Source organism: Geotrypetes seraphini, chromosome 6, assembly GCF_902459505.1.
Source record: "Geotrypetes seraphini chromosome 6, aGeoSer1.1, whole genome shotgun sequence".
In the NCBI taxonomy this organism is placed as follows: Eukaryota; Metazoa; Chordata; class Amphibia; order Gymnophiona; family Dermophiidae; genus Geotrypetes; species Geotrypetes seraphini.
Window position 1 is genome coordinate 224,951,251 of NC_047089.1, and position 144,179 is coordinate 225,095,429.

The 144,179-nt window shown below is 43.1% G+C and overlaps 1 protein-coding gene across 2 annotated transcripts; it reads left to right on the top strand.

Moving 5' to 3' along the window:
• The first annotated feature begins 3,559 nt into the window (after window positions 1–3,559).
• On the top strand, window positions 3,560–64,835 carry MXRA5 (matrix remodeling associated 5). 2 transcript variants are annotated; one of them, XM_033948630.1, is made up of 7 exons: window positions 3,560–3,717; window positions 21,702–21,921; window positions 26,264–26,393; window positions 34,134–34,524; window positions 38,462–43,444; window positions 47,265–48,165; window positions 62,752–64,835. In XM_033948630.1, the coding sequence occupies exons 2-7, from the start codon at window positions 21,716–21,718 to the stop codon at window positions 64,670–64,672; spliced, it is 8,532 nt and encodes a 2,843-aa protein (XP_033804521.1). In that variant the 5' UTR covers window positions 3,560–3,717; window positions 21,702–21,715; the 3' UTR covers window positions 64,673–64,835. The 2 variants fall into 2 exon arrangements, with proteins under 2 accessions (XP_033804521.1, XP_033804522.1); XM_033948631.1 differs by lacking the exons at window positions 3,560–3,717; window positions 21,702–21,921 and having other exon boundaries at window positions 26,282–26,393; window positions 33,942–34,524.
• Window positions 64,836–144,179: the final 79,344 nt, after the last annotated feature.

The following is a 144,179-nucleotide window of genomic DNA, read 5'->3' on the forward strand; positions in this document are numbered from 1 at the left end:
CTTCCCCTCTCTACGTGGCATCCACTATGCAGGTAAACTGGGAAAATCCCTTCTCTTCAAAATCACAGGTCTTTGGAATGACCTCACCATCCCATTGCGGAATCTGGGCTCCCTTCAATTATTCCGCAAACAACTGAAAACCTGGCTTTTCATCAAATTGTAACTCTATCCTCCCCCCCCCCCCTTTTTCTCCTCCCTTCTACACATAAGTTCATGTAAACCTTTTTCTTCTTCTCTACCTACTATTTAAGTTCTTGTAAATCGTGCCGAACTCCATACTCATGGAGATGATGCGGTATATAAATTTAAGGTTTAGATTAGATTAGATTAGGAGCAGTGTGGGATTTGAACCCATAACCTCAGGGTGCTGAGGCTGTGGCTCCAACCACTGCACCACACATTCCCCTACTCCTAGACCGCCAGGGATTGTAAAATAGACCTGGTGGACCCTGCTAGGGGTAGGGGTGGGGAACTCCAACGGAGGGGCCAGGAGAAAGGCCAACTCCTATATTTAACAGAGAGGGAGACAAAGCACACATTTTCAACCTTCACCAAAAACACATTCATTTTCAGTCAAAACTGTAACCAAAAGTAATCCCAGGCAGAAAAAGGTTTTTGAGCCAGTTTCAGTACCACAACCAAACCTAAAATTCAGTCTGTCTCTAAAGTGTACTTTCTTCCAAAATAATGCACATTCTTTGTCCATGCAGGACGTACTTCTTGAACGGAGAAACTTTAACTAGGACTTCAGCAGAACGAGATTTAGGAGTAATCATCAGTGCAGACATGAAAACTGCCAACCAAGTGGAGGAGGCTTCATCTAAGGCAAGGCAGATATTGGGTTGTATCAGTAGAAGTTTCGTCAGCCGAAAGTCTGAAGTCATAATGCCGTTGTACAGGGCCATGGTGAGACCTCATCTGGAGTACTGTGTGCAATTCTGGAGGCCACATTACAGTAAAGATGTGCGCAGAATTGAATCAGTTCAGCGGACGGCCACCAGGATGATCTCGGGGCTCAAGGGTCTCTCGTACGAAGAGAGACTGAACAAATTGCAGCTCTACACTCTCGAGGAACGTAGGGAGAGGGGAGACATGATCGAAACATTTAAGTACCTCACGGGACGTGTCGAAGTGGAAGATGATATTTTCTTTCTCAAGGGACCCTCGGCCACAAGAGGGCACCCGCTCAAACTCAGAGGTGGAAAATTTCATGACGACACCAGAAAGGATTTCTTCACAGAGAGAGTGGTTGATCATTGGAACAAGCTTCCAGTGCAGGTGATCGAGGCAGACAGCGTGCCAGACTTTAAGAATAACTGGGATACCCATGTGGGATCCCTACGAGGGTCAAGATAAGGAAATTGGGTCATTAGGGCATAGACAGGGGGTGGGTAAGCAGAGTGGGCAGACTTGATGGGCTGTAGCCCTTTTCTGCCGTCATCTTCTATGTTTCTATGTTTCTATGTTCTCACAAATGTACACAATTTGAAGGTGTGTACCATCTTTGAAAGTACCACTTATGCTTCATAAATAGTGTACACTCTTTGAAAAAAGTGTGTATATTTTGGGGAAAAAAGCACACAATTAACAACACACACAAACAAAACTTTATTTTTTTTTCCCTCTTGTTTCACAGGACAAAATGACACAAAATGATATGACATTTCCCATGTGGTTTCAAATAAATGCACATCCCTAGCGCAATGATATCACAAAGAGCAAATAGGGGCAAAAAGGGCTTACAATGAGAAAAGAAGCTTTTTTAAATTAAAGCTTAGCATGTAATGCATACTAAGTCAGTTTAGTATGCACTAATCTTTAGTAAAAGGTCGTGGCGTAGCCACGGGTGGGCCCAAGCCCACCCAGAAACAGCAAATGCTGCTCGAGCCAGCCACACAGCCTCCCGTTTCCGTATAGGTCAGTGGTCTCAAACTCAAACACTTTGCAGGGCCACATTTTGGATTTGTAGGTACATGGAAGGCCGCAGAAAAAAATAGTGTCTTATTAATGAAATGACAATTTTGCATGAGGTAAAACTCTTTATAGTTTATAAATCTTTCCTTTTGGCTAAGTCTTAATAATAATATTGTCATTTATAGCTAAAGAGACATGATCAAGAAACTTTTATTTTACCTTTGTGATTATGATAAACATGCCGAGGGCCTCAAAATAGGACCTGGCGGGCTGCGAGTTTGAGACCACTGGTATAGGTGGAGTACGTGGGAAGAAATTATGTGGGGGGCTGGTGTGAGAAGTGTATCAGTCATGCTGCTCACTGCGAACGAAGATCTTCCTCGTAAAAGGTTTGTGTGGAGGCAGGGTTGAGAGACCAGATTGCTTGTGGAGGCATAAGGGCCCCAAAGTGAATATCTTCTTCATTCTGCACACTCCTTGTAATGAGGATCCCAGCTGGGGGGAGGAGAATCATAGAGAAGAATTTGTCTATGTAGTTTAATATTAATATTTACATGAATTTATTCAAGTACTCAAGCATTTTCCCTATTTCTCTTGATGGGGTTATAATCTCTCTAAGGGGGGGGGGTTAAGTGACTTGCCCAAGGTCATAAGGCACAGTATGGGTTTGAATCCACAACCTCAGGGTGCTGAGGCTGTAGCTTTAACCACTGTGCCCCTCTATAAATCATAATGAGCCAAGAATAGGGCAATCAAGCCATTGTGACATCACTGATGAGGTTGGCTCTCAGGCATTGGTGGAATGAGGCATTATGACATCACAGTACAAGTCCATTTTCTATACTGTTCTCCCAGGGGGAGCTCAGAATGGTTTACATGAATTTATTCAAGTACTCAAGTATAGGCTTATAATCTATCTAATGTATCTGGGGCAATGGGGGGAGGGGGTAAGTGACTTACCCAGGGTCCCCAATGAGCAGTATGGGTTTAAACCAACAACTTCAGGGGGCTGAGGCTGTAGCTTTAACCATTGCCCCACACTCTCCCACCATTTGTGAATAAAGCCGAGCAAAATTAACCACTGCCAATCGGGATCTGCATTTGATTTTCCACAGCCTGCAGCTTACTCGGCTAGTCTGCCTTTCCCACTCCCTAGGTCTTATTACTTCTCAGCGTGGCAGCCTCCTCACCTCCGTCCAATAGCCAGAGGTGCAGTAGCAGAACGAGCAATCCATCAGCTTCGCAGGCTTCCCCCCCCCCCTCCCTCACCACCACCGTTCCAACCGACCCTCCCAGCAGAGCCGCCCACCAAGAAAGAGGAGAAGTTCAAAACCTCCCTCCTTCCTTTAAAGCACACCACTGAAGAAAAGAAGCAGCAGCAAAAAAGGGGATTTGAGCACTATTTTTTTTTAAAATAAAATTTCTCTGTTACTGCTTCCACCAGCGTTGCATTTCTGAAGCCTGGAAAACTTTTAATAGCCCTACGGTACCAACCTTAGGTGCTGTCGGAAATGCAGAAGAGTTGTGAATCTTTGAAAGGCTTCAGGTGGCCAGTGATCATTTGATTTGCGTTCCTTACTTCCAGACTTTTTGCTGTGTTTCTTCTTTTTTTTTTTTTTTTTTTTATACGAAAACTTTGGCTAATTTTTTTTTAAGGAATGAAACTGATGACATAGATGGATTTTAAGTGTCCTTTTGCATTTTGTTCATGGCTCCAAAACTGGATGTTATAACTATTAAGATGGTGATGGTAATGAGAAAAAAAGGAATAGGAAATTAATTCAGAAAGAGGGATTATTTTCGGTAAGTTTTGAAAACGTCAGTGCTATTGAATAAATTGAGACTTTTAAAAACACTCCTGTCAGCTGAATCATTAATATAACAGAGCTTTTCAAAGGGAGAGGTGTGTGTCGATTTCTGTCAAACTGCAGGTATTATATATATATATATTATGGGCTCCTTTTATCAAGCCGCGCTAGCGGGGTTAACGCGCGCAACTTTTCATCACGCGTTAACCCCTGCGCTGGCCAAAAACTACCGCCTGTTCAAGAGGAGGCGGTAGCGGCTATTACGCACGGTAAACCGCTATCGCGGCATGATAAAAGCAGCCCTATATATATTATATATATATATTCTTTTACTCTTGTTTTGTATTTTGTTCCTCGCTTGCGATGATATTTGAAGTGAAGGGATCTTTAGAAAAAAATTTTTTTAAAAAAAATATTTGCTGGTCTGTAAATGCTAGCTTTATTGACCTGATAGTGCAGGTTGTTAGAAAAAAACTGAAAGTCTGGAACGTGCAAATGCCAAGTTAATAAAGAAAGCTCACATGTTGGCAGTGTGTACGTATACAAGGAATGCCGTCCTCTGTAGCTATAGCTGGCAAAATAATGAAGTAATGGTACGATTAACTGAACGATCGAACAGTCTACACCTGAATGTGCACGTCTTTTCTGGAGTTACTAATTGTCAGTTAAGTGCTGATGGAGTTTCTGCTAATGAAAACCTTGTGTGTGCTGGGGAGGCAATGCTAGCCCCCCTCCTGGTCTCATTGTGGTGGCTGGCTCCCTCTGGACAATAAGAAAAATAGGTGGAAAGAAGGGAGGGGAGGCGGGAGGAGTCCTGCCTCGCTGCTGCTGCCGCTGCTTCTTCTGAGACTGGTTAAATCATCAGCTTATTCATGTGTGTTATTTCTGTCAGTTGGAGAGACTTCAGGAAATCCCTGCCAGATAGCTCAGTCTTCTGCTGCATTAAATCAAACTGCCTAGAATGACTTAAGCTCATCAAGATGACAAAATGAATAACCCTAAAAAAGCAGGCCTCAAAGCTATCTTTCTAAGCCTCTCTTCTCCATAAAGGAGAGCATTTCTCCATCCAATAAAGCCTTTCCTGGCTATGTCCCCCTTTATTGAACCCTTCATATCCCTCAAAAATACCTCTCTATGTCCCCCCCAAATTTCAAAATGTTTGGGTATATTATATACAGCAAAAGAAATTGGAGGGTATCCTTGCCTGGCCTCCCCCCCCAAATTCTATTTTTTATTTTTCATTTATGTGGAGGGTTGGGAGAACTTGCATTTGACCTAAACATTTTACCGCAGTCCATTCGGGTTTTCGGGATTTCCCCGGTGGATGTGCATGAGCTCTATTAACATACAATGAAGGCAGTGTGCCTTTAAATTAGTGACCTTACAAACTAATTTAGCATTATCTGTCTTTGATTTGAGGTGGGGAAAAAAAAAAATGGGGGATTTTCAGCACAATTTCCAGACGGTGCTTTCTTTTTTGGTTTGTTTCAATAAAGCAGTTTGCTTTCCATTAAACTCTCCATTGACCTGGTGGGTCTGTACTGATACCTTCCGGGATGCGCCCTTTGTGCTAGCAGACACCCCATTTTTCTTATGAGCACTTATGAGCTACTGTGACACAACCGAACAGCAAAAGTACATCCCAATGTAAGAAAGTAACGGGCAGCAAAAAGGAGAAATGGAAACATGGGGGACCTTTTTGCTACGGTGCACTAACATTTAACTGCAAAGCCTCTGAGTTAACTGTTGGGGGCATCTTTCCATTTCCCATTCAGATAACTGGGAGCTAATATATTTAGCACAAATGCACTTTAGGAGCCAATTGTATAACCGGGCACCTTTGTTTCTGTGCCCCATGGGCACATGGAAGATACCCAGTCTAGCATAACCCCATGGCACATGACAGAAGCCTAGTATATAATGAGCCTAGGCTCCATTAGATAATACTAGCATAACACTATATTGGTGTACGTAACATCTATGAAGCTGTAGTTACACCAACCATAGACCTGGCATAACTGCAGTTGCCTAAATGTGACAGAGATAAGTGTAATTTAGAGTATTCTGCAAGTTGTACGTGTAAATGGGAGCCCCGCCCTTATCTCATTCATTCTTTACTCATCTGTACACTTCTTTGCAAATATGTGCTCTGTAAGCTATGTGGATATTTGCACAATAACACCCCTTCATTGGTAAGTACAATCAAACCTCGGTTTGCGAGTAACCCGGTTTGCGAGTGTTTTGCAAGACGAGCAAAACATTCTCGCAAAACTTGTCTCGCAAACCAAGTGTTGACTCGATTTGCGAGCCCCCCCCCCGATAACCGGTATTGCTCCCCCCCACTCGAACCGGCAACCCCCCCCCCGCAAACCGACACCCCCACCCGAACAACTTGAACTTACCCCCCCCCCCCCGGTCTGGCACCAGCACGCAACCCACAGGACGTGCCATTACCGCTAGAAGATCTTCCTGCCTCCATGCATCTGCGCATGCTCAAGACCTTCTAATTCTCCCTCTCGCTGAGGGAGGGGAGTAAGTTCAAGTTGTTCGGGCGGGGGGGGGTGCCAGTTTGAGCGGGGGGGGGGAGCAGCGCCGCTGGCCTCGGGGGGGGGGGGGGAGGAACGTATCAAAGCGAGTTTCCATTATTTCCTATGGGGCAACTTGCTTTGATGTACGAGTATTTTGGTTTACGAGTATGCTTCTGGAACGAATTATGCTCGCAAACCAAGGTTCCACTGTACTTGTATTCTAAACATTTGTACGTGAAAGGTTCACATGACTGTGGTTGCTTAGTTTATACGTAATTGCCCTTATGCCCACAAATTCTATAAATGACGCCAAAGTTAAGAACACGATTGGGCGTGCAACTACACAATAGGGCCAGTTATGCTCATACCTTAATTAACTAATTGGCATTTAATTGGTGATAAATATCAATAAACATTACAGTACAGTATAGACCGCAAAACCTTCCAGATCGATGCGGTTTACATAACCAAGACACTAGACAAATCAGCGAATTCCAAAATTTGTGACTTAATCATTAAGTTCCTCAAAATCTTACAAATAAAGATGTTTTCAATACTTTTCGGAAGTGCAGATAGGAGTCTGAGGTAGCAAACAAGATAGGCAACTCGGAATCCTGACTGGCTGTCTGGAATGCAAGCGCTAATTTGCCGTTGTGTGCATCACAGACTTAATGCCTTTATTCTATAAACTCGTTTCGAATTCAACACCAGTCAAACAATCATCTTAGTACTGACATAAATCATAAACTCTTAACGATCCTCAGAGGGTTTAGAATATCCCATTGGTTCAAATGATAAATAATCACCGAACCCGATCGTCATAGGATCAATAGTTTATGTATTATTTTATATTTATATTTTTACTTTAATTTATTCATCAATCAAGGTTTTACTTAGCTTTTAAGGTTATTTCACTCAAATTGGGAGCGCCTCTACCGACATGTACATGTTTCAAAAGGTCTTTTCATCAGGGTTGAGGCTCCCATAATCAATTATCGTGCTTGTTTAGCAGCCGTTATAAACAGCACATCTAAGTTGACTTCCCCACAAGTTCAAATGGAATGTTCAAGTGTGAGGGGCGTGGCTTGTCAGGGCATTGAGATAGACATGGGGGTAGCCATTGTTTGCCCTGGGATCGGTAGCATGGAAAGTTGCTACCCTTTGGGTTTCCGGAATCTTGCTATTGTTTGGGATTCTAGAATGTTGCTACTATTTGGGTTTCTGCCAATTACTTGTGACTTGGATTGGCCACTGTTGGAAAAAGGATACTGGGCTAGATGGACCATACCAACTAGTTTTCATGCACTTTATAGAATAGTTGCATTTATGCCCCCCAACTGGCACATTTAGGTGTTGCCATTTACATCAGCCTTAGACATGGCATAAGTGGTCATGCCTAAAGTTTGGCACATAACTTCAGACTTGCGCTAGTGTTCTGTAATGCATTTGTCTTGCAATTCCACTGTTATAGAATACCAGCTTAGCACCCAGTTTTTTGGTGCCTAAATTAGAGCAAGCTATGTTGAATTTATTTATTTAATTTTCTATACTGTTCTCCCAGGGGAGCTCAGAACAGTTTACTTGAATTTACTCAGTTACTTAAGCATTTTCCCCTGCCTGTCCTGGAGGGCTCACAATCTATGTAATGTACCTGGGCAATGGGGGATTAAGTGACTTGCCAAGGGTCACAAGAAGCAGTGTGGGTTTGAATCCACAATCCCAGGGTGCTGAGGCTGTAGCTTTAACCACTGCACCACTCTAGAAATCATAATATAGTAAAAGTGAGCCAAGTATAGGACAATCAAGCCATTGTGACATCATTGATGAGGTTGGCTCTCAGGCACTGGTAGAATGAGGCATTATGACATCACAATACAAGCTCTGGTTACCAGAGACAGAAATGTTTCACACTAGTTACTTATTCAATTTTCTCTAGTGTTCTCCCAAGAGAGCTCAGAACAGTTTACATGAATTTATTCAGGTACTCAAGCATTTTTTTCCTGTTTGTCCCAGTGGACTCACAATCTATCTAATGTGCCTGGGGCAATGGGGGATTAAGTGACTTGCCTAGGGTCACAAGGAGCAGTGTGGGTTTGAATGCACAACCTCAGGGTGCTGAGGCTGTAGCTTTAACCACTGCGCCACACTCTCCCCTTAACCACTATGCCACACTCTCCTTAATTTGCAATGAATCACCAGGTTTTAACTGCAAGCCACAGTCCATTCCCATTCCTACCTCATTCCACATGATGGAGTTATTACAGTAATTGAAACTTGTTAATTGGCAAGCCACTGTATTAACTGTTAACATGGTTATGGGCTAGCTGCACATGCTAATTCCCACATTAATTGGTAATGGACTAGACCAGTGTACTTCAACCTTTTAACACCCGTGGACCAGCAGAAATAAAATAATGATCTTGTGGACCGACAAACTACTAAGACTGAAATTTTTAAAAACCATTTCCGCCCCGTCTCCACGAGCTCGGTCCCCGTAAACCATCTGATCCCATCTGCACAAGACACAGTTATAATTTTATATTGAACGTATTTTATTAAAGTATAAAAAGAAACAGTATTCTGTACAATTGTCATTTTATAAATACAAATATACAGAGCAAGGACCAACAAAATCCCTGTCTCCCCTCCCCTTCACATATATCCCCTCTACTATCAAGAAAACTGAACAAACCAAGTTATTACAGAATGCTACACAGAAATATCATGCTAACAGTATACTGAAGTCACACATGACAGGAATAGTGTTAGGGGAGTGCTCCCTGGTCAGAGAGAGCCCTAAGCCAGCTGGAAGCTAAAGAAGCACTGCCTGGGCTTTGCAGTCCCCAGTTATGTCTCTAGCAGGATATATATTTCAAATCTGATATATTCTAATCACAAAATAGAAATAAAATTTTTTTTTCTACCTTTTGTTGTCTCTGGTTTCTGCTTTCATCTTCTTTTTACTATTTTCCTTCCAGCATCTGCTCTGTCTCTTCAATCCAGCATCTGTCCATTCCATCCACTTTCTGCCCTCTCCCCTTTCTATCCAGTCTGGGCTTCCTCTCTTCTTTTTACATCATTTATTCCAGCTTCACTGCTTTCTTCAGTTTTATCTCTCCTACACCAGATCTAGCATCGTTGTCCCTCTCTGCTTATTTCTCTGATGACCCCTTCCCATCATCAATCTCTCTACTTTCTCATGCCTGTCTCTCCCCTTCCCCTTCTCTAATCTTCCTGCCAACTGTTTCCTTCCTTTTTTCCTTCTCCCCTCCCTCTGTCCAGCAGTAACTCTCTTCCCTTCCCTTTCCCTCCTCCCCTCCCAGCAGCATCTCTCCTCCTTCCCTCCAGATCCAGTAGCAGCTGTCCCTTTTTTTCCCTTGTCCAGCAGCTTCCCAGACTCCTTACCTCCTCCCCTCCCAGCATCATCTCTCCTTCTCCCTCCTTTCAGGTCCAATAGCAGCTGTCCTTTTTTTCCCTTGCCCAGCAGCTTCCTAGCCTCCAACAGTGGCTTTCTCCCCTCCCAGCAGCTCTCCTTACTTGCCAGCGCAGATTCAGGAAGGCAGCCTCGGGTCCTTTGTTGGGTCGCACCGTCTCTGAGGAAAGAGCAAGTTGCATCATCAGAGGCAGCCGCGACTCAGCAAAAGCCCCAAGGCTGCCTTCGTGAATCGCTGCAGTGGTAAGTAAGGAGAGCTGTTGAGAGGGTAGAAAGCCACTATCGGATGCTCCCCATGATCTCTCCGGCCCAGCGTGGTCTAGCTGGAAATACCTCATCGGCACCGGTCCATCGGCACCGGTCCATGGACCAGTGGTTGAAGAACAGTGGACTAGACAGTATATTGTACTTGAGGGTGATAGGTTCTTTATTAACTTACCCCATCCCTCTTTTATGAAATCACATTAGGGTTTTTTATTGCCGGTCGCAGCGGTTAAAGCTCCAACACTCAGGGCTCCCTTTATTAAGGTGCGCTAGCGTTTTTAGCGCACGCACAAGATTAGCGCTACCCAAAAAATTACTGCCTGCTTAAAAGGAGGCGGTATCGGCTAAGCGCACACTAAAACCACTAGTGCACTTTTGTAAAAGGAGCCCTCAGTGTCGGAGCTTTTACCGCTGTGGCCAGTGATAAAAATCCCTAATGTGGCTTCATAACAGGGGGGGAGGGTTAAATTCTAAACTAAGGGTGACTTTAAGCAGTGCAATAGCAGTGCTGCAAATATATAACATAACATTGTATTTCTATACCGCATAAGTATAAGTTTAATGCGGCTTACAAATAGTCATGTTGCAGTGTGCCATGTGGCCCAGTGACATATGTCTGTCTGTTTCTCTATATGAAAAAGGAAGAGAAGCCTTCAATGAAATATGAAAGTGCAACTTATTAAATAGTTTTACAAACTTGGTTTGATTTAATGTTTTTACAAACTATTCATTATGGAATTTACACACACACAAGCAGTTTTTAGCTTTGGCCGGCACGCTGATGATCATAGGAACTCCAGGACTGTTGGAGCAGTGCAGAGCATTCAGTGGGTCAGCCGATGCAAAAAACACACATGTGAAGTTTTTTAAAAGGGTGTGTGTGGGGGGGGGGAGATGTCTTAGTTTATAGTGTTTTTGCACTACTATCTTATACCTAGTTATTAAAAAAACATATTTATAATCGTGTTTGTATGAATGTATTAACTGTTCTTGTTTTTATTAACTTTTAAAATTTGTTTTTATCATCATTTCTCATTCTTAAAGTCTATTTTCATCTTAATATTTTCTTCTTTCATTTTTTTTTTTTGTTCATTCTGTCGTCTTTTTCTCTATTTCCCACTTTCTCTTTGAAAATCTATTTTTGATTTCCAGCCAATGGCAATTTATCTCTTTATCACTTTCTTTACATTATCACTTTGCGCCATGTCTTAAATTATATTTCTTCCCTCTTCCCACTTTCTTCTTTATCCTTCCCTTTCCCCTTGAGTCTTTCCTTCTTTCTTTCTTTTACTTTTTTTCTTTCTTTCTCTCATGTCTATTCCTCTCCATGTCTGCTTCCTTTTGCCCATTCTCCTTTCTCTATATCTCTTTCTAACTCATATCATTTAATTTTTATCTTTATGCTTATTATGTTGTTGATTTTTTTTTTTTTTTTTTTACTATACTAGTATCTCCTTGTCCTTCTGTATACTTATCTCTTTCTTTCCTGTAGCATGTCATACTGCTTTGGTTCCAGACTCTGCACTAAATCTCTCTTGTCACTTTACTCGCCTTGTGCCGGAAGGAATGGAAAGTTCATTTGAGCACAATCCTTCCTTACTCCAATTGTATCAAATGTGGTTCTCAAGAGAGAACTGCTGAATCAACGGCAACCGCATCACATTAATAAAAGTCAGCTGAACTGTATTTCAACAATACCCTGTAGTCTAAAAGTTAATACTCTTTTGAAATCCATCAGAAGCAAATTCTTCCTAATTACAGCAATGGTTCAAAACGAAAACGGGTTGAAATTCTTCTACAAGAGATCAGTGAGCATGCTAGAGAAGACTCTTAGCTTACGTGGGGCTTCTGTTCTTAAGCATTTATGCATATTTAGGTATTATTTTCCAGCTAGTTGGATTTATCGGTGTTTTTGTGACCCAGGTACCATTGCTGAGTACTTTTGATGGCAGAATCAAATACATTCATTTGCGCAGTTGAGGAGAGTCCATCAGCATGAACAAGTCCCATAAACAAAATGGAAGATTTACGTCAGGCGAGGAGAAGGATTGAAGAATAGTAGGTGACGTGGGGGTTGCTGGTATTTATTCGTTTACTCAATTTTCTATACTGTTCTCCCAAGGGAGCTCAGTTTACATTAATTTATTCAGGTACTCAAGCATTTTTCCCTGTTTGTCCAGTGACATAGTAAGGGGGAGCCACCTTGGTGGGGACGTCAGCCCCCTGCTCCTCCTCTGCCCCCCCCCCACTACTATGGCACATTCGTGCCCCTCCCCTTCCCTATACCTCTTTTAATATTCATGGTGCATGCAGCAATCCCAACCTGCTGCTTGCATGAGCGTTGGCTCATCCTTTGATGTCACTTCCTGGACTCTCGCCTAGGAAGTAACATCAAAGGGAGAGCCAATGTTGGGTTGGGGTTGCTGCTTGCACCGCGAATGTTAAAAGAGGTATAGGGAAGGGGAGGGGCGTGTGCATAGCAAGATGGGGCGAGGAAGGAGCTGATGGGGTGGGGGCAGAGAAGAGGGCGGGGAGAGGTGCCACCACCCTGAGCGCCTCTCACCCTCACTATGCCACTGTCACTAACCCCCAAACTCTACAAAGGGCCAGATTCACCAGTCTGCCCGATCTGGGCCTGATCCGGGCAGGTCCGACAAATTCAGCAAACTAAAATATGCAGATGGGGGCGATCGGAGGAATGCCTCCATCTGCCAGCACGGATCACTTTTCTGCGATTCCTCATCTGTAGATGGTCTGCACATGCCCGTCGGAGTCGTGACCTTTTTTTTTTTTTTTTAACTTTAACTTTTATTATTAGTTAAAACCACAGGCTTGCAGGGTGGGGAAGGGCAGGAGAGATTCGGGGAAGAAGGGTTGGAGAAAACCAGGGCGGCGATGCGGCGATTCAGGGCGAGCAGGCAGGAGAGGGTGGCAAGCAGGGCAGAGAGCAGGGCTTCCAGAGTCGGAAAGACATTCTCCCCAGCAGTCGGCCAGCCCAGTCAGATGTTAAATTTTGTGTTGTGAATCGCGTCCCTGCCTACTTGTATGAATGTATTAACTTGTATAAATGTATGAATGTATTGCATGGTGTTTCACCTCATTTGCATGCACAGATTCGAAACGGATCGCAGGAGAGGTTAATGAATGGGGCCCGAGGGAAATCTGGTCGCAAAGGGGTCACAAACCGATCGGTACACGGTCGGTTTGCTTTGTGAATCTAGCCCAAAGTGTGCCTAAAGCTACGCAAGTGCCTACATCAGCATGCCTAGCCGATAGAAGCGCCTAAATTAATAAGCTAAATTAATAAGCACATAATCTGAGTTAATTGAAAGTTTAGTGCCTACCTTGGTAGGCGTGAGCCTACAACAGTTAGGTGCAAAGTGTACTGTTAAAAGTAGACGTGGTTGGGGGGGCCGATTGTTGACGTGTTTTTGATTTAGGTGCCGTTGGGCACCTAACTTTGGCATAGGCATTTAGGCCAAGAAAATTCTGGCATAAATAAGGCGAGCCTAAATGTTAACACCGTCTAAGCACACTTAGGCAGCACTAAGCATGATTCTATAATGGTCTAACTTTTGTAGCATCGCACTTAGTACCACACTGGTTGGCAGTGGCATAGGAAGGGGAGGCCGGGGGGGGCAATCTGCCCCATGTGCCATCTGGGTGGGGGTGCTAGCACTTCTCCACCCCCCCAATGCTCTCCCTTCTCTGCCCCCCTCCCCAAACCTCTTTAAAATCTTTGCCAGCATGAGCAACTATTCTAGCCTGCTGCTTCTGCCAGCCTGGCTTTCTCTGAAATCACTTCTGTGTTTCGGGGGCAGGAAGTGACATCAGAGGGAAAGTCAGTATGAGCAGCAAGCTGAAGAAGATGCTCGCGCTGGCGAAGATTTAAAAAGGTACTGGGTGGGAAGGGAACGTGTGAGTGTGGTGTGGGGGTGCGGAAGGGGCAGGAAGGGTGGAGGGGGTGGGGGGAACCACCCCGGGTACCTCCTAACCTTGCTACATCACTGTAGGTAAGATATATAGAATTGGGCCCTAAACATTTATTTTATGTTCTTCACTTTCTGGATGTATTAATTGTGTTTATCAGTTAAAACCTGAATTCAGAAGCCCTCTTTATACTAGATCTAAACTCTTTAAACAAGTCAAAAGTTGTACAAGAATTTAGCTATAGAAGTACCTCAGCAGAGTAGATGATGGTAGAGAAAGACCAATTAGCCCATCCAATTTTAGAAAATTGGTAAAAACGAGTTTGTTCAATCGATTTGTAAACTAAGAATTTTTATGGGCTCTGCTAATTCAACCAGTAACCTTAAGAACTATATAGCTTTCCACTTCTTCCATTATTTAAGATTGTATTGATGACTTTGAATTGTGACCTCTTCGCTGATTGTCCAGCGCTTCTTGTTGTAAACTGCCTCGAACTATCATGGCTTTGGCGGTATATAAGAATAAAATTATTATTATTATTATTATCCAGTCTGTCTAATTATTCCTGTCCACACAGTTGGGATGTGACTGCTTGCAAGATCTCTTCTTATTTACAACTGAATTTTGTCAACTATCTTAGAGATGAGAGCATCCAGAATTCTCTATTTAGTTCAGACTCAGCGTTCCTCATTTTCCATGTCTAGCCACAAAGCTTTGCAAAAATCTTAGGGCTAGATTTAGTAAATGGCATTGAAAGGTGCAAGAAAGAACCACACTGAGATTGTATTCTATAAATGGTGCTCTACAGAGAATAACATGGTGTCAGAATTCATCACCATTCCCATCCCCACGGATAACCACAGGAAACCATCCTGTGCCATTCTTTAGTGTCTATCTCAACTAGAGGTCTGCACGGGGATCGCGGGAATCCTGCGGGGGTCCCATGGGAATCCCCCCTTAACCCACAGGACTCCCACGGGGACCCCCCTCTGGCCCACAGGACTCCCACGGGGACCCCTCCTCTAACCAACGGGACTCCCAAGGGGATGAAAGGCTTTGGAAGCAAGGTTCGTCCATATAATGGACACGTCAGCCTTAGTGAAAGAGGGGGTTTATAAGTTAATTACCTGATAAGAAAACAAAAAAAAGGGTTCCACCAAAGAGATTCCACAAGGAAAACAGCAGTGCAAACACAAAAGAAACTGTGGAATTGATGATCCTGTCAGAAGTAATTGCTGCTTTTTATGGGGACAAGCGGGGATGGAGGTAATTCCTTGCGGGATGGGTGGGGACGGAGAGGATCCTGATGGGGACGGGTGGGGTCGAAGAGGATCCTGGCGGTGACGGGTGGGGACGGAGAGGATCCTGGCGGGACGGGGATGGTTGGGATTTCTGTCCCTGCGCAACTCTCTAATCTCAACCTCAGTCCTTCTACACCAGCATTCTTCAATGCAAGGCTTGAGGATCAGTAGTTGTGTCCATTCATACTCTGATTCTTTTGTGAGCCAAATATAGGATAATGAAGCTATTGTGACATCACTGATCGAGTTGGCTTTTAGGCATTGGTGGAATGAGGCATTATGACATCACAATCTCAGCTCTGGAATGTTGCTACTCTTTGGGTTTCTGCCAGGTAATTGGGATCTGGGTTGGCCACTGCTTGAAACAGAATACTGGGTTTGATGGACCTTCAGTCTGTCCCAGTATGGCAATGCTTATGGTTTCATTCTTTAGTGTCTTTCTCAACCTCAGTCCTTGTACACCAGCATTCTTCAATGCAAGGCTTGAGGGTCAGGGGCTGGACCCATTCATACTCTGATTCTTCCCTCTCTCCTTAAATAATGACGTGGGGATGGTTTCCCGTGGGACGGTGATGAATTCTGTCACCGTGTCATTCTATAGCACCCTTTACAGAATAGTGCTTAGTGACAATTCCCATGACCCACTTTGGGCACCTGGACTTACACCAAGTGAAACCTGGTGTAAGTTCTCTTAGGCTTCCATGGTTGGCATCATGATTGTTGCTGTCTTCTGACCTACTGACTTCCCTGTTCTCAATAAGGTCCACGGACCCACTATATATAAAGACAAACTGCAGCGTACCTTGAAGAAAGCCACAGCATGATGGCTGACACATCGGTTCTACCTACCCAGATGAGGCGAGACCCGTAAAACAGCAACAAACCTGCTGTAAGTCCTAGTGTGTAAACTGAGCGTGTAGCATTGTGATTAAATTATAGGAATAAGCTTGGCCTGCCCATGCCCCTCCAGTGACCACGCTCATTTTGGGCTGCATGTGAGACAATTTCAGCGTTCAGCTTTGCAGAGTAGCACATAGACAGAAGCATGTGCAAATCCAAATAATTATATATGCCAATAATTGGTGCTAATTGGCTTGTTACATAATTATGCTATGGTGCTCATAATCAGAACTTAAACACATCTACAAACCCGCCCAAGTCAGCACTTGGACGGCCTAAACGACGGGTCATCAAGGTGCTGATAATTAAACCTATTTTCTGGACATGTTGCAGGATTTTTTTAGGCTTCTGAATCCCGCTGTGTGCCCAAAGTTAAAAGGGGCATATCTGGAGGAGTGGTTAGGGCAGTATGTGGGCAGGATAGAGACCAACCTAAATTTAGTCATCCTGCATGGATAATCAAATGTTTTACTAGACATCCTGGATGAAATTTAAACGTTGTGAGTTAGAAGATGTAAAAACAAGTATAAGTGCCAAAAAGGGATCCAAAGTGACCAGATAACCACTGCAGAGCCAAAGACCGTACACACTCCCCCAGTGTTCACTGACACTCCTACACGCCCACAAAGATCAGAATAAAAAAGTACATACTTGTCTCCAGAACATCAGCACCTGGTATAGGAAAGCCTTGTAGAGTTGCACACAAGTGCCTTAAATAGCCTGGGGGGTGGTCTAGTTAACCATAGAGAGGAGGACCCAGGCCCATAAGCCACTCTAACCGCTACATTTATGATGGAACATATGCACCCACCAAACCCTACAGACCTATAGGTGCCACCTGCAGCCATAAGAGCTATTGGGACTGTAGACAGGTGGGTATAGTGGTTTTTGGGGGTGTTTGCGTGGCTCACCATAACTTATAAGGGAATTCTGATAAGATGTTTATGTGGCACCCTTTTTGTGAAGTTCACAGTAGTGCCTTCTAAGGTGCCCCACTGCTCTGTTGTCATGTCTGGATGGCCAGTCCATTACAAGATTGGCCTCTCCTACGTCCAAATAGTCTTGTTCTGGGCGTTTGGGACTTGGATGAAATTTTGGTCCAAAATGTGGTATAAAGATGGACTTTCTGGCGGTCCGGATGAACAATAGCCTGGACATCCGGATAGACAATTTTCGTTAAAAAAAAAAAAAATTCTAGACGTATTTTTCGAAAATGGGCATTTTCCCACTGCCGAGTTTGGGCGTCTAGCGTCATACTTCCGAATTGGACCTTTGACATTTGTTTTGATTATGCCCCTCTCTGTGTATATCTTAGGACTGTGACCAAAATTTGGCATGATAATTTCAGCGACCTTCATAGAATTCAGGGTTAATTGCTTCTAATACTGCCAGACAGACCCATCTGTGCAAGAGTCGACATTTTTGCTACCATATGTATATTACTATACTTGACAATTACTAGCTGAGTGGCATTTTCAAAAATATGTCTACGTTAAAACAAAACAAAAAATCTCTTGCTCATAATGTCCAGAGCAGAGGCGTAGCCTAGTGGTTAGTGCAGTGAATTGTGAACCAAGAGATACAGATTCAAAGCCCACTATAACTGTTTGTTTGTTTTTTTTGTAAATGTGATCCCTCTAGGATCTTAAAAATACCTATTTATTTATTCATCCATTCAATTTTCTTTACCATTCTCCTAGGGGTGCTCAGAATGATTTACATAATTTATTCAGGTATTGGGCTCAAAATCTATCTAATGTACCTGTGGGGATTAAGTGACTTGCCCAGGGTCACAAGAAGCAGTGTGGGTTTGAATCCACAATCTCAGGGTGCTGAGGCTGTAGCTTTAACCACTGCACCACTTTAGAAATCATAATATAGTAAAAGTGACAATCAAGCCATTGTGACATCACTGGTGAGGTTGGCTCTCAGGCATTGGTGGAATAAGGCATTATGACATCACAATATAAGTTCTGGTTACCAGAGACAGAAACTATTTATTTATTCAATTTTCTATACCATTTTCCCAAAGGAGCTCAGAACAATTTGCATAAATTTATTCAGGCACTCAAGCATTTTTCCCTGTCTGTCCTGGTGGGCTCACAATCTATCTAATGTACCTGGGGCACATGGGGGATTAGGAGACCTGCCCAGGGTCACAAGGAGCAGTGTAGGCTTGAACCCACAACCTCAGGATGCTGAGGCTGTAGCTTTAACCACTGTGCCATAACTTTCAGGCTTGCAGGTATCATATAGTTAGGTTTTTGGAAGACTCAGAATTATAAACAAAGAAACAAAAAATGAAACAAAAAGAGCTGAAGTGGGACTTGAGCCTGGGTCCCTTAGCTGACAGTCCACTACACAGCCACTAGGCTACTCCTGTGTGCTGCTTTCTTCAGAATGGCCATAATACCTGAAGCCAGTAGCGCAGTAAGGGGGAGGAGAGGGGGAGGGGCGATTACCCCAGGTGCCATCGTGCTAAGAGCGTGGCAACCCTCCTCCTCTCCAACCCCTTGCCTTCCCCATACCTTTTTTTACTTCCCTGGCACGAGGTTGCTGCCCGTGTTGGTATTGGCACTCTCTCTGATGTCATTTCCAGGACCCGCTCCTAGGAAGTGACATCAAAGGGTGAGCTGACACCGACGTGGCCATGCTGCTCACGCCGGAGAAGTTCGAAAGGTACGGGAAAAGGGAAGGGGGCACGTACGTGATGGCGGGGGGGGGCGAGGGGGGGCGAGCCACCGGCCCAGGCTCTGCTCACCCGTAGTACGCCACTGCCTGAAGCTGACCTAGTGCCCGGATTTCCTTTCCAGTTTCACTTTCAGGGGAGAGGGAGCGGGTCAGTAGCCACTGGATGATTAAGGAGGGGGGGGGCATTCTTTAATTCCTGCAGTGGTGGGCTGCTCAATAGAGCAACTTTGACAAAACAGAAATAGGTCTGGATCAAAACGTCTTTCTTTTTAGACATAGATGTTTCTTCCCATTTGAAGATCACTTTCGGATGCCCTGCTTTTGGGCCCTCTCTAATCCCAAACTCACAACAGGCTCCCTCGTTGTTTGGACGAACTGCATTGTGAAACATCCAAATTCTGACTTTCCAAAATCATAATTTCAACATTTTTAGCAGATTTGTTAAGGCTTTGAAAATGAGCACCTAATTGCAGTAACTGTATGTAATATGTAAACTGTGTTGGTTGTATATCAAAAATTGAATAATCAAACTTTTGTGGTTGATGCTGAATATTCAGGCTCCTAAATCCCCAAAAAACTCAACAGACAGACTCTATTGTAAGAGTGCCTGTGTTTCCACTAAGGGCTCCTTTTTACTAATCTGTGCTAGCGGTTTTAACATGCGCTTAGCGAGCACGGCATTGCTCCGCGTACTAGATGCTAATGCCACCATTGAGCTGGTGTTAGTTTTTACGCTTAGCGCAGGGGGCAGAGCGCTAAAATCGCTAGCGCACCTTAGTAAAAGGAGCCCTAAGTCTTCTAGATATCACTCGTACGTGCAACCTGCCAATCAGATCCAGCTGCTGGTTAATTCTGGAATTGCGGTCTATCAGTCAGAGTTGACTGTGTGGGCATTCAACACTAGAGAATGACATGCGGACAAATTTTTCTCCGTCCCTGTGGGAACTCATTTTCCTGTCCCATCCTGGCGAGTTCTTTTCCTGTCCCTGCCTCATTCCTGCAAGCTCTGTCCTCATCTGCATAAGCCTCAAACCCTTTAAAATCATAAATAGCAACATTCTAGAGCTCAGATTGTGATGTCATAATGCCTCATTCCACCAATGTCTAAGCTCCGTCCTCATCTGCACAAGCCTCAAACCCTTTAAAATCATAAGTAGCAACATTCTAGAGCTCAGATTGTGATGTCATAATGCCTCATTCCACCAATGTCTAAGCTCCGTCCTCATCTGCACAAGCCTCAAACCCTTTAAAATCATAAGTAGCAACATTCTAGAGCTCAGATTGTGATGTCATAATGCCTCATTCCACCAATGCCTAAGCTCTCTCCTCATCTGCATAAGCCTCAAACCCTTTAAAATCATAAATAGCAACATTATAGAGCTCAGATTGTGATGTCATAATGCCTCATTCCACCAATGCCTAAGCTCCGTCCTCATCTGCACAAGCCTCAAACACTTTAAAATCATGTGCTCGAGGCTTGAGCGGTTAAGGCAGAGCTTACAGGAATGAGGCAGAGACGGCGACAAAACTAGCAGGGATGGGATGGGGAAATTGAGTTCCTGTGGGGACAGGGACAAATTTATCCCCGTGTCATTCTCTATTCAATACATCTACCACACTTTCCACTAAAAAATATTTCCTTGCCTCTTTCTTATACAGTCATCATGCTGTGTTCCTCACATCCAGATATTGTCATTCACCCATCATCTGTCAAGATTTACAATATTATGATTGCCTTGGCAATCCATCTAATTATCTGTCACTGGAAAGACAATTCACATCTTAGTTCTATTGAATGGTGGAATTATCTCTGTTCCATTAGAAATTATGAAGAAATAATGGCAATTAAAAATCATACTTTTTCTAGTTTTAAAAAATTTTGGGCACCTCTAGACAAATATTGTAATAATAACCTTTCCTAAATATTATACTGACTGTTAATTTTATTAATAATGATACAGCTTATTGGTTTGGATAACTCCTACCTTTTCCCAATTGTTGTTCACTTTTGTAATTCTATTTGTACATAAAAGAAAAAATATTCAATAAAATGTATGGAAAAAAAATATTTCCATTGAAAGCAATGGAAGTAAGGAGGCTGTATAGAGACATCTGGGTTTTACTTCCACTTAAAGTAATAGAAGAAAAAACCCAGATGTCTCAATCCATTAAAGCAATGGAAGTAAAACCCGGATGTCTCAATCCACCCTTCTTTTTCTGGAGCCATATGGTAACCCTATGTGTTAGGCACATGTTAGTGCATAACACAGCTGAGTAGAAGGGCCCCTTCTTGTTTTTGAACGTCCCTTCTATTGAAAAAAGACTCATTTCCTGTGTATGATTATCTTTCAAGTTTCCGAATGACTCTGCGTATCCTTCTTCCAGGGTAAATATTTAAATTCTCAATTCTTGTGAGAAAACCCTCACAATATTTTGGTAGTCCTTCTCTGGGCTGTCTCTATTCTTTTGCCCTCCTTCCAGACGTACAGCCTCTAAAACGGCACATAGTACTCCAGTTGAAGTCTTAACATAATCGTTTTTTTAATTTTTTAATAATTATGCTTATTTCTACACTTATTCGATAACTTCTACATAAATATCATTTGCTTTGAAAAGATTCTCCCTCTGCAATGGTGCTTTCTATCATACAGAAGAAGAGTAACCTGTGCATTTTCAATTTATTGAATTATTAAGGAACTCTGGGTATTTTAATTTCTATCCCCCTAATATTCGGAGATATCAGGAAAAATGAGAATATTAAAAAAAAAAAAACAGACTACATTGACTGATCCTGTTTTAAAATACTAGCACCGCCACCATCGTACTACCTTGGGCATCTTTATTCTGAGGTGGGAATCCTTTCTAAAATGCTGTTCATTGCTGCATTACTAATATGTTGCTAAAAGTGATTGCTTGTTTGTTTGTTTTCTAGACAGGTAGAGCAAAATGAAGAGAGCAAACCGCACCCAGCAGAGGGCAAATGTATGGGCCCTATCCGTGGTGCTGATTCTTTGTCTGGGTGTCCTGCAAACGACGCTCGCATGTCCTCACCCTTGTGCCTGTTACGTTCCCACCGAAGTTCACTGCACATTTCGATCTCTAGTAGCAGTGCCAGGACGAATTCCTAAACACATGGAAAAAATCAATCTGGGGTTAGTATTGAATTATGACTTAGCTGTTCTCCATGCCCTTTTTTTTCCATAATGACATATTGTTGAAGTTACTTAAGGTCAACCTTATCGACAAATATTCAAGAGCTTGCTTTCCACTGATATGTATCTGTACAGGGGTCAACTAATATGATGTATCCTAAACCAAAGGGGGTAATCTACACAGGCACATCGCCTTACATTGCCTGAAGGATGAACTTAAATTGTAAGCCACTATGGACTTATAAAATACTTTCTGTACCTAGCACAATCTATGGCAGGGATGGGCAACGAGGGCCGGAATCCAGTCGGGTTTTTAGGATTTCCCCGATGAATATGCATGAGATCCATTTGCATACAATGGGAGGCAGTGCATGCAAATAGGTCTAGTGCAGGGGTGCCCACACGTTTTTGGCTTGCAAGCTACTTTTAAAATGACCAAGTCAAAATGATCTACCGACAATAAAATTTTTAAAAACACAAAGCACACAATTATCGTTTGTATTCGGGGGGTTTTATCAGAAGTCAAGGCAGATGACTTTAAAATATGCAATGTCACCTCAGTAACAACTATACAAAAATAGACAAATATACCCCCTCCCCTTTTACTACACCGCGATAGCGGTTTTTAACGCAGAGAGCTGCGCTGAATGCCCTGCGCTGCTCTAGATGCTCACAGGCTCCCTACGCTAAAAAACGCTATTGCGGTTTAATAAAAGGGGGCCATAGTGCAAAATATAGACAGCAGATATAAATTCTCAAAATGGACACATTTTGATCACTAAATTGAAAAAAAAAATCATTTTTCCTACCTTTTTGTCTGGTGATTTCATGAGTCTCTGGTTCCATTTCCTTCTTCTGTAAAGCCAATATTTCTTTCTTTCTGCCTTTCTTTCTCTCTCCCCCGGCCCCCCTCTTTCTTTCTCTCTCCCCCTGGCCCCCCTCTTATTTCTGCCTTTCTTTCTTGCTCCCCCTGCCCCCCCTAAGCCATCGTGCCGATTTCTCCACTTCCCCGATTCTTTCCCTACCCCCATCCCCAACACTATTTCTCCCTGCTGCTTCCCCGAGCAAGGCCTGACGCGTACAAGCATGTCAGGGAGGAAGTTCCAGGCCAGCCAGGCAGCGATTGGCTGGCCCAGAACTTCCTTTCCGACATCAGAATTGGCATCAGAGGTGAAGTTTTGTAAGTCCGGCGCTTATACATCCAGACCTGGCTTGGGGAAGCAGCAGGGAGAAAAAGATTGCAAAGGCAACACGATCGACTCGCGTTGCCTTTGCGATCTACTGGTCGATTGCAATCGACCATTTGGGCACCCCTGATCTAGTGCATATTCATTGGGGAAATCCTGAAAACCCGACTGGATTCCGGCCCTGGTTGCCCACCCCTGATCTATGCTGTAACACACTTCAAGCTAACATGCAAGTACAGTAGCTGGGATGTGAGGACAGTGTTGAGCAGTGGTGTGGTATCAAGGGGGAGGGAACGGTCCACCCTAGGCGTGGTCTTCCAAAAAGCACGGCACTCCTTCTCCTCTCTACCCCCTGCCTTTCCCCATACCTTTTTTACTTTCTTGACACGAGGTTGCTGCCCGCATTGGCATTGGTGCTCTCTCTGATGTCACTTCCGGGACGCTGTGCCTAGAAAGTAATGTCATAGGTCGAACCGACACTGACGTGGGCATGCTGCTTACACAGGAGAAGTTAAAAACGTACGGGGTAAGGGAAGAGAGTGTGCATGCAACAGGGGGTGGGGAAGAGGTGGGGGAGGGGCGCCGCTCATTCTTATTACATCACTGGTGTCAAGTAGACTTTTACAAGATGGATTTGAATAGGCTGGAGTAAGTTTTGACGGCAACTCCAATGAAAGGACAGGGCTAGGTGGACTTCTGCAGTCTTATGTCCCAGAAATGCCAAAGAAAGACCATGATCAAGTATTGTATATCACATTCATTATTGTTTTAATTATGAATTTCCCCACAGCTTAGTGAAAGGATCCCTAAAACAGTTGTATGTGCACATAGATGTATACGTGCTGGTGTTCTATGTTCATATATGCACAATTGGCACCTAACTTTAGGGACTTTAAAGTATGAGGGGGTGCTAAAAAGGTCTCAGCCCAACCAAGAAAAGAATGACATGGATATGGTTCAATGATTTGAAACGTCGTCAAAACATAGATTTTCGTTTCTGCAAATTGGCACTTAACGAATAAGATAACACTCTTTTTTAGCTACAGTGGCAAAATAACGCTCAGAATTTAGGAAGTCGGTTGGTTGGGCTGAGAACTTTTCTGCACCCTCTCGTAGGCATGTTCTGAGGCGGAGTTTGGGTGGAGCATTGGCAGAGTCATGACTTCCTGTCATATTTTATAAAATATGAGCCCATTTTAGCCAGGTTCCTGTGATTTTTATTGTGAGCCTTCACAGGACAGAAAAATACCTGCTGTATTTGAAGGTATAAGAAACTTGCAAGCCTTAAGGCTACTGACATGGTGAACATTCAGATACTGTAGACACATTTCTCTCCCTGGAGAACTTACATAGAAACATAGAAATAGACGGCAGATAAGGGCCATGGCCCCCCCTACCTATCTCTGTGTATAGATCCCACATGTCTATCCCATTTGGCCTTAAAATCAGGCACTCTGCTGGCCTCAATAACCTGCAGTGCAAGACTATTCCAGCGATCAACCACCCTTTCAGTGAAAAAGAACTTCCTGGTGTCCCCGTGCAGTTTCCCGCCCCTGATTTTCCACGGATGCCCCCTTGTTGCCGCGGGACCCTTGAAAAAGAAGATATCCTCTTCCACCTCGATGCGGCCCGTGAGATACTTGAACGTCTCGATCATGTCTCCCCCCTCTCTGCATTCCTCGAGTGAGTAGAGCTGTAACTTCCCTAGCCGCTCCTCGTATGGGAGATCCTTGAGTCCCGAGACCATCCGGGTGGCCATTCTCTGGACCGATTCTAGTCTCAGCACATCCTTACGGTAATGCGGCCTCCAGAACTTGCAATTAAAAAACAGCTGAGGTAGGACTTGAACCCGGGCTCCCTGGTTCTTAGCCCACTGCTCCAACCATTAGACTACCCCTCTCCTCTGCACACGTGTTAATGTGGTCATTTTATAACATGGAAGTTTCTAAGCTGCCAGAAAAATGTCTGTTATCCTTTGCTTTTTCCCCAGTCCTAATTTGGATGTTTTGGTTCGTAAAATGGATGTTCGTGCTTGACATCTCCAGCACATGGATGTCCATTTCTCATGTATTTTAGAACAGCCTATATGTCGGCAGAGCCAATTCTGAAATACATGAGAAATGGGCATTCATGTGTGACTCACAGACTTGGACTTCTATAGTCTGAATTGGATGCTCTTTCTAAAATCTGCCTCGAAGGGCGGCATTTTAGAAAAGACACTGAATTTATAATTGAGGTCTCCGGGTCGGGATGTTTCAAGTTCCACTAGCATTGTAGAACACGACCTGCCGCCCATCCTCAGAGCATTGCTTAGACTTTAACCATAGCCCACAAGGGGCCAAGAAGCAACTTTAATCCGAGAAGACATGAACCGTGAGTTGTAGGACAGGCTGATCAAGTGGAGGAGGCTTCATCTAAGGCAAGGCAGATATTGGGTTGTATCAATAGAAGTTTCGTCAGCCGAAAGCCTGAAGTCATAATGCCGTTGTACAGGGCCATGGTGAGACCTCATCTGGAGTACTGTGTGCAATTCTGGAGGCCACATTACAGTAAAGATGTGCGCATAATTGAATCGGTTCAGCGGACAGCCACCAGGATGATCTCGGGGCTCAAGGGTCTCTCGTACGAAGAGAGACTGAACAAATTGCAGCTCTACACTCTCGAGGAACGTAGGGAGAGGGGAGACATGATCGAAACATTTAAGTACCTCATGGGACGTGTCGAAGTGGAAGATGATATTTTCTTTCTCAAGGGACCCTCGGCCACAAGAGGGCACCCGCTCAAACTCAGAGGTGGAAAATTTCATGACGACACCAGAAAGTATTTCTTCACAGAGAGAGTGGTTGATCATTGGAACAAGCTTCCAGTGCAGGTGATCGAGGCAGACAGCGTGCCAGACTTTAAGAATAACTGGGATACCCATGTGGGATCCCTACGAGGGTCAAGATAAGGAAATTGGATCATTAGGGCATAGACAGGGGGTGGGTAAGCAGAGTGGGCAGACTTGATGGGCTGTAGCCCTTTTCTGCCGTCATCTTCTATGTTTCTATGTTTCATCTTCTATGTTTCTATGAAGTTAGCTAGTCTTATTTGTACAAAAAAAACTTCCTGATATTGGCTTAAAATTTTTGTATTTGTGTGTTTTCCCCTGTCAGGTTTAATAGCATACGGTCTATCGCTGAGAACTCCTTCTCAGAGCTTACAAGACTGGAGTTGCTTATGATGCACGGCAATGATATCCATGAAATACCAGATGGAGCTTTTAGAGATTTAGCTTCCCTACAGGTAAAGGTTACATTTTCTTTTTTTGACATGGTTATAGATAAAAGTTGAAGCATTATGTCAGAATTGATTTCCCTTATGTTCCACTGAGGACCTTCCACTCATTTCAACAACACCTTCTCACGCTACCCTTACCCCGACACCTCTGATTTCATAGAATCAGGACCATCTGCTTTAGGGGTATATGTACTAAAAAGGGCACCAGAAAATGAGCTTAGGGCCAAATTCTATATATACGTTGCCCAAAGGTTCACTGCTGATCAGCACAGCACTTTATACTACTACCATTAATTATTTCTAGAATGCTACCAGACATACACAGCACTGTACAGGAGAGAGTCCCTGCTTGAAAGAGCTTACAATCTTTTTTTTTTTTAAATAATTCTTTATTCATTTTTGACTCTTGCAACAAGTGTACAATATTCAATCAGATGATTTGTACAAATCACTTGACATTCTTAACAATTATTATCCATTACATATAAAAAAAAAACCTCCCCTTCCCCCACCCAACCCAATCATCAATAATAAATTCATTAAATCACATAACATACCTCCCCATCCCCACACTAATTATTTTCCTATGTAATAACAAGGTGTCCAAAGTGTCTAATCATTAGAATATGCAATCAATGGCCCCCAAATCTTTTTGAATCTATTATAACTTCCTTGCTGAAGAGCAAGCACTCTCTCCAGAAGAAGAAGAGCTTACAATCTAAACAGACAAGACAGATAAGATGCCAGGGTGGGAGATACAGTTAGGGGTAGGGTTACCAGACGTCTGGATTTCCCCTTTTTCGAGGACATGTCCAGGGGCCTAGACGGCGTTTCTAACCCCGACACTTTGTCCAGGTTTTGGAAAAGCTTCCAGCTAGCAGCAACGTTGCGACGGCATCTGTGCACGTGCGGATGCAATGCGGGGATGTCACGTGTGTGCGTGCAATGTCATCACGCCACTCCAGCGCATTGCGCAGATGCCCTCCTCCTGACAAGCGAACAGGTTGAGGGGACGAGGCTAGGGGTGGAATAGGGCAGGGCCGGGCGGTACAGGGCGGGCCTGGGGCAGGACCATGGGTCCGGATTTATGTTCTGAAAAATTTGGTAACCCTACTTGGGGGGAGGGATGGATAATCTACTGGATAGGATAGTGAGCAGTGAGGTTATGGATTGAACGCTATATCGAAAAGGTGGGTTTTCAGCCTACTTTTAAAACAAGGGAAGGGGCTTGATGGACAAACTCAGGAAGTTTACTCCAGACAAACAGGGTAGCGAGATGAAAGGAGTGAAGTCTGGAACCGGCAGTGGAGGAGAAGGGTTCAGATAAAAGCAACTTGGCTAAGGAATGAACTTCTAAGCGAGGAGCATGATACTACAGAAGGATCCTGCTATATAGTATACAGAATCTTGCTTAGCGGTTGTACATAGCATAAAGTTTAGGCACACCCATTTAGGCCAAGGAAAGCCAGGCCTAAATGCCTGCACAAGTTGTGTACAGATCGGGCATATTCTGTGACAGTGCATCTAACTTTTAGGAACTCCCATGATCCATCCATGCTCCTCCCCTGTCCACACCCCTTTTTGAGATTCATACTTGTTTTTTTTTGTTTTGTTTTTTTAAAAATTATTTTTATTAGCAATTGCAAATGAACATACAACCAGGATCAAAGTAAGCATAAAAACATAGCAGGCAGAAAAAAACCGCACTGGAAAACTATGACAGCAAATGTTGCACAGTACAAGAACCCAATGGGTGGATGCCCATCACAATTGACATTTTGAAATACCAAAGCCCCCAATCAAACACATGCAAACCCCAAGCACTCGGCCTCAGACCACAACAATCAGACAACAATCACTCCACAATCATACCTCCAGACATCCAAACACCCGGTGAAAAAGCAAAAACAAAAAGAGAGAACAATCAAGTTGCATGTGCAAATCAGCTGGGGGGCACTCATTTTCAGGCATAATTTATGGCTCCATATACAGAATTGGGGGGGTTAGCGTATGCTACATAGGCACAATTCTGGCATGTATTATTTAGGCGCTGGTGGATGCGTTTAACGGTGCTGGGGTTTTTTTTTGCCATTTTAAATGGCATCTGTTACTTAAGTTAGGCATCGGTAGGGCCTAAAATTTCCCCCTAAGTACATTAGGGCTTAACGCCTTTCGTGTTGTTGGCCCTAAACTCTGGAATAATCTCCCCCTTACTATTAGAATTGAATCATCTTTCCAAAAACTCAAAAGTGCCCTTAAGACTAGTTTTCACTCAAGGCTTTCCTTTCAGTCAACTTTGGCTTACTTATGCCCTTTTATGGCTGTAGCTTAATACCTTCGGGGGCCCCTTCACCAGACAGTGGTAAAACGTGGCCTTAGTGCATCCTTACGTGGATTATTCTCACATGTTAAGGCCATTTCTACCGTTGGGGGGTTAAATGGCTGATTTTTCTACTTTTAAAAAAAAACCAAACCAAACCAAAAATGTGGGACTGGAACAGTACCCGTCAACCGGGGGGATTTATTCACAGAATTAAATCTCAACGATGAAGAAATTCTTCCAAATGTACTCTATCTATGTAAATAGACCTTGTTTTCCTTGTGTGGATCTTGATTTGTCTACTTTCCTTAATCATGGCTATGCACTACGGCCCCCTTTTATGAAGCTGCGTTAGGGATTTTTTTTTTTATCGTGAGTCATTGTGGTAAAAGCTCTGACGCTCACAGCCTGTGATAAGAAAAACTGTAACGCAGAATCATAAAAGGGGACTTAATTTTCCCATTAGTGCATGGCCATTACCACTTGAGCCCTTCCTGCTAACCCATCAGGTAGGCAGTATGGGGCTGATTCTATAAAGGGTTCCTAATGTTAGACACCTAACTTAGGCCCTTTTTTACAAAGCCTCGGTAGAGGTTTCTAGTACCACGGCCTGGGGCACTAAATGCTCCTAAGCTCCTTTGACACTCATAGGAATTCTATGAGCATCGGGGCACTTAGCATTCCGGTCCACCGTAGAAACCTCTATAGCGGCTTAGTTAGGGTTACCAGATTTTCCATTTGAAAAATACGGCCCCCTAAACCCGCCCCCAAGCCTGACCAGTTCCACCCATCCCCGCCCCATTATACCCCAGTCCCGCCCCCCATCCTTCCCTAGCCCCGCCTCAGCCCAGCCCCCAGCTGCCTGCTCTTGTCAGGCAGGAGCGCATCTGCGTATGCGCGGACGTGACACGATGATGTCACGTGCACGCGCATGTGCGCGTGATGTCATTGAGTGGCATCCACGCATGCGCGGATGTGATCCTGCTCAACAGTGATTTGCTGCTCAACGGTGATTTGCGCGGATGTGCTCCCGCTCAAAGTGCCGGGTTTTGAAAAGCCGTCCAGACCCCCGGACATGTCCTCAAAAGGAGGACATGTTCAAGGAAATCCGGACGTCTGGTAACCCTAGGCTTAGTAAAATGGGAGGGGGTTAATACCTTTAATAGCCTCAATAATTGGGGGGGAAATTGAATTTGGCGATAAGCGCCTATCCGATTCTATAAAAGATAGGTGGCTGTCGCATGGCGCTTAGCGACGCCTAACACCTAAGTGGGCATTTTTATGAGCAGAGTGTGATTTAGGTGCCGCTAAGCATGATTCTCCAAAAACGTAGGCACCTGAAATGTAGGCCCTTAAGGCCTATCATATCTATCATATCACCCCTGAGCCGTCTCTTCTTCAAGCTGAAGAGCCCTAGCTGCTGTAGCCTTTCCTCATAGGGAAGGCATCCCAAACCTTTTATCAATATCTTTGTCCTTCTCTGTACCTTTTCTAATTCTGCTATTTATTTTTTGAGATATTGCAACCAGAATTGCGCAAAGTATTCAAATTGCGACCATACCTTAGACGGATTCAGGGGCATTATAGCATTTTCATCTTCGTCTTCCCTTCCTTTCCTGATAATTCCTAACATTCTATTTGCTGTCTTAGCCTGTCGCCACACATTGAACTGAGGGTTTCAACGTATCCTCAACAATGACACCTAGATCCTTTTCCTGGGCAGTGACTCCTAACACGGAACCCGGCGTCACGTAGCTATAGTTCGGGTTCCTCTTTCCCACGGGCATCACTTTGCACTTGCTCACATTAAACGTCATCTGCCATTCTGATGCCCAGTCTTCCAGTCTCAGAAGGTCCTCTTGCAATTTTACACAATCCTCTTACGATTTAACAAAGTCAAAGAACTATCTCACTAGATATTCCCATCTCTAGATCATTGATAAATATGTTAAAAATCAGTGGCCCCAGCACAGACCCCTGGGGAACTCCCCTATTTACCCTTCTCTATTGAGAATATTGACCATTTAAACCCACTCTCTATTTTCTTTCAACCAGTTTTTAATCCATAAAAGGACATCACTTCCTATCCCATGATTTTCTAATTTCCTCAGAAGTCTTTTGTAGCTTTAGCTGCTCTTTAATTACTATACAATGTGCAATGTGCAGTGTGGCTTAATCTAAGTCAGTGGGAGCTCCTTGGATACCCATCCTATCTCAAACATCTATTCTCACTTCTCAGTGAACCTGGAAGACGTACTAAGCCAAATCGACAAGTTAAAGAGTGATAAATCACCTTGACCAGATGGTATATATCCCAGGGTAGAAAGAACTCAAATATGAAATTGTTGACCTGTAACCCCAAGTATAAATAGTTGTTGTGACATAAAGGGAAGATAAAATGGAAAAAGAAAGGAGAACAATGGGGGGGGGGAGGAGGAATGATGGATTAAAGCGTTTCTTTCTTTCTGTATGTCCTGCAACACCCAGTTGGTTTCACTTCCATTCTCCTCACCCACATTTGTCTCTCGGCCACTGGTTTCCATGTTGATGCCACAACGCTTATTTCATCACCAAGTTGTCTGTCCCCATATCTTACATCCTTCCGTGTTCTTTATGACCTCCCAGTCTTTCATTAAACCCTTTCCACCACAGCTAATGCTCCATCATTCACTCTTTCTTTGTCTCTTCTCACACTTGCTTCCATTTTTTGTATCTCTAGCATCACCTCCTGACACACGTGGCTTCCACTTTAATCCTCTGTCTCGCATCGTTCCCTTTCCTTTTCCCACTTTATCTTTTATGTCCTCTGAACGCCTAGAGCAAAAAGAGGCGTTTATGGAGGAGGGGAAAGGGCAGGAGGTGAGCCGACCTAGCCTTAGTCGTCTGGCAGCCATAACCTAAAAGGGTTGACGGTTGCCAGACAGAACTTATACGTTTTAACTTAGAACAAGTCAAAACAGATATAAGTTCCAAATAGGGGCCGCTGAGTGAATCACGGCTGCCGCGATCAGCTCAGCAGCCCAGACAACCTGTCCACCCCCCCCACTGCAACGATCGCGGCAGGAGAGATGCCTAATGTCTCCTGCCGCGATCATGATCCTTCCCCTGAACCCCAATGATGCCCGGCAGAAAGGATCCCAAGCTCTCCTACCGAAGACACATCCACTGGCAAATACCAGCAGGAGGGATCCCAAGCCCTATGGGTGGGAATTTAGGCACATGGGCCAATCGAATCTTTGGTTGCCCATGTGCATAAGACCCCGCCCTTAGGAGGGGCCTTAGGCAACTGGACCAATTCCGGTTGGCCCAGTTGCCTAAGGCCCCTCCTACGGGCAGGTCATAGGCATCTGGGCCAATCAGGCCTCTCCCCGGTGCATCTCACAATGCACCGGGAAGTGGCAAGGTCGTCATTCCGAGGATGGCAGGCCTGCCGGCCGGATGGCAAGAGGACCCAGCCAGCCAAATTCCAGGTTAGTATGGGGGGAGGTGCCGGCAGGAGGACTTGCAGATTCGCAGGGGTGGGGTGCCGGCAGGAGGGCTTGGCATCTCTCCTGCTGCGATCGTTGGGGTGGGGGAGGGGGTCCCCAGGATTCTGTAACCGGCATTGTTTTTGACAGACGCCGGTTACAGAATCCTGCTTTTAGGCGAAGGACTGGCCCCTCCTTTGCCTACAAGATCTTGTTTTGGGCGTTTGGGACATGGGCGATTTTTGGGTTGATAATATGTTTTAAGGTTAGATGTAGTGGTGGTCTTGGCAATTAAATTGCTCAATGTATCCCATTCTCAAAAAAAACCTCATTTTGGATGGTTTTTTTTGAGAATGGACCATAAAAGATAAAAAACAATTTTGGCCTTAAAGATATAGTTTCTGTTCTGATCTCTTGTATAATGTATTAATTATCTTGTTAACTGAGTCGAGCCCTCCTGTTGGGATAAATCGGCATATCAAATCAAAGATTAGATTAGATTCTTGGATGAATTTCCAAAACACGGCAATTTGTCCATGTTTTGGACAGCCCCAAGTTCTGGCATCATCTGGAGGGCCTTCAACAAGCTTGCGAGGATGACGACACACGCATCCACGCATGCTGGAGGCTCTCCAGATGTGGCTTAGAGGTCAGAAAAAAAGAGACGAGGCGGAACGGGACAGGCTAGACCAGGGATCTCAAAGTCCCTCCTTGAGGGCCGCAATCCAGTCGAGTTTTCAGGATTTCCCCAATGAATATGCATTGAAAGCAGTGCATGCACATAGATCTCATGCATATTCAATGGGGAAATCCTGAAAACCCGACTGGATTGCAGCCCTCAAGGAGGGACTTTGAGACCCCTGGGCTAGAGGCAGAACGAGGCTGGGCTGGGAGTGGAACAGGGTGGGCCCATGCTTCCGGGTTTGCCCTTCATTAAATATGGTAACTCTACTACTGGTTCCTGGGAGAGGACAGAGAGAAAAAGAATTGATAGTGAGACAACAGTATTTTGGGGAAAAGGAGAAGGGCTTGGTTATCCTTATTCTCCTGCCGATGCATTGTATGCTGAGGGAGACCCCTTTATGGATATGAGGGGAAGGATGGACAGAATAATAATTGCATGATTATTTGAAAAGATTGCTTGAACGTGATGATTGTCAACACTGAGTAAATTGCACATAGTTTAATTGGAAATCTGCACTCGTTAAGTAAAAGGTTCCTATTCAATTGCACCTTGGACTGGGCTGGATTTCTGTCAGCTAGGGAGCCGTGCCTGGTCTGAGTGGGTGGCGATTGAGATCCAGGATTACAACTCCACCAGCCTACCGGAGTTATCCGACCCCGGCCTACGCCCAAGCTCAAAAGAGACCGTAAAGCGAGGTCCATGTGACCTGTGAGGATTATGTGTGAAAACCACCATCATCAAATTTAATTCTGCGAGCCCTGGCGATGGGTGTCCGACCTGAAGAGCTGGCTGGTGCCCACGGAGCAGCTGCGAGGCGAGACCGGGGCTGCATACACATGCAAATTTTCTAACCTGTGATTATGTCAAATCCATTCACTATATCAACAAAATATATTAAAAAGGAAAAATACATTGTGCACTTTATTTCTCTGCTCTCCCCTCCTGTAACATGAAATTCAGTTTCATGCTTTTATTTATTTTTTGCAGAAAACAAGACAAAAAAAATATAGGTATAATTTGATCTCGTTTTTGTCTAGTGTGTGATTAAGTCCCCCAAATAGATTTTTATTTATGTGTTTTAGGTAAAATTTCACTTAAATGTCTAAGAAAAACTCAAAAAGTGAACCTTCTCCTTGCTTTCAGTTGACTGCAAAATATAAAACTAGGAAAATTTCTGGGAAAGCTAAGTATCCATTCTAGATTATTCTTTTAAGCCTCTCTTTGCTGCTGTGTTAGTTCCATAAGAGTTAAATACGTCTTTATTATTTTTACAGGTGTTCAAAATGAGTTACAACAAGTTGAAAATGATTTCAGGCCAGACCTTCCTGGGACTTTCAGGCCTAGTAAGGCTGCACATAGACCACAACAAGATTGAATCGATCCACCCTGCTGCCTTTAATGGTTTAACCTCCTTAAGACTCCTCCATTTAGAAGGAAACTTGCTCCAGCAGCTTCACCCCAGCACATTCGCAACTTTTGTTTTCTTAGATTATTTCAGGCTCTCAACCCTGAAACACCTTTATTTATCTGAAAACGTGATTAAAACTCTGCCTGCAGGAATGATGAAGTCTATGCCTATGCTGGAGAGCCTTTATCTTCATGGGAATCCGTGGTCTTGTGACTGCAGCATGAAATGGCTTCTTGAGGAAAATATGAAGCCTGAAGGTAAATAAGTAAATATTTAATTAGAATTATTACAGGGCAGAGTTCCAGTAATCATAGAGAAAAATTAGATTTTTTTTTTTTGCAGAGCACTGAAGCAATATTGAGTTATCCGCATCAGTGACAATTTTCCGCCAGGTCAGTGACCTTAAATCTTGTGTCAGTGACCTGGAATCTTTTGTCAGTGATCTGGAACCTTTTAGAATGAACTTCCTTTCGCTCCCTGCGTCTGAAGGGTATGTCAGACTCCCTTTATTGTTCCTAACCTGGTGCCTTAAAAAAATATGCGCACTTGAGTCCACACACATCTCTTCCTCCAATACCTCTTTTAGTCGCCTCTAAAGCCCTGAAGTTCATTTTAGAAAAGGCATTTGCACAAAATTTTTTCTTTGTAATTATTTTTGTTAAGGTAAGGGGTAATTTTATAAAGATTGCCTAAAGTCAGGCACCGAGACGATGCATGGTAAGCACTAACCCCCACATTCTGTATACGGTACTTTAAGTTGTGTACATATATCGACGCACAAAGGTGATATGCGTGGACAACTTAATTGTTTAACAGCCTAATCGGTGTCAATAATTGCCAATTAACCTCTCATAGCTAATGCTATTTGGCACCAATTAGAAGTTAAGCGCACAACTTGTTAGATACATACTATAAAGCAGGGGTGTCCAACCGTTTGGCTTCCCTGGGCCGCATTGGCCAGAAAAAATGTTTCTGGGGCCGTACAAACGCGCAAACGCTGCAGCAAGACAGAGGAGGGAGCCAGAAAGATGGTAAACACTAGAGGGCAGCAGAGAAAAACACTGCATCTCTCTCGACTGGGGCCACACAAATTACTTCACGGGGCCGCAGGTTGGACACCCCTGCTATAAAGTGTTATGCGTCAGTTCTAGTGTGCAGATCTGAAAAGGGGCATGGCCAGGGAAGGAGCATGGGTAGAGATCCTTGACGTTCCTAAAATGTATGTGCACTCTTATAGAATACGCCCAATGCGTGCACAAGTTAGATATTTAGGCCTACATGGGTGCGTCTAAAAAGTCATGCATTGCTACGTAGCATGTTCCTATAAGGTGCACGTACCTTTTATAGAATTGCGCAAAGCATTGTTCTAGTCGGCTCCAATTTTGGGGAGGGGGCCATATATACAGTAGAATATGGTCCTAATTCCATATTGGCAATATCATCTACCTGGGGTCTCTCAAGAAAACCATTCAAAGACTCCGAATCATACAAAACTCAGCTGTGCGACTGATTTTCAGCCTAAAGAAATGGGATCACATAACCCCCTACTACCAAAAACTCCACTGGTTGCCCCTGGAGGCAAGAGTATTGTTCAAATTCGCCTGCCTCTGTTTCAAATCCATTCTCGGTTTGGCCCCTCTATACCTGGTCTCCCACTTTAAACTAGACTGCTCCACCAGGCCTACACGCAGAATACGTATGTTCAGCCACCCTACAATAAAAACCTGCCGATACAAAAGATTCCTTGACAGAACGGTTGCCTTCCAAGCAAGTCTACAGAACGACTGGCTAAACAGCATAATCAAGCACTCCTCGTCCTACCTCAACTTCAGAAAACTAGTCAAAACCAACCTGTTCAACCGATTTGTGACCAAGGATTCCTAAAGTCTTCACTGCTTATCCCACGCTGTATGACCAGCCCTTCTTATTGTAAACCGCCTCAACCTACTACTAATTATAAACCCGCCCCTACAATGTAACCTTACTCTGTACAAATATTCATGTACTCAAACACTTCATTGTTTTTTTTCCGCTGAATGTCCAGCTCTTCTTTATTGTAAACCGCCTCGAACTACTTTGGCTTTGGCGGTATATAAACAATAAATTATTATTATTATTATTACATGCAATTGACATTATAGAACACTCGTGTAAGTCTGAATATATATGCCTAACTTTAGGTGTGAGCACTTACACAAGCTGAATGGCCAGCGTGAATGCTCAAACCTAACTGTAGATAGTTAGGGCTAGATGCACTAAACGCTCTGATCGGTACACTGACAAAAGCGCACAGGCCATTGGCGCACTGACATCTGCGCACAGGAGGAATGCGCACCACCGGTTCCGCCGCTTTCATGCCTTACCATTAGCGTTCTGAAGGGGGGGTGGGGGACCCCACAGTACACTTAGAACTATCAAACTCCTTTGGGGGGGTTGGGTGGAAACCCCCTCCCCATACACTGAAAACTTCCATTATCTCGCTGTTCAGGAGTTTTTCTGGAGTTTTCTGTGTAGTGGGGGTGTCCCACCCAGCTGGAGCGTAAGCAGTTATAAGTGTAGTGTGTGTGGGGGTTCCCCCCTCAGAATGCTAATGGTAAGGTGTGAAAGCGGCTGCATTGGTCCTGCGCGCAGATGTCGGTGCAGGATTGTCGGCCCGCCAATGTCTGACGCGCTTTTGACGTGCCACTGCTCTGATTGGGTACCAATGGTTGCTAAACCAATTTGGCTGGTTTAGCGGCTGTCGGAATTTGTTGACCTGATGTTGAAAACGGCTCACCACGTGGTTTTCCACACGGTCGTACAAAAGTCTGACTCGCATGCAAATGACCTCATCACTATTAAAATGAGGTCATTAATATTAAAACGAGCCATCCGATCAATGGCCTAACATTTGCAGTGCCATAAGCCTACCGCAAATACAGACCAAAAATAACTGTGTTGTGTGTATAAAAAAAAATAGTAGACATAGGAGGAGACCTGTGATGCTCAATCTGTTTATATACTGTTAAGACCTGACACGTACATGTTTCGGCCGTAAGGCCTGCCTCAGAGGTCTTGTTTCCAATTTCTCGTATATGTCTCTTATCTAAAAAGATGGTAATTAAGACACTGTTACAAGCTTGTCTTTACAGAAGTACCTTGGAAGAGGTGTTTTGTAAAGACTGTTCAAGCCAAGGAAACTGCAGGCTATAAGAGATTCAGGGATTGTCCCTCAGTGAAGCTGCAGTTATAGCCCTAGACAGCAGGGGGCAGCAGACAAATCTGCAAGAATTACCTGTCCCAGAATGCACTGTGCTTTGCAGCTCAGTGCTGAAAACCATTAAGGAAGTAATTCAGCCCTGCTGAATAAGAGAGGCGGGACTCAGGCAGGGAGAAAGATATATACCTAGCTCAGAGTTATTTGAGAGGTCCCAAAGGAAGAGATTCCCCTGAGGAGAGGAAGCTCAGAGAAAGAACTTTTCCCTAACTAAGGGCTGAGAGGAGCCCTGGGAAAGAATGGAGTGAGAGAGAGACTGTCAAGATGAGACAGTTGGTGATTACCTTATGCTGAAGAAACTGTATTGAGGGGTGTTTGGAGAGTGATGAAGACTGAAGACCTTAATAGTGGGACTTGATAAAGCACATAATAATAACTGAATCAGTTTGTGGAAATATTGATGTCCTTGTGGAGAAGTAAGAGTTTACTTTGACGCCCTGAGCCTGGGAAGGAACCAGACTCAGAGCTGTATCCAAATATAAGTTTTTGTTTCACCTTTTAAAGTGGTTTGGGTGAATGTGCACAGGAAAACCTGGACGAGACTCTGCCACACAGGCGTCTTGCACTTTTCTTGTCCAATTTTCCAACCTTATTCTCATTCGCCCTTGACCTTGTATTTGAATTTTAATGCTAAATATTAAAGACAAGAGGGGGGAAAAATCATTGCATTAGTTCCAGCTTGTCAGGAGTCACACAATCTCTGATGCATTGATTAAAAAAACAAAACAAAAAAAAAACAACCCCACAGAAGCCTGTTTTCAGAGTTAGCAGTGGTAGAAATGCAAACACATTAAAGAAAATCCCCTTTCACCCACCATTGAGTAGAAACAAACTTTATACTGTTATCATTGTCCTTTTTTCTTTCTATAAATTAGAAGTTCATCTAGACATGACTTTAATGTGTTTTCGTTTCTCTCTTTTTTTTATTTTTTTTTTAGGTGTGTTGAAGTGTAAAAAGGACAGGGCCTATGAAGGCGGACAGCTGTGTCCAACATGCTCAAGCCCCCGACATCTGTACAAACAAGAGATGCAGAGCTTAAGTGATGTATCCTGTACCAGACCTATCATCCAGTCACCTTCCAAACAAAACAGCAGCACAACCCAGATGGAGGATGAGAATGAGCTCGAGTCGGCCGAGGCATCACAGACCGTCCAGGGCAAAATCTTTCTGAATATGACCGACGAGCATGGAAACATAGTAAACATCAGCTGTAATATTAGCCAGTTAGCAGATTCCCTAAACGTTCAGTGGAATCAGATACTCCCGGAAGAAATAGACATCAATGCTACGCTGGCACTGGATTTCGAATGCCCAATGAGTCGTGAAAACTACGAGAAGCTCTGGAAACTTTTAGCTTATTATAGTGAGGTGCCGGTCCATTTACAAAGGGAACTAACAGAGCACAAAGATCCTAAAGTGACTTACCAATACAAGCAGGATCCAAGCCCTAATGCATATTATTACACTGGTGTTAGGGCTCAGATACGTGCTGAACCTGCATGGTTGATGCAGCCGCTGATCACCCTTCGATTAAACAGACAGCAGAGCACAGCTAAGCAGGTAGCACTGTCTTTCTTGGCTCAGTTTTCTCAAACCATTCAGACCAAAGATACGGTGTATCAGAGAAACAGCTGGGTAATGATCGAACGAAACGAGAAAGTAAAAGTGGCCCAGAGTGTTCTGGTAGGCACAGTGTGTCAGCTGAGCTGCAACGTGAAGGCATCGGAAAATCCCTCCATCGAGTGGGTCTTTCCTGATGAATCTAAGTTGCAAGCGCCGACCAATAACCTCAACAGTAGATTTTCTGTTTCTAGCAGTGGCCAGTTATTAATTAGAGCAGTGGACTATTCTGATTCTGGCGTATACCATTGCATTGCTAAAGTACAACATGACGTGGACAGGGAGGCCTTCAGGGTTTCAGTCCAGCCGCCAACTGTTCAGTCACCTGGTGGTGACATTCAGATTATTAAGAGAAATTCTGGTGAGTCCATAGCTCTGCCCTGCAACGCAGTTGCAGTGCCTGATGCCCAGATAAACTGGATTTTTCCAAATAACTATTTACTTAATGATTTACTAAATACAACGAAAGAATATATGCTAGAGAATGGAACGTTGTTAATTCAGAACAGTCAAGTGAATGACAGTGGGTACTACAGATGTGTAGCTATTAATCAGAAGGGGACAGATCATTCTGTTTTCCAGGTAACAGTAAACAATAGAAAGGTTACCCGTAAACAATCAAAAAAGATAAAAATTAAAAAGCGGCCAGTGATCAAATCTTTGACAAACATAAAACAGGACGTCATAGAGGATGAAGGGGCATCAGGTGATGAAGAAATACATGATGTCCCAAACCAGTATGACCAGCAGAAGGACACAGAAGTGTCCATCGACCAAAGACATAAGCACCCCTCTGCAACTAAGGGTAAAAATAAGAAAAAAGACAGACAAAAAAAGAAACAATTGAAAGATTTGCAAAAGTCACATGGTAGTAATGTTGCAGAGGGTCGAAGGAAATTTGAATTAAGGAGCAGAATAAACACAGGGACCAAACAGATTGACCCACAGCACTGGGCTAACATCTTGGCGAAGGTTCGTGGGAAAAATGGTTACAAAACAACAATGGAACCTTTCGTATTAGACCCAAAAATGCCTCTAGAAGGATCCCAGAGAAAAGATCCCACAACTCTCTTGCCCACAATGATGATCCCATTGAAGCCTACTGCAGAATCACAAGAAAATATTGAAGAATCATCAGCAGATGGCCTAGTAGGGGAAGACGAGATACTCCATGTTACGGCTTTTGACAGTATTACCTCGATGGATTATAAAGAAATCAGGACGTCAACTGAGCCTAAAGTAATCATTGACAATGAATTTGTAGAAATACCAGGAGAGCTACGCACATCACAAACTCCCTTTCTATGGACCACCTCAAGTACTGTAGCTCCTCTAATTGCACCGAACCAACAACATAATGATGTGATAGATTATTCACCAATAACGGAGGAAAACATTCATTCTTTTAGTCAAGAATCAGAGTATGAAGAAACTACTACTGCTATACCAGCTTTGCATTCATTTGCAATGGAAGGCACAACAGAAACATATGCTTTTGAAAAGCCATCTATTACTTATGAGCCATGGTTATCTTTGGATGCCTCTGTTCTAGAAAAAGACAATCAAACAACCACAAATAACCATGCTGAAAGTAGAACAGATTCACTATCTAAAGGAATGAATACACAAACTACAAGTTTCATTCCTTCTAAAGCAAATTTCATGAACAGTGTTGACTTTGAGATTACCCCTGATGCTACTTCTGTAACCTCATTTGTTGAAGATGATATTACCATAGACAACGGGGCAATACGTCAACTTCCAGAACTACTTACTGAAGAGAGAGACAATGAAAATAATACAAATGAAAATACTTCTATATTAGTTAATAGGAATATTAATGAGGGACCTCAGGCCACTACAGAAATGGATAGCACAGAAAAACAATCTACAGTCCCTAGCCATGAACATTTTAGGGGAACAGAGGACCAAACAACTTCAGTTTCAGAAGCAGGCTCTACATTTAGACCACCGATGACCACCATTCCATTTAAAAAGGAAGAAATGGCAACAGCTGCATCAGTTGCTAGGATAATGACTACAGCAGTGCCTACAACATCCTACACAGAGACTACTTCCGGTTCAGTGACTGCTCGTCCCAGACGAAGACCTCATGGAAAGAAGAGACTTAGACAAAACAAATTGCGACAGCGACAAAAGCATGCTCGTTCAACTGCTTTACCTACAGTATTGACGCACAAGGTATTAATCCCAACATCGGCATCTGAAATAAATAATGTTACTGAAAGTTTACTCATAACTGGTATTTCAGAAAACAGTAAACCTAGTATTAAGGTACAGCCTGAAAAGGATATCTACATGAAGACAACTACAGTCTCAGTCACAGATACAAATAGTTTACAGATGTCTATAGAGGACAGACAAAAAGGATCAGCTTCATTACAGAGTTCTACTGTAGTTTCACCTGGAACTGCTGAATCTATGATATTGTTCTCGACGGAACCAATAACAACTAGAGAAGCTCTGGACGATAATATCATTAAACAAAATACTTTGCTTCCTGAAAAGGAAGAATTGTCCCCGACCTCAGACCTAAAAGCTACCTCACCAATACTACATATTCTGCATGCTGGTGAAGAAAGTTTCACTCAGATTAATTCTGAAGTCACCGAAGATATTTCATACAAAAGCAGCACCATCTCTGGTGAAAAATCCAGTAGCTTGATTGCAACTTCACATCCAGACCACAAAGTGGCTACAGAATCTGTCTCTACATTTCAAGGTCATCCCCTTATTATTGATTCATTAGAAAGAGCTCATCATATATCCAGCTCAGTAGCATCACCAACTTCTCCAACTGGTCTACAGCCAAGCAAGCCTGATATAGCTTTAGAAACTAAAAGACTCCTATTTATAGAGAAACCTCAGTCGACAAAAACAGACATTTTATCCACTACTCATAGAACAACAGAAACTTTGACTGTTATACGTTCAGAGGCAGAGAAGATAATTAGCACTTCTTCATATCCTCAGAGTATTACTCCGTTACCTTATGAAGAAAAGATGAAAAATAGCCGCAAGATATTTGAATCAAATTACACTGCCAGATATGGGCTATCAAAAGAGCCCATCTCTACAGTTACACCAATCACCTTTGTACCTACTGAAAATGCTGAAACTGATGCCACTTTGGGTTTTCCAAGTACCATTGCGTTTTCTTTTCATGGTTCTTCTGCCAAGGTGGCCAGAGAGCACATGGATTTAAATCAAGTGGAGTCTACAAATTCCAATAAAGAAACTGAAGCTATCAGTCAAGGAAAGCAATTGAGTTCAAGACAAAATGAGCTTGCTACTTCTTACTTTAACAAAAATAAAATTCATGCACAACCAACACAAGAACAGATCAAAGACACGTACAGTAGAAAGTCAGACAGCAGCATCTCATTGACTCCCAACATTCATCGTCAGCCTGGAATAATTCCAAGGGTAAACCAGCGGCCTGTTGTAGCCCCTCCTCAGTTTATTCCTGTGAGAAGTACGTTAAAACCACCACATTTCATAACTCGTGCTCCGTGGCGTTATTTTATCACACATCAACCTTTGCACGTTACCAACAGACCAGAAATAACTGCATATGCAATACATAGCACTCAAGCAAAGAAAACACATACTCCTTACTCTGTAAGAACCACTACAATAGCCACTGCCTCTCCACTATTTAGGCCTAATCCAATAATTCCCAGTAGGTTTAACCATCAAGGGCCTGGCAGAGCAACTATAGGCTCCAGACTTTTTGGAAATCATTATATTATTGATAACAGAAGTTCAATTGGAAGAACTCCACACCAAGGAATTCCATATTATTCAAATCCTCGACTTCCATTTGTATTCAACAGAACCAGAGGAATCCCACGACTTGGTGTTACTTCTAAACCTCTAATACCAACCCATTCTGCCCCAGTCATTGCAAGTGAGAAAGTCATGCTAGGATCATCCGTTAAGGCAGCAACATCAAGCAGTGTTTTAAGGGACACAACTACTCCTAAAAGTACTCCAGTACTACTTTTTATCACAACTCCAATGTATTTAGCTAAAGGCATCATACCCAAACTTTCCCCTACCCAGAGAATTTCATCAGTATCAAAGGATGGAGAACAGAAGTTAAATAATCCTTCAGCCACTCAACTTGCTCCTAGCTTCCAGGCACATAGAGAAGGACCAAAAATCACTACACCTGACTATCAGACTTTATCCATCCCAGCTGAAATGGATGTAGTGCTTCCATGTGATGCCATAGGAGAACCTAAGCCTTTCCTTACTTGGACAAAGGTCTCTACAGGTAAGACATTTTTAAGGTCTCTTTACAGGGGTTGTGCAGTATCTAACCATGTAAATAACAGCATATATATACGAGTGGCTGCTAGGGTGTTGTTTGGGGGGCACTTTGGGGGGGTGCATGCTGGGGTGTTGTTTGGGGGAGCTTGGGGTGGGATTCACATACCTCCCTCCCCCCCCCCCAATGAACCAAGCCGCTGCTGGGGTATTGTTTTGGGGGAAACTGAAAGGGCTGCAAAGGCAACTCCTGCCGATTCAGTGTGACTGTTTCACACGGCCACAGCGCTGAAACAGATGTGGTGAAATGGCCGTGCGTCAACTGGCCACGATGAAATGGCTGCACTGAATCGTCCTAGACCCTAGAGTAGGATGCTTCAATTACAATCCTAGTGTTGCCTGATTAGCTGTGTGGGTATGGCGTTGAATACCCACATAACTTCTGGTACTGTTGCTGGCCCAGATATTTGACACCGCTGTCCCGACAAGACCTATTGTTGAATAGACGTCCCTCTTCAGCAGAAACTTTTCTAAAGTATTGGAGCGATTGAGTACAACCTGATCAAGATGCCTCTGTTCCATTCTCAATTGACCTTTAAGTATATCAGGCCTACTGAATTTTATTTATAGATGATCTTATATATAAATATAAAGGACTGCATGGATATTAGGAATTTCATATGGATTACATGCAAATTTTAACTTCAGATTTTTTTCAATAATGAAATAGCAGCATCCCTAGCTTTAACACTGAGCACAACAAGTAGCTGACATATTTGTGGAGTCTATTTAGGGTTCATAGACAAAATCGCGCGAAACAACGGCGCGCCAACAACTGAGCGCAAGGTTGACGGTGCGCCAAAGAAAAGCACTATTTTAAAGGGTTCTGACGTGGGGTGTGGGTGGGGAACCCCCCTATTTTACTTAACAGACATCGCGCTGGCGTTGTGGGGGGCTTGGGGGGTTGTAACCCCCCTCATTGTACTTAAAACTGAACTTTTTGCCTGTTTGTTAGGGAAAAAGTTCAGTTTTAAGTATAATGTGGGGGGTTACAACCCTCCAAGCCCCCCACAACGCCAGCGCAATGTCTGTTAAGTAAAGTGGGGGGGGTTCCCCCCCCACCCCTCGTTGGAGCCCTTTAAAATAGTGCTTTTCTTCGGCGCGCCGTCAACCTTGTGCTCAGTTGTCGGCGCACTGTTGTCTCGCACGATTTAGTCCCGTCACCCTATTTAGTGAAGGGTTTCTCCCATTTTGGGGGTGGTTGTATAAATATGAGAGGTTCTGACATCTGTATACTGAATATGGGTGTGAATGATTAGAATATTGGCACATATGCACTTCATGGGGAGAACATCTCTAAATGCACCAAAGACTTTTCCATTCTGTGGGAAACAAAATGAACTTTTCTGCCAAAATTCAAATTCATGACCAATTTGATCTCCCTGTACTCAATCAGGTCAGTGGACCCACTATAGATAAAAACAAACTGCAGACCTCACAGCATGCCCTGAAGAAAGCCACAGCATGATGGCTGAAACGTTGGTTTCTACCTGACAAGAAGCGGCAAGACCCGGAAACCTGTGACAAGCATGGAAACGTGATGCAGATAAAGGCCAAGTGGCCCATCCAGTCTGCCCATTCGCAGCATTCACTATCTCCTCCTCTCCCTAAGAGATCCCACGTATCTGTTCCATGCTTTCTTGAACTCAGACACAGTCTTTGTCTCCACCACCTCTACCGGGAGATTACTCCACACGTCTACCACACTTTCTATTCAAAAAAAGTATTTCCTTAGATTACTCCTGAAGCTATCACCTCTTAACTTCATCCTATGCCCTCTCATTCCGGAGCTTCCATTCAAACGAAAGAGATTTGCCTCATGTGCATTTATGTCTCTATCATTTCCCCTCTTTTGCCTTTCCCCCAAAGTATACATATTGAGATCTTTAACTCCGTCCCTGAACGCCTTATGATGTAAAACACCACTATATTATTAGCCTTCCTCTGGACCGATTCCATCCTGTTTATCTTTTTGAAGGTGTGACCTCCACAATTGTACACAATATTCTTTTTCTTTTCAATTATCTTTATTAACAATTGCAAAGGAACAAACAGCCCGTAGCAGAACAAGCAGAAAACAGAGCATTCAAAAATAGAACGGATAATAATGACAACAAAGGCCCAGGTCTCACCAGAGACTTATACAGGGGCATCAATACCTCTTTGTCCAACTAGCCATATTTGACATACATTTGCAGGCATAAGGGCTATTGGGGGAGTTTTGGAGGGCTCACCATACAGCGTAGGGGGATCATGGTGAGATATTTACTTGGAACCATTTATGTGAAGTTTACTGCAGTGCCACCTAAGGTGCCTCACTGCCCTGCTGTGATGTCCGTGTGGCCAGTCTACTAAGAATACTGGGTCTTCTTATGTCCCGATAGTTAGTTGTGCGTTTTTCATTTGGATTTTGTTTTCGAAAATGGTTCAAAAAGATAGACACGCTGAGAACAAACACATCTAGGAAATGGCCATTTTTTTTAAAAAAAAAAGTTGTGTTTCTGGTTTGAAAATGGTCATTTTTTCTACTGGAATTTTGGTCATTTTCCCCCAGAACATCCCAAATTGGATTTAGACGACATATTGAAAATGTCCTTCAAGATGTAGCACTCAGATATGGGTGCCCCAAATTTGAGCGCATTCCCAAAATGCATGTACAACTTAATTGGGCGCCGTCTTGGTAGGGGGCGCCGGCACCCGTCCTCCTCCCCGCTCTCCGCTCCTTCCCCACCCCCACTACCGCACGTGCCCCTTCCCTTCCCCACGTACCTCTTTAACATTCCCTGCGAGATCGGTAACCACAGCCTGATGCTCACGCCAGCGTCAGCTCTTTCTGGGCACGCGCCTAAGAAGTGGAAGAGGGGGAGCCAACCCTGGCGCAGGCAGCGAGTTGGGGTTGTTTCTCATGCAGAAATGTTAAGGAGGGGGGAAGGGAAGGGGTGCGAGCACGCAGCAGGAGGTGGCGGGGAAGTAAAGGGCGGGGGAGGGGTGCCTCTCACCCTGGCTACACCACTGCTTAGTGCCAATCTTTTCCAAGTGCCCATTTTAGCACCATTTATAGAATCCAAGGGGGCATTAACACAAGATGAATACGGGAACATTATCAGATGCATACTTTGCAAGGTGTCTCTAGGTCAGTGGTCTCAAACTCGCGGCCTAGGGGCCACATGTGCCCGCCAGGTACTATTTTGAGGCCCTCGGTATGTTTATCATAATCACAAAAGTAAAATAAAACAGTTTCTTGATCATATCTCTTTAGCTATAAATTACAATATTATGATTAAAACTTAGCCAAAAGGAAAGAATTATAAACTATAAAAAGTTTTACCTCATGCAAAATTGTCATTACATTAACTATTTTTTTCTTCGGCCCTCCAAGTACCGCCAAATCCAAAATGTGGCCCTGCAAAGGGTTTGAGTTTGAGACCACTGCTCTAGGTGTACCCATTTATGCCTGCAATTAGCATGGCATGACTGTGCGTACCATTAGGCGCCAAAGTGGATTTATGCTGCAATTTTAAGAACTAGGCACCACTTTACAGATTTGCCACCTACGGATGTAGGGACCATGATTAAGTTTGAATATTTTAAAACTGAATTTATAATCCACAATGGGTTTAGCTATCCAGATATATAACAAATCTGATTGAGGGAATTTTTCCATGGTATAATTGAAAATAAGTTGGAAATTCATCCTGTGATACTGTACTGCATCTGTTGGATGGGCTGTTATAAGCTCAAGAAGTTATGTTTTACATCCTCTGCAGGTGCGTTAATGACGGCCAACACAAGGATACCACGGTTTGAAGTCTTCATGAATGGCTCCTTTATTATTCGAAAAGTTCAGCTTCAGGACCGAGGACAGTACTTGTGTACAGCACAGAACCCGTATGGTGTTGATAAAATACTCATCACTTTAACAGTGGTAGCACAGCAGCCAAAAATTGTAGCTTCTCATTATAAAGATGTCACAGTTTATCTGGGCGAAACCATGAAAATGGAATGTCAGGCTACTGGAGTTCCAGCTCCTCACATTTCTTGGATTTTCCCAGACAGAAAAGTCATGCAAGCTGGAGCCACTGTGGATTCGAGGATAATCATTTCTGAAAACGGAACCTTAATCATCAAAGAAACTACATTTTCCGACAGAGGGATTTTCAAGTGTGTTGCTAACAACGTGGCGGGGGCCGACAGCCTTACAATCAGGCTTCACATTGCAGCCTTGCCTCCAATAATTCAGCAGGAGAAGCAGGAAAACATTTCGCTTTCCCCTGGGCACAATGTATATATCCACTGCGCCGTGAAAGCCGCCCCCATGCCGAGCATCCGCTGGATACTCTTTGATGGCACACAGATCAGGCCATCCCAGTTCGTCAATGGCAACATGTTTGTTTTCCCCAATGGAACTCTCTACATACGCAACATTTTGCCAAGAGACAGTGGGCGCTATGAATGCGTCGCAGTTAACATCGTGGGAAATGCCAGGAGGACAGTCCACATCGATGTGAAGAAGCCTTCATCCAATGCCAAGATCACTGCAAGTTCACCACAGAAAACGGATGTAACCTATGGTAGAACCCTGCGCCTGGACTGCAGTGCAGCTGGTGACCCATGGCCAAGGATATTGTGGAGACTACCTTCAAAGCGGCTAGTTGACTCTCTCTTCAGGTAGTATGCTGTTTGTCATGATCATATGCCTCTTCACCTTTCTGTAGTTATTACTACTTGTTGCTTTTTTGCAAATATGTTTCTTTGAAAAACAAATGTACAAAAATAAGGGAAGAACTTCTCAGTATGGGCTACCATTACGATTCATTATTTTACCACTAATTCTTGCTCTTTTAGAACAGGCCCCATTTTACGCACTGCTGAGATGCGTGCACAGCTTAATTGACTAACGAGCTCCAGAAAGTTCAAGAAAGGGATAAAGACCATCCTCTTCACAGACTACTTTAACCAATAATGCAACATAGAGGAGATAGCGGGCTAGTCCCCACTGGGAACATGATAGGGTGAGCACCGTGTACACCCGAGAGATAACCAGAATTGCTGAGGATATGATAAACAACATACAGATAACTAGAATTATCTGGATCTATGTAAATCTAAGATGAACATAGTACACTAGATACTAGTAGGATGATTGATTATGGTATAAATGTGTCTGTATTGAAAATCATCTCAGATAATGCTAACTCTGCATTGTAACACCATTATTGAAGTTCATGTAAACCGCTCCAAATTGACTCTCTAGTCATTAGTAGCGGTATATATTGGCGTCGTAAGGGGGGGGCAAGCCTCATAGACCTAGTTTTAGAAAATTCCAGGTCATTAGTGGACCAGGCAGGAGCAATCTCCAGTTATTCCTTCTCTTGCCGGCACTGTCATCTAAAATAGCACCAGCGACACCTAGTGGTAGTCTTGTGGTACTATAGCAAGGGGTCATATTTCCATACAATGACAAAGAGGACCTGATGGAATAATGCTGCTTGTGAGGAGACTGGCAAGTAGCATTATTCTTTTTACATGGGAGTCAGCAACTTGAGGTACTAATATACTGCAAGTTGGTGACTCCCATAATAAATCGAGGCGCACTGAAAGCCCACCTCTTAATGCGCCTTGACAACTATGCCATTAATTGGCTGCAAAGTACAAGTACTTAATAACTAGAATTGCACATCTATTAAAATTTTTAAATCACATGTACTAGGCCAGAAAAGAACAAATCCTTTGTTCGACCGAAAAGATGTTCAAAACACTCCAATATTTGTTCTTACCTTCCTTCTTCAACAATACAGCAAACCCTAGAAAAAGGCCTTAGGTATTTAGCATCAGCCAGTGTGATCGGAGGTAATAAAGAAAAAAAACTCACCAAACCTAAACCTGTGGTCCAGGGTTACAGTGGATCCTGTTATAAGTGAGAGCAGCCATCTGGGATCCTCATATTACTGCTAGTGTTGGGCCAATGGAAGTGATGTGTGAACAGCCCAGCACTGAATGCCGGCAGGAGAAAGATGTAGTCTAACAAAAGCCAAGGAGGGCGCCTTTTCAACCAATGATCAAGTCATTATTTAAACCAGGGGGTCCCAACAAGGATTGAAGTTTTGGCGTGTATTTATTTATTTAGATTTCTATTCTGTTCTCCCAGAAGCTCTGAACAGGTTACAAGTAGACATTCACAATCGTTTGAAAACAGACTAGTCATGACAACAAATAGGTTACAGTAGACAATAACAGAGCTTATTCTAGAGACCAGACTGGTCATAACGAAGAGTACTAGGAGAAGTATATTGAGGAGGCAGTTTTTAATGGCCCGATTGGCGGAAGAGGAAGGTCTTTACTGCCCTGCGGAAGGTCATTAGTGAGTCTAGCGACCTGATCTGTGTGGGTACTCGGTTCCATAGCTGAGGTAGGAAATGGCTGTAGGATCGTTTGTATGCTGTACTCATTCGGAGGGATCTCCCTGTGGGAATGCTGAGTCTTTGTTCTGCTTTTGAGCGGAGGGGGCGGTTAAGGGTGTATAGGTGTTGCTTGGATGCTATGTAGTATGCTTGGGTTAGAAAAAGAGGCCAAACCACTCTAGACCATACATGTTTACCTATCAACTATGCAGTACTGCTTTTGTGTTTGGGCTCCTTTTTTAAGACCTCCACTTTCGTTCCTTTTTCATGCCTGTTTCCGTTGGATTTATGCACTGTTTGAATCATATTTTTTTCCCATTTTGCATGGTTGATGGGTACACATGCATGGTCTAGTGTATTTTGGCCTCTTTTTTCTAACCGAAGCACACTAATCTAATCTAATTTCCATCTTATGTACCGGATCATTCCAGCAAGGACTCAAGCCAGTTAACAAAGTTTAAAAGGATATAATATAAAACAATAATGAAAGTAATAGAAAAATTTCCAATAAAAATAAAAAAAAAAAAAAAGAAAAATTTCCAATAAATTAGATGGCCTTCAATCTTTTATTCATGATATAGTCTTCACCTCATTATGCCGTCTCATCGCCCTTGACACCTGTATGTCACTATTGTTTTTATTGGTTCTTTCCATTCATGTTTGTCTGATTTGTTCCCCTTTCATTGGGTCTTTCCATTTATGTTTGTCTGATCGGTTCCCCTTTTCGCATGACATCAGTTCATGTAGATTGGTATATGATTTGTTAGATGTTTTTAATATATGTGGAATATGTTTGCGTGATTTGATTTTGTTACATGATTTTAAATGCTGTCCCCTGAGGAAGGTGTCCTCTATACGCTGAAACTTGGATCCTTGTTGGGACCCCTGATTTAAATAAAGACTTGATCGTTGGTTGAAAAGACGCCCTTTTTGCCTTTTGTTAGACTGTCTTTATCCCAAGGCGAGGTGTTCTTCTGTTTGCCTGTCTGCTTTGTTCCCGAGGAGTAAGAGATAGCCATGAACCTAAAAGAGCACTTGGGGTCCAGCAGAGGTTTGGAGCCATTAGGATAGGGTTCACAGCTGCCTCTTGCTGTTGAAGAAAGATGCTGAGACACCCTATACGAGGGGTAGGCAATTCCGGTCCTCGAGAGCAGGAGCCAGGTCAGGTGTTCAGGATATCCACAATAAATATGCATGAGATAGATTTGCATCTCAAGGAGGAAGTGCATGCAAATCCATCTCATACATATTCCTGGTGGATATCCTGAAAACCTGACCTGGCTCCAGCTCTCGAGGACCGGAATTGCCTACCCCTGCCCTATACTGTTAACACAGGCGGTTTGAAGTTTCCGTACTTTAATTTTGACAATTAATGCAGGATAACTAAAAAATATTGCCTCAGATCGGTAAACAGGACCCTTCACAAACCAAATCATGGTTCACTAAGGCAGATCTATGAAGTGATAACTCAAGAGGATCCTCAGATGCAGTAGATAATTGCAAAACTTTCTAATGGGAGTATAGGTTTAAGGGATTTTGATCCCAAACATTCTTTAGGTCTCTATTGTAACTTAGCATGAGATAATGTAGGATCATACCATTATTGCACACTGTTAGTAAATAGAGGCCTTAATGCTTTCTTTCTTCCATTCCCTCCCCTCCTCCATTCAATAGCTCCATATTAGGCAAACATCTTCAATAAAATGCAGTGATTCTTTAACAATTTTCAAACTTTCCAGTCAGTACCCGTAAATACAAAAATAAAAATTCAGTAGAGGTTAAGGGCCCATTTTTAGGGATATTATTATCCTTTAAATTTCAAACTTGTAAGTTGATTTTCTAGGTTCTTAGCTGTTCTTTATGAAAAACAATATCTTACATCAAAGAACTGGGAAGCGCCAAAATCTTCAGAGTCTTATCCAAATCATCAAGTCTAGCTTCTACTTTACATTCGCTGATGTAGGCCACTTTCTTCCTCTGCTTCAAAATCCTTCTTTATAGAAAAAAATGTTCCAGTGATCACAACCTTTCCCCAAGTCATCATTCTCCATCTAGTGATTTCCATAGAGAGCACAAGCTCAGTCAAGTTCAAATCCACCATCAATTGTACAGTAGCCCTTCAGAATTAGTCAATAAGATATTCAAACTAGCATCCCCATCTCAGGAAGAAAGAAGACAACACCTTTCTAGTTGAGTCTTCCTACAACTTAGCTGGAGGGTGGAGTTTTGTTCAGCTTGGAAGCCACAGAGACTTGGCAGCAGGCAAGCAGTCTTTTTGATCTTTAGGACTTGCCAAATTTCTGTCTGTCCAGGATAAAGTAATAGGCCTGCCATGTTAGATCACTTTTCAAGGTAATAAATAGAAATAAAACCCCCCATAAAAGGAGGAAATAAAGCGATACCTTTTTTATTGAACCAATTTAATATATTTTATGACTAGTTTTTAAACACCAGAACCTTCTTCCTTAGGTCAGGACAATGTGAGCATAGGGTGATGCTCGAATACAAAAATCTGTTGACTGCCTGAAGTGACTGATGATTTCACCACAGATTTCCCTGTTGTTGAGGCAGCCAGCATTCCCAGCAATTATATTCCAGGCATTGCAGCTTCAGATGGAGGTCAGTCAAAGATCTTGGCTCTTCATCTGCTGACTAAGATCTGGACTAAAGCTCTACTTGGCTGTGTTGCCAGAGGCTTTAAGGCCACTGAGCTCATCAGTGAGGCAAAAGTAAGGAAACTGGTATTCCTTTGAAATCGCAATAGCATGAGGTGCTATTATAAACCAACCATCACAAATTCTTTCATTTTCTTTCATTCACTAGTAAAACAAATGCTTTATTCACAATACTTATAATCATATATTTTTATTTACCGTATATACTCGAATATAAACCCAAAACGGAGGGAAATAAAGGTTGACTTGAATATAAACTGGAGGGGTTAATATTCAAGTGCAGTGCCTTCCCTTCCCTTATCCTGCCAGGCTCTGAACCCTGTTCCCCCTCCATCCCTGCTCTGCCATGATCTGCATCTAGCCTCATCATTCACTCCCTCCCTCCCCTGCCAGTCTCTGAACCCAGCCCCCCTCTCTGCCTGCCTGGTTCTCTACCCTGTTTCCCCCCCATCCCTCTAGATGCTTTGCAGGCCTCCATCAGGCCTGCAGTAAGTCCTGGTGATCCATCAGTGGGCAGGAAAAGCAGGGATCCATCCTGCTCCTGTCCCAGCTGATTCTAAGAATTTTTACTTCCCTCCTGCCTCCCCCACATTCCTTTAGAATCCTTGGTGGTCCAGAGGTGAACGGCGGCAGGAGTAGCCTTCCTTCACTCCTGCCTGTGCAAAGCCGCTAGCTGATTGGCTGCCAAGAGTTCTCGTGGTTCTTTTAAATTAGTCACGAAAAACAGTTTTTATAAAAGATAGAAAGAGGCCGCAAATACTTGTAATACATTTACTCCAAGGGAGCGAAAGAATGAAACCAGAGGAATTTAAATGATGCCAAAATGAAAGTGAAAGTAATGATCACCATGGCACCGCCCTCTTCCGCCGAAGTCACACCCCATTCCGCTCCAGCCTCGCCTCCCAACTCCGCCCCCTCAACCTTTTCTCGTGCTTGGAACCACGTCGGAAGGACATCTGTGCATGCACAGGTGTGACACGGAGACATCACACACATGCGCGCATGCACAAGATGTCACCGCATTGTATCTGTGCATGTGCAGATGCCTTCCTGATGCGGTCCTGAGCTGGAAGCTTTTCAAAACCCGGACAAAGTGCCGGATTTTGAAAAGCCGTCTGGATTCCTAGACATGACCAAATAAATCTGGACGTCTGGTAACCCTACTAAAACTGCCCCAGGCTACCCTACCTAGAACTTTACCCCATCTTTGGAGTTTTCAGGAACAGTCCCTCTTATCCTGTTTTTAAAATACCAGTTGATCAGTGGCCTGTGCCATTTTGCATTATTGCTGAACTATGGTCTATACCAATGGTGTCCAACCTTTTGGCTTCCCTGGGCCACATTGGCCAAAAAAAATGTTTCTGGGGACCGCACAAATGCACAAATGCTGCAGCAAGACAGAGAAGGGAGCTGGCAAAACGGTAAACACCCGGGGGCAGCAGAGGAAAACACTGCATCGCTTTCGACCGGGGCCACACAAAATGCATCACGGGGCCGCATGTGGCCCTCTGGCCGCAGGTTGGACACCCCTGGTCTATACTAATTACGATACAGAAAATTCACAATGGGCTCAGCCTCCGTTCATCTGGCACTGAAAAACAGAACCAGCAAGGCGGAAGCAAATTGTGATCACTCCTGCTCAGTGGCGTACCTAGCATATGTGACACCCGGGGCCCATCATTTTTTGACACCCCCCCCCCCCCCATCTATATGAAAAATATGATTTTTAGTAACAATCTACATATCGCACAACAAGAGTGTACCTAGGAAAAGGCAGCATCTTAAACACTGCCGTGAGCACTAGAACACCAACACATACATTGTAAAACTAAACAAACCAGATCCTGCACAGTCAATTGATCCAGTACAGTCGATGCTATCAGAAAGCCATATCCCTTTCATACACACAGACAGATACACTTTTGCCCAATATGGAATAATCACAAACTAAAAATAGAAATATGTAGACAAAAGTTAAATTGAACTGCCAAGAAACCAGACTCTGCATACAATGCAACACCACAACACCACAAAAACAGTAATACATGTCCTCTAATACTGTGCAAAATATAAAGACAGTAGATGTAAATTTGAAAAACTGACATAACAATCACCACTTTACAAATTAACAAATAAAAATAAAACAAATAATGAGAAATATGAAAATACCATTTTATTGGACTAATCCCTTAAGCTCGGTCCTCATCCCCACAAACCACCTATTTCCATCCACACAAGCCTTGAATTGTTTTATATTGAACTTATTATATTAAAGTATAAAAAGAAACAATATTCTGTACAATTGTCAATTTATAAATCAGCGTCTTCTCCCCACTCTCTCTTCCCCATTTCCCTTCAGCGTCCTCAGCCCACTCTCTCTCCACTTTCCTTCAGCGCATGCACATAAAAACAAGCAAGTAATTTTATATCATTTTCATTCTATTCATTCATAGAAATTAAAGTCTAAATAATGCCAGTCACATAACAAAACATGATTTTACAAAAATAATTCTCTGCAGTCAAGCCTGCAAGACTAGATGTCTTTCAGCAGCTCCCCTCCCTCCCTCCCCATTACCTTCGTGGCCAAGTCAAAATGATCTACCAACAATAAAATTTTAAAAACACAAAGCATATTGTACGCAGAGAAAATGTTAATTATCATTTATATTCCGCGGGTTTTCAAAGAGGTCAAGGCAGATGACTTTATGCAATGTCACCTCAGTAACAACTATACAAAAATAGACAAATATACCCCCTCCCTTTTTATTAAACCGCGATAGCATTTTTTAGAGCAGGGAGCTGCGTTGAATGCCCCATGCTGCTCTCGACGCTCCCTGCGCTAAAAACTGCTATTGCAGTTTAGTAAAAGGGGCCCATAGTGCAAAATATAGACAACATATATAAATTCACAAAATGGACACATTTTGATCACTAAATTGAAAATAAAATCATTTTTCCTATCTTTGTTTGGTAATTTCATCAGTCTCTGGTTGCACTTTATTCTTCTGACTGTGCATCCAATATTTCTTCCCTTCTTTCAGCCTCCTATATGCTTCCTCTCCTCTAGACATCATTCCTTCCCCCACCTTTTTCTTTGTTTCATCCTGTCCCTTTCTTTCTTTCTCTCTCCATGCCCCCTTTCTTTCTCTATGTCTGTCTTTCTCTCTCTTTCCCCATGCCCCATTTTTTTTCTTTCTTTCACCCTGCCCCCTTTCTTTCTTTCTAGATCTCTGTCCCCCCCCTTGCTTTCTTTCTGGCTCCCTGGCTCCCCCCCTTTCTTTCTTTCTCCCTTCCCTCCCCCATGCCACCACCGCTACAACCACCATGCTGCCACCACCGCCGGGGAAAGGCTGCCACTTGCCATCGGAAACAGGCTGGTGCTGAATTCGCCCTCCTTCTTTTCCCGCGGGCCGACCAACTCTGGCTGCCCGACGTCAATTCTAATGTCGGAGAAGACGTTCCGGGCCAGCCAGGCAGCGATTGGCTGGCCCAGAACATCCTCTCCGACGTCAGAATTGACGTCGGATGGCTAGAGTTGCTCGGCTCGGGGAAGAGAAGCAGGGAGGGAGAATTCAGCGCCGGCTTCTTTCTGATGACGGCAATGGCAGCCTTTCCCCGGCGGCAGCCTATTCCCCAGTAAGTGGCCAGCTGTACACCCCCTCGGGCCTTGCACCCGGGGCGGACCGCCTCCCCCGCCCCCCCTTGGTACGCCACTGCTTCTGCTCTTGAAAATCCCAGGATAGGAAAATGCTCAAGCAGATCTCGGAGAACAATGGACCCTTGTACACATAAGGCCGGTGAGGGAAGTGCTCTGACGATCATAGGAATTCTATGTGTATCGGAGCATTTACCGCGCCAGCTTGCGCTAAAAACCTCTAGCGTAGCGTGATAAAAGGAACCCTTACATTGTGAGCCTAACAGGGAAATATCTTCTGTACCTGAATGTAACTCACTTTGAGCTACAACTGAAAAGTGAATAAGCCAAATAAAATATTTCTGTTTGTTTTTCTATTTTTTTTTTTCTGCATGTAGAGACCAACTGGGAAAATTTGCTTCCAACTACATCAGCCTCTGTATGAATGTGGCAATAGAAATTGATTATACATTTTCAAAAGTGTTTGCGTGTGTGTGAGAGAGAAGGGCAGGTGGGATGTGTGTGTGTGAGAAGGACAGAGTGACTGAGGGCAGGTGGGATGTATGTGAGAGAATTTGGCCATAATTACTAATCAGATTTCACATTTCATTTTCCCACAGAAAAGAGGAAACTGTATTGGTCACTAATGGCAACTTTTGTGGAGATCTTCCTTTTCTTATGTTCCTTTTCACTTAGTTTGTAAGAATAACATACCACCTGTCATGGTGTCAATTTTCCCGTCCTCGCTGTCGCTTTCGCTGCCCCATTCCTGTAAACTCTGCCTTAACCGTACAACCTTGAACACTTATGATTTTAAAGTGTTTGAGGCTTGTGCAGATGAGGACAAAGCTTAGGCATTGGCGGAATGAGGCATTATGACATCACAATCTGAGCTCTAGAATGTTGCTACATATGATTTTAACGTGTTTGAGGCTTGTGCAGATGAGGACAGAGCTTTTAGGGATAGGAAAAGAACTCGCCGGCACGGGAAAATGAGTTCCCGCAGGCTTACAGAAGGCGATGAAGCATATCTATCCTACTGCTGTCCCCCCAATTACGATTACCTTTTTAACCATCGCCACAACCGCAAAGGCGGTGGTATAGCAGTCATTTTTCAAAACAATCTTTTAAGCCTTTACGACCAATCTTCAAAAGATGCTACAATTGAATATCTTCATCTTAAATGTAGTCTAAACAATCAACTTAATTTTTTACTACTTTACGTCCCCACCCCCCTAGGAGAAAACAAATTCGCTCTCCTTCAGGATATCTTATTTGATTTTTGTTCCTCATCAACCATTTCCCTCATCTTGGGCGACTTCAATATTCATTTTGACGACCTTACTAACTTACATACCAAAGATTTACTTAATACCTTAAAACCTCTCAATTTACATCCAAAAATAGATGAGCCAACCCATATTGCAAACCACACCTTAGATATGATTTTTGCCCCACTATCTCACCATCTTACTCTTTCTAACCTGATTATTAATCCCGTTCCATGGTCAGATCACTATTTCATATCTCTTTTCCTTAATTTAACCAAGTCAAGACTTCCACATTTAGCACCCAAAATAAAAACCATTTCTGTCCGAGATTATTCCAAATTAGATAACATAGACATAACTTCTTTTCTAGACCTATCTATTCTCACTCCTTCAGTCAATTCTACTGAAAACCTTCTATCTGCTTGGAACCTATCTTTGACATCTCTCTTAGACAAAAAAGCTCCACTAACAACCAAAACCATATCAGTCCGTAAATTATCAAACCCTTGGTTCTCGGCAGAACTTCGCCTGATCAAACAACAACTGCGCTCATTAGAACGAAAATGGAGACATAATAAAACCCAACCTAATCTTCAAATGTATAAAGAAAATGCCATATTATACAAAGAAAAAATTAATCAAGCAAAAAAAACATACTACTCTAATAAAATCGACAAAGCTAAAAATTCATCCACTTTATACAACATTTTAAAAACAATAGATTCAAAAAACAAAATAAATAACACCATTCATAAATCTACATTAAAAGCACAAGACTTAGCGGACGCTTTCATCCAAAAGATCACCAACATACGTAATTCTTTCACCCCAAATACAACAAATCACTCAACAAACAATAGCAAAACAAAACTCATACCAACAGCAAAATGCGCAAACTTCAAAATTCCCTCAATTACAGATATAGAATCCCTTTTTCAACAAGTAAATTTAAAAAATTCTGGATCTGAGATCATTCCACCTTTTTACTTAAAAAAACATTTTTCACACTTTGGACCTTTCATCCTTTCACTTATTCAGAAGAGTCTACTCACAGCTACCGTTCCTCCACTTTGGAAAACTGCAATCATTACACCAATCCTCAAAGATCATAAAATTAGTATAAATGAACTCACAAACTACCGCCTGATAGCTAACTTACCATTTTTGGCAAAATTAACAGAGAAACTCATATTTAATCAACTCTCTGATTTTATAGAAAACACTAACGCACTTCATCCCAACCAAACAGGATTTCGAAAATTTAATAATACGGAATATTCTTTAATAGGATTAACATCAAACATACAATATCACTTAGACCACCACAAATCTGTCATTCTTTTCTCATTAGATTTCTCTGCTGCCTTTGACACCATAGACCATGATCTACTTCTACAAAGGTTAGAATCAATAGGCATAACTGAGAAAGTTCTATCTTGGCTCTCTTCATATCTTGCTAATCGTACTTCCTCTGTTAAGTTTAATAACGAAATGTCAACAACCTACTCCTCTACCTTCGGAATCCCTCAAGGATCCATTTTGTCTCCTCTCCTGTTTAATATATTTCTTTCTCCATTGCTAAGCATCTGCCAGTCCATAGGCTTCACCCCATTCTCTTATGCCGATGACATCCAGCTCATTCACCCACTAGACCCAAAAAACAATAATGAAATTATATCCATTAATCACAAACTTGAAATAATACAAAACTGGCTTAATACAAACAAACTGGCTCTCAACGTAAATAAGACTAAATCGATGTTATTTACCTGGAGAAAAGACATAACCTTGTTAAATTCATTCACCCTTAATCATACCCCACTAAATCTTGTCTCCACAGTTAAAATCCTTGGTGTAGTAATCGATGATAAACTGCTCTACCACGATCACGTTTCTCTCACTGTTAAAAATTGCTTTTTCAAACTTCGTATGATCCGATCGATCGCCAAATTTCTGAGCCCAAATTCTATTAAAGTATTAATTCATTCGCTAATTATAGCAAAACTCGACTACTGCAGCGCACTCCTCCTTAACATTACACAGAAAGAAAAAAGGAGACTTCAGCTGATACAAAATACCGCCATTAAATTAATATATAATGCTAGGAAATACGACCATGTATCACCATTATTAATAGATGCTCACTGGCTTCCAATTGGTCATAGAATCACCTTTAAAATAATACTGCTCATCTTCAAAACCTTAGCTTTCGACGAACCTCAATTTATATCTAGACTGTTAATACCCCACAATTCTCAACGATCACTTCGCTCTTCAAGTCAAAACCTCCTCACAGTTCCCTCTCTGAAAATTATTGGTACAAGAAGAGCAGACATATTCTCTGTGATGGGACCTCAATGGTGGAACGCCCTGCCACAATACATTAGAATCGAAAAAGACATTATAACATTTAAAAAACTTTTAAAATCTTATTTATTTAAAGACGCCTTCAATATTTAAATGTTTAGTGAGATTCCAGATTATGCTGCGGTTTAACTTCCCCTTACCCTCCTGTTCTTCCCGTTTCTTCTACCTTAAATTGAAAATTGTAACTTTTATCCTTTCCCTCCCAATTCATGTTTGTCTTTGATGAAAATACTTTGTTAAATGTTAGTTTCTTTTATTATACTGTATTTTATTTTGTACATCGCTTAGAGATTCTAATAGGCGATTTATCAAATTTATTAATAAACTTGAAACTTGGATGGGAGAAAATTTGTCCCCATGTCATTCTCTAGTCTGTATTCCAGTTTCAGTGACCTGTATTTGTTATGTATGCTGCCTAGTTAGTTACTATTTAACAATAAAATGTCCATTCCAAAATTTCTGCTGCTCAAAGCTCAGCGGTACTTGGTTGAAATTTTTCAATTTAGGGGGTAATTGACTTGAAGAGGTTGGGAAACACTGAGTTAACCCTCAATTTTGCCCATTTCCAGCTTTTTGCTCTAGTGCTTCAGGAGAGCAATATTTACCTTTAGCCAAGTTGACTAAGCTAAAAGTCAATCCATCCAATATTCATTTCAGACTATCAAGGGTTAATTTGGATAATTATTTGGGGGAAAATAAACTAGGCTCCCCGTCGGGGAATCGATCCCCGGTCTCCCGCATGACAGGCGGGGATACTTACCTGAACAATTTGGTGCTGTTTACCTGGCCATGAATGGCTCCTGGCCAGCTAAATAGCGCTACGCTGGCTGGCTAATATACAGCTGCTGAATATTTGTGGTCAGTAGCTAGTGCAGTCACCACCTATGTTAGCACCAGTATTCATTGGCCGACCAGCTAAGTTGAACGGTCAGATAGCCATGCCTAAATAGCAGATCTGTCTTTGGTTGCTATGACTTAGCCAGTCAGCTGATGAATATCGACCTCACCAGCTATGTCAAACTCAGCTAAAAATAGACCAGAGTGGGGTTACCAGGTGTACGGATTTCCCCGGATATGTCCTTCTTTTGCGGACATGTCCGGGGATCCGGACAGCTTTTCAACACCCTGTACTTTGTCCGGGTTTTGAAAAGCTTTCCTTTGTGCAGGAGGGCATGCACGTATACGACGCGATGATGTCACGCGCACACGTGTCATATACACGCATGCTCATATATCATTGTGTCATATACACGCATGCTCAGATGTGCTGTCCGACGAGAACAGGCGCGGGGGGGCGGGGCTGGGGGTATGATGTGGCAGAACCGGGGTGTGACTGGGCTGGCCTATTGGCGGGTCTAGGGGTACGGATTTTCCAGATGGAAAATCTGGTAACCCTAGACCAGAATGTCAATGCCGGTCACCAGCTATGGCCTGGCGTTGATATCCCATGTTCACCAGCAACCACAGGAGTCAGCCTGGCTGTTTCTCACAGTGTGAATATCAGTCCCAATGAATTTCACTGATTTTTGCTTGGGAATGAATGGGTTATCCCCGTCAGCCTTGCGGTCCACTGGAGCAAGCACCTCATGTATGAAAAAAGGCTAACCTGCTTATCTATAAGACCAGTGGCGTAGTAAGGGGGGGAGCGGATGCTCCAGGTGCCATCTTGGTGGGAGCACCGGCACCTCTCTGCCCCCCCATGCCACACTAACGCCCTCCCTTCCCCACCCCACCCCCACCTCTTTAAATCTTCGCCAGCATGAGCAACTTTTCCAGCTTGCTGCTCCCCTCTGAAATCACTTCCAGGTCGTGGGGACAGGAAGTGACATCAGAAGGAAAGCCAACGCTAACGTGAGCAGCAGGATGGAGAAGCTACTCACACTGGCGAAGATTTATAGAGGTACCGGGGAAAGGAGGGCACGAGTGTGGTATGGGAGATGGGGGAGGGGAGGGGTAGAGAGGAGGGCACTACTGCTCCGGGCGCCTCCTACCCTTGCCATGCCACTGTATAAGACCATCCAATTGAAAAATCAAATCATTTTTCTTGGGCTTTATTCATTATAGTTTGAAATTCATATTATTTATGATTTCATCAAATTATTTTAGGAAAGATTTTAAGATGAGAACTTTTAGGGTTTGATTTACTAAAGTGTGCTCCCTATTAGCACATATTAATGGCATTAAATAATGGCATATACAAATATTAAAGACCATTTGTAAAGGATCAAAAATAAGCATTGATTTTAAATTCCCTGTAAAAATTTTTAAAATTTTCATAAATGTATTAGTTGAACTATTAATCTTTTTTGATTAAATATAATGGAGTTTAGGTCTTATAAGAAGATAATTAAATATTGATTTAAGTAATCTATACTGGTAGGGAGGTGGGGCAATAGCCGGTGATGTTATAAGGAGGCAGGAGTGTAATTTATTTCTCTCTTGGAGTAATCCCACATTTGGAAAACATTTACTCCTAAGTCTGAGGCTTGCCCCTATTAGTATTAGATTAAGTCTAATTCAATTTAATCAAAAAAGATTAATAGTTCAACTAATAAATTTATGAAAATTTAAAATTATTTTACAAGGAATTTAAAATCAGTGCTTATTTTTGATCCTTTACAAATGGTCTTTAATATTTGTATATTTTATAGATAAAGTACCATTTGAAATTTGTAGTGTTTTATTAAATAATGGCACTCATAGCATTAATTTGTTTTATTAGAAAATGGTCTCTTTGCCAAAAATCTTTAAATAGTATTGCACATGTTAAAGCAAGTCAATGTGTTTCAAGTAAATGTAACCGTTTGAGGTTTTGAAAGCAACCTGACTTCCTTTCTAAAACACAGTATAATGCTATTTTTAATTTAGTATCTTATATAGTCTATTTCTTTTTTTTTTTCCAATAGCTTTGAATCCAGGATCAAGGTCTACATAAATGGCACTTTGATCATCCATTCAGTCACGGATAAAGATGCGGGAGATTATTTGTGTGTGGCCAGGAATAAGATTGGCGATGATTATGTGGTGCTTAAAGTCAACGTGATGATGAAGCCAGCCAAGATAGAACACAAGAATGACGTGCACCACAAGGTTTTTTACGGTAGTGACTTGAAAGTAGACTGTGTTGCTACGGGTCTTCCAAACCCTGAGATTTCCTGGAGCCTTCCCGATGGCAGTATGATTAATACCCTTATGCAGTCAGATGACAGTGGAACACGAACAAGGAGATACGTTGTGTTCGACAACGGGACACTCTATTTCAATGAAGTGGGGATGAGAGAAGAAGGGGACTACACTTGTTATGCTGTAAATCAAATTGGGCAAGATGAGATGCGAGTGAGTGTCAAAGTGGTGGCAGAGCCTGCCACTATTAGAAATAAAGAATATTCTGTTATCAGTGTCCCCTATGGAAATGTTATTGCCATATCATGTGAAGTTAAAGGAGAACCCACTCCCAAGGTCATGTGGTTTTCTCCAACAAATAGGCCTTTATCTTCTTTGCCTGACAAATATGAAGTATACAAAGATGGTACCCTTCGGATTCTAAAAGCTCAGCGATCTGATAGTGGGAATTATACTTGTTTAGCACGGAACGGTGCTGGAGAAGAGAAAAAGATCATTCAGATCCAGGTTAATGTTCAACCTCCAAAAATTAATGGACATCCTAACGCGGTAATGACCATTAAAGAAACAGCCATGATAAATAGTCGAAAGCTCATTAATTGTAAAGCTGATGGCATACCTACCCCACGGGTCCTGTGGGCCTTTCCGGAAGGGGTAATATTACCTGCACCATACTATGGAAACAGAATAACAGTCCATCGCAATGGCACCCTTGAAATCAACACTCTAAAAGAAACAGACTCTGTGCAGTTGGTGTGTATTGGACGCAATGAAGGAGGAGAAGCCAGGTTAATTGTGCAACTAACCGTTATGGAGCATATGGAGAAACCTACCTTCAGAAACTGGTTTAGTGAAAAGGTTTCCATGGCAGCAGGGCATACCATCAGTTTAAATTGCTCTGCAGAGGGGAAGCCAGAGCCGGAAATTGTGTGGATACTTCCGAATGGAACCCAAATTGAAAGCGGCCACCGTTTCCACAGAATTTACCACAGTAAGAATGGCACATTACACATCAGAGGCCTTTCTGTCGCAGAATCCGGAACGTACCGTTGCACGGCTCGGAACCGAGCTGGCTATATAGAGAGACAGATCTCTTTGAATGTTGGTTTTAAGCCAGAAATCAGTAGCCCATATAATAACTTGGTGAATATTATCAATGGAGAAACACTGCAGCTTCAGTGCACCACACAGGGAATTTCACCACACAGTCCTCGACCACGTGTGTCCTGGACATTACCGAATGGAGTGGTACTAGACACACCGCAGGCATCAGGCCGTATTTCTCTTTTTGAGAATGGCTCACTCATTATACGTGATGTATCAGTATATGACAGAGGGACCTATCTATGCAAAGTATCGACAGAGTATGGCTCATCAATTATGAACGTTCCTGTGATAGTGATAGCTTATCCTCCACGTATCACCAATGGGCCAGCACCTGTCATCTATACCAGAACTGGAAATACCGTACAGCTGAATTGTATGACTATTGGAATCCCTAAGGCAGAAATCGCTTGGGAGCTTCCAGATAACTCAAATATGGTTGCGGCGGCTCAGTCTCGCCTATTTGGGAACAAATTCCTTCATCCTCATGGGACGTTAGTTATCCAGCACCCTTCACAAAGGGATGCAGGTCTCTATAAATGCACTGCAAAAAATATATTAGGCAGTGACTCAAAATCAACATATATACATGTATTGTAAAAAAAATAACTCTCTTATAAGGACAGAATGCCCGAAAAACTGCCAAGCATGGGTAGTACACATTGTACTATGTATTAATGAAACCTGTTGCACCATGACTAGGCGGGACAAGTACTGTAGCCATGTGTTAGAAGTTTCCTAATTAAAATTCTGTTGCATTTTTGCAATAGACTTAACATTAAAACAATTAAAATGGGCTGTATAATTCTGGAAACTCTTGTTTACTGAATGCAAACCAACTTACGGGGCTGATGCATTAACCTGCTTGAGAAGCTTTTTTTTCTTTCTTTTTTTTTTCTTCGCAATAGCTCATTAATGGGTAAATTTGGAAAAAAGGGCATGTGGAAAAGCTTTCATGGGTCCATATTTGAAGAAAAAATAAAACTGTAACTCAGGGGTCCTTTCGCTACAGTGCGCTAACTGATTTAGTGCATGCTAAAGATTAGTACACACTAAAGGGCTCCTTTTACAAAGGCACGATAGGGCCATAAAGCACAGAAGAGCGCGCGCTAAAATGCCGCGCGCGCTAGCCCGCTACCGCCTCCTCTTGAGCAGGCAGCAGTTTTTCGTCTCTCTAATCCGGTGCGTGTGCTAAAAACGCTAGCGCTCCTTCGTAAAAGGAATCTAACGACAACACTACAAAGCAGGGTACCATTAACCAAATTACCTATCTCAAAAAGTATTTAATACATATAATATAGCTAGACAGGTTTTTTATTTAAATATACTGTATTTTTTATTAAATAACACAAATCTTAACACTGTATTATACATTAAACATAAATGAATCCATATTGCACTTCCAGTTACTAAAATCTGCATTATCCCACAATACAGTGGAAGAAAACCTGGAGCTTGTACTCAGTCCATTCCCAAGCCTTTTCTGATGAAAATAAAGCTGTTCCACATCATAGTCTGTGTGTATTATTTCATTTCTCCAGTATTCTCCAGTGTTCCAACAAGCATATGTTGATTCTTAGACAAAGCTGTTATAATGCCTTCTCACTCCAATTCAGACCGTGTCCAGCCAGCCCGACGTAGCACCACGTTTCGCTATTACAGCATCTTCAGGAGCTGAAACTGTGGCAGGTTTTCAACTTCTTTACTGCTTCATTTCATTATAGATTTAGCAACTGCACGGGTTCACGAGCTCACTCTCCTCGCAAACAGGATACAAACAGCTGGGTCAGCAAATGTGATCATCTGAGAGGAGAGCGGGCTGGTGAACCCGTGCAGTTGCTAAATCTATAATGAAATGAAGCAGCAAAGAAGTTGAAAACCTTCCACAGTTTCAAATCCTGAAGGCGCTGTAAGGGTGGTTGATCGCTGGAATAGTCTTCCCACTGCAGGTGATTGAGGCCAGCAGCGTGCCTGATTTTAAGGCCAAATGGGATCGGCACATGGGATCTATTCACAGGGCAAAGGTAGGGGAGGGACATTAGGGTGGGCAGACTGGATGGGCCGTGGCCCTTATCTGCCATCTATTTCTATGTTTCTAATAGCGAAACGTGGTGCTACATCGGGCTGGTTGGACACGGTCTGAATTGGAGTGAGAAGGCATTATAACAGCTTTGTTTCAAGGTTTATTAAAAATTTGTTATACCGCTTAATCTAAAATTTGAAGCAGTGTACAATAAAATTCATTGTCAGCATACAATCACATAAAAACAGTTAACTAAAAACAGAACATATCATTACCGAGGATATGTCAATAAAAACATATGTCAGTAAAAACAAACGTACATACACCAAACAAACAAAAGTAACAAGAGGAAGAAGGGGAGAACTACAATCAGTAAAGAAAAGAATAAATAAATAAGGGAAGAACAATAAGGAATGGGTAGACCTGAAAAATAACGAAGAAATTGTTGCCCTAACGAGGGCAGTTATGTCTCAAAAGCGTCTATGAATAGGAAAGTCTTCAACTTAATCTTGAAAGGGCCTATAGAAGTGTCTTCCCTTATATAGTTGGGAATGGAATTCCAAAGGGAAGGTGCTGTCATGGCAAAATTATTGGATCTTAAAATATTAATATATTTTAAGGATGGAATGTTAAGAAGATTGTGAGCTGCAGAACAGAGAGATCTGGATGGGCTATATGGAATAAATAGTTTATCAATAAATTCTGGTTGATTATATAATCGGGTTTTGAAGGTTAAAAAAAGTTTGTAACTGATTCGGTGCTCGATGGGTAGCCAATGTGCCTTATGCAGAAGAGGGGAAACGTGGTCATATTTCTTTGCGTTAAAAATGATTTTTACTGCTGTATTCTGCACAATCTGAAGTCGCCCAAGTTCTTTTTTTGTTATTCCTTTAAAGAGGGCGTTGCAGTAATCTATACATGAAATAACAAGGGAATGAATTAGGATGTTCAAAGATGCAGGATCCAAACGTTTAGAAATTGATCTAATCATTCTTAACCGATGAAAACATTGTTGGACAACCGTACAAATATGGAGATGATAAGAAAATTTGCTATCTAAAGTGATCCCTAACAGTTTTAATGAAGGTACAGATTTGATGGGTGAAGAATCAAGTTTCAAAGGGGCCTGTATGGATAATCCATTTTTAAATGGAAAGGTCATGACTTTAGACTTATCAACGTTTAAGGATAACATATGCGAGTCCAACCAGAGTTTTTCATTAATGATAACTACCTCACCAGAATTGTTCAGATCTATAGGATGAATATGCTGCACATCGTCAGCGTAGGCAAACATTGTAAAACCGACAGACTGGCCTAAGGTCAAGAGGGGTGCCATAAAAATATTAAAGAGATAATATAGAATCCTGAGGTATACCGTGCTTGTTTGTAAAAGATTTGGAAGATGCAGAATTAAAGATTACTTTAGAGGTAAATTCTGAGAAGAAAGATGTAAACCAATCCAACACTTGATCGGTGATACCAATGTCTTGGAGGCGCTCCAAGAGAGTTTATAATCAGTCGTGTCGAAAGCCGAAGAAAGATCTAAAGAAATAAGTAATACTGATTGATGGTGATCAAGATGATATAAAATTTTTAAAGTCAGACCTATGAGCGAGAGTTCAGTAGAATCAATATATGCTTGTTGGAACATTGGAGAATACTGGAGAAATGAAATAATACACACAGACTATGATGTGCAACAGCTTTATTTTCATCAGAAAAGGCTTGGGAATGGACTGAGTACAAGCTCCAGGTTTTCTTCCACTATATTGTGGGATAATGCGGATCTTAGTAACTGGAAGTGCTATATGGATTCATTTATGTTTAATGTATAATATAGTGTTAAGATTTGTGTTATTTAATAAAAATACAGTATATCTAAATAAAAAAACCTGTCTAGTTATATTATATGCATTATATTCTATGGGTGCCTTAGCATTTAGCACGCCTTAGTAAAAGAACACCTCAGTGAGATGATCTAGGGTGTTAGGCACAATTTTAGCTATCGATTCAGTTGAGTTCTTGGCTTATCTGCATTCATAGCTAAGTTTCACAAGGAATTTCTCACACGTGCCTGTCGATGCAAGAAACATTTCTATAAAAGTGACATCCTTTTTATAGCCTGATGTTTGCTTAAAGGGGCTGTGGGTCCCATGTTAGAACCCCCCCTTCCCCCGAGAGAGAGCTTCACATCTCTGGTGGAGTGGTGTCCACTAATCCCTCACGCATTGCCCCAATCTGAGGGTTAAAATACAAAACCAAAACGAAGATCCCGCTAAGCCCTGTCCTTTTATTCTAAGCTTCTCCTACTTCTCTAAAGAGACCTTAATGCTGGATCCAGGACATCCTTCCCACGATTCATCCAAGTCATCCCCAAAGTACCAAATTCAGGAGGAAAGGGAAAGTCTCACTTGCTTCTTCTGTAGCAGTTTTTCAGAGTATATTGATAGGAATAAAGAATCACTATTTTTCAACATGGAAGTGCTGGCGGAGCAGCAAGGGGAGATTACGAATGCCTTATTCTCGTAGATTTAGCATGATGGGTGTGAGATAGGGGATCAGAGAAGGTCCCAGGTTCCAGGGCCTTTTTTGTCAGAAGGAACAGGATTTGGCATGAGATTTATTTATTTATTTTTTTGCATTTTCAGTCCCTGATCAGAGCACTGCAAGTGGAATTAGCAGGCGGCTAAGCTACCATAGACTTGAGCCCCTAGGGAATGGCCTTTGGGACAGGGTCTAGGGTTCTTCTAAGCACATGCTAACTCATTTGCAAAGACTCCAGAGCAGTCAAAAAGTGCCCTTCATCTCATTGGCATGCAGTATTTTTTTTTTTCCATGAAGGCTTTTTCCATTTGCCCTTTTTCACAAATGTATCAATTAATGAACTCTTTTCCATGATTTAAGAACTCATGAAAGTGAAATCCGAGCAAACCTGTGTGCACAGCAAACTACACATGAATGCTGACAATTGCAAAGTCCACTTTAGTGGAAAATAGCACGAGGTGACAAAATATTCTCACTATTTTCCATACAAAGGTAACGTCTGCAAAGTCTCCTAATTGCTTAAAGCATATTCCTGGACACCCTCCATCGTCACCACTGACTTTGACAAGCATCTTACTACCAAAGAAGTATTTTCTGCATTGATGATAACATTTTAGCCGTGTTCCTGAACGTGCATTGTTTAGTGGATCTCCTGCGTTCATTTTCACATAACTGATCCATGTGCAAGACCAACTTTTACACAGTGCCACCAGATCCAAGCCCGCTCGATACTGAAGAAAGCGTAGCCTGCCAGTAAGCTTTCTGGTCCTCTGTCAAATTTCTGCCCTGGGCCCTGGTAGATGAGACATCACCCCTGCATGCTTGGTAAACCTGCTGTCTACAATTAGAGTGTATAGTAGCGCTAGATAATATATCAATGTTTTATAAATTCTTTCTTAGTCCAGTTTCTTTACAACAGTACATCTTAGGAATTCAGATATCCACCCTTATCAATAAATACAGGTGGTGGCATTCTTCATGATTCCAAGTACTATTTCCCAACTATTTACTTAGTTCAATTATTTTATATAAATATATAAATAATAGACTTAGCTTATTCAAAGTCCATTCTCCTTCTCGACGCATTTCACCGAACTTTCTCAAGGTCGGAGGAACTGGACATTACAGCATAGCTTCTCCTAGTATAACCAGCCATTGAATAACCTAAGTCTATTATTTATATAAAATAATTGAAATAAGTAAATAGTTGGGAAATAAGGGTGGATATCTGAATTCCTAAGATGTACTATTGTAAAGAAACTGGACTAAGAAAGAATTTATAAAACATTGATATATTATTTAGCGCTACTATACTATCTAAGTTGGAGAGAACTGTTTTGGGGTAAAGAGTGAGATTCTTTTTATATATACTATAAATATTGAAAGATGGTGCAATTAGAGTGTGCATTCAGTTCAAAGTCAGGAGGATTTTAACGCATAAAGGAGCTCCAGTCAGCTGATTGGAAAAAGTCTATGAAAGAACCTTTAAAAACTGCTAAAAATGGCCCAAATGACAGCATAACATGTATATTATATTTATATATATATATATATATATATTTAATCTGACTATGAGACAAAAAATAAAAATTGCTGTCTCATTTTTCAAATGTTTGGTCTTTAAAAGACTTTGATAACATTATTGTGTTTATAACGGTAAGGTCAATGTATATTTTATAATAAATAATATTTTCCAAATGATACTTTGAGAGTACAGCTGATTTACGATAGCTGAGAAAAAGCAGGCTGGTAAATATTGCACGTTTGGTACACAAATCTACAAAATGGAACAGACAAGTGACAGCTCCACATGGTATTCTGACCACTACAATGGAATTCAGGGCTTTAATCACCAATCATGACATCTGAAGCCTTTTTCTTTTAATATGTGTGAACTTGTCTTGCTTTCTGCACGGCATAGCTCTTAAATATGATTCCACTTTTATTTCCTAACTGCCCCCAGGTTTGGAATAAAGAGCAGCAATCAGAGGGCCAAGTGAAATGTGAGCTTTGATTTAAAGCAGATGGTTACTATTTTTTCATCTCAAATGCAGCGCTGAAAGAATTTATACTAATATGTATTCTTGAAACATACACACGTCCTGACGCTACCATTTCTAACAATGGGGCTCGTTGTGCTGTTTGCCTTCTGTCTTGTGAAAATTTAAATTTTGGAAGGTAAAGAATGTTTTGGTTTTACAGATACTGCCCGATATTCATTGTTTTTTTTTACTCTTTCCAACCTAATGGAAGATGGGAAGAATTATACAAAAGGGGTAAAGAACATTGGGTCTGGGGACAATATAACTCAGCCTCTACCTCCAAATCTAATCTCTACAACTGCTCTACCACTCTGAAATCCAACCCATTCTCAAAAACTACAATCCAAACTGCCCCCCCCCCAAAAAAAAACAAAAAAAAAAAACCCCATCACCCTCCTGGGACTGTCATTACCTCCCCACAAACTCACAACCTGACCCCAACCTTCTTGAACTAGCCTCCCGCAACTCCCTCACAACTCCACACACTACGCCCACCCCAATACTGTCCCTCTATCCCGCAAATAGTCTTATAAACTATCTCCCTGCAACTGTATCTATGGTATCTCACAAACTGCCCCCTTCTCTCCACAATCCCTCCCTCAGGGATTTCTTTTCCAAGCTGAAGAGCCCTATCCTCTTTAGACTTTTCGCCTAATAAAGGAGATGAGCAATATTAATATATAATAACTGTCACAGCTCGGGGATGCCCTGGAGTCTACTCCCTGGTTCACTCCAATGCCTGGGCAGCCAGGGAGGCGCTGTCCTGAAGAGGGAGATCTGTCTACACTTTCGCCCTGCCCCCTCTAGTGGCTTCCTCTTTTCATTCTAGGCTGCTCTCTCTCCAGAAGCTTCCTTGGCACTCAGTATGAGATTATGCTCTCAAAGGGCCTGATTCTGGAAACGACATCGGCCGAGGTGGGCGTCTGCAAAAGGGGCGCCTTTCGTGTGTCAATCACCGGAGGGTACTAACAAAAACGAAAAAGGAAACAAAAAACAAAATGAAAATGCCTTTAAACCTCGAAGGAGCTCAGAACCAATATATGGTAAGAAAGTGACCAAACCAGGGCAGCAACCCCTGTAAGGGCTTTCAAAGAGTCTATCATTGCAACATCCTCCAACGGTAGAAAGGTATTTAAATTTTGGTGAATGTCTTTTTGTACTATTTTTCTTCTTTTTTCTATTAAATGTCCTTTTAAAATGTCCAATGCTTAAGTGAAAACTATGATCCTCAAAATAGGCAAAACTTAACTGTGAGAGTTTAGGAAGTCAACTTGCTACAGCAGGTACAGGTGGGTCCTAACGCGTTTCGCCGACAGGCTTCTTCAGAGAACCCCCCATGCTGGATGGAACATCAAGTTCAACAACTTCCTGAATCTTCACTTCTAAACCGATTGCATTTCCTGTTGTCACAGTCCTTTGGGAACTTTCTCTGTTTGAATTTCACCCAGTTGTTACATTGGGAATCACCGGAGGGTGCCATTTCCAGAATTGCATCTATTTTTCTCTACAGACGCCTTAAATATAGGCCAGCATTTGACAGGCCTACATTTAAAGCATTTGCCTCGTGCCTACGAGACACCTAGGCACGCCTGCAGATGCCTAAGGCTACTTCCGGCGTAAACCATGCCTACACCAGCCTTCCTGTAGGAATGCCTAGATTTCTCGGTACATGCGTAAGCAACACCTACATTGTAGGTGTCCGCCTCATCATTTAAAAAAAAGAACAGGCATCCCAATTGGTCCGTTAGATGAAAGTAGGATGCCTACTACCACCTACAATCAGGACAGTGATTTTAGAATGCGGCCCAAAGTGTCTCTGTATTCAACTTAATTCAAAATTATAATTAAAAAAAAAAAAAAATCATATATTCTAATCATATATTCTAACAGTATGTGTCTGTATATGGCCTTTTGGTTGAGGATGAGCTGGGGAGGGCTTCAATGGTTGGAAGGGTGTAGATGGGCTGGGGTAAGCTTTGACAGAGACTTCAGCAGTTGGAACCCAAGCAAAGTACTGGGCAGAGCTTTGGATTCTTGCCCAGAAATAGCTAAGAAGAAAAAAAAAAAAAAAAAATTACATTGAATCAGGTTGGGCAGACTGGATGGACCATTTGGGTCTTTATCTACCATCATCTACTATGTTACTATTTTAATCCCTGTTCATTGCAATTATTTAGTAATCTTAAGGAAAGGAATGGTCTATATAGTATGAATAATCCCCTGCTTCTCTTTAATTTTCTGGGGCAATGGATCAACTTGAATCCTGGTGGGCAAAGATCAATTAGGACAGGGGAATTATCATCTGGAATCCATGTTTCTGTTATATAAGTTATTCCTGCCTGGCAGGTAGTTATCACGTTTCTCAAAATCTGGGTCTTAATACAAACTGAGCGGGCATTCAGATACGAGCATTCTATCGGCACTTATTCCTCCTATGAGAGTGTTCCTCTCGTCAACAATATTCACCAGCCTGTCTTGGTTAGGTCAAGAATACAGTCCTTCAGGTTCCAAATTAAACTTGGTCTACTTGTCACAATTGCAGTTCACAGACATGGGATGGAAGCATGTAGGGTTACCAGATTTTACTTTAGTACAATCCGTACTCATAGATCCACCCCCAAGCCCATCCAGATTCTCCCATCCCCACTCCATTATGTCCCAGTCCTACCCCCAATCCTGCCCTAGACCTGCCCCAGTCCCCCCCCCCCCCCCCCCCCCCCCCCACTACCTGCTCTCGTCAGGCAGGAGGGCATCCGCGCATATGATGGATGCCCTCCTGCCCAACACGATTTTGAGAAAGATTTTTAAAACCCAGATAAAGTGCCAGGTTTTGAAAAGCTGTCTGGACCCACGGACATGTCCTCAAAAAGGAGGACATGTCCGGGGAATTCTAGACATCCGGTAACCCTAGAAGTATACGCAGTGGGCCTTCATTGCTTCCCTGTGTGGCCATTTTCCCTTAAGGGCACTCTACCTTAAAACTCATAATCCTGCCAACAGGGGAAGTGACATGGGAGGAAGTGGAGCTAAGAGGGCACAGTCTAGGAAGTATAAAAGCTCAGAGCACAGTTAGGTTAAGAAGGCCCAGAGGGAAGCAGCCCAAGATTTATAAGTAGTTCTATGGTATAGTTTATACAACTTGCTTGTGCAGGGATGAACCCAGGTGTCACAGCTGAGAGAAGTCGCACAAATCGAGCATAGGCCGTACAGATTCTGAATGTCTGAGGTAGATCTCAAAGTGTGTCTTGCACTTGTTAAGTGATTTGCCAGGTTTTTAAGTCTGGTAAAGGCCATACAAAGTCATTGTTCGAATATCTCATGCATGGTCAAGATATGCTAGTGTGTAGACAATCTTAGGCCCAGATTCACTAAAGATAGTGATTCAATCGCTGTTGGCCGATTCCTGGCTGATTATAAAACAGTGATTGATTCACTATCTTTTTTGCATGCAAACTCCCAACTCAATTGCTCAGTGAGCGATTGAGTCAGGGCAGCCCTGACAGTAGTGACAGGAGAAGCAGCCTCTTGTCACTGCTGTCAGTGGCTTTTTTTTCTTTTAAATGGGCCAGATATTTTGTATGTATTACACATGCAAAATATCTGGCTAATTTTTTTTTTTTTTTTTTAAATGAAAAAAGGCCCCCCCCTGATAAAAATGCTGCTGCAGCGGCGCTCCCCCCCCCCAAAAAAAAAAGGCAGGAGGGATGCCCACTCCTTCCTGCCATCGGGGCCAGCTCCCACTCCCCCGAAAGAAAAAAACAAAACAAAAACACAAATGGCAGAAGGGATGCCCACTCCCTGCTGTCATCAGCCTCCCCCTCCCTCTTCTGTACCTTTTTGTTGGGAGCAGGAGGGGTGCCTCCTGCTCCTCCTGCTCCTGGAGCGCACTGCAGGCCTTAGGCTCCGCCCCAGTGCATCCCTTGGGAGGAGTCCGAGGCGCCTGAGCCAATCAATTACTTCCTTAGTTAGGTGCCTAAGGAAATCTCTGATCGGCCAAAACAATGGTGCACTGTACGCAGAAAAAATGTTAATTATCATTTATATTTGGGAGGGGGGGTTCAAAGAAGTCAAGGCAGATGACTTTAAAATATGCAATGTCATCTCTGTAACAACTATAGAAAAACAGAAAAATATAGTGCAGATATAAATTCAGATATAAATTCAGCCACATTTTGATCACTAAATTGAAAATAAAATCATTTTTCGTACCTTTGCTGGCTGGTGATTTCATGAGTCTCTGGTTGCACTTCCTTCTTTCTGGGCATCCAATATTTCTTTTTTTCTGCTTCCTGCACGCTTACACTCCTCTCGAACTCATTCCCTTCCCCAACCAACAGCTCTCTCTCTCTGTCCCTCCATGAGTCCAACAATTCTCCCTCTCATCCCCTGGATTATGTGCAGCATTTTTCACCACTGCCCACCAGCCCCAAGCCCATTTCTCCTTCTATCACCCCTCTCCAGCACCATGCCACATCTCTCCCTCCATCACTATGTCTAATATGCCTCCCCCTTGCATCCCCTTCAATCTACAGTATTTCTCTGTTCCGTCTCCACCACCATATCCAACATGTATTCCTCTCATCCTTCTCTTCTCCATGCATTCTCCATGTATTCCTCTCTCTCTCTCTCTCTCTCTCTCTGCCCAATTTTCCTCTTTCTTCCTTTCCCCATGTGCCACCATCTCTTTCCCTCTCACTCAAACATTCATGCCCAACAATTCTCCCTTTCTTTTCCCTCCCTCCTATGTCCCAAGTAAGCACCCTCTTTCTCCCTCCCTTCTCTGCCCCATGTTCATGCCACCTCCTTTCCTTCTGATTCGAGTTCATGTACCTCACCTTCCAGCTGTTGTCCCAGAATTGTGCCCCTCCAATGCCCCAACATGCTCCTTCCCCTCTTCTTTCTCCCTTTGCCCCAGAAAGATTGTGTCCCCTTACTTGTTTTGCACTTCATCAGCCTTCAGAGGCTTGTTGGGAGACACACAGGCAGTGATTCACACACTGCATGTGGCTAACCCACAAGCCTTCCATCTGTTAGTTCTGACGTCGGAGAGAAGGTTTCCTAGTCAGCTACATGCAGTGTGTGAACCGCTGCCGACTGCGCATCCCCCCAACCTGCCGCTGAAGGCAGAAGGAGCGAATGCGGCAACTGGGAACCTCCTCCTCACCACCCCCACCCGTTGACCCGGAAGGCTTTCCTCTGATGTCAGCCCTGTGAGTCGGCTTTGGGGGGGAGGCGGGCAGGGTGGGGAGAGCAGCAAGGAGGGATCCCCGGCAGCGGCGACGGTGGCAGCGCGGTTTTGACGGCTGGGCAGGGAATAGTTTCCTCAGTGGCCATGCTGTGTACCGCATGTTGAGTAACACTGATCGAGGAGACCCAATACCCTTGCGCTGGCCCTGTTCAGAAGCCAATTAGGCAGTCTGGTGTTCAAGTTATACATAAGCACAGTGGGGCTAAGAACTACATTGAAAGATTTGACTGCATTTCATGCCATAGGGACCATGGCCTCCCTAAAAATTGGCGGTCAGTTATGGCTCTACTCCCCCCACTCACCTCCTCCCGGCCTCTGTAACTTTAAAACTTTGGGCAACCGCCACGCAGCGTTGCTGTAGAATGAAGACTTCTGGAGCCTGCTCATTGATGCTGCGTTGGAATGTTCCGGGGCCTGCTCATTGACGCTGCGCGACAGCTGATGGAAGATTTAAAATTTCAGCAACTGGGGAAGGTAGGTGATGGAGTCATGAGCTGGAGACAGAGGTCATGCCGCAGGATACTGCTGGGGCTAGGTCGGAGCCTTTGCCCCCCCCCCCTCCCTCCTCCAAATGAAAAGCATTCCACTGCTTATGTTTCATGTGAATTCTTTATGAACATCCCAAAAAACTAGACCAGTCAGAGCGCTCCTGAGGACAGGGTTGATATCCAGTGAAACGTTACTTAGGTCACTCTCCTTTCACCATCACTTAACACATTCCGAAAGTATTTGAAAACTAAGCTGTTCTCAAAGACTGGGTTTCATTATACCATTCCTTCCTACAGCTTATACAGTTCAGCTGGGCTTTCTGGCTCATTTTGGCTGTGATTGAGCGCAAGATCTGAGTCACGAGCTGAAGACAGGGCCCTTCTTGGCCTTTTGGCTGAGGCTGAGATCCTGTACAACATGGTGCGGGGGTTAATATCCTTTCGTTCAACCCCCTTTGGAGACACAATGATGCGGCGACCATTGCCAAAGATTCAGGGCTGTTCAAGGGTTGTGAGAGTGTTAGGGGCATCCCGCAGAGTGGGATTCCAGCTTGGATGCTTAATAAAACAAAAAGAAAAAGTGGTCCCTCGCTCATTCCTCTGCTACTCATATGCTGGTGCCGAGAAAAAAAACATCCAATGTACATAGGGTTACCATATGGCTCCAGAAAAAGGCGAAGGAAATGAGACGTCCGGGTTTTACTTCTACTGAAAGTAATGGAAGTAAGGAAGACAGATAGAGACATCTGGGCTGTACTTTTATTGAAACCAATGGAAGGAAAACCCGGATGTCTCAATCTGTCCTTTTTCAGGAGCCATATGGTAACCCTATATTGGTCTTATAAACTACATATCCCCCTAAAAGTTCAATGCGGGTACCATGAAAAGAACTAGAACAATCTCTAGAAATTGCTAATAGATAACATCAATTCTGATAAATATTAAACAGCTGGCAAAAAACATATTTTTTAAACTGAAACATTTTTAGCAATTTCCTAAATAACAGATACTTCACAGCCAGTAGACCTGAGGAGGACAGAGTTCCACACTAGCGTGGCCTGGGAAGATAAAGATGATTTAGGGGTTCTTTTTTAAAAAAGAAAACCATCCAAAAAGTGGTTTAAAGGGGCAGATGGACATCTTTCTTGCCAAACCTTTCCAAACTGCTATTTTCAAAACCTATACTCTATCAGATTCATATCTGTGCCGTTGGTCAGAACTTCGCCTAAATCTCAAGGGGGAGTGTTAGAGGCATGGTGTGGGCGGGCCTAGGGCGGGGTTATGGCTTGGACATTTTTCTAAGGAAGAAAGTCGTGAGGAAAAGATGTCCATCGCTCAGCAGCGGACTGTCCAAAATGTACTTTATTAAATGGCAGCACCATACGAACATATAGACTCGACACTGGCAGTATTTCGGCAATAATGTCTTTGTCAAGAGTCTCCAAACACTGTTCTATATTCATAAAATGCTGTGGCGTAAGCTGTGATCCAGGCTACTTAGCCAAGTCAGGTCTTCCTTCACCCTTTTCTTCATGATCTCGGGTGACTCCTCCTTTCTTCCTCTGCTTGCAAGAACACCACTCTTGGATTTTGGCTAACGGGTGCTCGGAGCAGAGGCCTGTTTGATAGGGTTGCCAGATTTTACTATATATAAAAAGGATGGAGTCGGTCCAGAGGAAGGCTACTAAAATAGTGTGTGGTCTTCGTGATAAGGCATATGAGGACAAACTTAAATATCTCAATCTGTATACTTTGGAGGAAAGGCGGGAGATAGAGACGTTTAAATACCTACGTAATATAAATGTGTAATGTAATGTAATGTAATTTATTTCTTATATACCGCTACATCCGTTAGGTTCTAAGCGGTTTACAGAAAATATACATTAAGATTAGAAATAAGAAAGGTACTTGAAAAATTCCCTTACTGTCCCGAAGGCTCACAATCTAACTAAAGTACCTGGAGGGTAATAGAGAAGTGAAAAGTAGAGTTAGAGGAAAAATAAAAAATAAAATAAACATTTTAACAAGACAGCATTGATCTAAATACTTTGGAAGGTAGAAGAGAGGAGAGAAAGGAATAGAAGCAGAAGGGGGAGCCGTTGAACAGTAGAATTCTGGAGAAATTAAAATGATAGAAATAGAACAAAACAAAGACAAAAGGCAAAACAATAGATAAGATTAAAGATAAATCATAAGCTGGAAAGAAAAATAAAATAAAACTTTGTCTTCAATCCACGGTTTCAGCGTCAGTGATGAAGTGGAGCAAGTTAGTTTAGGAGGAGCGATTGACGTTTCCAGAAAGGGCTTCTTCAGGGATGAGACTTGGCAGACAGTCCCAGGATGCCTATGTCTCCTCCCCTGCGATGTTTTCCCATCCATGCATTCCCTCCCAGACACACTGCCCGTGCCCCAGCCGCTCCAAGGAGGCTGCCCCAGATGAGGCCCACGGTGAATGCAGGATTCTCTCCTCTGCGGGAAAGCCGCCCGGAGCCGACAGTCGATCTTCTTAGCGGATTGCATGGGGGGAAGAGTTCACACACTTGGTAGGATCGGGTCTGTGTGCTCTCGGTGGTTGTGGCTGGTCTCGTTGCTGCTTAGGTGTAAAAGCAGTTGATCTCCACTGCTGCTGATATTTAAAAGCAGGCAGATTGATATCTCCAATGGACTGCAGGGGGAGGAGTTCACACTCCTGGCAGGATCGGGTCTGTGGGCTCTTGGTGGTTGCGGTAGGTCTCGCTGCATGTGCATGAGTCAAGTTCCTTTCATTTGAAAGGAAACTCTGCAATGAGAGGGTATAGGATGAAGTTAAGAGGTGATAGGCTCCGGAGTAATCTGAGGAAATACTTTTTTACAGATAGGGTGGTAGATGCGTGGAACAGTCTCCCGGAAGAGGTGGTGGAGACAGAGACTGTGTCTGAATTCAAGAGGGCCTGGAATAGGCACGTGGGATCTCTCAGAGAGAGAAAGAGATAATGGTTACTGTGGATGGGCCAACTAGATAGGCCATTTGGCCTTTATCTGCCGTCATGTTTCTATGTAAGTATTCCTAATTTAGAAATGATAGTTATTGCATCAGATTTTAGAAATAAACATGGCACAATAAAAGTAGCAGTTATACCCAGGTGTGCAGTCTATTCTCGGCATGTCTGAACAAAACTAATTGGAGTTTGCTTGTGAATTCTCAATGCAATAAAAATAAATTGTTTAAGAAAATTAGCTTTCTGCATGAGTACACTATTACATTCACGTAGGGGCAGAGTTCATGGGTGTTGCTCTGTTATGCAGTTGCTTGTTTTTGGCTTAGTTCCCAAAGTGAAGGGAAACTTATGAGATCAATGTGTGTGTCCCTAAAAAATTTTTGTCTAGGCCAGAAGTTTGAAACCATTGCTGTCTGCAAACAGGGTGTGGCAATCTGAGGCAATTTCTTAAAATTTTCTAGACAGAGGGAAGGCAGTTATTAATATAATAATGTACTCACCGTAATTTTAGAATCATATTGTCAGTTATATCACTAATTGTTAGCCACTTTCAGAGCTATGGAGCTGTCAGTAGTCACTGGTGGACGCATGGTTTAGGAAGGGGGTGTGAGCAGTGGCGGAGTAAGGGAGGTGGGGGTGGGGGCAGAGTACACTGGGCACCATCTTGGTAGGGGCGCTGGGGGAGATCTCATAGATGCATCCCCCCTCCCCTTTTCGTCTTCGCTGGCAGTGAGCAGGAACTCTTCCCTGCTGCTCACGCCGGTCCTGAGCTCTTCTTCTGATCTCACTTCCTGAGGAAGTGACATGAGAAGGCAGACTCGAATGGTGCGAGCAGAGGAGAGGAGACCTGGTACTTTCGCTGTATGTGTGCTCTCAATCTAGTAGATTGCTTTGCTAAAAACGTGAGGCAAAGTTAAAAACTCGGTTCCATAAAAATAACTAAGAGACTACTTTTCAGGGTGATCATATTATGTATCTATTCTCTGTGTACTTTATATATGTGGATTTGAACAAAACCAGATTACATCAGAATCCTCATGCTCCAGTGACATAGCCTAGATCAACAGTTCTTAACTTTTTTGGTTCCTACACCCTTTCTAATTGGTCAGTGAAAGCTTTACACCCAGTGGCAAAGTGAGGGAGCATTACACTCGGGGCAGAAGGGGGATGGCACCCGACAACAGGTGCTTAAATGCACTCCCCAACCCCCCTGTACCTCTTCAAATCTTCACTGGAAGTGAGCAAGTTATGCAAGCTTCTCTACACTTTCTGTGAATGCATCTCAACCTAGCTTTGTAGGCAACACATGTAGGAGGCAGTGTGGATAATTCGTGATAATTAAGGCCTTGGTTTATCTGCTGAGCAGTGAGAATGCCTTCTACCAACTAACTTGAACACTTGTCCACTGAGATCACCAACACATTCCAGACAGATGAGAAAGTGACAGTTTGATGGAAATCAATTTGAGCTAAATTAAAACACGCAATCTAAAGAAAGATCAAACCAATATTTAAAAGTGTTCATGTGGTTGGAAGCCATATTCATTTATACAACTGTGGTGTAGCAGCATGAATGATCTTATTTATTTGAATTTTTTTAGTCCATCCTCCCAAAGGAGCTCAGAATGGATTACAAATCAGGTACTCAAGTATTTTCCTTAGCTGTCCCAGGATGCTCATAATCTATCTAATACAGGGGTGCCCAATACGTCGATCGCGATCGACCGGTAGCTCAGGAAGGCAACGTGAGTCGATCGCGGAGCCCCATCCCGGGCTCCGTGATAGACTAGTGTTGCCGTCCTGATCTACCGGGCCGATCAGCCTTCCTAGGTGTTCTCCCTAGGGCCTTTTAGCTGCTGCCGCCGCTGCTGAACATTAAAAAAAAAACGGCTTGGAGATTTCAGCCCGTAGCGAACTTATGCTCTGGGCTCTAACGTGTGCGTGCCGGCTTCTCTTCTCTCCGAAACCGGAAGTTATGTCCGGGGGAGTGGGGGAGAAGGGAAGCCGGCATGCACATGTTGAGAGCCCTGAAGCAAGCGTTCGCTACGGGCTAAGGCGGGAGACATGTTAGAAAGCATTTCCTCTTCTTGCTGCCGGGTCCTGCCTACTTTCTGTTTCCGCGAAGGCAGGACCCGGCAGCATTTCCCCCAACAGCTCCTCGCGATGCTGGTCGGCCGAAGCAGGGAGAGGTTGGGGCGTCGTCGGCTTTTGGGCGTGTTATTGGTGGCGGTTTGGGTCCTGGTCCCCGATGGCAGTTTGGGTCCTGGTCCCCGATAGTAGTGGCAGTGTCTTGGGGGAGGGCAGGGAGAAAGAAAGAAAAAGGGCAGGCAGGGAGACAGAAGGAAAGAAGAGAAACAGAAAAAAAGGAAAGGGAGGCAGAGAGAAAGAAAAGGGCAGGGAGAGAGGAAGGAAAAGTTGGGGGAGGGAATGAGGTCTGGAGGAGAGGAAGTATACAGGCTAAAAGGGAAGAAAGATTGGAAGCACAGTCAGAAGAAGAAAGTGCAACCAGAGACTCATGAAATCACCAGACAAAGTAGGAAAAATGATTTGATTTTAAATTTAGTGATCAAAATGTGTCTGAATTTATATCTGCTGTCTATATTTTACACTGTGGTCCCCTTTTACTAAACCGCAATAGCGGTTTTTAGCACAGGGAGCCTATGAGCGTCGAGAGCAGCGCTGGGCATTCAGCGCAGCTCCCTGCGGTAAAAACTGCTATCGTGGTTTAGTAAAAAGGGAGGGGGTATATTTGTCTATTTTTGTATGGTTATTACTGAGGTGATAGTGCACAGAGTCATCTGCTTTGACCTCTTTGAAAAACCCTGGAATAGGAATGATAATTAACATTTTCTATGCGTACAGTGTGCTTTGTGTTTTTTTAAAATTTTATTGTTGGTAGATCATTTTGACTTGGTCATTTTAAAAGTAGCTCGCAAGCCCAAAAAGTGTGGGCACCCCTGATCTAATATACCTGGGGTAGTAAAGAATTAGATGACTTGCCCAGGGTCACAAGGAGCAGCATAGGATTTGAGCCCACAGCCTCAGGGTGCAGAGGCCGTAGCTCTAACCACTACACCACACTCTTCATTCTCTTGTCCTCCGAGGGAGGTGATGGAGAGGAAAATGGTGACAGAGTTCAAAAAAGCATGGGATGAACACAGAGGATCTCGAATCAGAAAAAATTAAGGCTGGTACTGGGCAGACTTGCACGGTCTATGTCCGTATATAGCTGTTTGGTTGAGGATGGGCTAGGGAGGGCTTCGATGGTTTAGATGGGCTGGTGTGAGCTTTGATGGAGACTTCAGTAGATGGAACCTACGCATAGAACCAGGCAGAGCTTTGGGTTCTGGCCCAGCAATAGCTAAGAAGGAAAATTTAAATTAAGTCAGTAATTTAAAGAGTGGATAGGGTTGTGCAGACTTAATGGACCATTCAGGTGGAAAAAGAGATTATGTCTGAATTCAAGAGGGCTTGGGATAGATACATGGGATCTCTCAGAGAGAGAAAGAGATAATGGTTACTGCGGATGGGCAGACTAGATGGGCCATTTGGTCTTTATCTGCCGTCATGTTTCTATGTTTATGCTGTCATCTACTATGCTACTATGTTACTTAGTAAACCATAGCTAAATCTCTATTATGTGTAAATATGTCATGTTGACAAAAAGAAGAGTTGGAGGGGTGACCAGAGCATGGAGTTGGAATTACTGTGCTGGTCTCAAGTCTTGTGAATCTTGGAGAGAGAAAAAAGAAAATTTAAAGGGAGATGTATGTTAACCTGTAACCCATTCTGCAGTCGTGGGGGAGAACGGGCTGGAAAATAAATGAATGAATGAAATAAATAAATAATAACTCCCACACTCTGGAACTTCAGAGGGACTTTGTCTAATTTAAGATTATCTCTACCTCAGGGTAGTCTGATTTATACCATGATAAGGTATACTCCTGGTTTGAAGGATTTCTTGGATCTCATATCTATCAAGTCAGAGCTAAAAATGGGAAAACCCTTCACCGCTTTCTCCAACTCTTTTCAACATTTATCTTTCTTCTCTCGGTTTAAGATTAAGTAATCTTGGATTAAAATTTTTTAACCATGCAGACAACATAACTATCATAATTCCTTGCCCAACATCACACTATCAAGATAGTACTCAGATCGATCGAAGCATGGATGTCGGAATTTAAGCTGAAACTAAATTCCAAAAAGACAAGATTCTTCTTTGCTTCACCTCGATAAATACCAGTTGACTCTTCCATAACTTTAAATGCCACACAATACCCGGTCCATTCTTCCATTAAAATTCTAGGAGTTACTCTCGACCAAAATTTATCTATGAAAAACCAAGTTGACATAGTAGTTCTTAAGGGTTTCCAAATGTTATGGAAATTGTGCACAGGTGGGACGGCACTCGGCTGCATGGGCTCTCATAGGCTCTCCAACATGAGGAAGGCACTCGGCGTGTTAGGCTGACCGGCAGACGGAAGAGGAATCCCCTGAAGCGACACTGCGTAGGCTCAGGGGTTCTCCAGCGGCTGGCGGATGGAGGAGGTGTTTCCTTGAAATGGCGCTGCAGCACCCGGCACCCGACAGGTACACACCCCTGGGCCACCCCTCGCCACTTCCTCAGCACTTTTTGGGTTGTGGAGCAAATTGTCAGCGTTGCCATTATGGCCTATGGGGAAAGTTGCTTTGATATACGAGTACTTTGGATTACGAGCATGCTTCTGGAACAAATTATGCTCGTAAACCGAGGTACCACTGTATCTATGTTATTTGAATTTTCTTCCATGCTGTCTATTATGTACTTCGATAGAAAACTAAGCAAACCCAAAATACTCGGGAAGAAAAAACAGGAACAAGGAGGAACAATCTCCCGAGACCCCGAAAAAAATGGGATGAGGGGGAGAGACAATCCGAACCAAACACTACCATGGATGAGGGGTAGAGACAGCCTCAACAATTTTATGAGTGTGTATTACTTATTATTTTCACTCTAGCACACGTTTGATTTATCACTTCACACGGACGGAGCCCAGGGATGTTTCACAGATGACACCCTTCTGGGTGTATACTTGTGACAGCTGGAGCTTTAGGGGCTTGTCCCCACTGCAGGCTGTGTAACTGAGGGCTCCCTCCCACTATCATTATTATTATCATTATCTTTTATGGTAGTGTTTGGTTCAGGTTGTCTCTCCCCCTCATCCCATTTTTTTCGGGGTCTACTATATACTGACATTTATCATGTTTCTGTTATATGATTGCTCTGCAGTGCTTTTAAATATGCACCTTTTGATAACTGTTTCATGATAATCCTATTACTAAGTTTCCATTTTTTGTCTTCAAGTTTACTTCATTTATTGAATTTATGTTTATATTTGGTCATTTTACTACTGTTAATGCCTTTAACAAAACTGTGAATTTTATATCAAACTGTGCCTGCTGTACACTGCATTGGGCGAATCTGTTCATAAAGGTGGTTAATAGATCTCAATAAATAAATAAATAAAATTCACTCAAGCTTGCATTAGCACATGCTAGCTGTTATACATAACCTGGTAACTTGTTACACATGCTAATTCACATACTCACTGCTTTGCCAGAGGTTGTGGTAAGAGCGGATAGCATAGCTGGTTTTAAGAAAGGTTTGGACAATTTCCTGGAGGAAAAGTCCATAGTCCAAGGAGTAGCAACATTCCTTGCTACCGATCCAGAGCAGGCAGTAGATTCTCCCATGTCTTTCTCAATAACAGCCTATGCACTTTTCCTCCAGGAAATTGTCCAAACCTTTCTTAAAACCAACTACGCTATCCACTCTTACCACAACCTCTGGCAATGTGTTCCGGAGCTTAGCTATTCTCTGAGTGAAAAAACTATTTGCTCCTATTGGTTTTAGAAGTATTTCCCTATAACTTCATCGAGTGTCTCCTAGTCTTTGTCATTTTTGACAGAGTAAAAAATTGATCCACTTGTACCCGTTCTACTCCACTCAGGATTTTGTTGACTTCAATCAAATCTCCCCTCAGCCGTCTGTTTTCCAAGTTGAAGACCCCTAACCTTTTTAGTCTTTCTTCATACGAGAGAAGTTCCATCCCCTTTACAATCTTGGTTGCTCTTTGAACCTTTTCTTGTGCCGCTATATCTTTCTTGAGATAAGGAGACCAGAACTGAACGCATTACTCCAGGTGAGGTCGCACCATGGAGTGATACAGAGACATTATAACATTCTTAGTCTTGTTAACCATCCCTTTTTTAAATTCCTAGCATCATTTGCTTTTTTGGCCACCACTGCATATTAGGCGGAAAGTGTCATCGCACTGTCTACAATGACACCCAGGTCTTTTTCTTGGACGCTGACACCCAAGGTGGACCCTAGCATCTGGTAACTGTGAATTGGGGTTTTCTTCCCAATGTGTATCAATTTATATTTGTCCACTTTAAAATTTCATCTGCCATATTTACGCCCAGTCTTCCAATTTCCTAAGGTCTGCCTGCAACTTTTCACAATCTGCATGCATTTTAACAACTTTATACAGTTTAGTGTCATCTGCAAATTTAATCACCTCACTCGTCATTCCAGTTTCCTGAACATTTATAAATAAGTTAATTACAACCAGTTTCAGTACTCCCCTGTTTAATCGCCTCCTCCTAACTCTATACATCCAAATATGAACTGGACATTTTTTTCAGTGATAATCAAACATTTTAGAAAACATTCAGGGCAATAAGCCCAGCCTAGTTCCATCCGAAACATACCTCCAACATGCCCCCTTGAAATTTAGACAAACTACTGACAAACTGTGTAGAAAACCATCTAGATCAGGGGTCTCAAAGTCCCTCCTCGAGGGCCGCAATCCAGTCGGGTTTTCAGGATTTCCCCAATGAATATGCATGAGATCTATTTGCATGCACTACTTTCAATGTATGCTAATAGATCTCATGCATATTCATTGGGGAAATCCTAAAAACCTGACTGGATTGCGGCCCTCGAGGAGGGACTTTGAGACCCCTGATCTAGATGATAGGTTTTGAAAATACCACACTGGAAGGATTTGAGGAGAAAAGCGTCCATCTGCCCCTTTTATGCCACTTTTGGGATGTTTTTCTCTTTTTAAAATGAGTTCCGTAGGTGCCTAATTGTCAAGTAATTGCATCTTTGATATGTATAAGTGGTGCAAATCTTTAGACGCTAGTTTTATAGAACTGACCTTCCTGTAATCTGTAGTCGCAAAAATAGAATCTAAAGAGCGCTATTTTCATCCATCTTCCAAAAGTGTTTGCATGTCACAGTGTCCAGTGGATTCTACAGTAGATAAGCAATATATACCTTGGTATAGTTTAAAACATTAGAAACAACCTGTCAGCAGATTTTTAAGAAAAATTACTTGCTTCTTGGTGGTATCCGGTTGGCTTATGAACAGGCAAATGCTCAGAGCAGATGTGTTTCCTTTTCATATATTTAGCCCTGAGCCAAAGAATGCCTTGGATGAGCCTCCAGGGTTGTTGTTTTGGAAAGAGTCAGGATCTGCTCTTCAGCTTGTAGCGTGGATTTTCCATTTTGCATCCTCTCCCTCTTGCGAGTTTCTATTATCATGAACAAAGGTTCTTCTCTAACTAATCCAGTAACGGAGACAAATTAGCAGCGTGGAGTGTCGGCATTTGTTCTGCTGTTTGAGTTACTATTGAACAGATACAACATAGGCAAATTTCAAACTGATGATTCCATCTTCTACGCAATACGGTGGCATGGTTGCCATGTTATAGTACAATATTAATGCAGCACTGTCCCTAGGTCATTTTGCCTTGGTCAGATAAAAATAGAATAGCTCCGACAAACGAGTCACAGATGTCTGATCACAGTAACCTCTATAGATTCTGATTCTAAAACTATAAAGTGGTTGATACTGGTTTCAGTGTAAAATGCAATGGTATCAAAAAATGCATGTACTGTAAAATACATCATGAATTAATCTCTTGTAAAACAAGATCTAGATTGTATGGAGCCTAGGAGCATGCTCTTCAGTTCTGGTTTTGAAAGACCATAATAAAGATGTTTTGTTTTCAGCACATCCACGGTAAATATTTGTGAGATATGTATGCATATGTAAGGCCCATAGGGATCTCTAGTAAGTATTGTATCCACTGTTCCCAGTAGGAGTCCTCCAATTGCATTCCTACCAGTAGGGGGTGGTGCCTCAGTATTGTGTTTGGAGTCCTACACAGTTTGCCTGTGCCTCACTATTGACAATGTGATAGTATAGTGAAACAGCAACCCCTACTGGCAGGGTTGCAGGTAGCAAGTTTTTGTCTCCATATGCCTATCCCTATATAAGAGTCATACCAGACACAGTACTGCTCTGAAAAGACAAAACACAGTAACTATTAAGAATGTAAATGTGAGAAAAGTCCAAAAAAACTGATTTCTTTGAATAAATCCCTGTGATGTAATTCTCGATCAAAACTAATACAGTACTGTGCTCTGGCTTAACATACCTCCTATTTATCAAGAGACACTGTGTTTTGGGCTTCTGCTACAGGTTTGAAAATGCATCCAAATGTTAAATGTCTTCCATATTAAAAATACACAATAACTACAGAACATCTGGTGAGTTAGCTTAGTTTTGACAAAAAAATTGAGTTACTGTGTTCTGGCTTTTCAGGGCTTGGGAGGCTGCTACAATGGTTAATTCCAAATTCCATATTAGCAAAAGGGACTAAATAGAAATAAAACAAAACAGAGAAAATAAATCAATAGAAAAGGTATCTTTATATTTTATTTTCTCTGTTTTGTTTCTTATGTTATTTTTTGTTTTCTTTTATTTCTATTTATTACTTTTAAAAGTGGATTAACATGGCTACCACACCACTTCACATTAGCAAAAGAAACCTAGTGAATGTATAGACTTTTGGGACAAGGGGCTAGATTCACTAAGCCCACCACTTAGCGACCCCGACCCGGTTCACTAACCTTCCCCCCAGCGTATCCGCGCCTGATCTGATCCGTACATGCAAATGAGGGGGAACGGCATGCAAATGTAGGCAGGCAGTGATTCATAAAAATAAAAAAAATGAGGAACACTGACTGGGCTGGCCGATCCCAAAACAAGCGACTGCTGAGGACCAGTCGCACACGCTCCTGCCGAATCTCCTACTCCTTGCCATCCTGAAATCCCAGTCAACTTCCACCAGCCCATCATCATCAGTGACACGGCAGAGGGAAGGCCCTGGCGGGGAAGGTTGCAAAGCAGCCCCTTCAGAGCGCTGCCGCTGCTGTAGGAAGCCTCGGAGTGGAGGTATGTCAGGTCTCACCGGGGTGGGGGGTTGCTGAATCAACAAGTCTGATTTTTTTTTGACGAATCAAGCAGCACTAGTGTCAGGGATGGAGCCGGGGAGTGTCAGGGATATTCGGGGGTGGAGGGGCTTCAGGGATCGATCTTAACTAAGGCTTATTTTTGGGGTAGGGCTTATATTAGGAGCAACTTTAAAAAATCATGCAAGGACTTATTTTTGGGATAGGTCTTATTTGAGGGAAACATGGTATATCGCTGCATGCTAAGCGATTAGTACATGGTTAGTGCATGAGCTCTTAGGCCCTGATTCTATAAATGGCACCTACATTAGGCACCATACTCACAGATGCCTAGAAACGCCTAATGAAAACTACTGCAACTAAATTGATTTTTAATGGGTTAAATGGTGTGGTAATTGACCAGTGGTCAAAACAAATTAGAGGACTACTGTGTAATCACTTGCAAACAAGTATCCAAAATTAAACACAGTGATAATGATACTGATGGACACAACGAGGAGAAAAGACCTCAAATTCCCCTTTGTCAAAAGAACCCAGAGTTTTTGCAATGACAATCTGATGGGGTAAGGTTCTTATCATAGGTCAAAACCTCGCTGTGACCCCAGAACATGAAAAAAATGTGTTTTTATAATGCAAACATTCTGTTTCCCATATTTATGAAAAATAGCTGAAAATTCCAACAAAATTGTTGAATTTCCAATGAAACCAAAATTGCTGAAAATTCCAAGAAAAATTGCTGAATTTCTAATGAAACCAAGAGGCAGTAGTAAAATAAAACAGACTGCCCCCCAAAAGAAAGAACATATCTCTGATGGCCCCTTCCTTTTGGGGGCAAAATGTTTTTCCTTTTGGGGGCAGTCTGTTTTATTTTACTATTGCCTCTTGGTTTCATTGGAAATTCAGAAATTTTTGTTGGAATTTTCATCAATTTTGGTTTCATTGGAAATTTAGCAATTTTTCGTAAATATGGGAAACAGAATGTTTGCATTATAAAAACACATTTTTTTCATATTCTGGGGTCACAGCGAGGTTTTGACCTATGATAAGAACCTTACCCCATCAGATTGTCATTGCAAAAACTCTGGGTTCTTTTGACAAAGGGGAATTTGAGGTCTTTTCTCCTCGTTGTGTCCATCAGTATCGTTATCACTGTGTTTAATTTTGGACACGTGGTAATTGACCATGCCATTAAAAAATAAGATTTTTTAAAATTGTTAATTAAAATTGTACGCAGATATCTGTGCAGCACCTAGTGACGCTTAATTCGAGGCACCTGAAAAGTAGGCATGGTTAGGGGTGGAGAATAAGCGTGGTAAACTTAGGTAAACCTAGTGATGCTTAAGGATGCCTAGATGTGATTTTATAAAGGACGCTTTGTGGTTGATTGCCAACTGCATGGATCGGCACATACAAGTTAGATGCGGTGGTTGTTTTTAGGTGCCATCAACTTGTGCTCGAGTCCTAGCGATTTGATGAATTGCGGATCTAAAAAGAAATCGATTTTGTGCTCCGCATGGTTGTTTTCAAAGTGTCCAGCGACGTTTTTAACCGAGTTTCAAGGTGCCTACTGGTGCCTAAAAAGCCAATGCTGGAATCGTGTCTCTGTAAGTGCTTTAGACCGCCTAACACCACTGTGGGCATGGATAATCGGAAGTGGCATTATGTGGCCTAAAGAGCCTATGGAGGTGCGATTCTGTAACAGGTGCCATCATGTGATTGACATGCAATCAGCGGCCACTTTTAAGACAACCGCCGACAGCAGCACCAGTTAGAGAATCTGGGTGTAGTTAATGGCTCACGTGCTGATGGGAATGTGGCCATTATTGCATAAATAGAAAATGCGGCCATTTTACAGCCACGCTAAAAGTGGCCTCAGCGCGTGGGAAACCCACATACTAATCATAGTGCAGGCCACATTTTGGCATGGCTTTGTAAAAAGGACCCTTAGTCTTCCATTGCATTTTAAAGATTATTCAGAATTTGCTTCCTGTGAACGTTTGCCATAACGTGAATGTGCTTTGCTCACAACTTTTGTGTAGGCCTCCAATGTATTTCATCACTTAATTGAAACCAATGTTTACATCCTTGACTACAATTTAATATCTTCTTCCTTCACTTAAAAAGTCAAAAAGCTGCAAACAACCCCCAAGTGCTTTTTATGTTCATCAAAGAATGTGGAGACCACAGTGTTGTGGGTTTGATTAGCTCCTAATTTCTTCACACTTTAAGTGTTTTCATATAGCTCAGGATGCACATGAACATCTGGAGAAATAAAGGAAAATCTGAGTGTCTGGCTAATCGTGCTGCAGTAAAGGCACTAGGCCCAGACTCTCTAACCGGCACTGTTGCTGGCGACCGCCTTAAAAGCGGCTGCCCATCGCGTGGCAATCATGCGATGGTACCGCCTACAGAATTGTGCCTCCGGCATAGGTAGGCACCGGAAATGTAGGCCAGGGTTTTCCAGGCCTACATTTCCGTCGCCTACCTTTGATGCGAATCGCACCTCTGTAGGCGCTTTAGGCTGCCTAACGACACTTAAGGCATTAGCCACACCCACATTGGTGTTAAGCGGCCTACAGCGCCTACGGAGGAGCAATTCTGGTGCTGAATATTTAAGCACCAGTAGGCGCCTTGAAACTCAGTTAAATGTAGTTTAAATGGTGCGTTTGTTTGTTTTTTTTACTGAGCTTGGGTACCTTAAAAAACCTGTGCCATTTAGAGAATCTGGGCCTTAGGCCCAAATTCTATAAATGGCACCGGAAATTAGGTGCCTGGATCAATGCGCCTAGCCATTCTAGGTGCCTAACTTAATTTTCTTACTTAGCATACTTGGCACTGATAATTGAAAAACCAATTTTTAAAAAACCATTAACAAATGAATTAGCTGGTAGTTGCATTACTCAGTAGGTACCTACCATATCGAGGCATCTACACCAAGATACCTACCACCTTCAAGGCATCTACGCCAAGGTGCCTAACGGCAAGTAGGGATGGTTAGTGGTGTATTCTAGGCAGATTCTGGTTGGATTTTGGGCATGGTTTCACTTAGGCCCCAGTAAACGCTTACCTTAGGCACACTCATTTAGGCCCAGAAAACCCTGGTCTAAATGGCAGTGTGCCTAAAGTTTTAATGCCTACGGGTGCCTAAGAATGCGTAGGCACCACTAAGAGTGATTCTATACACGGAATCTAGCAGATGACTGACAATCACGCTTAACCGTATCTGTGATCTAAGTGCCGTGTATAGAATCAGGGCCTAAGTCTTTTATATATAATGGAGAAATTCACAAGAAGAAACTCCATTAGGTGTTTAGGGCAATTCTATAAATGGCTGACAAAAAACATGTTAAGCGCTATTCTATAAATGGCACTGAAAGTTATTGCTGTTTATAGAATAGCGCTTAGAGCTGGGCTCCATATCTAACATTAGGCGCAAGGACTTGCACCAACTAAACCTTGGTGTAAATCCTCATGCTTAAATTAAGTGCGGATTCCCCTTATTCTATGGTAGTATGAATTGTAGGAATGCCCCTGATCCATCCATGGCCCTCCCATGGCCGTGCCCCCCTTTTTGCCATGCCCGAGGAGCCCAGTTTTTACAAGTGCGCACCTAAATTTCAGTTAACGTCAATTAGTGCCAATAATTGATGATTAGCACCTGATTATCGGCGCTAATTGGCTTTGTTGTTCAATTAAATTACTTGCAGAAATCGAGCGTATACAGTAAACCCCTGCGAATTCGCGGTTCGCAAATTGCGGCCTCGGTAATTTGTGGTATTTTCCGACCGCCTCTTCCTGGTACCAAAGTCATGGTTACACCAATCAGGAGCTGCTTTGACACATTACCTGGCGTATCAAAGCAGCTCCTGATTGGTGTAACCATGACTTCAGTACCAGGAAGAGGCGGTCGGAAAATGTGCCCGGCTTCGTAAGTACAATTTAAGGACCCGCTGGTGCCCCAGCTGCCCTCTCCTGTCCTCGATCAGCTGAAAAACCGTATTTGCGGTTTTTTGAAATTCACGGGAGTTCCTGGAACAGAACCCCTGCAATTTTGGGGGAGTACTGTACTCAAATTTCCACACAGAGCTATTTTTAGCGCCATTTATAGAATTAAGCCATTAATGAGGATTTTTTTACTCTCACTAATGGCATAGCGTCATGAGAACAATCATTTTCTAGATTCCTAGGGCTCCTTTTACTAAAATGCGCTAGCGTTTTTAGCGCACGCACGAAATTACCGCATGCTATACCGCACGGTACGCTTCTAGAATAATGCCAGCTCAATGCTGACGTCAAGGTCTAGCGTGCGTGGCAATTTATCGCACGCTATTCTGTGCGTTAAGGCCCTAACGTACCTTAGTAAAAGGAGCCCTTAGTGTATAAGCCTAAATAACACGATATCAAGTCTGGAACAAAATCAACAGTAGAGGTCACATGACTGACCTGTCTTCAATACTCCAGAGAGCAATAGCTGAAGAGAAATTTAAACTCATGGTGCCTGTTTCAAGATGTGCATATTTTGCAAACTGGTAATTTTATTTCCAATAATCAATTGAATTTATGAGCAGAATTGCAGTATACGGTAGTTTCAATATGAATTTTTAAATGTAAAACTGGCCTCTACCAATAAAATAATCTTTGCAAAACTGAGACTTCCCAGTTGTCTGCAAGAGGCCGCTCTGAGATTTTTATGTCTTGTCTACTCACAAAGGGTCTGTTGTACTAAAGTGTACTGGAATCTGGGCTTAATGGGATCCATTTACTAGTGTGCCGCGGCGAGATTGCAGTTGTGCTGCAAGTTGCCGGCACTGGCTGACTGTTTACAGAATGGGTCAACCATGTCCTGTAGACAGTCAGCCAGTGCGGGTACCTCTCCTCCTCTCCATGCCTCTCCTGTTGAGCACCCCTCCCGCCCCCCCTGCACTGGCAGCTCAGGGCCTGTCTGCAGGGCGTCGCGCCTATGCAGACATCAGCGTGATGACGTCATGCATGCATGTGACATCTCGTCAATGTCGGTGCACTTCCGGGTGTCCTCCAGCTGTGGCCCGCTGTTTAGCGAGCCGCAGCTCCAGCTAGTTTGCGAGACCCTGGGGTGGAGAGTGGGCATGATAGCAATGATCAGTTGATGTGTGAGGCATTGCTATGTGTGAATTGATTCGCGTGGGGTTTGTGCGGAAGCTCTTAAAAGCTGATTCTACAAATGACGCTTCAAGTTAGGCGATGGTAGGCACCACACTGCCGCCTAATTTAAGTGACCAAACCTACCTTAAAAACACCAAAAACAAAAAATATTTAGCGGCATGCCAGTGCCTCCCGAACCGGCGTCCTAATTGCAGCTACAGAGGCGCTTCATGGCACCTAAGGTTGAAAAAGGCGTGACTAATGCCAAAAATGACCTTGGGCATCCTTAGACTACCACGATTCATATCAAACCTACTGTAGGTGCCAGAAATATAGGTCTTCAAAACCCTGGCCCGCATTTCTAGCGCCAATGTCTGACGGGTCACGATTCTGCAACCAACACCGGTGTGTGATTGACATGCAAACAGCACCGGTTTTGGAGAAGCCAAGCCCATACCTCCTACAAAATAGTGGTGGCAGGGGCTCATGTGCTAATGAGAAAATTGGCCAATTTCCGGCCACAGCAAAAATGGCCTTGGTGCATGGCGAAGACCTCTGGTAAGGGAGCACCAAGGCTACTTTTGCTGCGACTTTAGTAAAAGGGCCCCAATGTATATTTCTACTGGATAATCATGATTATTGGGTTTAGTTATCAAACTCTCAGAGGGGTCTAGAGCAGTGGCTCCCAACCCTTTCCTGGAGGACCACCAGGCCAGTCAGGTTTTCAGGATAGCCCTAATGAATATGCATGAGAAAGATCTGCATATAATGAAGGTGCCCGGCTCCATGCATATTCATTAGAGCTATCCTGAAAACCTGACTGGCCTGGTGGTCCTCCAGGACAGGGTTGGGAACCACTGGTCTAGAGATCTAACAATTATATGTGTGTGGGGGAGGGGAAGGTTAAAACTTTGCCTAAAATACCAAATACCCTTGCACCCAACATTGGGGTCCTTTTAATAATAATAATAATAATAACTTTATTTTTATATACCGCCAGCTATCTTGCGACTTCTAGGCGGTTTACAATAAAAGAAACTGTGAATACAATAAAAGAAAATGTAAATACAATAAAGAGAAACTTTACGTACAATGAATTAAAGAGTTTAGCAGTGTACATCTCAATACAATAAAGAGAAACTTTACGTACAATGAATTAAAGAGTATAGCAGTATACATCTCGTACAATGAGTTAAAGAGTAAAGCAGTCTACATCTGATAATTTTAATAATGTTAACAACAGTTTGTGTGTTGCAAGGCCAGGAAGTGCCAAGCTGTTTGCACAGAAGTAGAAATATTCCGTGAATTGAATAGAGTGTTCGTAGTTAGTGATTAGGGGTTGGGGTTAACAGTTTGCAGTTTAGTTATGTGATGATGTTACGAGGGGGGTTGATGTTCCGGTTCGTTGCCTAGGTATTTCAAGAACAGGTAAGTTTTTAGGTGTTTCCTGAATTCTTCATAGTTGTTTGTATGTGCAATTAGTTTTTCTAGGTCTTTACCCCATATGGCTGCTTGATATGATAGCAGTTGTTGATGGTGTCTCTTATATTTGCACCCAGACAAATTTCATGTACGGTGCGTTAACCAATTTAGCACATGCTAATGATCAGCATGTGCTAAGTGCCAAGACCTATTCCTAAGGGCATCTTAGCATTTAGCATGCTCTACATTGTTAGAGTGTACTAAATCAGTTAGTACGCCTTAGTAAAAGGACCCCATTGTATTTTAAGCACAGTCTAGTTACATATTCGGCACCTTTTTAGTATTATTTCCATAGTCAATAAATCTCTAGGAGATTTTGGGCTAGATTCACTAAGCTTTGCGAGCCTTCTCTGACCAGTTTGCAAACCTTCTCCGATCCGCACCCGATCCGATCTGCACATGCAAATGAGGGGAAATGGCATGCAAAGTAGGAAGGCAGCGATTCACTAAACCAACCAACTTTTTCATATGTTATTCACTATTTTCTATTAAAAACCATCGTGAATATAGTGAAACCGCGAATAACATGGTGGGAGACCTGGCCTGTTCCTGAAGGAGAGGCAAAACACGGTGAAGAAAGTGCTGGGAATCAGCGATTTTCTCTGTAAACACTTGGAATCGGCGATTTCTCTATGCAAGCTGATGTAATCGGTGTACGGGGGGGGGGGGGGAGGGAGGAGCCAGCAAGCTAAAAACCATGAATAATTGAAACCGCGAATGCTGAAACCGCGAATAAGGAGGGAGAAGTGTATTGTGCAATAATTTACAAGGGTGGTTACCATAACAAGTATTATAAAGATAGGAATTTTTCTTTTAAAAAGACTTCTCAGAAAACTTGATTTTTTTTATTTTTTTTTTTTAATTTTAACTTCACCTCCTGCTGTTGGGAAGCTGCACTTTTCAAATCTACAGTTTTGTAGGTATGTTTGAACACTTCTTCATAAACTGTGTCGATGATTTGTTTTCTTTGCAGTTCAATCGCAGATGGTCTGTTCCTTTATTATTGTTTTTTTAATTAAGAACACTATTTTGCCTTTATTACTGAAGATCATAGGTTATGGGTATATATTTTTATCACAGCTCCACTGAAAGAGACATAAGTGTTCCCTTTCTTCAAATGTTATTTATTTATATGGATTTATTAACTGCCTTTGGGCTATATTCACTAAGCAAACCGATTGTGTAGCAATCGGTTTGCGACCTCTTAACTATCAAATTTCCCTCTGGCCTGATTCACTTACCTCTCCTGCAATCCGCTTCTAATCCATGCATGCAAATGAGGAGAAATGCATGCAAATTGGACAGCGACCCAATTCACTACACAAAATATCACATCGGACAGGGCTTATATTCCGCCTGTACCTGAAAGGTACAGGTGGAATATAAGCCAGTAATGTAATGTAAGAAGCGACTGCTGGGGACCAATCGTTCAGTGGTTTCCAACTGCATATCCTGCTCTCTGCCCCAACTCAAGCACAAATCTCCTGCCCCAAAGTCCTGCTGCCCTGCACTGCCCTTCCCCACCCTGCGAGCCTGTGGTTTTAACCCGCGAGTTTAAAGTGGGTTAAAACCACGGACTTGCAGGGCTCAAAACTACTAAAAAAGTAAAAAGTAAAAAAAAAAGATTGCGGGTCTGATGGACCAAAAGTTGGGAGCAGGAGGGGTGCCCGGTCGCTCCTGCTCCCAGGCCTCCCACCCCCCGCCCGGTCATGGTCAGGTCATGCCAGGCGGTCGGGCCTGGCCCATCCACTCCGGTACCTGAAAAATAGTTGGGAGCAGGAGGGAGGGATGCCCGGTCCCTCCTGCTCCTAGGCCTCCCACCCCCCTCCCGGTCCTGATCAGGCCCGGCCCACCCCGATACCTGTAAAATTGTTGGTAGCAGGAGGGGTGCCCGGTCCCTCCTGCTCCTTGGGCAAGGCTCCTCCAACATCTTCGGGAGTTGGAGGGGTGCCCGGACCCTCCTCCTGCTCCTACGCACCGGCAATATCTTTGGGAGCAGGAGCAAACTCCTCCTGCTCCTACTCCCCTGCCCCGCCGCTTCCCAATAGTGGCCTTAGGCCCCGCCCCGGCGCATCATCTGATGCACGGGGAGAGGCCTAAGGCACTGATTGGCTGAGGCGCCTCAGGCTCCTCCCTAAGGAGGGGCCGGGCACCTCAGCCAATCAGGGACTACTCAGATTTTCCTAACATCAGCATTGTGACTTATAAGATACATACACGTTTCCATACTAGGAAAGACCGAAGATCCATCAAGCCCTGTATCCTGTTTCCAACAGTGGCCGTTCCAAGTGACAGGTACCTGGCAAGATCCCAAAAAAGTCAAACGGATTTTATGTTGCTTATCCTGAGCAGAGTATTTCAACATATCATCAATAATGACACCTAGATCCTTTTCTTGGGTGGTGACTCCTAATGTGGAACCTTGCATCACATAGCTATAGTTGCATTTGCTCACATTAAATGCCATCTGATATTTGATTCCTAGGAATCCAATCTCGCAGGGTCCGCTTGCAATTTTTCACAGTCCTCTTGCGATTTAATAACTTTGAACAACTTTGGGCCCCTTTTACTAAGGTGCACTAGCGTTTTTAGCACACGCTAACCCCCGCGTTACATGGAACATACGAACGCCAGCTCTATGGAGGCATTAGCGTGTAGCCCGCACTAAAACCACTAGCGCAGCTTAGGAAAAGGAGCCATTTGTGTCATCAGCAAATGTAATTTTCTCACTAGTTATTCCCATCTCTAGATCATTGGTAATTATGTTAAAAATAATAATAGCTTTATTTATATCCCGTCATACCTTTTCAGTTCAAGATGGTGTAAAACAAAGAGGTGCTGAAGGACATGCTTCCTATACCCTTCGACTGACTTCAACACCATCAGATCCCATGCCCCATCTCCTAACACTCCCCACCTCTGATCCCTAGCAGGACTCTCTTAGTATCACCATGAGGAGTCAAGGTGCCATTTTGAACCTGGGCTCCGACAGAAGCAAATGAGGATCACTCCCACTCCTTCTAGACCACCAAGGAACTCCCAGTAAGAATCAGGGATGAAGAGGAGTGGGGTTGAGGTCTAATGGTGTCTGGGGGTAGTGTATCAGAGGATCTGAGGAGATCGGGGTATCATGCTATTGATGATGGGGAGGTTTTTTTTGGGGGGGTTATGTTGTTCATATTAGGAGCTCTGGGTAGTAGGCCATGCTTTTGATGTCAGGGAGCTACGAGGAAGGTGGTGGTCATGCTGTTCTTGTCAGAGACTCTGAGGGAGATGGAAGGTTATATTGTTGATGTTAGGAAGCTCTGGGAATGGGATATTGAGTCCTGTCTGGAGGGGGGGGTGCAGATTGGGGAAAAAGAATTGCTATGCTAGGAAGTGTAATTTGGAGTTCTTTTCTTTGGTGTATTAAATTCCAAAATTGGCATCTGCATGTGTAAATACTGGTGCTTACTCATTCAATGCTCTTGGGAACCTTATTCTTTTTCTAAACTTATAGGGATTTAAAATCACTTGTGTCCCTGTACATGCAGGCAAATATACAGTGCATGCACTTCTTCATGGCCTTATGCATATTTTATAACAGGATCTGAATTTGGCTGAGCCTTTTGTAAAATACTAAGGGAACTGGGCATGCTCCGACCTGGGCATCTCATCTCAACATTCTATCTAAAATGGGATTTCACGCGTCTTAAGAATTTTCAGATCAAAATCTAATTATGGCATGAGCAGCTGTAAAACGACATATGGGAACAGGATTTTTCAGGAAACAACGTGTGTGGTCTTGTCTTTAAAGTTTTTTTTTTAAAAAAGTACACAGAATGAAGTGGTTTTAGATAGGAAAAATGAACTGGTAGTCAAAGGAAAGGAAGAAGAGTGTCAAAAAAGAGGCGTACTTTTAAATAAGTAAAGGAGACCCTATTGTTTTGAGTGTTTAGGATTCTAGTTATGCTGGCAATGATATGATGTATAGCCTTGCAAACACAGACAATGTGCTTGTAAAAAGGATTATTTTCAGTAGGAAAAAAAAAAACATTGGCACAAGAGTGTCAGGAAATGAAAAGTCCATCGAGCAACAAGAGAACTGCTTCTCTGATGCACAGAAGCAAGGCTGCCAACGCAACATGACTTGGCCATGAGATCACATGGTTTTTCTTTTTATCACACAGTCTTTCTGTGAGTCAGCAGCTTTATGTGGTTCATGTTGTGGCAGGTGAAATAAACTGTTTAGCTCATGGCACAAAGAGTCTATAGTTTCTGGATTTGATGTTTCACCATAATGTCCAATGTGAAGTGATGCCGATTCCAAATATCGGGACAGAATGACGTTTTATGCAGGGCCATCTTGCCTAGTATTTGTTTAGATTTAGATCTCACCTTTTTCAATAGTAGAGTCAAGGTAACATAGTAACATAGTAGATGACGGCAGATAACGACCCGAATAGTCCATCCAGTCTGCCCAACCTGATTCAACCTACATAAGAACATAAGAACTGCCATCTCCGGATCAGACCTTCGGTCCATCAAGTCCAGCGATCCGCACATGCGGAGGCCCAGCCCGGTGTACACCTGGTGTAATTTTAGTTACCCATATCCCTCTATGCCTCTCGTAAGGAGATGTGCATCTAGTTTGCTTTTAAATCCTAGAACGGTGGATTCCACAATAACCTCCTCTGGGAGGGCATTCCAGGTGTCCACCACTCGTTGCGTGAAGCAGAACTTCCTGATATTTGTCCTGGACTTGTCCCCCCTTAGCTTCAGTCCATGTCCTCTTGTTCGTGTCACATTGGACATTGTAAATAATTTTTTTTTCCTGTTCTATTTTGTCGATTCCTTTCAGTATTTTGAAAGTCTCGATCATATCCCCTCGCAATCTCCTTTTCTCAAGGGAGAACAATCCCAGTCTCTTAAGTCGTTCCTCGTATTCCAAGTTCTCTATACCTTTTATTAGCTTCGTTGCTCGTCTCTGCACCCTCTCCAGAAGTTTTATATCCTTCTTTAGGTTGGAAGACCAATGTCGGACACAGGATTCCAAGTGTGGTCTGACCATTGCTCTATAAAGCGGCATTATAACTTTCTACGATCTACTCGTGATTCCATTCTTTATCATGCCTAACATTCTATTTGCTTTCTTTGCCGCTGCCACACATTGTGCCGACGGTTTCAGGGTCCTATCTATCAGTACACCCTGGTCCTTTTCTTGTTCGCTCTTACCCAGAGTTGCACCTGACATTCTATTCGTGTTCCTTGTTCTTTCTGCCAAAATGCAACCTAAAAATTTGTTTTGTTTTGGTTTTTTTCCTTATTAAAAGCACATTAGGTATTTCCCTGGAGAGTTTATAATTTAAGGGACTCTTTTACTAAGCCATGTTAGAAAATGGGCTTAGCAGTAGAGAATGACACAGGGACAAAAATTTTTCCCCATCCCTGCGGGAACTCATTTTCCCGTCCCTAACACATGAGAGTTGTTAACTTTCTCTACCCATGACATCCCCCATAAAAAAAATATTTTTAAATAATAGCTTGCTGTACATGCAAGTTAGTGCATGCTGACTGCAAACTGTACCCGCATCAAAAGAAATTGTATGATTTATTTATTTATTTCTTCCATTTGTGCGTTGCACATACATCTTCGGGCAGCGTGGGAGCCCTTGCTCCGCCACCCGAATCCCCCTGCAGCTCTTTTGGCCTGCACACAACTTCAGGGCAGCTCCTTAGATACCGGGAGCTGCCCCGCCTCAGCCGGACCGTCCCGTTGCAGGGAAAGAGGTTTCGGGTCGCGTGGGAGTCCAGCTCCGCCCCCGAAACCCCCAGCAACCCAGCTCTTGCCTGCGCTTCACTCCAGCCACAGAGGGAGATCTTCGGGCAGCGTGGGAGCCCTTGCTCCGCCACCCGAATCCCCCTGCAGCTCTTTTGGCCTGCACACAACTTCAGGGCAGCTCCTTAGATACCGGGAGCTGCCCCGCCTCAGCCGGACCGTCCCGTTGCAGGGAAAGAGGTTTCGGGTCGCGTGGGAGTCCAGCTCCGCCCCCGAAACCCCCAGCAACCCAGCTCTTGCCTGCGCTTCACTCCAGCCACAGAGGGAGATCTTCGGGCAGCGTGGGAGCCCTTGCTCCGCCACCCGAATCCCCCTGCAGCTCTTTTGGCCTGCACACAACTTCAGGGCAGCTCCTTAGATACCGGGAGCTGCCCCGCCTCAGCCGGACCGTCCCGTTGCAGGGAAAGAGGTTTCGGGTCGCGTGGGAGTCCAGCTCCGCCCCCGAAACCCCCAGCAACCCAGCTCTTGCCTGCGCTTCACTCCAGCCACAGAGGGAGATCTTCGGGCAGCGTGGGAGCCCTTGCTCCGCCACCCGAATCCCCCTGCAGCTCTTTTGGCCTGCACACAACTTCAGGGCAGCTCCTTAGATACCGGGAGCTGCCCCGCCTCAGCCGGACCGTCCCGTTGCAGGGAAAGAGGTTTCGGGTCGCGTGGGAGTCCAGCTCCGCCCCCGAAACCCCCAGCAACCCAGCTCTTGCCTGCGCTTCACTCCAGCCACAGAGGGAGATCTTCGGGCAGCGTGGGAGCCCTTGCTCCGCCACCCGAATCCCCCTGCAGCTCTTTTGGCCTGCACACAACTTCAGGGCAGCTCCTTAGATACCGGGAGCTGCCCCGCCTCAGCCGGACCGTCCCGTTGCAGGGAAAGAGGTTTCGGGTCGCGTGGGAGTCCAGCTCCGCCCCCGAAACCCCCAGCAACCCAGCTCTTGCCTGCGCTTCACTCCAGCCACAGAGGGAGATCTTCGGGCAGCGTGGGAGCCCTTGCTCCGCCACCCGAATCCCCCTGCAGCTCTTTTGGCCTGCACACAACTCCAGGGCAGCTCTATAGTTTCTGATTACATTTTCCTCGGAAATATTAGCATGACCACAATTTACTAATCATAGTTCAACAACCACTTCTTATACTGTATGGAACATTAATGAGCATTGCTCTCCTACTGTATTGATATATTGCTTTAATCTGTCTAGTCTGTTAAAAAAAAAAAAAAAAAAAAAAATTGGATATATTCTGAATTCCTAATCTCTTACCACTTAATTTTACCTCCCTGTGTTTCGAACCCCCTTGCCTTCTCCCCCCCCCCCCCCCCACCGTGTGCAGAATCATGGCATGGCCTAACCCCCATCAATGTGCAATTCTGATCCTACTTTTTCACCTCACCCTCAGGATATGCACTGCAGACCCTTATGCCTCAACCCCCATACCGGTACACATCTCCTTATACCGCCCAATAAAACCAAAAGTTTTTACGGTCTCTTCCCACACACCTCAGAACCAACCAAATACCAGTCCACCTACAAACCCACCACCCGCCCGCTATTCGTATAAGCGCTACCCAAAAAAACCTAGGTCTCTAAAAAAATTAGCCTACTCCCAAGACTATCCTGTCGCCCACCCCGACCAACAGAACCTACTAGGTTTCTACCTAAATATTAGATCACTGAGGAACAAAGCCATTCTGATCAAAGATTGGCTGAGTGAAACTAACCCAGACTTTGTACTAATCACTGAAACCTGGCTTCACTCCGACCAGGACATCATAATCAAAGACTGTCTACCCCCAAGATTTAAGATTCTCTCCCTGGCCAGAACCTGGGGAAGAGGTGGTGGTCTAGCTATAATCTTCAGAGACCACCTCAACTGCTCTCTACTTAACACCAAGTCCTCGCCTAACGCTGAAATACTAGCCTGTTCACTTAAGTCAAAATCCCTGGCCGCCTCTCTAACAATTACTCTATTTTATATCCCACCAAAAAAATGGAATCTAGCCAAAGAGGACTTTGCGGAAGCCTTACTTACTAACTCCTTAACTAGCCAATACAACCTACTGTGCGGGGACATCAACATCCACCTCGAGCAACATGATCATCCAGAAGTATCAGATTTCTGGTCTCTCATCACCCAACTAGGCTTCTTCAAATCCCCACCAACCAAAACTCATCAACGAGGTCATCAGCTAGACCTGGTGACCTTCTCCTCCAAAGCACTGTCCAGCCCAAAATTCAATTGGATCAAATCCAATTGGTCAGATTCCCTATGGTCTGATCACAGAATCTGCGACTTTTACATTGACTGCCAACAAAAACCCTCTAAAAACGACAAAGCAAGAAATATCAAAACTATCACCTCCAGGGGTAAGATTGACCCAGAGGAATTCTGGGCCCTCTACGAAAAGAACACAAAACTAAGCGAAGAAACAGAACAAATTATGACAGACTGGATCAACGACAGCACAAATATCTTAAACGAAATAGCCCCAATAAAAACCCGACAAATCAGAACTACAAAGCGGGAGAGATGGTTCGATGCAGAGCTTCTTCAGTTGAAGAGGGACCTTAGAAAATCAGAAAGAGTATGGCTAAAATCGGGATCCCAGGAACACAGAAACGCCTGGAGACTCAAACTAAAAACCTATAAAAACCTTACCAACGATAAAAGGAAAAAATTCTATTCACACAAAATTGGTGACACTACAAATAACAGTAGCTCTCTCTTTAAGCTGGTTAATGACCTATACAACATCGAGACATTCACCAACACCCACGAAGATTCCACATTAACCGCAAACACCCTAGCTGATTTTTTCACCTCCAAGATTAAAAAACTAAGATCTACTTTACCTGCCTCGACTAATCCTCTTGAGCTTTTTCCCATTCTTCCTGACACAGACATACATAAACTAGAACAAGGATCCAGAACAGATCTAAACTGGAACCAATTCAAAACATTGGACTGGGAAACCTTTAATAAACTCTACAACAAATATTCTAACTCCTTCTGCAAACTAGACACCTGCCCACCAAACATCATGAAAACTGCGCCCATCCACTTCAAAGCCAACATGCTATCGTGGGTGAACCTCCTACTTTCCTCAGGAAACTTTCCTCCAGACCAAGGCCATATTATGTTAACCCCAATCATAAAAAACACGAAAGACCCCCCAAACACCCCTTCTAATTACCGACCAATCGCTAGCATCCCTCTTTTCACCAAAATAGCTGAAGGGGTAGTAAAAGCTGAGCTCTCCGCCTATCTGGATAAATTCAACATACTATGTGACAATCAATCAGGCTTTCGAACAGAACACAGCACCGAAACCATCATAGCAGCCTTAATTGACCACTTGCACACCCTTTTCAGTCGGGGCTCCAGCGCCTTGATACTCCAACTCGACTTGAGCAGTGCATTCGACCTAGTAGACCACAACATTCTTCTCGAATGCCTGTCCCACATAGGCATCTCCGATCAAGTCCTCAATTGGTTTCGCGGATTCCTACAAAACAGATCCTACAGAGTACTTAAAAACGACTCTTCCTCACCTAGCTGGGTCAACTCCTGCGGGGTGCCACAAGGCTCCCCCCTATCCCCCACCCTATTCAATATCTACCTCGCCTCCCTGGGTAACCTCCTTCACAACCTCAAACTCAAATTCTTCATCTACGCAGATGACATCACAATAATCATCCCACTCTCCACTTTCTCCTCAGAACTTCTAGCCTACATCACAAGCATACTCAATCAGTTAGAACTTTGGATGCTATCCTACAGATTAAAACTAAACCCGGACAAAACAAAATTCTTCCTAGCCTCCCCCAATGACAAAATCAAAGACTCCACAATCCAGGTGAAAGGTCTGGTCTTCCCCCTCGAACAAACAATAAAAATACTGGGAGTCACTCTAGACAAACATCTATCGCTAGAAAATCACACCGATCTCACTGTCAAGAAATGCTTCTCAGTGCTCTGGAAACTGCGCACCATAAAAAAATACTTTGAAGACTCCTCTTTCCGCTTATTGGTACAATCCTCCGTGCTCAGTGTACTAGACTATTGCAATGTCATTTACTTGTGCTCCACAAAGAAAACCATGAGGAGACTAAAATTGATCCAGAACACTGCCGTCCGCCTCATATTCGGCCTGAACAAATGGGACCACATCACACCTTTCTACCACCAACTGCACTGGCTCCCTTTCGAATCCAGAGTCATATTCAAATTCGCCTGCTTCTGCTACAAAACAGTTTTTGGCTTATTACCGAGTTACCTCAATCACCATTTCACGCTGAATCTCACCAACAAGAAATCACGTAGAACCCAGCTGTTCGCCTTCCCACCCATAAAATTATGCCACTTCAATAGATTTCTCAACAAAACCTTTGCTTACCAGGCGGCTAAGCTGAACCCTTGGCTTGCCCAAATAATACTCGAGGCCCCCTCTTACCTTAGTTTTAGAAAACTCCTCAAAACGCACCTCTTCCGTGAACAGGGATCTCAATCCCATTTGCCACCGGCTTCTCCCCCTTCCCACTCTCCCCCCCTCCACACTTGATCTCACACTCGCTAGCGCGTACCAACCCTTCCTTCTGTCTTACCACTACCCCTGCTAAATCTCAGCTATAGTTTTTTTCCTCTCGCCCCCCCCCCCTCTTCATCGCTTGTAATTTTTTGTTACAATTCTGTAATTTTGTAGTTTTGACAGTTCTGTAACTTCGTTACAACTCTGTAAATTTGTAATTTTGTCAATATTTTGTAATTTGTGTAAATTTGTAATTTTGTCAATATATTGTAAATCCGTGTATCACCGCGGACTGTAATTAATGAATGTGAACCGCCTAGAACTTTTTGGGTATGGCGGTATACAAGAATAAAATTATTATTATTATTATTATTATTACATATACAAGCTCTTGGCGACATTACAGAGGAAGAGGTTAGAAGAGGGTAGGGAGAACAATGGAGGGCAGGAAGATACAGGAGGAGAAGAGGATACAAGTGATTAGGTGTCAAATAGATGAGTTTTCAGTTTCTTAAGGAATTTGATGTGGTTAGGTTCCATCCTGGTCATTTCAGTAAGGTCATTCCAAGTTTTTATGCCTAGAAAGGTGAACATGGAGTAGAAAACACGCTTGTATTGTAGATTTTTTTGTGGGAGATTTAGAATTATTCTGTTGAGGGTTCTGCGGGAAGCAGACCATGCCTTGGAAAAGAGCTGGATGAGAGTAGCCGCAGAGTTTCCGTAAAGTATACGGTGAATGATGCATGAAGTTTTGAAGGTTACTCGCGACGGGATGGGTAGCCAGTGCAGTTGCCTGATGAAGGCTGTAATCGAGTCATATTTTCTAAGGTTGAAGATTAGTCTGACCGTGGTGTTTTGGATGAGTTGCATTTTGTGAATCAGAGTGGTGTTGATTCCCATGTAGATGGAGTTGCAGTAGTCAAGTTGTGGAAGTATCATCAGCTGTACAACTAAGGCAAAGTGGTGTTGGTGAAAGTATGGTCTGATAAGTCTTAGTTGTCTCAAGGTATAGAGGGATTTCTTTCGGAGGCTAGAGATTTGTGGTTCCATGTAAGTGTGGAGTCCAGGATGCAACCTAGGATTTTGGAGGATTCTTCTACAGGGAGGGTCTTGCCCGAACGAAGAGTAATGCTTATTGATGCCGTCTTGAAGAAGCCCTAGCACACCTTAGTAAAAGGAGCCCTAAGTTTATTTAGGTCTACAAGTGTTTGTCATATGTATTTACCTGTATCCCACATTTTATTAATGTACAACACTTAGAAATGCTGATAAGCGTTAAAATCAAATTTTAAATAAACTTTCTTATGCTTTCAGGCAGACTTCCTGGGCCATCAGGCTGCCTAATGGTATAAATTATTAACTGGACTTATTAAAAAGAAACCAAACACTGGTCTGAGAGACATTTGGGGCATAGAGAATAAACATCAAATTTCTGTGTCTAAATGGACACAAATTTGGACTTGGAGGTTGAGATGTACAATGTCAGCATCTATGAGACAAACATGGTTTTTTCTGTTACATAGAGCGTTATGGACCCCTGTTCGGTTACAAAAATTGGATAGCTCTAAGTCTAATAGATGTTGGCATTGTCATCTCGAAGCAGGGACTTTAGAGCATTTATTGTTCTACTAGCTGATGCCCCGGCGTAGCACGGGTATTTAATTATAGCAATAACAATGTAAATGGATTCAAATAAAGATACTTTATAGTGGTGAATGAAATTATTTTTTTACAGCTTTATAAAAAGTATAATATTCAAATTATAATGTGAAATATTTGACAAAATGAATACAATACAACTAACAGAAAACTTGATTATAAACAACATTTTTAGTTTCACCTCCAGGAGCAAGAACATATAAATTCTTGGGTGAACCCACCCTTGAGCAAGCAACATAGAGTTGACCATGGGAAAAACAGGGGGATCTTAAATCCACTCTACAGTATGTAATAGTCTGTCCCTGTGATTTGTTGATTGTGATAGAGAATGCAAGTATCACTGGAATTTGCAATCTCTTAAACTGAAAAGGAAGATGTGTAGCAAGTTTCGTTCAAATCGGGCAAGCCGTTTTTGCGTTGGCAGCTTTTTACATTTTTGCCATTGACATGAATGGGTGAAATCTGATTGTCTGTTTGTAGGTCCGCCCACGTGTGCAGGAGGGCCGTGAGACCCCCAGAACATATCACCCCAGGTAGTGAGGGATCTGCATACCAAGTTTCGTTCAAATCGGGCAAGCCGTTTTTGCGTTGGCAGCTTTTTACATTTTTTCCATTGACATGAATGGGTGAAATCTGATTTTCTGTTTGTAGCTCCTCCCACGTGTGCAGGTGGGCCGCTAGACCCCCAGAACATATCACCCCAGGTAGTGAGGGATCAGCATACCAAGTTTTGTTCAAATCGGGCAAGCCTTTTTTTTCTTGGCAGCTTTTTAAATTTTTTCCATTGACATGAATGGGTGAAATCTGATTTTGTTTGTAGCTCCGCCCACGTGTGCAGGTGGGCCGCGAGACCCCCAGAACATATCACCCCAGGTAGTGAGGGATCTGCATACCAAGTTTCGTTCAAATCGGTCAAGCCATTTTTGCGTGATCGCAGCACATACACACACACATACATACATACATACCTCCGATTTTATATATATAGATTGTCCATTTATTATGACCTTTTGTAAATCAATTTGGGACCAAATTAATTGTTTATTAGACAATCCAGTGGCATTGTCATATGATACTGTGCTGTTTGGTATGGCAATGAGAGCAAAAAGTCAGATCTCTTCAAATAATGGCAACTGGGGTTGCCATTCAACAAATTACTTATAACTGGAAGAACTGGAATCGACTAAATTATAATTTTTGGTGGAATTCTTTATGTCATATATATAAAATGGAAAGATAAATTGCAATACAGCGAGGGTGTTTTAGAAAATTTCAAGATGTGTGGGAGCCATTAAAATATTACAATGATTAAATAATTATTTTCCCTTGATTTACAGGTTCAATTACGAAGGGGGAGGGGGGATAATTTTATTATTTTATTAATGTATATTGTACATTGTATTTGATTATATAATAGGAAGGGTTTGGGAGGGTGGAGGTTAATAGCATTTTATGTGTACTCTTGATGACATATATTGATATATTAAGTGATATATTTATGATCTATTTGTTATATTATATTGATGCACTTATTGTACGTTTAAAAATGAATAAAGAATTTTAAAAAAAAATTTAAATAAACTTGAAACTTGACGTTTATGCCAGGATCGCCTGTGAGTACAAAGTGGCTACAGGTGCTGCACACGTTAAGAGCGTGTGAAAAATATAACATAACAGTAATCTTATATACCGCTACAACCTCACAGCTCAGCGCGGTTCACAAGAAAGAGAACTGCACGTACGCAGGGAAATGACACTTCCATATAAAGAATTCATGGAGAGAAAAAAAAGTGGAAATGTAACAGTTGAGACGCTAAGAATTTCTTCATAGAGAGATGAATTTTTCATAATTTCCTGAAGTTAATGTAAGATTGAGAACTGGAGATCAACTTACCAAAGATCTTATCCCAAAGGGCGGCTTGGTAAGCTAAACTTCGGCTGGTAAATCTTTTAAATCGGCCACCCCTAACCGCAGGAAAATTAAAAAAAAATCAAAAAAATCTAATTTCGCAATAATGGACTTTTGGAAACATTTATTTATTTAATTCATTTTCTATCGCGTTCTCCCAAGAGAACTCAGAACAGGTTACAATTTGCCATAGTTAGTGCAAAATTCATCAATATAAGTTTTTATCCTAATATGACACATAATGAGGATCTAGTACCAATATACATTAATATTTCTTTGTAAACTATCGGCCTTAGGCAGAGGAGTTAGGAGAAAAGGTATGTTTTCATTGCTTTTCTAAAGTTGAGGAGTCTTTTAAGGGATCTGATCTGTGGGGGCAGTTGATTCGACAGAAAACAATTCCAGCTCATGGTCCAATCCCTAGTCCTAGGCCTTCTAGACTACTGCAACATCCTCTATCTCCCCTGCCCCGCAGTCATGATAAAACAACTACAAACAGTACAAAACACAGCCCTGAGGCTGATCTATTCACTGAAGAAATAAGACCATATCACCGCCGCATACCTCGACTCACACTGGCTCCCAATACAAGCAAGAATACTATTCAAATTTTACTGTCTACTATTTAATACCATGAATGGAGACAGCCCAGCTTATATGAACAACTGCCTTATCCGAACTACCACAACCAGGCAAAGAAGAACCCAGACACCATTCATGCACCCCCCCAATCAGAGGCGTCAAATGCAAAAAAATGTACGATGGCCTACTGGCCATGTAGGCAGCAAAACTAGACTGCCAACTATCCAATCTACTGACCACGACACCGGACTACAAAACTTTCAGAAAAGAAATAAAAACCCTGCTATTCAAGAAATCCATCAAAACAAACTAACACTGCAGGAAGCACTTCGGTCCCCCAATGTAACCCATTTCAACTCTGTAACTCTTCTGGAAATGTCCAGATAACCTCTTATGTAATCCGCCTTGAACCACAAGGTAATGGCAGAATAAAAGTCACTAATGTAATATAACGTAATGATTCCTATTGGCAACAGATCTGGAATCGTATTCAAATTTTGTTGTCTGTGAATATACCTTTAACATATGCAGGAGCAATATTTAACATATTTGTTACTATTATAGATATAAGTAAGAAAAATGTAAGATTGTTAGCGATACTAACAGCTGTGGCCATTCAATCTATTTTGAAAGCATGGAAAGATGTTTCTGCATTGTCATTTCAATTCTGGTGGAATTCAGTTTGTTTAATTGGAAAATATGAAGCAACTGTATGGAGAAAAAAGAGGGAAACAGGTAAAATTTGATAAAATATGGTTACCTATCAAAAAATATATGGAAAGTAATAAGGATTGAATGGTATAGATGAGTTTGTATGATTGTTGTTGAACTCTCTGTATGGGTGGGATGGGTTATAGATATAACTGGATTGCAATGTATCCCTTGCATTGGATAAGAATATTATAATTATAAGAATGTTTGAGATGTATGTTCTTCTGTTCTAAATAATTTGTTATAAAAAATTTTAATAAAAATATTTGAATTTATTGGGGACTTGGTTTGAATTTTTCCTGATGTCTCTAGAGCAGGGGTCTCAAAGTCCCTCCTTGAAGGCCGCAATCCAGTCGGGTTTTAAGGATTTCCCCAATGAATATGCATGAGATCTATGTGCATGTACTGCTTTCAATGCATATTCATTGGGGGAAATCCTGAAAACCTGACTGGATTGCGGCCCTCAAGGAGGGACTTTAAGATCCCTGCTCTAGAGCTACTCAATTAAGGAGGAAAGAGTTTATGAGGTTAAAAGTTAGAGTTTTGGCCCTAGAGGCATCTTTTTACCTAAAATTTCCATGTAAATGCCTTGTCAAGTTACAAGACATTGAATATGTTTTTTGGGATCCCATTCAATTGCAACAATTTTTAATTACTCGAGAACAGAAATGGTTAAATTTTTCTTTAGTTTCAGAGCTGAGAATATGAGGAAAAAATTAAGAATCCCTATAAAGTAAGGATTGGTTTAAGACTCACATGGGTGAGTCGAGAATTATTTCCTTTATCTTTTCTTATAATTTGTTTGTGAAAATTTATCATGTCTTCCCATCTATGTGGGCTTAAAAGGGAATTGTGTATGATTGATTATGTATTGCTTATGAGATCACCTTTTTTTCTTTTGTATTATTGGATATTGTATTATTCAAATTAATAAAAAAAAATTTTTTTTAAAAATATTTGAACTTATAAAAAAGTCTCCATTCAATCTCCATTAGTGAATGCCCCTCCCAGGGCCATGCCCTCTTCTGTACAGCACGCTGAAAGCTTTGCACGCGGATCTCTATAAAATAACCGTTAGCATTCAAGAAAAATAACTTTGAAAGTCAATTTATAAAAAAAAAAACAGCTAACTGTTAGCAAGATGTACACGCAAATACAAATTGTCACCAATTATCACCAACAGCTGATTGTTAGCACTGAATTATTGTCGTTAATTGATTTGCTAGCCAATTAAGTTGCGCAAGCATCTCAGAACAGCGCAAAACTTTGCACATGTAAATGTGTGCATCGTTTATGGAACCTGGGGGGGTCGATATCATTGCCTCGTCAGAAAAGCCCATAGCATGTTACAAATTAACCCCCTCCTTTACTAACGCGTAGCATGGGTTATAGTGCTCGTAGCGGCGGTAACTGCTCCGACGCACATAGGACTTCTATGAGCGTCGGAGCAGTTACCGCCACCGCGGGCACTAAAATCCACGCTACGCGTTAGTAAAGGAGGGGTAAATATTTTTTTTTTTAACAACTAAAAGAGAATATTATAGCATTATTATTCTGATACAACTATTAAATTTTAAAAAAATACCCATCTACGATTGGCGATAATACTGGTAGGGGCATGGCCTCAGCGGTCCACACCATTTCGCTGCCTATGGTTGATATCATGGCTAAAAGTTATTGGAAAATAGTAACATGACTGGTAGCAGCTGACTAAACATTACATAAGAGTGATTTAAAGGTCGCAGAAACACTCGGTTATTAGTTGCTGACCTATGCTGAAGTCAGTTCAGAACCCTCAGGCGTTCTCCAGCAAGAACCATCTGTCTGTCTTACTGCTGAAATACAAGTCATAACTTACAAGTCGAGTAAAGTGTTGCATAAAAGCCGATAGTGGGAGGTGATTAAAATGTGAGCCTTCTGAAAACCCCCAAGGGGGAAAAGTTACCTTGACTCCTATTTTCATTGCAGAAATCATCTTTGATCTTCCCTTCTCTTTCTCATAGTTTTTGTTCCTGCAGCTCCCACCTATGATTCAATCTATGTATTTGACAGTCTCCTCGCTCTTTCTCTAAGCTGAGGGTGTAAAAATGCTGAAGTTCAAGCATTGCTGTGTAACAGTGAGACTTCTTTCTACAGAATTCTAGTGTACCAGGGGCAGGCCATGGGGGGGAGAAGGGGGGGAACGTCTGCCCTGGATGCAGGCAGTAGGGGGCCATGATCTGCTGACACCTGCCCCCTTTGACGTCAGTTTCCTGTTCCGGGACAGGGAACTGGCAGAGCCGATGGCCACACACAAGCAGGATGTGCTCCTGCAACTGCTTCATGTACCACCACCCCCCTCCCCTCTATCGCCTGAAGGAGAGGGTGCTCTGGCCGGAGAAGAGGCGCTCCGCCCCAGGTCAGGCACATCGCTGCTACAGAAACGTTATTTCTTGCACCCATTATATCTTTAGTCACCTCTGTGTTATAATTTGCCCCACACCCGTTTCAGCCTCCAAGCCTGCTCCCATCTCTGTCTGGGACTCCCCTCCCGGGAGGCAAATTATAGTGGCTGACCCATAGCAAAACAGACATGGGGTAAATATTCAGTCGCTTGCAGTCAATAGTTTTTGGCCACTGCCAGCATTATATCCAGATAATCAATACCGAGCAATGTCTGAGCACTGGCATTAAATATTTCACTTTAGGTGGTGGCTATATCTTATCTGACTACGTGTGATATTCAGCACTTAACTGCCTAAGCGAAACTGGACAAAGATAGGATTGATTGGTCAACTGAGGTGATTAAATGGGGAAGGACACAAAGAGGCTTGAGGAGGGTGACGAAAATGATAGGAGGTTTGCACCATAAGTTGTATGAGGAGAGACTGGAAGCCCTGAATATGTATACCTTAGAGGAAAGGAGGGACAGGGGAGATATGATTCAGACATTCAAATACTAGAAAGGTATTAATGTGGAACAAAATCTTTTCCAGAGGAAGGAAAATAGTAAAACCAGAGGACATAATTTGAGGTTGAGCAATATAAAGTAATTCTTCTTTACGGAGATGGTGGTGGATGCCTGATACATATATGGGGGGATAGGAGCAGTGGTGTACCTAACATCATTTTTTGACACTTCCCCTTACCTACAGTGTTCCCCTGCGAATTTGCGGTTCACAGACTCACTTACCTGCGGTTTTCTCCAACCATCTCTTCCTGTAGTAAAGTCAGGCTACACCAATCAGGAGCTGCTTTGGAGCTGCGTGTCAAAGCAGCTCCTGATTGGTGTACCCTGACTTTACTACAGGAAGAGGCGGTTGGAGCAGACCGCAAGTGATTTTCTTCACCCGCCTGCGCTCTAGCTGCCCTCTCCTGCCTCTCCAGCTGCCCTCTCCTGCCTTTTGACAGGCAAAAAAACGCATTTGCGATTTTTTGAAATTCACGGGGGTTCCTGGAACAGAACACCCGCAAATTTCAGGGAAGTACTGTATATGAAAAACATGATTTTTAGTAGCAATCCACATATCACACAACAAGAGTATACCTTGGGAAAGGCAACATCTTACATACTGTAGTGAGCAGTAGAACATCAGTACACCCACTGTAAAACTAAACAAGCCAGACTAGTACAGATTGATTCTGCACAGTCAATGCTAACAGAACCATGTCTTTCATACACACAGAACACAGAAAACACCTTCGCCCAGTATGGAATATGTAATCACAAGCTACACCCCTCTACCCCCTTTTACAAAATTGTAGCGCGGTTTATAGCACTGGCCACAGCGTAATAGCTTTGAAGCTCATAGAATTCCTATGAGCGTTGGAGCTAATATCGTCGCTAATACCCTCTCTCCTCCCCACTTCCAAAAAATGAGGGCCGTTTTGAGTCCAAAAGGGGTGAAGGAGAGCCAACAAATATGTTCCTACTTTGGGCAATGACACCAATAACGTTTCTCGGCATTTATTCCTACCAGAACATCTGGCCTTGATCACACATGCAGAACACAGATCAACCCTATGCAAATACAGGAACACAAATTAAAAGGTCTAATTTATAGAAATAAAGCCCTAATGCCAGACTCTGCATGCATGTAGTACAACACCAGAGAAATGGAAACAAATGCATAGACAGCAGTTGTAAATTCTCTAAACCAACATATTTCAATCATTAGGCTGAAAATAAAATCATTTTTTCTATCTTTGTTGTCCATCTCCTTCCTTTTCTCCCTTTATGTGGTCTGGTATCTCTTCTCTCCTTCTCTTTCCTCCTCCTCCTACTATTGCCTACCATGGTCTGACATTTCTGCCCTCCCCTTCCCTGCCCAGAGGTCTGGCATCTTTCTTTTTTCCCTCTCCATCCCCTCGGTCCAGCATTTCTCTAATCCCCCCCCCCCCCGGCATGATCCCCCAGTGACCCGATCCCCCTGCGTTCCTCTCCTTCACAGGATCTGGTAAGGCAGTCACTCTTTCATCCTTTGGAAAGCCGGCAGTGTGAGTGAACACGTTACCTTCGGCGACCCACCTATGAGGGAACAGGCGACAGGAAGCAGTAGCAGAGAAAAAGCTTCTGGGCCGCCAAAGGCAGCATGTGTTCAAACACACTTCAGGCTGCCCAAAGGATGAAAGAGCCACCGATGTATCCTACGGAGAGGGGGTGGGGGGGGCGGGATGGAATCCCAGACTGCTGTAAACTTAAACATAGTCATCGCGGAACCTTGCTGTACCTCCCGCGGCTGCCAGCTCTGCTCCGGAACAAGGAAGTGGTGTCAGAGGGGGGTGCAGAACAGTCCCTCAATGACATTGCATTACATTAGTGACTTCTATTCCACCAATACCTTGCAGTTCTAGATGGATTGTAAAAGAAGATAACTGGACATTTCCAGGAAAATTACAAATTAGGGTGCTGTTTACATGGCTGAGACTTTGATGGGAAATTTACAAGAGAGGGGATAGTCATGGAGATGTCTTAGGATTTCTTGATAAATTTTTTGAATAACAGGGTTTTGATTTCTTTTCAAAATGATTTGAAGTCGGTCGTTGTTGTCAGCATTTAGAAGAGGAGGTGATCAAGTTTCACTGCTTGCGTTGCTAGTAGGTTGTCATACATCTTTTTGCGCTGTGTACCTTTGAATGGGGGATGGGTAAATGGGGTCTGAGTTCTCCTGGTCTGGTTGATTTGTTCCGGTTTAGGCAATTGGTTAGATACGTGGGGGCAGTGCCATTCATTACTTTGAATAATAGACATTAGAATTTGAATAGTATTCGCGCTTGTATAGGTAGCCAGTGTGAGTCTAGGTATATGGTGGTGATGTGGTCATATTTGCTTAGTGAATAGATCAGACTGAGGGCCGTGTTTTGTACTGTCTGTAATTGCTTTGTCATGTTTGCAGGGCACGGCAGATAGAGGATGTTGCAGTAGTCCAAAAGTCCTAGGACTAGGGATTGGACTATGAGCCTATATTGCTCTATGTCGAAGAATTTTCTTATTTTTCGCAGGTTGCGCATGACTATAAAGGCTTTCTGGATGGTCTTGTTGATTTGGACTTGCATGGTACAGCATCTGTCTATCATCACTCTGAGGAGTTATAGGGCAGACTGTATTGGGTATTTGGTGGCATTTATTTCTCAATTTAAAGTTTACTGCCGCCGTTGCTGGTTCAGGAAAGCAGCAGCGGCAGAGTAGGGAGGGTGGGTCCGGACTCGGTTGGCTGGCTGTGCACCTCCATTAGGTCGTGCACCAGGGGCATATCCCACCCCCCCACACCCTTCGATATGCCACTGGATAGGGAAAAGAAATGCAATATTCAAACAGGAAAGAGAGACATCAAAGTTAGGCGGCAGTAGGTGTCCTACCACCGTCTAATGAACCAATAGAGATGCATATTTAAAAAAAAAATAAATTGCAGGCACTGAGGGTGAATCAGGAATAAGACCTCCATGAAAATGTAGGTGAAGATCTCTATGAGACCCCTAGAGGATATTTTTAAGAGAGACATTGTGCTATTGAATGCAGGTTTCTGAATAATGAAACATATCTCTCCCTGACAGCAGAAAACAATATGCTTATGTAAGAGGTTCATCTTTGCTTTAGTAGCTGGCAAATATCTGCTGACAGCATTGGATATTTCGGGACTTTCCAAGAAGACAAACCCAAACAAGATGTCCTATCGAAAGTTATCTGACAGTGACAGTGACAATGAAGCTCAGGAAGGAGGGGGCCTACTCTCAGAATGATTGAACTTAGTATTAAGAATGCAGTGTCAGGGGAAATAGAGGAGTCAGATTTGATACTGGATGATATCATGCTTCAATATGGCTCCGTGATAAGTATGCAGACTACACAATCAATAGATATGATAGATGTGTCAACCCAATAGAAAGTGAGTATGTAATCTGTAACTAGGTAGTACATATGACTCTAGGCTACTGAACTAAAGTATATAAGTAGCATACCAGATGGCTTAAGCTTTAAGATGGATCCATATCAGAAGCCGGCTACTCTGTATGTTATCCAATGGCTCAATCTGCTGTACTGTTGTTCCATGTAAGCTGACTTTTGTCTATTGCTAATAAACCTATATTATATATAGCAATTGGGTTGTCATAGCGAGGTCATTATTCTAAAAAAGTTAACAGCACCTTTTCAGCCCCTAAGGAAGCCGGCATTTATTAATAGACTCCTGATTTCATATATGCCTTCTAGAACTCTAAGATCTGCCTCGCTACATACTCTTCATTATAAATTATTGGGACCTGCCGCGCTTTTATTTTTTCTGTCACAGCTCCTACTATTTGGAATTCCCTTCCATTACACATTAGAGCAGAACACAATTTAGATAAATTTAAGGACAATTTAAAATGTTCCTGTTGTAGTCTCGTGAGACCACGGGAACTCAGGATCATGGCTCTGCACAGGGCAGGAGTGTAAGAAGATTGCTCCTGCCCCGCATCACTGCTAGACCACCAGGTAAGGTCTGGGGGTGGGTCAGAGCTGGCCAAAAGTTATTCGCGGACCGGCTCTGCCCCTAACTCCTGCAAATAGGGAGTCTGTTGAGACAGATATGGGGGAAGCCACTGCTTGTCCTGGATTGGTAGCATGGAATATTGCTACTCCTTGAGTTTTGGCCAGGTACTAGTGACCTGGATTGGCCACCGTGAGAATGGGTTACTGGGTTTGATGGATCATTGGTCTGACCCAGTAAGGCTAGTATTATGTTCTTATAATAATAATAATAACTTTATTTTGTATACCGCCATACCCAAAGAGTTCTAGGCGGTTCACAACAATTAATTAAGATTACAAACGAAGATAACATTGGAATTAACAATTTTTGGAATGTACATGTCATTGAAGTTGACAGGAATATACAAGAGTGTACAATAGGAGGGTAAATTTTTTTATTTACAGGGAAAAAATACCGGTCAGAGAAGTTAATTGGTTTGGTGGGTACAGTAGAGGGGGGAAGGTGGAGGTTCATGTGTATTGAAGGGAGTAGAAGCAGCAAGTGGGAGTGTTACGGGTTCTGTCCGTGGAATAAGTGAGTTTTGAGTTTTTTTCTGAAGTACTGCTCGTATTCCATAAAATGGCGCTTCAACATTCAAACAGCCCAACTGCTCTTAAACTGGTCAATGACATTACAATATCTTGGATGAAATTTTTCCCGTTACCTAACTGCTTCTGAGGGCTTCAAAGTGCTAATGATAAAAGCTTAATATGATAAACCTCTTTCAAGTTAAGTTTAATTGAAGAAGTTAATATTAACACTGCTAAAGAAATGTGACTGGTGGTTCTTTTTGAAGCTGATTGACACTTGGCAGAAGCCTGTTTTGCAGGCCCCGCTTCCAGCCTCAGGCACCTAATGCCTTCAGAAGCAGCCTACAAGGATACGTCGACCAGCTAGTGACTGCTGCTTTTTTGAACTACAGAAACCTCTCCTACCAAGAATGCATTGTTTTGTCCACATCTGGGAACACTAATACATTTTAGGCTTGAGAATCAAAAGAAGTAAGTACAGATTTAATAAACACAGCATTCCAGGCACTGGAAACTAATGCTGGGGCTGGAGATTGGAAGAAAAGGACACACCACAGGCTGAAAAGAACAGATTCTTTGAGTGGGAAGAAGCAAGGTCATATACAGGGAAAGATGCTAGGGAAGGAAATAAACCAGTGTGAGGGAAAGGAAGGGACAATGGATGCCTAGGAAAAGGGAAAAAGAAGGAGGTCAGCAGTTCTAGAACATAGGTTTGTGGGTGATCAGGAACACATTTTAGTGGAGACATAATATTGAATGGGAGACCAGATAAAAACTGACTTAAGATTGGCTGAGTGCCGGGAGTGTAACTGGGGACAAACAAGTTTGCATAACATGGGTTCTGTTGTCTTTCATTGATCAAAAACCTCTCTGTTTTCAATTTAATCAATTGTTCATGAACACAATTATTTGTGAAGAAATTTTATATTGAAAAACTTATCTTATGTGTGGTGCACAAATTCCCTCTGCACAGTGAACCTAATCGTGGTTCAGCTTATCCCCGACGGGACCTGTTTCGCCATTAGTGTCGGCTTTCTCAAGGGTCAAATTCTGGCAGCTGGTGTTAAGCTGGTAGATTTCTACACACAATAATCCCCTGCCAGAATTTGACCCTTGAAAAAGCCGACACTAATGGCGAAACAGGTCCCGTTGGGGATAAGCTAAACCACGCTCCCGCTCATTGCCACTCAGCGGCAGAAGAGAGCAGCTGCAATTGACCGGGTGAGCAGCGGAGCAGGAGCCAGAAAGCTCGCTCCTGCCCACTGCACCTATGGACCACCAGGGATTAACCTCCCTCTTCTACAAAGCCCTGAAGCCCTTTAAATCTCTATGGGCTTAGGGGCCGTTACCACGTGGCAGCTGCTAGCACAGCTTTGTAAAAGAGGGGGGTAAGTGACAATTTAAAAGTGGCAATTTTGGGGGGAGGCCAAGGCTCCTGTGCCCCCCTCCCGTTCCGACGCCTATGATTACTTGTACAAATGGAAAAATTCATGTGGTGTGCCTCAAGGTTCCCCTCTTTCTCCTACACTTTCCAGGCTTTATTTGGCCTCATTAGGAACTAGGTTAGCTTCCTTTAGAATTAAACTCTACAGCTAAGCGGATGACATAAAAATAAAACATGAACAACAATGGTTATCATCGGACACTTTACAACTCATGGGATATCTTCTATATAAGTCATACAGTAGAATTATGGATGAAAGAGTTCAAATTAAAACCTTACCCAGACAAAACAAAATTTTTCTTAGCTTCACCATCTAACAAGATTAAAGAGGATACTTTAAAATTGAATGGAATTACATATCCTATTGTGCCAGTTATTAAAATTCTGGGGATTCATTTAGATCGAAATCTTTCATTAGATGTTCAAATTAATGTTCTAGTCAGGAAAAGTTATTTCATGTTCAGATCATATTTTGATTTTTTTTCTCCTTCAGACTTTTGGTGCAAACACTGGTCTTAAATTCTTTGGATTAGAGCAATATTATCTATCTAGCCTCTTGTAAAAAGAATATTAAAAGGATGCAAATTATTCAGAACACAGTCATTTGACTAATTTTTAATTTGAAGAAAATGTGATCATGTGAGGAAATTCTATTGGAAATCCCGTACATTGGCTTCCAGTCGAGGCAAGAATATTATTCAAACTTGGCTGCATCTGTTATAAGACATTTTATGGTCTCTTACCAAACTATCTTGTTGATCATTTTACCGTATTTTTTGCTCCATAAAACGCACCTGACCATAAGACGCACCCTAGATTTAGAGGAGGAAAACAAGAAAAAAACCATTCTGAACCAAATTCTCCCTGCCAGGCTCTGTACCCAACCCCATACTCCTTGTCAGGCTCTGCATCCTGTCCCCCCTCCCTTCCAGGCTCTGTACCCTGTCCCCCCTCTGGTGGTCTAGTGGTAGGCTGGGACAGGGCACAGGGCGGGCAGGGACAGAGCAGGCAGGCAGGCTGGCCTAGTGGCTTAGTGACATGCAGGCAGGCCTAGTGGCCTAATAGCAGGCAGGCAGGCTCCTTACCCCTATGTACCATAAATCATCCCCCATGCCCTCCATGTACCCCAGTACGTGTTTTAATCATAACCCCCCCATCCCCCGTACCTATAAAAATCCATCCCTCCCTCCCTCCCTCCCTCGATGGCTGTTTTGGTATTTTAAACATCCCCCTCCCCCCAGTACCTTTTAAAATCCCTCCCTCGACAGCTGTCTTGCTATTTTAAACATCCCCCCAACCCCCTGGTACCTTTTAAAAACTCTCCCTCCCTAGATGTCGGTCTTGCTATTTTAAACATCTCCCGGTACCTTTTAAAATCCCTTCCACACTCGCTAGCTGTCTCCTCTTCTTATTTCCCAGCCACGGCGGTCAGGAGCAAAGCTTTTCGCACTCCCGCTTGGGCCTGCGCTGTTTCCTGAATGGCTACGATCAGTTCTTGCGGGACTCGTGATCGGTCGGTCGGACAGCGGCAGGCAAGTAGACGGCGAGGTTTTAAAAAGGTGCGACAGACGGCGGTGGGCGTGCAGGAGGGTGGGGTGTTTTAAATGGTTTGTGGGTGTAATTTTTTGTACCTTCACTACATAAGACGCACTGAGATTTCCACCTACTTTTGGGTGGAAAAAAAGTGCGTTTTATGGAGCAAAAATACGGTAAATTTGCAGACAGAAAGCACCTTTCTCATCATTTTAGATATTTGCATTTCCTACTGTAAAAGGCTGTGTTTATAAGTGATTTTTTCATAGAATTTTATCCTATCAGGTTGGTACTTGGGACAAGAGTTTTAGAACATAAGAATAGCCTTACTGGGTCAGTCCAATGGTCCATCAAGCCCAGTAGCCCGTTCTCACGGTGGCCAATCCAGGTCCCTAGTACCTGGCCAAAACCCAAAAAGTAGCAACATTCCATGCTACTGATACCAGGGCAAGTAGTTGCTTCCCCCATGTCTGTTTCAATAGAAGACTATGGACTTTTCCTCCAGGAACTTGTCCAAAACCTTTTTAAACCCATCTACTTTAACTACTGTTACCACTTCCTCTGGCAACATGTTCCAGAGCTTAAGTATTCTCTGAGTGAAAACAATATTTCCTCCTATTGATTTTAAAAAAAGTATTTCCACGTAACTTCATCGAGTGTCCCACTAGTCTTTGTAATTTTTGATGGAGTGAAAAATCGATCCACTTGTACTCATTCTACACTATTCAGGATTTTGTAGACTTCAATCATCTCTCCCCTCAGCTGTCTCTTTTCCAGGCTGAAGCAAGTTCAGCTTTTATCAAGCTTTTAAAAAAGTATTAAAGACTTATCAATTTGACAATTTTTTTAAAAAATGAGATTATATTTCACTGGGAGAGTGTGGTGCAGTGGTTAAAGCTACAGCCTCAGCATCATGAGGTTGTGGGTTCAAATCACTTAATCCTTCCATTGCCCCAGGTACATTAGTACCTGAATAAATTCATGTAAACCATTCTGAGCTCCCTTGGGAAAACAGTATAGAAAATTGAATGAATAAATAAATGTTGTTAACTGCACTGAATTAAGAGGTTTTGTGGTATATAAATAAATCTTATGTTATGTTATGATAGTTGCTTATCAAATCTGTATAGAAGTACCCACTGAGGCAGTACTTGCATTTTCAGTAGCATTGTTCAGATAATTTTCTTGATGCATGATCAGAAGCTAACTGAGAAAATTTAGTGTTTTAAGTACGGATGAACAATTTTTGATTTTTTTTTTTTTTTTTTCTTTGAGTTTCTACTACTAAAAGACTAGGGGACTATTACTTATCACTTATATAGCGCTGAAGGGTGTACATTTGGTGCTGTACATTTTGGCATTTATAGACGGTCCCTTCTCAGAAGAGCTTACAATCTAACTTGGACAGACAGACATGACATATAGGGTTGGGGATGCAGAACCCAAGGTGAGAGGAGTCTAAAACTCTCAAAGAGATAGGCTTTTAACTGGGCCTTGAACACTGCCAGAGACGGAGCCTTCTCAGTCACTTTCCTGCCTCCAAATGCTGCTCTTTCTCAAATACAGTCAAACCTCGGTTTGCGAGTGTTTTGCAAGACGAGCAAAACATTCTCGCAAAACTTGTCTCGTAAACCGAGTGTTGACTCGATTTGCGAGCACCCCCCCCGATAACCCCCCCCCCGCTCACAAATGCCCCCCCCTGCTCGAACCGGCACCCCCCACGCAAACCAGCACCCCCCGCCCGAACAACTTAAACTTACCCCCTCCCCCCCCGGTCTGGCACCGGCACGCAGCCCACAGGATGTGCCGGTGCCGTTAGAAGATCTTCCTGCTTCTGCCAGCCTTGAGCATGCATCTGCGCATGCTAAAGGACTTCTCCCTCTCACCGAGTATTTTGGTTTACGAGCATGCTTCTGGAACGAATTATGCTCGTAAACCAAGGTTCCACTGTAGTATTCTCGCTTCTACCAAGCAGCAGTGTCAATAAAATCTCTAAGTCCCATTTTTTTTTTTTTTTACTTTCTGCGTGTTTCTGTGCGTGTATTCTCTGTGTGCGTGTCTATGCTCTGGAAGAGAGACGGGAGGAGGAATGGAACATTTCCCAAACATTCTGTTGGCTTGGAAAGAATAATAAAACGAAACAAAGTGTGATAATATATCAAATCATGAGATGCTACGGTTAACAGATTTCAAAGGATGGACTTTACAGTTGAACCACAGGGCCCCACTGTCCTACTGCAACAGTTATTAGTTGGCAGCACTACAGATAACAACCAATAAGAAAGTTAAAAAGTTCTGTCCGTAGGTTTCACGGTGGAATTTACAACAAAGGCAATGAAATGCACATCTCGGTTACTAAGAGGCAGTCCATCAGGGATGCGGTGCGGCTACACTGGGGAGAGCATGCCAATAAGAAATTATTTCTAGTCCCTCTGTGTGAGTCTCTGTGTCGGTATGTGTGTATATATCAATGCATGCAGGTGGTGTGCGTTTGCATTCTGTTTCTCCGTGTAAATGTGTATTTTCATTCTTTTTATCTTTGTGTGTGTGTTTGTGTCTGTTTCTGTATATGTGTGCATATAAGGGGGTACAATCAACCGACTTCCTAAATTCTGAGCATAATTTTGCCACTGTAGCTGAAAATAGCGTTACCGTATTTCGTTAAGTGTCAGTCTGCAGTAATGGAATTTTAGGTTTTTTTTTACATTGTTTCAGATCATTTATTGAACTATATCCTTGTCATTCTCGTCTTGCTTGGGAGACCTGTGGGTCACCCACCTGTGGGTGGGGTTTGAGCCGCCTGAGCCAATCCAGCCCCATTCCTGAGATGGCTGGCCTGCCGGACGGGCGGGCTTGGCACCCGTCCATCCAGCCAACGATTTCAAGGTATGGGGGGTGGGATTGGGGGTGGGGGGTCATGGGGTCGGCGGGGGGATCACGGGTTCGGGAGGGCCGGTCGTGGGGGGGTTGCGTCGAGGGCAGAAGGGCCTGGGATCCCTCCTGCCCATATTTTAGTGGGGGGTGGGGGTTAGAGAGTGTTGCCGGGCCAGGAGGGCTTGGGCTCACTCCTGGCTGGATCGTGTGGGGGGGAGGGGAGTTGGAAATTGCAGGGCCAGGAGGGCTTGGGCTCCCTCCTGGCCCCATCGGACTCTAGATCCCTCCTGGCCCCATTGGACTCTGTGGGGGGGGGGGGGGGGTTTGGGGATCGCGGGGCAAGAGGGCTTGGGCTCCCTCTTGCCACAATCTTCATCGGGGGTTCGGGGGTGCCGCGGGGCAGGAGGGCTTGGGTTCCCTCCTGCCCCAATAGTGTCGGGGAGGTCAGGGGTGCCGCGGGGCAAGAAGGCTTGGGCTCCCTCTTGCCCCGATCTTCATTGGGGGTTCGGAGTGCCGTGGGGCAGGAGGGCTTGGGCTCCCTCCTGCCCTGATCATTGTCAGGGGGGGAAGGGTGGATCGCGGCAGGGGAGATGAGCCATCTCTCCTGCCGCAATCATTACTGTAGGGGGTAGGCAGGTTGCTGGGGCCACTGAGCTGATCGCAGCAGCCACAATCAGCTCAGCGGCCCCTTTTTGGCACATAAACCTGTTTTGACTTGGTCTAAGTCAAAATGTATAAGTGCCGACTAGGCAACCTGCCTAAAGTTTTGGTTATATCTGCTGCACGTCTAGGTCTAGGTCGGCCCACCTCCCGCCCACCCCCGCCCTTTCCCCTCCTCTAAAAACACCTCTTTTCTCTGTGCGTTTAGAGGCAGAGGAAAGGCCTAAGCTGGTTTTATATACGTCTAAAACCAGCTTTGATTATGGGTACCTGGACGATCAGGCTTTTTGATCGTCCAAGTAGCCATTTAGGCCACTTTTTAGACTTTTTAAATTATTATTATGAGCCCCCTTGTGTTTAGATCGTCCAAGTGCCGATTTAGGCCAGTTTTTAGACATTTTTCTGTTTCGATTATGAGTTCCTCACTGTATATTTTAATTCTGTTTATCGTTGTGTGTGTCTGTTTCAGTGTATGAGTGTATATATCAGTGTATATTTGTGTCTTTGTCTCTCAGTCGGTGTATGTGTATATATTTTTATTCTGTTTACCTTCGTATGCAGCTGTGTCTGTGTTTTATTTGCATCTATGTGTCTCTGAGTGAGTGTGTATCTATCTATAGGTGCTGAAAGTTCTCTGTATATATAAATCAGTGTGCATTTGTGAATGTGTGTAAGAGAGAGCAGAGGTAGTTTCAAAGGAGTAAATTCAATCAAAATTTCTATGCTGCAGAAACTGAATTACTTCCCCAATAGAAATGTATTGGGCAATTTTAGTTGAGCTTTTTTCTCTGAAAGGCCTGATCCTATCTGGCTCTTTCACTGGTTTCTCCCACATGCTAAATATGGTTCTGTTATGTTACACTTTCAGAGAGTTATTTTGCCCCAAGACACACAGACAGACAAGCAGGCATTCTTCACTTCTTATAAATCATTTCTTTCGAACATGTTGGGTTAGAAAGAATAAATAAGGCCATCAAGGTTTTCTCAACAATATCTAGGTAAGAAATAAAGTTAGCATTCCTAATCTATAAGAGATTATAAAAAGAGAAAAGCAAGCAATAGTATCTGAAAAATCTAAGCGAAATTAGGAAAGTAGTCAGGACACTGGAGATGCAACTGGAAGCTAAAAGGGGAAAGCGGGGTGGGTGGGGAGGGGGGGGGTAAAAGCATATTAGAAGCATATTAGTGACAGAAGGAAGTGCAAATATGGCAGGACTGAAGAAGACCTCAGAGATGGGAACACACAATAAAGATGGTGTTTGTAGCTAAAATATTACACTCTTTTTCCCCATTCTCTTCCCATGTACAACCACATCTCAAATACTGTATGCAATTCTGCTCACCATATCTCAAAAAAGGATATAGCAGAATTTGAGGGGGTACAAAGAAGGGCAACAAAAATGATAGAGGGGATAGGATGACTTCCCTATGGGGAGGGGCTGAAGCAGCTAGGGCTCTGTAGCTTAGAGAAAAGACAGCTCAGGGGAGATATGATAGAGGTCTAAGTAGAGTGGAAGGGGTAGATGAGAGTTGCTTGTTTACTCTTTTTGAAAATACTAAGGCTAGGGGGCATGCAATGAAGTTACTAGGTAGTAGATTTGAAACAAACAGGAGGAAATATTTCTTCACTCAATATGTAACTAAACTCTGGAATTTGTTGCCAGAGAATGTGGTGAAAGCAGTTAGCTTAGCAGGGTTTAAAAAAACAAACAAACAAACAAAAAAAAGTTTTGGCTAATTTCCTAAAACAAAAGTCCATAAGCTATTATTGAGATGGCTTGGGGACATACACTACTTATTTCTGGAGTTAGGCACAGTTTATAGAATCACACATAGGACCCATCCATCTAACTAACATTTAGGTGCAGGCATTTATGCCAATGAAAACCAGGCCTACATGCCTGCGCTTAAGTTGTGCATAGATCAGGCATATTCTATAATAGTGCAAATAACTTTTAAGAACATCCATAACCCGCTCATGTTCCTCCCCTAGTCATGCCCCTTTTGGGATCCACGCACTAGAATTTACGTAATTGCATGCTAATTGGCAATTATCAGGACTGATTGGTTTGTTAACCAATTAAGTTGCATGCCTAAATCTGCAATGCACAGATTTCCATGTGCAACTTTGGACATAGTATATAGAATCAGGGGGAATATCTAAAGTTCAGGGGATTAATTTAGTGACCCTGATGTTTTCTGGAATATAGATGCCACAATTCCTGAGACCTTGCACAGGTTGGTGTCAGCTCCAATGGCTGCCTAATTCTAGGACTGGAGGCGCAGCTGGATGCGGAGACCACATAAGCCAAAGTGACCAAGCAGCTCCTGCACCTTCCTTTCCTGGATCTTATTCTCTAGACTCTGATATGTGATGGTCTCCGATATTATAGGGGGCGTCTACTGTAGCTGGGTCAGTGAGATGATTCTCCTGTTCTCAAACTATCCAAATTTCTGCGCATCATTTTGAAAAACAGAAGAGACAAATAAGAAGAGTGACTGAAGTGCCACAGGATTGGTTCTTTAGATAGCATTTCAGAAGATAAATAAGCCAAATTCAATCATTAAAAGAACTGTAAGATTTGAAGGTCTTGTTAGAATCTGATGCCTGTTTATAGGATCTGATGCATGAAAATCCAAATCCATAACAAAGAGAAATAACAACAAAAAAGGACTAGTGGTTAGACATCTGGATTCACTGGCCCAGACTAGACAGTTTGTAGGAGGGTAAGGGACAGAATTGTCAGATCACTAGGGAGAGATTGATTCAACATCAACAGCTGGAATGTTTGGAGTTCCCCTATACACTGCCTGTGGTCCAAATTGCCATGGATTTCTTTTCAGTTTGCGGACGCCTTCAAATAGTTCCATAAGGGGAGATCACATTTCTAGACACAGCTTAGTCTAATCTAACATTGTCCTATATTTGGATTTAGCTCGCTCCTTTTCAATAGCCTCAATTTTATATCATAGGTCTGAAGCTTTGGAATAAGCTTTCTACTTTCTTGAGGGCACTTAGGAATTTGGATCAGTTTCAAGGTACTGTAATATATAGAAATAAAACAAAAGAAATATGGTAATGCCTTTTTTTACCGGGATTAGCGCCCAAGAAAAGGATCTTGGTGCCATCGTAGACAATACGATGAAATCTTCCGCCCACTGTGCGGCCAAAAAAGCAAACAGGATGCTAGGAATTATTAAAAAGGGATGGTTAACAAGACTAAGAATGTTATAATGCCACTGTATCGCTCCATGGTGCGACCTCATCCGGAGTATTGTGTTCAATTCTGGTCTCCTTATCTCAAGAAAGATTTAGTGGCACTAGAAAAGGTTCAAAGAAGAGCGACCAAGATGATAAAGGGGATAGAACTCCTCTCGTATGAGGAAAGACTAAAACGGTTAGGGCTCTTCAGCTTGGAAAAGAGATGGCTGAGGGGAGATATGATTGAAGTCTACAAAATCCTGGGTGGAGTAGAATGGGTACAAGTGGATCGATTTTTCACTCTATCAAAAATTACAAAGACTAGGGGACACTCGATGAAGTTACAGGGAAATACTTTTAAAACCAGTTGGAGGGAATTTATTTTCACTCAGAGAAAAGTTAAGCTCTGGAACATGTTGCCAGATAGCGGATAGCGTAGCTGGTTTTCAGAAAGGTTCGTACAAGTTCCTGGAGGAAAAGTCCATAGTCTATTATTGAGAAAGACATGGGGGAAGCCACTGTTTGCCCTGTATTAAACGTTGGTGGTTCTTTGGTCTTGCTGTCGCTACATACAATATATATTTTTTTTTTTTTTTGGAGAGATCTGTTTTTCTTCTGCTCTGTATTGGTAGCATGGAATATTGCTACACCTTGGGTTTTGGCCAGGTACTAGTGACCTGGATTGGCCACCGTCAGAACAGGCTACTGGGCTTGATGAACTATTAGTCTGACCCAGTCTTATGTTCTTGTGTTCTTCTTCGTCAGTTAAGTCCTGTCTGGTAGGTGTCAAAATATTTTATCATTTTGATTTCAAAGGTTTTACATTCTTGGATTGTCTTAAAGTTCCCTTTTAGTATTCTTACCCAAAAATCATTGGTGCAGTGGTCAGTTTTTCCAATGTGTTGTCCAACACAGCTGATATCCTGGTTAGTATGATATCTACTGGTTAGTATGATATCTACATGCCAAATGCTAAAGACTGGTTAGTATGATATCTACTGGTTAGTATGATATCTACATGCCAAATGCTAAAGACCAGAATCAATTTATATAAATTGATTCTGGTCTTTAGCATTTGGCATGTTTCACCAATGTAGCATCCCTCTTTGCACTTTTTGCACTGAATGATGTATACCACATTAGAAGATAAACATGTGAAGGATCCCTTTATGCTGAATGGTTTTCCCATATGAGTGACCGTGGGATTCTTCGAAATGTGCTTGCACAGTTTGCAGTTTGCCACACCGCAAGGGTGTGTGCCATTCTCTTTTTCAGGGAGCTTGCTTTTACCAATTTTTGTTTCAGATTAGGTGGCTGTAGCATAGCTGTAACATAAATTGCTGACTCTGGTCAACAACTTTTGTTATAGTGTTATAAATGATTTTTATTCCAGGTAGTTCTTCATATGTAACAGTGTTCATCTGCTTTGTGTAATACTATTTTTTAACTTAATTGCCTTAGGTATCTGGCCAATCAGGATGCACTGGAAAGGAGGACTAAGCCTCCAATTAGCTCAGGTGCCTAAGGTCTCTCCTATGGGAGGGGCCTTAGGCATCTGAGTCAATCAGGGCTTTAGGCCCTTCCCTGGTGCATCCCAGGATGCACTGGAAAGGGGAAGTTCTGCCATTTTGAAGAGGCAAGCCTGCCGGCCAGAGGAAGTAAGCATCCCTCCAGCCGGCCTTTCCTCCATTAAAGGTAAAGGGTGGGGTGGGAGGATTGGGATCATTTTAGGAGGGTGAGGTGGGTATGTAAAGGTTTAGTGGGTGCTGGGAGGGTTCAAAGGAGTATTGGGGGGGTCTGAAGGTTCGAGGGGGGTTGCTGTTTAGGGGGTTCTGACAGGAGGGAGTGGGCATCCCTCCTGCCGGTCTATTCCACAGGGCATAGGGTGACTGGGGTTCCAGCAGGAGGGAGTGGGCATCCTTTTTGCTAATGTTGAGGGGTCCCCTGCCACAGCCGCTCAGCTGATCGCGGAGGGGGGATTCCCTTGCTGTGAACAGGTGATGGCAAGAGATCCCTTGATCAGGCAGGCACAATTCTCTAACCGGCACCTGTGACATAGGTGCCAGTTAGAGAATCAGGGTGGTTGGGCAGGGTTAGGCATCTGTCCATTAGGGCAGACACAACTCTGTATACTACACCGATTCTTAGCTGCTTCTTAGGCATCTGCCGAGACTGGTGTCCTATACAGATTCTAGCCCACACTGTTCACAGATGAGTCTCCTATAGAACTCTTTCCCTAACAAACAACATAGAAGAATGATTCGAACCGACAAGCCCCAAGATATCCCTCCCATAAGATGACCCCAAGTCTGGAATAAAAATCATGGTTTCAAGTTTCAAGTTTTATTAATTCTTGATAAATCGCCTATTTAATTTCCTAAGCGATGTACAATACAAATTTAAAATATAACAAGTAATACAATAATAAATAAATAACAAACTATAAAAAAGACAATACATGAATAGGGAGGAAAAAAGGGAGAAGTTACAATTTCATTTCAAAAGTTAAGGAACATATAAAGGAAAATAACATAAGGGAGATAGGACTTTAAAATAGCAAGTTAAAAGGAAGTTTTGGTCAAGAAAATCATAGATTAAAAGCATCTTTGAAGAGATAAGTTTTTAGGGATTTTTTAAAAGAGACAACATCTTTATCATTTCTAATAAATTGAGGAATGGAGTTCCATAGAAGAGGTGCTGTGACCGAAAACATATCCTGTCTTCTGGTTCCGATTATTTTCAAAGATGGAACTGTTAATAAATTATTGGAGGATGATCGAAGAGTTCTAGCTGCGTTGTATGGAATAAGCATCCGTGTAATAAACTGCGGTTCCTTATAAGTTAGGGCTTTGAAAACTAGAAGAAGTATTTTGAATGTGATTCGATGGCTAATTGGCAGCCAATTGGTAGTTTGTTGCTGGTGGCATATCACGCTATGGAAAGACAGATTTAGTAATAGTTGAAAAGGACATTAGTCAGTGGAGAGAATTACATGGAAAAAATGCCGCCAGTTTTTGCTGCACACACAAATAATCCACGAATGTTTCCTCATCAAAACTTGCAGTGCTGGCGTTCAGACGAGATACCCGATCTTCACGGGATGCATATCTTCAACTGATGTCATAACTAACAGCTCTGAGACACAATACCTTACAGGCATATCATAAGGTATGGGACATTTATGCACATTGGAGGAAGCAATCATGTAGGGCAGGGGTAGGGAACTCCGGTCCTCGAGAGCCGTATTCCAGTTGGGTTTTCAGGATTTCCTCAATGAATATGCATTGAAAGCAGTGCATGCAAATAGATCTCAAGCATATTCATTGGGGAAATCCTGAAAACCCGACTGGAATAAGGCTCTCGAAGACCGGAGTTCCCTACCCCTGATGTAGGGGGTTGAGATTTTTAGTTGTAATCATTGATCTTGAGTTTGCTGGGGTATGTGAATTTTTCCAGGGGGGGTTTCAAACATTTATAATTATACAGGGATGTTTTGGATCATAAGTTTCTATCTGTTATGACTATGATGGATTCATAGCTGTAAAACTTGAACTGTAATTGTACCTTTGATGTGGTTCCCTGAATAAACAAATAAAAAACCCTTGTTGTTCTGATGCAGGATGGATCACCAGCACACACTGCAGGGATCACAATGAGAAAGATCAAAGAACTGTTTCCTCATTAGACTGACTGTCCTGGGAATTCTGATCTCAATCCAATTGAGCATCTGTGGGCAAAGCTCCAGGATAGCGTCCTACGTAATTCATGATCCAGAACCAGGGATAGAAACATAGAAACTGACGGCAGAAAAGGGCCAAGGCCCATCTAGTCTGCCCATACCAATGTCCCACCCCCTAACTCCCTCCCCAAAGAGATCCCATGTGCCAATCCCATTTTTTCTTAAAATCTGACACGCTGCTGGCCTCAATCACCTCCAGTGGAAGACTATTCCAACGATCAACCACTCTTTCGGTGAAGAAATATTTTCTGGTGTCACCATGAAATTTCCCACCCCTGAGTTTCAACGGATGCCCTCTTGTTGCCATGGGACCTTTTAGAAAAAAGATATTTTCCTCCACCTGGATACGGCCCGTGACATATTTGAACGTCTCGATCATGTCCCCCCTCTCTCTGCGCTCCTCGAGTGAATATAGATGCAACTTATCCAGCCGTTCCCCATATGGGAGACCCTTGAGTCCTGAGACCATCCGGGTGGCCATTCTCTGAACTGACTCAACTCTTCGCACATCTTTGTGGTAATGTGGCTTCCAGAATTGTACACAGTACTCCAGATGGGGTCTCACCATGGATCTGTACAAAGGCATTATGACCTCGGGTTTACGGCTGACGAAGCTCCGACGGATACAACCCATGATTTGTCTAGCTTTGGATGAAGCTTTCTCCACTTGATTGGCAGACTTCATGTCTTCACTAATGATCACCCCCAAGTCTCGTTCTGCTACAGTCCTTGCTAGGGTCTCACCATTCAGGGTGTAAGGCGTGCATGGATTTTTGCTGCCAAGGTGCATGACCTTGCATTTTTTGGCATTGGAACTTAGTTGTCAGGTCCTTGACCAATGCTCCAGTAGGAGCAGATCATGGGTCATACTGTCGGATATTGAGCCTTTGTCAGGCACTGTGCTTTTGTCTGTTGTGCTCTCGCCCACTATGTTGCATAGTTTGGCGTCATCGGCGAATAACATAATTTTACCTCGAAGACCCTTAGCCAAGTCACTTACGAAGATGTTGAATAGGATCGGGCCCAAGACCGAGCCCTGCGGCACTCCGCTGATCACCTCCGTTGTTTCTGAGGGGGTGCCGTTTACTACCACCCTTTGAAGTCTACCTCTAAGCCAGTCCTTAACCCATGCAGTTAATGTGTCGCCCAATCCCATCGAACTCATCTTGTTCAATAACCTGCGGTGTGGGATGCTATCAAATGCTTTGCTGAAGTCCAAGTACACGATGTCTAGGGATTCCCCCATGTCCAGCTTTCTTGTTACCCAGTCAAAGAAGCTGATCAGATTGGATTGGCAGGACCTTCCCTTTGTAAATCCATGTTGATGGGGATCTCGTAGATACTCCTCGGACAGGATCGTGTCCAATTGACGTTTGATTAGAGTTTCCATTAGTTTGCTCACTATCGATGTTAGACTCACCGGTCTGTAGTTCGCAGCCTCCGCCTTGCATCCCTTTTTGTGGAGCGGGATGACATTAGCCATTTTCCAGTCCAACGGGACTCTTCTGTTACTTAGGGAAAGATTGAAGAGTGCGGATAACGGTTCTGCCAGGACATCGCCCAACTCCCTGAGCACCCTGGGGTGTAGTTTGTCTGGTCTCATAGCTTTGTTCACTTTGAGTCTTGATAGCTCATAGTAGACACTGCTGGGCGTAAACACGAAATTTCAAAATGGGTCTTCCATGCTTTCCCTTGTCTGCAGCTGAGGGCTGGATCCCAACGCCTCGCAAGTGAAGACTGAGCAGAAGTATTCATTTAAGATTTTGGCTTTATCGGAGTCCGATTCTACATAGTTCCCATCAGGTTTCTTAAGGCGTACTATCCCACCTGTGTTTCTGTTTCTATCACTAATAACCTGAAGAAGGATTTATCGCCCTTTTTGATGTTCTTCGCTAGATTCTCTTCCATTTGAAATTTGGCCTCTCTGACTGCTGTTTTGACTGCTTTTGACTTGGCCAGATAGTCTTCCCTAGATTCCTGCTTACCTGATTGCTTGTAGGAGATGAATGCTCTTTTCTTCTTTTTTATGAGGTCTGAGATCTCCGCAGAGAACCATTGTGGTTTATTGTTTCTGCGCCGTTTACTAACTGATTTTATATAACGGTTGGTTGCTTCGTGTATGGTTGTCTTCAGAGTTGACCACATTATCTCTACATTGTCTGTAGATTTGATCTGATGTGTCAGCGAAGAATGGGATTCCGTCATGCAAGAAGACATTTACGAAAGCTTCCCTCGCAGAATTACTGTGTGTTAGCAGGGGGACAATCCACCAAATACTGAAAGACAATCTTATTAATAAACAGCATTTGTTACTAAAATGTTGAATTTTTGATCTGTTTTCTTATAGTGCTTCGGAAAATGCAAAGTTCTAGGGGGGTCATAAGCTTTTGTTACACCCTGTATTGACTTTCATTTTGAACTTTAAGAGACTCCCTTCTGTAAGACATGGAAAATATATTGCATAGGGAGAAGAAACCAATATCTTAATGATTAATACTTGCTTTCACAAGGTACACATTAAAATGTATGAGGAAAGTTGGGAAGGGGTTCAAAAGTGACTGCTTTGAAGACCTGTATTTATGCATTTTTTGGGGGGGGGGAGGGATTGTCAGAGGAAATGAATCCTGAAGGTAGGTACAATAAACCTTGGTTTGCGAGCATAATTCGTTCCAGGAGCATGCTTGTAATTCAAAGCTTTTGTATATCAAAGCGGATTTCCCCATAGGAAATAATGGAAACTCAAACGATTCATTCCACAACTCAAAACTTTAATACAAAGTACTATATGTACTTGTATTACAAGACTTCCCTCGTTTAGAACAGTCACTACATTCCTGCAGCGTCAGAGAGAGAAGAACCATCGGCTCAGTTGTGATGATGTTACACGTGTATACCGTATGTACTCGTATTGCAAGACCTCGCTCGTTTAGAACGGTCACTACACTCTTGCAGCGTCAGAGAGAGAAGAACCATCGGCTCAGTTGTGATGATGTGACACGTGTATACCGTATGTACTCGTATTGCAAGACCTCGCTCGTTTAGAACGGTCACTACACTCTTGCAGCGTCAGAGAGAGAAGAACCATCGGCTCAGTTGTGATGATGTGACACGTGTATACCGTATGTACTCGTATTGCAAGACCTCACTCGTTTAGAACGGTCACTACACTCCTGCAGCGTCAGAGAGAGAAGAACCATCGGCTCACTTGTGATGGTGTGACGCGTGTATACCGTATGTACTTGTATTGCAAGACTTTGCTTGTTTAGAACAGTCTTTACACTCCCGCAGTGTCAGAGAAGAACCATCGGCTCAGTTGTGATGATGTGACGCGTGTATACCGTATGTACTCATATTGCAAGACCTCGCTCGTTTAGAACGATCACTACACTCTTGCATCGTCAGAGAGAGAAGAACCATCGTCTCAGTTGTGATATGTGTACTGTATTGCAAGACATTGCTTGTATATCAAGTTAAAATTTAATCAAATGTTTTGTTTGGCTTGCAAAACAGTTGCAAACCAAGTTACTTGCAATCCAAGGTTTTACTGTATTTTTAATTACATTTGTCTAGGCTTCTTGACCCCTTTCAGGGTAGGAATGGTAAAACTTTATTTCCCTGTGCCAGCAGTTACTTTTACCACCACGGTGTAGTACTCTATCAAAGGGCTAGTGTCAGATATTCTCTGCATTTCCTTCCCCAAGTTGAAAAATAAAAATGTCAGATTGGTACCGTTAATCCTATTTTGTTTTGAAATTCCCTGCCTTCTCCCAACATTTTGTATGTCAGTACTCATGCTGAATACACATATTAAACATTGTTTAATTCTCTTCCAGAGGCTGTTAGAGTTGAAACAGATTTCCTGTCCTTTAGGATGAAGGTGAAGGCGCATTTCTTCCAAATTGGGCTCAGTCCCGGATGACACATTATGCAATGCCGAGTGATGTTATAACCACATCTTCTGTTCCCTGGAGATTCAGCTGGAATTATTTGCTCAGTGTTTGGTTTAATTTTATTAATTCAAGTGTCATGTTGAGGTCATGTCTTATTTTAAAAAGTTTTTGTTTTGTTTATTTTTCTCTTTTTTTTGTTTAGTTTTGTTATTTCTTATGTTTATTCTATTTCATATTACTTTGGCCACATTATTTCTTACGTTTTTGTGGTAACCTGCTCAGTTCTGTGGATGCCATCAAATACACACAAATGGGGTCAAAAACCTCAAAACTTCTCAAATTGAGGGATTAAAAAGAATGTCCTGGAGTATAATAAGATAATCGCTCATAACAGTTCTCACAATGTACAATGGCAATCTTGCTTACATGGAGACAATAACAGGGGCGAACCCCCAACACTACTGTCTCGCCACCCAATCATCGCATTTTAAAGCACCATTTGTAGGTAGGGTTCATAGACATCGGCGCGAAAGACAAAAGCGCACGCCGACAATTGAGCGCAGCGCGCGCCGCCGCACCGCTCTAAATTACAGTTTTTAGGGGCTCCGACGGGGGGTTTTGTTGGGAAACCCCCCAGTTTATTTAATAGACATCGCACCGGCGTTATGGGGGGGTTTGGGGGGTTGTATCCCTCCACATTTTACTGTAAACTGAACTTTTTCCCTAAAAACAGGGAAAAGTTAAGTTTTCAGTAAAATGTGGGGGGTTACAACCAGTGTTCCCTCTAAGCGGGCGGGTGTTGTGAGCAAACTTTTTTCACTGTGAGCTAAAAATATCGGGCGCCAGCAAGTTATGAGCCAAATAAATATGTTGCTTTCTACCACAGAACTTCCTTACGTTTGTATGGAATCTATCCCCTTTCAACTTTAGAGAGTGCCCTCTCGTTCTCCCTGCCTTAGCTACTAAGTCTATTCCCTTCAGTACCTTGAATGTTTCTATCATGTCCCCTCTCAATCTCCTCTGCTCAAGGGAGAAGAGGCCCAGTTTCTCTAATCTTTCGCTGTACGGCAACTCCTCCAGCCCCTTAACCATTTTAGTTGCTCTTCTCTGGATCCTTTCGAGTAGTACCGTGTCCTTCTTAAAGTACCAGTGCTGGACGCAGTACTCCAGGTGAGGGCGTACCATGGCCCGGTACAGCAGCATGATAACCTTCTCTGTCTCTTCAGTCCAGCATCTGCCCCTTCCATTCACTGTCTGTCTTTCCCAGCCATCTCTCCTCCTGCCCCCCCCCCCCCCCCAATTTGGTCTAGCATCCATCATCTTCCTTCTGTTCCCCTCATGGTCTGGCATCTCTATCCTTCCCTCCCCCCTGGGGTTTTTAGCATATCTCTCTTCTCATTTCCTCCACTCAGATCTGATCATTCTCTGCTCTCTCTTCCCTTTTCTTCTCTGGTCTTCCTTCTCTATTTTCTGCCTCCATCTAAATTAAATTCTTTCTTACTATTTAGTCCCGTTTCCCTCTTTTCACTGTGTCTACACACAGCTTGTCACCCCTTTCCCTCACCCCTCCATTATCTTACTATTTTCTTCCCCCTTTATTTATCTCCTCCTTCCATCCAGTATGTGTTCTTTCCCCACTTCCATTCAGCATCTGCTCTCCCTTCTCAACTGACATCCATCTGCCTTCTGCTCTCTCTCCCTTCTTCTCACTTCCATCATCTGTCCCCTTCTCTCTCTCTCTCATCTCCTCCATTCCATCATCTGCCCCTTCTCTCTCTCTCTCCCCCCCCCCCTACTTCCATCATCTGCCCCCCTTCCCCTCACCTTTGTGGGTCACTTTCTTTCCCCTGAGGGTGGCTCATGTCACAGGGGAAGCTTTGGCCGAGCAGAACCGCTTGATTGACAGTGGAACTTACTTGATTGATGTCGATGCTGGGGCCCGTTGCCGTTTGAAGGAAAAAAAAAAAAAGGTGGAAAAAAGGAACCTGTAAAGGCGAGAGGAAGGGAAACCTCCAGGACAGCTGCTTTTTGCCCTCCTTCAGCGGCCCAAGAGTTCAGACCAGCAGCGGCAGCTCTGTATGCTTTTAACTTCGGCACAGAGCTGCCCCTAATCAATAGTTTAGCGCGGTTTCATGAGGCAGCCTCGGGGCCTTTGATAGCCGGCCCGCTTCGATGATGCGATGTGGGCCGGCCTAGCAAAGGCCCCGAGGCTGCCTTATGAAACCGCGCTAAACTATTGATTAGGGGCAGCTCTGTGCCGAAGTTAAAAGCATACACAGCTGCCGCTGCTGGTCTGGAGGTGCGGAGACAAGGCAGGAGGCAAACGCGGTGGAAGGCAGGAGTCCCGGCGAAGGCAGGAGTCCCGGCACAGCGACTGCAACAGGAAGTTGCAAGTCAGCTGACGCCGGCCTTTCGTTGCGGCGGGGACCAAATCCTTCGCGGACCGGCAAGATTTTGTTTGCGGACCGGCGGTTGAAGAACTGTGCTCTACACTGTGTGCGCTGTGACGAGAAACTTGTGCGCTGCGAGGTAATATTTTGTGCGCCCGCGCACCCCAGCGCAGCTTAGCGGGAACACTGGTTACAACCCCCCACGCCCCCCACAATGCGGCGCGATGTCTATTAAGCAAAGTGGGGGGGTTCCCCCCCCCGTCAGAGCATTAAAAACAGTAATTTAGAGCGGCGCGGCGGTGTGCACTGCGCTCAATTGTCTGGGCGCGCCTTTGTCCCGGCGCGCCTTTGACCTGACACCGTAGGTAGTATAGATATTTAAATCGCTGACTTCAGGTGCCACTGAGGCTAAACTATTCTTCTTTATACGTTTAAACTTAGAATACAAACAGCAAACTTATAGCTTGCAGGTACCAGGTTCCGACGCGACACGTTTCGTATCTGCTTCAGGGAACCGACAATGTTGCGGAAAGATTTAAATTATGAGCGGTGTAGACTCACAGGTTGAACACTCCTTGCTAACTAATCGAACAAAAATGTTAAGACTTCCTCCTTTCGTGTCAGTTCTGTGGATGAGCTCTGTTTAATTTTTTTTTTTTTTTTTAAGCCTATGGAGTCTTTTTACTAGGCTAAGGTTTGCAGTTCAAGTCCAGTGCTGCTCCTTGTGACTCTGGACAAATCACTTAATGCTCCATTGTCCCAGGTATATTAGTCCGAGTGTGAGTCCACTGGGACAGATAGGGAGAAATATTTGAGTACCTGAATGTAAACCACTTAGGGCTAGATTCACTAAGGGCACGGATCCAATCCGATCCGTGTGGGATCCGATCCGTGTCCAGGGGGGGCTGATTCACGAATCACCCTCATGCAAATGAGGGCGATCGGAATCACACACCCCAACCGCCTGCCTGGATCGTTCTATAGCTATCCCAATGCATGCGCAGACCATCTATAGATGGTCTGCGCATGCACTGGCCCTCCGAGCCCGGCAGAGCTCATTTTTTTTTCTTTTGTCTGGTTTTAATTTTTTTGCGAGCCCGTGGTTTTAACCCACTATAAGCCCATGGGTTAAAACCACGGGCTTGCAGGAGAGTCGGGGCGGCAGAAAGATTCGGGGCAAATTTGCTAACCGTGAATTACTGTTAGCATCTACAAGACAAAAAAATGCTAGTGATTTAGTATATGTTCAGAAATATACTGCTTTATCTATACAAATAAAAAATATATTACTTAAACATTGGCATATTGTCCGATTATTGGATGACATACCAGAAAGACCGATGTTTGCTTTTCGAAGACATCGCAACATAGAAGAAATACTCCGGAGTCCTATAGCCCCTGGCCAACGTGGGTATCACGGAGGTTGCGGTAGTTGTCAATGGTGTTCTCTCACCATTTCAGGTGAAATTTGGATTCATCCAACCACAGGGAAGATCATACAATCGAAGGAGATCGCTAATTGTAATACCACCAATGTCGTTTACATCATTCAATGCCCTTGTGATCAAATTTACATGGGAAGAACATAGCGGTCGATTAACACACGCTTGAATGAACATAAATCTAGAGTTCATACGGAAACAGATACTGCACCCATAGTAAATCATTGGCTAAGTAAACAACATTCCTGGCAAGATATTAAATGGCGCATTATAGATTCTGTAATAATAGGGAAGGAGGGTGGGAATTATAAGAAAGCTCTTAACATCAAAGAGCAAAGATGGATTTATGAATTAAATGCTCTATCGCCTAACGGACTGAATGAAGAAATTGACTGGATGCCTTTAGTTTGAATCAATTGACGTTTCTTACACATTTCAGTCTCTTCCGGTAAGCCATATAATGGGTCTTTTACCGAGTAAGCTTTTTTAGGGTTTAAATACCGGAACTGACGTCAGACGCTCCCGACTGGCATGAAATTATCTCGAATGGAGCGATTTCTACTGTGTGCATGAGTAAGTTGATATGAGTTTAAAAGTCTTGACTAGACATAGTACAGTATATCAATATCTAAGAGCTTTTTTAAAATATAAGTTAACAATAGTTTAGGAGTAATGTTTGATATTCAAATGTCTTACAGATATAATTGGGAGCCTCGACCCTGAGGAAAGCGTGTGAAACATGGACATGTTGGTGGAGGCGCTCCCCTTTAAAAATTAGATAAAAGCTAAGTAAAAACTATTTTTTCTAATAATTTATGGACAAAAGAAAAATTGATACAAAAAAAGTATATATGGATAAAAGACAAAAAAGATAAATTTGGATCCTATGAAGATCGGGTTCTGTGAGCTTCTGCTCATTTGAACCATTGGGTAATTTGACCCTCTGAGGACCGAGTATCTAACTTCTCCTTATGAATTTGGAGATTATTACAAGACTGGAATAATTCCTTTTTTGACATGATATAACATATTGATTCCAGTTTCTAGTATAGCCATTTATTGTGGGATTCTGTGCCCAGACTTAAGCATGCAGTGGAGGCAGTACGTACAAATATCTTTCATAGGTTACCAGATTTTACTCCTTTAAAATCCGGACTCATAGCCCTGCCCCCAGCCCCAACCTATTCCACCCAAATCGCTCCCCACCCTCTCAACCTGTTCTCTTCCTTGGAACTATGTCGGAAGGGCATCTGTGCTGGGTTTTGAAAAGGTGTCCGGAAAATCCAGACGTCTTGTGGCCCTAATCTTTCATGAACATTCATCGTGGGTATCCTGGAAACTTGACTGGCTGGGGGGCCTCCAGGACCAGGTCTGGAAACCACTATTCTAGAGTCAGAGCTCTATGCATTTTGTTTATTGTAGGGCAGTATCTCGCAAACTTTGTCAAGCCGTGCCGTGGCGCGAGGCATCCGGAAGCGCGTGGACGTTGGCGCGATGACATCACGTGCATGCATGATGTCATCACATCGACGTCCACGCATGTGTAAAGGCCCTCCAGATGGGCCCTGAGCTGTCAGTGGGGGAGGGGGTGCTGGAAGGGAAGACTTGTGGAGAGAAGGAGAGGCGCTAGCACCGGTTGATTGTCTCGCTGTGAGAGGCACGTCCTGTAGGCAACCAGCTGGCATCGGCGTCTCAAAGCACACCTGAAATCTCAGGCAGCACACTGTTGTAATGCTTCTCAATCCAGTCCTAGAGCCACACTTAGGGCTCCTTTTACGAAGGTGCGCTAGCGTTTTTAGCGCACGCAAGAAATTACCGTGCGCTACGCTTCTAGAACTAATGCCAGCTAAAATCATTGTGGATTTTCTGAAAACCTAAGGGGACTAGGTGTGTCTCAAGGACTGGTGTGAGAAGCACTGGTTTATTTGTCTGTTTGTATGGTTAAATGATAGTGTTATTATTATAACATAAAGGCAGGGTCAGTGCTCACTGCAGTCCAACCAGAGTTCTGGTTTAGGACTCCATTCAACACAGATGTATGTGATATCATCATACTTCTTGGCCAAGTACACCAGAGCTTATAATTAAGAGTTTTGCTGTAGTGTTATCTTTAAATATGATTTACTGCACCCTAGAGGCCACAGCTGCAAAACTGCACGCATTTTAAAGTTATGTTAAAAAAGTGTAACTAATATATGTTATATATAAATAACTGAGTGATATAACTTTTATATTAATGAGATCCACATTTAGTAAAAGTCTAATGGTTAACATCCTATTTGTTTAGTAACTAAACTAAGCTCCTACTACCTCATTACATCTTTAGGAAAGCTTTTACAAACCAATATGCTGTAAGGAAACTGCTGTAAGGAATGACAGCAGTGCAAATGCTCAGTTAGCGCATTCCACGGTTTGGTCCCCATAACTGAAAAATAATGACGGAGGGTTTTTGCATGTTGAATATGCTGCAAATCCGGCAACACTACTCTTCTTTCCTCATTTACTCTCAATGCTCGCCTTGCATTGTAAAATTATATGAAATATTCAAAATATAGTGCCCGTTGCCCTATCTCTAACCTCATGTGCATAGGAAAGGGATAAATTGAAGAGTCTGGTCTACAGAGATTGTGACTTTATCTCCACAGTGCACAGAGGTATAATGTTGGGGTAAAAAGCCATAGAAAAGCTCCAAAGAAGTTCTCCTTCTATGATGCTAGTACATATTGTCTAACCCAAGTGGGGTAGGGCCTGACCAGGATGGTCAATCAAATATGCACACATGAGCCTCAGAGCCTTCAAGGTAATATATAGTTTTCTGCATGTATATCGAAAAAGCAATGTTTCTCTCCCTCAGTTACTAATTGATAAGGCCCTGAGTTACTAATTAATAAGGGAGGATGAAGATCTTTAGTTGGGGCAGAGGGATTCAGAGACAAAGCAGTGTAAACATGGGCATGTCAGATAAGAAACACAGATGCAAGGCCAAGCCTTGGATGCCTAGGGAGGCCTCTAAAAAGCCCAATTCTCAGTTCAGAGAAGAGGTTTTGTCTTTGACTTCCAGTCTCTGTCCATTGCACCAGAACCTGCTAGGGCAGTGTTCTTCAACCTTTTTACACCTATGGACAGGTCCCACAAACCATCTGATCCCATCTGCACAAGCCTTAAATAGTTATGATTTTATATTGAACATATTTTATTAAAGTATAAAAAGAAACAATTGTACAATTGTTATTTTATAAATACAAATAATACAGGGCAAGGATCAACAAAACCCCCGTCTCCCCTCCCATTCACATATATCCCCTCTACTATCAAGAAAACTGAATAAGCCTAATTTTTACAGAATGCTACACAAATATCATGCTAACAGAATGCCGCAGTCACACATGACAGGAATAGTGTTAGGGGAGTGCAACTAGGGCAACTGCCCCCTGGCCAGAGAGAGCCCTAGGCCAGCTGAAAGCTAAAGAAGCACTGCCTGGGCTTTGCACTCCCAAGTTATATCTAACATCAGCTCTAGCAGGATACATATTTCAAATCTAATATATTCTAATCACAAGATAGAAATAAAATTATTTTTTTTCTACCTTTTGTCGTCTCTTTCACTCTCTTCCATCCAGCGTCTGCCCTCTGTCTCTTCAATCCAACATCTGCCCCTTCCATCCACTGTCTGCCCTCTCCCCCTTCCATATTCTATTTGCCTTCTTTCTATACCTCTCTCCCCTTTCCATCCAGCCTATGCCCCCTCTCTCCTTTTTACATGATTCATTCTGCTCTCTTCATTTTTATCTCTCCTACACCAGATCTAGCATCTTTGTCCCTCTCTCCTTATTTCTCATCTGACCCCTTCCCAGCATCAATCTCTCTCTACTTTCTCATTCCTCTGTCTCTCTCTTTCCCTCATCTGATCTCTCCATTCCATCCTGACTCCTTCCCCTCCTCTAATCTCCCTGCCAACTGTTTCCTTCCAATTTTCCTCCTCCCCTTATCCAACAGTCCCTTCCCTTTCACTTCTCCCCTGTCCAGCAGTACCCCCTTCCCCTCCCTTGTCCAGGAGTACCCCTTCTTCCTTCCCTCTCCAGCAAATGTTTCCTCTCTTTAGGCTAGTGGCAGCTCTGTATGCTTTTAACTTCGGCACACAGCTGGCTTTAAGCAGTAGTTTAGCCGCGGTTTCATGAGGCAGCCTCGGGGCCTTTGGTAGGCCGGCCCGCTTCGATGATGCGATGTGGGCCGGCCTATCAAAAGCCCCGAGGCAGCCTCATGAAACCGCGGCTAAACTACTGCTTAAGGGCAGCTGCGTGCCGAAGTTAAAAGCACACAGAGTTGCCGCTGCTGGTCTGGGGGTGTGGAGACAAAGGCAGGAGTCCCGGCATAGCGACAGCAACAGGAAGTTACATGTCAGCTTACGCTGGCACCTTTTGTTGCAGCGGGGACCCAAATCCTTCATGGACCGACAAGATTTTTCTGCAGACCGGCACCGGTCAGTGGACCGGCGGTTGAAGAACAGTGTGCTAGGGGACTAAATCCTTGGCTCAAGCTCCAGATGTTACTTAGGAAGTTAAAATGCTTGATTCTATCCTCACTATAGCACCACACTACTTGTGAGAGAAGGGACTTTGGCTAGCACAACCCTTGTGCCCAGGAGAAAAAGGACTGAGAACTACTACTATTTATTATTTCTATAGCACTGAAAGGCGTACACAGCGCTGTACATTTTAACATGCAATAGACAGTCCCTGCTCAGAGGAGCTTACTATCTAATTTAGGCAGGACAGTTCAGGGTTGAGGAGATTATGGTAAAGGAATTGATACAGTGGGTCTAGGTATCTGACACCAGTGAGTGGGAGTTAAGAGTTGAAGGCGGTTTCAAAAAAGTGGACCTTTAGCTTGGATTTGAACACTGCCAGGGATGGAGCACGACGTATTGATTCATGCAGCCTGTTCCAGGCATACAGTGCCGCAAGAAAGAAGGGATGGAGTCTGCAGTTG

Coding starts and splice junctions, on each gene's coding strand:
- MXRA5 (XM_033948630.1), top strand. CDS start 21,716: ATGAAGAGAGCAAACCGCACCCAGCAGAGGGCAAATGTATGGGCCCTA. Junction 21,922..26,263: donor ATGGAAAAAATCAATCTGGG/GTTAGTATTGAA, acceptor TTCCCCTGTCAG/GTTTAATAGCATACGGTCTA. Junction 43,445..47,264: donor TTGGACAAAGGTCTCTACAG/GTAAGACATTTT, acceptor CATCCTCTGCAG/GTGCGTTAATGACGGCCAAC.